The following is a 144179-nucleotide window of genomic DNA, read 5'->3' as shown; positions in this document are numbered from 1 at the left end:
AGTACAAGGATGAAGGTACGTGTTGAATTTGGGTCCTGGATATCTTCCGCTTAACAGAAGAGCAAAACTGGGCTTGACAACTTTTTGCATTTATTATTATTTATTTTTATTGTTTATTCATTTAACCAATGTTTTTCTCAAATGTGACTTTGGCTTCAGATATCTTCACCCTTCTCAAGTGAAGTGGTTCGTTGGGTCTGATCGCTCACTTTCGCTCTGCTTTGGTTACCAAACCCCTTATCTAGAGTTTAACTGGATTTGTGTTTGCTAAAGAATAGCTGTAAATATATGAAAATACATGTTTTTGTTAATTGTGACAGATAATTGTTGCATTGATACCAACATTAGAAATGTACCACCTTTGGCCTCATGGAGCAGTTGAAAGATTCTTGAAAGCTTACTATTCAAATATTTATATCTGTACTAGTTGAAAGCACAGGCCAACTGGTTAATGTTGCTGAATTATCCTCAGTGATGTTATGTGATTGCTAAGTGTTACATATAATAAAAAGTGTATTTTGTGTATTAAAAGTTATATTTTTCTCATTTATTTATGTATACTTTTCTCTTTTAGATAATGATCTTGTCACCATTTTTGACAGTTCTGACCTTTCCTTCGCCATCCAGTGCAGCAGGATACTTAAACTGACGTTGTTTGGTAAGACAGATGCCTGTGATCCAACACACACCTACTTCAGAAAATGCATTCCACTTCATGTTGTAATTGGGTTGCTTGGATTGTTCTTTAGGGTGTCTTGTAAATATAAGATGCGACAAGTAGTGTATAGAGATACTGTCTTCATGGAAACTGTATTCCAGATATAATATTCTGATTTTCATAGCACTAACAAAACTTTGAGACTGTTGCAGGCATCATGTTTTGAGATCAAATGTTCTTTGTTTCTCACAACCAGATTCAAGGTTTTGATATCAGTTTTGACACTTTGTAAACTTTAGCAGATTTTTAATAAACTGAGCACTATCTTTTATATATAAAACAAATTAAAATTGTTTTAAGTTTTTATAGATCTGTTGCCTGAATGCAGTAAGTTGCTCAAATGTTCGTCAATGAAACACTGTTAGCCTCAGAGAATGAAAAATATGTTTGTTTATATATGATCACTTAATAATATGTTGTTTGTACATTTGGCGCACACATAAAAATGGCCTCAGATTGCAGACATGCGTCAGTTAAGCACCACAAGGTGGTGCTCGTGCTCTTCAGGAAACTGCAGTGTATTCCTTCTGCCCAAGAGTCCTAATAATTTGCAGATAAATAAAACACTGGTTTACTTAAGGATACATTGCAAATATAATAATTATTAGATGAAACTGAAAACCATTTCTCTAGTTTGTGGTTTGTCACAGGATTATAGTGCTGATAAGTATTTATGTTGTTCATCTGTAACTCGTTACACTTAGTTAAGATATGTCTTGCATATCTGACTTTTCTGCAGGTGAAATTGCACTGCCAAGAGACTTGATGGAGACTCCTTTAGTGCTTGCATGTTTTTTTTTTTTTTCCTTTCCCCCTTCAAATTTTGGTTGTTCTTTGTTATACTGCAGCCAGCATTTCAGTTGTGTTCTTCAAAAGGCTCACTAACTTACACTGCTGTGGCCAGAATAGAATAGTTTCCCTGCAGTCTGCTGTTAGCTGCTGATCATGTTGTCTTCCTTACTCTGCTTCTCAAAACATCTTTCCTGCCTGTCATACTGGTGCCTTACAGGTAATCGGTAGCGGTTGATTGTTCCTGCATGGGCTGATGATGGGGAAGTGTGCACGGGGGAGAGTAAGCGCACCCTCTGGGTTCACAGGCTTTTTGGTATTAGAGCTGCAGAAACAGCCCTTGCCCTAAGCAGTCACTAGCAAGCCACCTGAATGACTTTTGGTCCCTCAATCAATGCAACCAACATCTGTAAGCAGTTGGAATCAGGATGGTGTTATGATTGAATCTATCTCACTAGAGTAGTATTGGTCTTTGGGGTTGTTGTGTGGGCTGTATGAATATAGCTGTCATATTTTTTTGTCTGCAGAGTTGTTCAGTATTATATAAATATAACTGTCACTGTAGATGCCCTGGTTCCAGCCTCTTGTTTTATTTTTTTACACGTTGCGTCGGTTGTTTTGTTGCTGTTAGTGCAGTGTTATTGTGGTACTCTATGCATGGATGCAGCCAGATGTGTCTACAGGACATCGGCCAATCCAGATGCGTCTCCTCTTCCTTGTACTCCCCACTTGCCCACAAGTTTCCCCACACAGCTAAGGCAAAACAAACTTCAGAAATCACTCTGGAAAAGATGCATTAGCACTGGCAACAGAAAACAAATCCTGATCTCTAATATTGAGCTGTCTGTTGCCAAGAGCAATAGCTCAGCACAATTGGAAGATATTGACAATGAATGAATCATCTGTGAACCGCTGCTGTTATGTTCTGAAAAACCTTGAACAGGCCCAAGACCTGAGTCATGTGTTTGAAAGTTTAGTTTCACCCATGAGAGAAGTTTGGGTCTCCCTGATGGAATGTGTATTTGGAGCAGAAATCTGGAAGCCTCTGCATGTGGGTGACTCACTTATTGTATGTGTATTCCAGTACCATAACAATGCAACACATTGAAATATACTGAGTTCTCTTGGAGTCACTGAATGTCAACCTCAAGCCTGAAATGTGGTCATGCGTGTTTAGGGGTTCACAATCAAGTTCAAATGTAGCAAACTGAAATTGTAGCTCTAACATAAAAGGGTGACGACGTGTATATTTCAGTGTGTGATGAATTTGAGTCTTGCATACATGTTTCAGTTGTTTATTCACGTAGCTGATAATTGTTCTCCAAAACAGCTTAGTGTTATCTGGCTCACAATGGTTGGCAGGTTTACGCACATTTGGTCATATTTACAGAACGAATTCAGTGTACCTTGCTCGAGGCTACCACATGAGGTAAATTCACATTTGCAACCTTCAAATGAAGACAACACTAATCACTACAATACCTGCTGTTTTATAGTGTTATCAGAATATTATTATAATAATCTGATATTTACACAATAAAAGTATACACTATATTGAAATGGGGAGTGTCTTTCTCCTTGGCTCTTTACCATCCTCATGTTGTAATTTCCTGTGCTATTAGTGTTTGAATCAGTGTTGGAAGATGTGTGCCTTGGAAGAGGATGCAAAGAGGGAGAAAATTGTGTTTTCAGAAGGCTTTCACCCTGGTGGTTGAGCACATCCTTGGCATATCCAGAAGTGCCAGCATGTGGCAGTGCAGTGAATTTACATGTTCCTGGGAGCAGTCCACATGTTTGCTTCAGAAAGCACCTTGGGTTCAGGAACAGAATTGGGGGATTGTAATCCATACTCCCCGTCCTCTTAGCTGCTGTATCTGGTAAATGTAACACTGGAGCCAATGTTGTGCATGTAAAATTCCACCAGTCAATGAGTGGTTTGGGTTCCAACACTGGTCTGATGTCTGCTGTGATTGGGATCCCGTACAGTCCTGTGGTTTAAGGGAGCAAGATAGCTTACTGACTGAAGTTGCTCTACCCACAAACTCCAAGTGTGTTTTTCTGTTGAATCGAACAGCCAGGTCACGGTATAATTTTGGATTGTCACTTGTCTTTTATAACGAGTTGGCTCTAGCACTGCAATAAACTGACATTTGTTCAGCCACTCTCTTTTTGTTTATTGCCTTGACATTTAATGCTCGAGTTACATGGTAGTTTTGAGCTTGAACATGCTGCAGAGAATTGATTGATACACTGTGCCATATGTTCAGTAAATTCCATTCCACCGATCCCAGGTTTTATTTAACAATTTAACATTTAAATTATTGACATAGTAGAGAGTGGTCCTGATAATTGTGGGTCAGAACACATTGCAAGACCTTCAAATGCAGACTCTTGTCTTAGCAGCAAATAGGATTTGCCTACGACTTCTGCGTGTTCAGAGCTTGCATCTCCAAGTGTGTTACCCTGACAGAGTTATACGTCCCTGAATAAACTGAGGGCATGCCCTTCTAGGTTGTGCTTCACTTGAGCTGGGCCTTTGGGGTGAAAGTGGAATGATTCTGTTGAGTGATAATGGCCACATTTTTGAGTACGGTTTCCACAAAGATATGAATGTCAGAAGCAAAGTTGCGTACCCACACTTATTGTACTCCAATGTCAGCACCCCCAGACAGCTCCCCCCCCCAGGTGACCCGCTCTCCTGGTTAGGGTTGAAAAGTTGGCGCCAAGTAGTTTTTATGCTCCTAGCTCTCTGACCAGTTGCTGATGTGAGGACTGTGCCCTGTCCACTAAAGTAACATTTGCAAGCAAATTGGCCAGGATGCATTTATCAGTGCTCTTGCACAGTTACATCAGAATATGATTATTTGGGGGATACTTTGTTCTCACGCACATGTCCCTGCCGGATACATAGTTCTTTTTGTTTCTCATGGAAAAGGTGACATGTTCAAGGAGTAGGTAAGCTGTGTTCATTGTGCCAGAACTGGGTAGGGGGAATCACAGGAGTATTATACTTTTAAATCAATACTTACTCAGGCTTTCAGTGGAAACATTTCGGGCTCTGATGCTCTCTGATGAAGACCTGGTCCCTCTTCATATGGTTTTGCTATTGTTCAGTAACATTACGAAGTGTTACTGTGAGTCATTGAAATGATTGATAGTTCTCTCCCACAGTTGCACCCATTTTCCTTTTCTAAATCCTGGAAATGGAGGTATAAAGCAGTTTATGTTGTGAAACACTTTTAAGTAAAAGGAAATTACATTAAACAAATTACTTATTAGTGTATATACTGCCAGGATAGGATCTTTGATTTCCTGCATTTGGTTGCAGTTACTACAGTATATAGACTATAAATATGAAACAATCATTTATGAGCCATTCCTTGCATGATAAACGAGTAGGAGTGACTAACCACAGTCCATCCTTCTGGAAAAGGGACATAGAGGAATCTCCAGGTTTTTTTTTCCACATCTTTCATAGTTTGGCACAGTTTTCACCATGCACTTGTGATCTCGCGGTTACAGTTACATGCAAGTGTGGATCAATGAACCAAGTGTTTTACAGAGGCCTCAGAGGGCAGTGTGCCCTTTATATGCTTTAACTCTTCAACAACCCACTGGGTTTTTGGGAATCCAATTTTCCAACTTAACAACTGAAAGAAATCCATGCTTTTCTACACCTGGAGTCTATTTAACTTTTGACTGCAGAGTTGACATGGAAACTAGGTGCCTGCTGGGCAGCAAAGTGGGGGAAAATACGAATACAGTAATAGAAAAAGCCGCAGCTACATAAAACACCAGTGTTTAAGATTTGTTTTCATTGATTTGTTTTGGTAAATGTTTTCCATAAAGGTTCTAAACATGTTACCATCACAAGGTCACTGTCTTTCCCATCACCTCTTCCCCATGACACACTGTTAAGATATGAAGTTTATGAGATGAAGTCCCGAGCTCTGTTTCTTTTTCTTGTAAAGTAAACGTGCATTGAATTTTAAGCATAATCATTTTTGTTTCTTCTGTAGCATGTTATGAATTGTTACTAGCTTGGGGGGGGAGGGGGGGGTCTCACTGTCAGTTCAAGATATGGACAGACAACCTTCAAAGTCCACTGTAGCTTTGGCTACAATATATGATCTGAATGTGTGATATAAAGCTGTGCTCGTGACCATCAGTTACATACCACTATATTTTCATTGGTGTTCCAGGTGTGCTGATGGTCTTACCGTGTGCCCCTCCACTGACAGCTCTTGTGGTGCGCAGTGGGAGATGTGCACACAGTGATTTACAAGTGACACCACAGCTGCAGTTCTAGATGGGGCATGCCCCATTAATCCCACTGAACCAGAACTGAAAAGCTGGAGCAAGCCGCCTTCTGGGAGCCAGGGCCCCCGAGTCCACAAGCTTCAGTAGAAGTGCTAATCACCACCCCCAGTTCCTCTCTTTCCATATCCTGGGGTTGGATCTGAACCTTCTAAGACTAGTGCCACGAAGCCAGTACTTTATGTGCTTTGAAATTTTTGTTCTGGAGTCCATTAGTAGGCAGTTTCTTAGATGTTCAACTGACAAAACCAGCATTTTGCTTCCCTCCTCAGGCCTTCTTGTTTGTTTGAGGTTATTGTTTCAAAGCCAAACTCCCGTGCTAGAACAGGCGCGAATCAGTGGTTAATTGAATGGAAACTTTCTAACAAGGCTTCTGAACAGGCCCAGTCTATTGGGTAATGTAAAGCAGAACGATTTGAGCACAGTAGCCTACCCATAATACATCTATACTGCCTGTAGGTATTCCAGTGCACTGAAGGGGGAAGGGGGCAATCAGTGAAGCACACAATATACACTGAAATTTTGCAATATACTGTCATTGTAAATTTGCAGTACACAGTAAACTGTGTAAAAACATCAATTTGTTATCAATAATCACTTGTCTATGTGTTATGGTGATCTGGAGCCTATTCCAAAAAAGATGCAGCTTCCTACTGTAAAGCAGAATGCACGTCAGACAAGTAACCATCCTCTGCACGGAAATCATGCTCATTCAGAGAAATGGCAACTTTAAGTCACCAGTTCACCTGAAACATGGTCTTTGTACTGTGGGAGGAAATCACATCAGTGAAACGTACTCTCTCTGTCACTCACACAGGAGGGGTGAACCTGAACAGCATGTCGTCTTTGGACTGTGGGAGGAAACTAACGCAGACACGGGAGAATATGTAAACTCCACACAGACTGAGCAGGGATCGAACCCACATCCTCTCGCGCCACCCAGGCGCTGTGAGACAGCAGCGCCTCTCACTGTGCCACCATGCCATTGTACTTTATCTTTACCTCTTACTAGGTTGATTTAATTAGATTCATGCTAATTCTTTTATGTAAACGCCTGTGTGTGGCTACCGTGCGATGCACTGGTGTCCCCTCTCTCTAGGGTGTCTAACCCTCAGCCTTGTACCCAGCACTTCCGGAATAGGCTCCAATTCTCTGTGGCTCTATTCAGGACAAGTACTTATTAAATCTGGATGGATGGATTTCTGTAAACTGACATTGTGATGGTTATAAATCAGTTAGTTGCATTCTGGGAAAGGCCACACCTATAGTGTTAGCACTCTCTAGTAGCTTACTTTTTATCTCGGCCCTTCATTTTCTCTCTTAGTTGGTGTATCAGTGGTCAGTGCCTTCCGTGTTATTGTTATATAAATTTATTCTCAGCCTCATTGCCTCACAATGCTCATTGTATGATCTTTCAATTTTGTGCAAAAGTACTAAAGGCTGGCAACATGGACAGTCTCTCACATGTGGATACGCATGCAAAATGTACAATTGAAAACGATATTCCTATCATGTAGACGAAATGACTAAAGCATTTTCAGCTTGTCTTCACTGAGTCGGTTATATGATATATTTTTAATGAGTTTTTGTTTGTCAGCACAAATTGCATGTAGGAGGAGTCTGCGTGTGTTTTGACTGCAATTTTCTCTCTTGTTTATTCCCTGTCTCTGTTGACCACAGGTCACGTTTTTGCATTGTATGCTCATACTTGTGTGTGCTCACAACCAGCATCCTCTCTGTGCAGTGAACGGGCAGCCCAGACCCTTGGAGTCCAGCCAAGTGAAGTATCTGCGCCGTGAGCTCCTTGAGCTGAGGAATAAAGTGAACTATTTGCTGGACAGCCTGGAACCCCCCGTTGAACCGGGAGTCACCCTTGGCACCCCTGATAGTGGTAAAGTTCTTTTGTGCACCTTCCCACTAAAGTTCTTATAGATAAACACCTGCACTCTCTTCTCACTCTTTTCCTGTCTTCAGCCTCTTTTTATTGTAATGTTTCTCATTTTAAAGACTCAAAGTTCTATAACGCCAATAAGACTTCAGCTGAAATCCTTAACTCTGAGTCTTTAACCAGTCATCAGGTAAGAGGAATTGTAGGAAATACTCAGTTTCAGCAGTCTGCTGCCAAACTGCACCTATCCAGGTGCACAGAAGACACCCTAAACACCATAGTCCTACTTTGTTTCAGAATCCAGGCAGAGCTCCTTCATGTTTATACAAAACAGGGGACTTTGGCTCCTAAACCAGCTATCCGGGGCTCAAAGATGGACAGCTGGTCTGTGGTGTAGTCATATCATTTTCTAAAAAGGACCAGACAGTAGAATAACTACAGACAGTAACATAAATCCTGGGTTTGAGAGAACTGCTTTTATAATTTGGAGACTGTTGGTCTGGCACAGGCAGTGGCCACGGCTGTGAAAAGCGCTGGGCTTTATATCTCACTGCTCTGAGCAGTGTTTCGTCGGATGTGCTGCTTAATCAATGAACAATGAATGCCTTTTTAAGCTCTTTAAGCCTTTTAACATTTTTTTTAAATAACTTTTAAGCCTTGGAAGTGTAACCTAGTCCCTTTCTCAGCCCTCTGTAAATCATGTTGGTATGATATCCTCTTTCTCCTTCTGGTAAGCAGATTCATATAAAGAATGCTGGATGGATTGTCAGCTGCTTGTCTACCTTCTGCTGCAATTACTTTGTACAGTTTCAGAATACACACTTGTGCAAAGGAGGACCTTGGTTTATCTGTAACTGAGAGCTAGTATTTTTTTTTTTTTTTTTTTTTGCATGTGGAGAGGAGAATAATTCGCACCCCCATTTGTGATTAGTTACTCCTCACTATAAAATGTTTTTGCAGTGCCTGTCAGAATTAAGGGGAATTAATTGTGAGAATAGGCCTTTGTAAAGATGTTTTAGCGTTTTTATTAAGGAAAATAAAAAGCAAGTATGGGAAGTAGTGTGTTGTTTCCAACGTTGTTATACTTCCCTGCCAGTAGAGGCCAGTAGTGTTTGTAATGCATATTGCTAAACCTCAGTGGTATAAAAACTTCAGTTGGAAGGTGAAGGGGACAATATTTATACACTACATTTACATACAAACGTACACATTTGCATTTACAAACAAAACATATTTATAAAAAGCGTTATTCACAAGAAAATAACTCTTGAGTGTACACATGAATCATCTTCTATTCGCGTTACTCATTTCTGTGCTTCCAAGAGCAAAAAAGGCTCAGGTACAAGCATTGATCTTACAGTTGTGTGTTCTGTGCAGAGTACTTCAAGAGTTATATTTTATTTCCATTTATTTTGAGCAATTTTGTTTTTCTTCTTTGGAGCCATAAATTGTATTTTAACACAATTATGGTAGTGCTTCTATATAAGGTAAACTGGCATATGTGGTTGCAATAATGATGTGACTCACACAGTCTATTAATATCTCACATGCAGAAAAATCAGTATCTCTAAAAGCCCAGACCCCAGAAACCCCTGTTCATGTCAGATGCATGCCCAACAACAGTATGAATGTTTAAATATTTAAGCTGAATAGAATACTTATTGTCACTGTTTCTCTTTTTGTCGGTAGTCTCACATATTGTCATTTGGAAATGATATAGTTTCTCCACACTAAATTGATGTGACTTCTAACCTTTCAGTTTTCTTATAGTTTTCTTTGTTACTCTTAAATGCTGTTGTCACAAATGAAAATATAAGGAATGGAAAACAGGTGGAATGGTTTTCTGTAGCTAAAATTATTGCATTGTTAAACTGCCCTTTTGTCTAATTTCTTGCCCCTCTTTTGTTTTATGTAACATGGTCAAACACATGCGTCCTTCAGAGGCATCAGACAGCCGGGAGGGCAAAGCCATAGCTTCAGACTCCACCGCACAGCAGCCGGTTCCAGTCAGCGCAGCCAGCATGTCAGCTTTTGACCCACTCAAGAACCAGGAGGACGTCAGCAAAAATGTGATCTCTTCCTTCGGGATATCAGAAGACCGCATTTCAGGTGCTGTAGGAATCATGTCAGAAGACATAAGACCCCGTCCTGGTTCAGAACATCTCACCAAGCTATTATTCTACTATCCATGCAAGCCACTGTTTTGCTGAGCAAGTGTTTCTCAGTGGCTTGCTCTAGGAACCCCCCTATTAAAGTTACCAGTCCTGCTGTACCAGCTTCTAATGATATTGTGCCATTTTAAATGTATTCTACTCCTACATGTGATTTTTAATATCAGTGTTTAAACATTTTCCATTCTTCTCCTCTCTTTGGAGATGGCCCACTGCACTAAATGCAGCCTGACGCACAGCCAAACATTTCACTGATGCACACATACAGACATAACTGCACAATTACTGATTCGACATCACAGGATTTGCCAACACCCTGTTGATAATTTTCCAACCCGCTTACTAAATTCACTGGACAAGATGCAGGGGATTACAGTGACTGGGGAATGTTTTGACTTCTTTGGAAGTAAGACTGAAAGTAATATTTACTGTAAATGATATGGACATTTTTCCAGCCAAATTTTTGAAAGACTTGGAAAAATAAACAGCTTTCACCCAATTGTAGCTTGCAGTAATACATTATTCTTTCCACAATACAAGGTCCAAAATTTTTTATTACCTTTCTTACATTTACACTTGAGAAGAAAACAGAGTCTGGGCCTTTTTTTTTTCTTCAAGATTGAACAAAAAGAGCACGTTGTTGTTTTTGGGAGTTTATGTATAGCAAGGTAACATGAACTTCTTGGTATGCTCCCTGTAAATAGCCAGCTTTTTTCTTATCGAGTCCTGAGGGCTTTGCCATCTAATTGCACAAGGGTTCTTTTGTAGCAGCAAATGTGGCAGAGCTTTAACTATTCAACCACTTTTCCTTGCCAGGACCCCATGGCAGTTTGCCTGAGGAGCGGTCCAGCACCCCAGACAGCACCACCTCAGCCTCATCAGCCGCACAGCAGCCTGGCATGCCCCCCCAGCCTCACGGACCCTATACAGGAGTCCAGCAGCCCCCTCCTGCCACCATGGATGGTCAGAGCCTTGCTGTCTTGGCTAGTTTGTTCTCCGATTCTTTCCTTCTGACGTATCTTTCAGCAATCTCTCCTCCAGAACAGCTCTGTTGAAGCCATTTAAGAACTGTACCTTGCATAAGAATATAAAAGATTTCCCTCCAGAAGTTTAAATTCCATTTCCTTCTGAATGAAATTAACTTACACTTCTATTGTAAAGTTTTATTGTTATTGAACGTGTTCTTACTGAAATTTTGTGCAGATATTCAAGGGTGTTTCACCTAAATTGCTAATGTGAGGGGATTATGTAAAATTTTGTGTCAGGTGGAGCAGAAGGATACATGTGTGGTGCAAGTACATCTGTGAGGAGTTTGTGTTGCGGCTCAGTGGTTTGTGTAATGGAAATGGCATTACCAATGTTTGTTTGACCAAACGGAGTTCCCTTGCCAGGCATAAACCCACTTAGAGGTTTCTGTGTGGCTTTCCTTGTTTCTTCAGTCTCTGCAACACGCTCGAGTGCAATGGTGGTGACTCATCTTGTGGAGTGTGTGCATCAGTACGGAGTCTGAGGGCTTCCTAGGAACTCTGGCATTCTCCTGTTTTTATATTCCAATGCAAGAGACCGTGAATAAGCCAGGGACACGTCTGAGGATTTTCTTATTTTTTTTAAAACCTTCCATTAATTTCATCACTATATACAGTATAGTTGCCTTTGTTTGGGTGGATGGTTTTGTCGGCCACCAAATGCTACAAACACCAACTTGAATAAGAACTTGGCTGGGTTCCTTTATTGAGTTTCAAAATACCTTTCTGTAGTTTTCCGTAGTTGAAATGGGAAATGTGAGAAATTGCAGCATTGCTTAGTTGTCATTGATCTTTAAAACAAATTAAATTTTTTCAACTGTTAGCTTAACCCATGGTGGTTGGAGCTTCATCAGACCAAGTGCTCATGCTTTAAGCTGGTAGATGGTGCTCACCGCTGGGTGGGATTTATGTTCAGGGCTGCCAGCTGTAAATATGTTCTGTCTGACAATTGAATTCACAAAGTACAGTGTTTGTATGTACTGTGGTGTTCAGACACTGGCATCAGGTGGAAAGTAGAATAAATGTATCAGTATTAAATCAATAACAAGAGTCCCTCTCCTTGCCCCTTCTGTTTATGAAAGAATTCTATATTTTTTGCAGATTTTCCTCCAGATAGTACTGTTGAATAGACACGTAAAAAGTTTCTATTTATACACACATCGGAAAAAATTCAATACTCGATAGACTGTTTAGCAGTTCATTTACAGATCTTCTCTCACATAACTCTTGCTTTTTCAAATACATGTACTAAATAGATGGTTGTTAGAAATTATTTTGTTGTGGCTTACATACCCTACATATGGATATTTTGTATATGTGTTTGCTGAATTATACTGTTTTCAGTCAGTCACGAAAGGTGAAGAATCTTTTACTTGTTCTACCCAAACTTGTCCAGAATCTATGTTCTATCTCTTTTGGTTTAGATTTGGCACTATGTGTCCATATGTTCAGCAACGATCAGCACAGTCTTGCTCTAGAAGCAGAAATTTGATGGCTCTCCAGTGAAGGCAACATAGTTAAGTCCAGTGTTCTCCACTGGCTTGATTTACTCTTTGTCATCAGATATTTACAAGTGGAATGAGTGAATCAGATGTTTGTTTGGGAACTGCCTTTGTTTCTCTTCCTGTCAGGTAACAATATTCAGTTTGTGTATCTGCTTATGCACAGACTCAATTCTGTCCAATGCTCGTGACAAATAGAAGAGATTTTGTCTGTTATTAAAGACTGAGAAGCAAGGGTGTATAAATTGCTGGCCTCCTGGAGTTTGTAGCAGAGCCAAGTCTTGCTCTTAGACGTTGCTTCCAAGGAATATAACATTGTTTGGCCATCTGTTCGATGGTTTTGAAATTACATCCTCTGTAATATGCTTTTATTGAGCAAATACGAAAGTGAGAGATTCTTGTAATACCATTTAGATGTCATAGGTGTGCATTCATGTCATACTTTAAGATCATTTTACTCCAAATCCATTACGTTGCGATTTAATTTAAAGCTGTGAACGAGTAGCCTTTTGATGGAAAGTGTGCTCTTGAGAGTCGAAGGCAACGAATCAAAGTGACTGAGCTCACAGGTAGACGAGCCCATTTCCTAAAACTACAGCCTTGCTGCATCTGAAATGTCTGCTACCTGGCGTATTACATCTACATTTATTTATTTAGCAGACACTTTTCTCCAAAGCGACTTCCAATAGACACTATGTAGTGTTAATATTAAATTGTAATGTTTAAGATGTTAACATTCTTTCAGGGATTTCCACATCAGACTATAAGCAACTTACAACTTTCTTGTTATTCTTTTATACATTAATAAAAAAGGGTCTGTTAATAAAGAGTCTATTACAGCAGTCTTGGCAGCAGGGATTTGCATTGTTATGATTTGAGGAGGGGGAAAAAAATATGTGTTTACAGTGTTTCGTGGTGGTTTTGGATTTTTAGACATTATGGTTTTGGGTCCTTCTTCATGTGGGTCAGCGGGTTTCCTCTGGAGATTTATAGTTGGAGATTCTAGAATTTCTGCAGCTCATAGTCCAGGGTTTCCAAATAGCTGGTCTGTCTGTAACAGACCTCTAAAGGTCTTAGGTTTCATTCCACCTGTTACTTTGCAGCTGCCTTCACTGCCTCCTTTCAGAACCTTCACTGAAAGGAAATTTTCTACACCACATACTTCCCAAAGACCGACTTGTCAACACGATTTGTCTGAGCGAAAAGAAGGGAGAGATAAAGGCAGCCTACACTTTATTGTTCCACCATGGGTTGTCTTGCATTCTGCTTCCTTTAGAGTCGTTAATTGCTGTTTACCTTAAGAAAGCCAGTCCTCCTATTTAATGGCTTTTTGAGGTGTACCGCATCTGTGGTGAAAAACTCCATACTCCAAACATAGTAGCTATGAGATGCTATGGCCATTATTCAGAACATTCAGGATTAGGTCATTACCAGTGCCTGCCACAAATTCAGCAGTGGACCGAATGGCAGCTGCTACAGTTTTTGTTGTCTTTTTTCTTTCCACTGATTATAGTGTGGTAAAGTTCTTTACACGTTAACATAGAAGACCGCATTGAAAAAAAAGGAGAATACAGATTTTGGATTGAGTGTCTGGCTTCTTGAATGAGCCATATGATGAGCTGTTGTGGCCGCCCTGTGTGATAACTGCTATTTTGGCTAAGGATGATGAGTCCAGTGATAAATTATGCGGTAACCCTAGTTCAGAGGTTCAGACAAAGGATTCCCTGTTTTTTCTGCAGTTTGGGTAAACACAGGGCCACATACCTTTCTACACAGTAAAGCAAAAGTATTTCCCACATGGCTGGAAAGCTCTTATTTGATGTGGGAAGAACCACGTCTCTGTACTTTTTGCAACAGCCACAAATGAAGCTCTGGCAAAACCCCACTCTTTGCCACCTATGAGCTCACATCACCCACCATCTGATGATTAATGCTAACTTCTTCCACAAGGTTCCTCTTGTTCTTGGGTTTTCCCATGTTTTTTTGTTGGGATCTTTTTGGATAGCCTTAAGGTCCTGTGAGGAGCTGCTGACATATTATGGTCCAGAGATGGAGAGAAGTTTTAATTAGGGCAAACTACCAACTTTAATTAGGGCCACTGAATGGGCACATAGGCTTCAGCCATTTATCAGTGCATACATAGTGGGAATCCCTTTCCTTATACCACTTTGTTGGTGATACACTCAAATAATTCATAGCCTAGTCAAATTTGCCTATACCACAACACATACAGTGGAGGAGTTTTAAATGAAATACTATTAAACTTCATGGGATAACGTTTTGGTGAGATTTATTTTCCCTTGCTGTTGCTAATTCAATATCTTTTTCATAATGTTCCACGGCACATTTCACCCTGAGGCCCAGTTAATTTTGGACCCTGACAGGGCTTTCTGAGTCTTTACACTACTTTGGTTCTGACAAGCACAAGTGAACTGGGGAAGGCCAGCAACAGGAGGAAATGTTGTTCCCTCTGGGTCTAAATATGCTTTGGGGTGTTTTTACATGTGTCCGAAGTGTTATTGTAAGGGAACGGCTTGTTCCTTTGAGTCTTTAACAAGTGGAAATGTGTGGTTTTTGCAGAGGATACCAAAGAAAGAAGAGAGGAAGCTTGTGGAACATGCCAGTTTCATTTGCTCAGCTTCAGATTTTGCATGCAGTAGCCTTGGCATTTCTGATTGACTTGTTTTGTTTCCATTACCTGGTGCTGTGGGCAGCCATAACTTTTTAACAGCCACTCCGCCTGGAGGAAGTGTGCAATTTGTAGTCCAAGTTCTGTTGTATGTTAAGGGCAGGGTTGAGTAATGTGGGCACAGTGCTGAACACAAGGCATTTTATGGTAGTGGGCTAACTGTGAGCCCATCCACATGTAAACATTTTATTTGCACATGGGTCATTGTGGGTGGTACGTGTGAAACAAAGCTAATGTATTGAGGCAGTGTGTTGAGATGCTTGAAGTGTCTGGTTTTAATGTGATGAAATTAAAAGCATTACATTTGTCTGGCTCTGCTTAGGAATATACAGATACATACATATTTCTCTTAACCAGACTGGTGTGAAACCCATTTTGGAATTTCCACTTTTATGGTTCTAAATGTATTTGCATACATTAAGACAAGAGTGTGAAATTAATTGTTGTAAAAAAAAGTAATGTAACCCTGCTTCTACTGAACTAAAGGCTGATTCATGCTGCTTGTGCAACATCATGCAAGGAGTACACTGTTTTACTCAACGGATGGTGTACTGTTCCTGTGCTGCCTGTAGTACCTTGTTGAGCTGGATTAACCTATTCTATAGCTATATTTTACCAATAAAGTATTCCTTTATTTATTATCATTTGTCCAATCGCTTGTCCAATGGAGGGTTACAGTAGCCCACAGTTTATCCCAGAAACATGAAGCTAGAGGCAAGGTACACACTGGAAGGGTGCCAGACCAACTGATACATTATTCATCGTGTTTGCTCACTAAAATATTTTGTCGAGAACACATCCATTTCATCATGTCAACTGGTATCGTACAATGAAACGGACTTTTTTTGTATTGCCTTTCTATTTTTTTTTTCTCTGAAATGAAAGACCAAAATAATAGTAATGACAATTTGCTATTCATAAGCAACTGGTTGTGTGGTAGAAATTCCTACTAATATCGGGAAAGCATACTTAACTGTTTATGTTGTGATTCTTTTAAAATCTGTTGGCATAAAGTTCCAGTTGCATAATGTTCCAGAGCTAATTCATAATTAGCTTCGTAACGGACAACGTCACCATCCATGCATACTGGATACTTCGGTATCTTTTGGAATTGGCTTGGAACAAAGTGGAATATTCCCCCTTAGAAATAATGAAAGTATTTCATCTGTATTTTTCAATATTTGGTTAGTTTACAGGATCGAATTAGGGCAGTTAGGGGTAAGTGTTCTAAAAATGTATTTGTGGCATCCTACCTAAACGTGAGGTAGGACCAGTTCAAAGCATGTCAATCTGCAAAATTCACACTATATGATGTAAAACCTTTTTTAATGCTAAAATTAATTAATTTTTGTTATGAATGTTAAATTGTATTTGTGTTTTGTCCTTTCCTCTTTCAGTTTTTGAGACTGAATTATGAAGCCTTTTATAATTGTATTCAGGCAGTAGTATTTCGAAAACACAGTATAACTTTTAAGGTGTTGTCACCTGTATGTCCCAATGTCGTCTTGCAACTTTTATAGAAATTTTTTTACTCATACTGTTGTGTCTTCTGGGGTAAAACATTTATAGGGCAATAGTAAAGTCGTAAGGAAACCAATTTCTTTTATTAGTTGTCGGTGCATATGATTTGTTCCCAGCTTGTGTTCAGAGTGATGGTGACATAATGGTGCTTTCTTAGCTAGATGTACACCATGTAGTGAACTCAGAAAGCAGGGCTGTCATGCCTTAAGCTGCATACAGGAGGCGGTACCAGTGGTTTAGCTGTGTGTGGAGTGGACCTTGAGTGGACACTTTTAGCTCAGCCCATAATGGTCATGGATGTGCCCAACCTTTTTGCAAGGCAAGCAATTTCACGTTTTGTTTTACTTTCCAGAACTCTCTTTTAAAAGGGCATTTTTATTAGCTGATACTGTTTACAGCCTTTTATTGCTGTGGATTTATTGAGTGCCAAATTGCTATTTTTTGGCTACACATGACAAGTACTCTTAGATTGATAGCCATGGATTATCACTATCTCATCAACTTCGTTTGTATGTTTTTGCATCACAAAACACGCCTTGTATGTCTGTTATTTTCCCTGTCCTGATTATTTTTCTAATTCATGATTTATTGTCACTTACAGATAGGGAGATATTTTAGAGTGTTGTTCTTAAGGTAATACAGTGGTTAGTGCCTTCCTCTTGGTTGAGCTTATATGTGCATTATTTACTCTGTGCATCTTTACTCTTCCTAATTCAGACAGACCTCACTGGTGCACAAAGCTAGTGCTCTGCACTTCTGCTTCTCTAGTGTCCCTCCAACCAACTCTGACACTTGAGCTATACAGTCTTTGCTCATAGATTGTAGGACTCAGAGCTTTCAACACACCTGCAAAATGCAACTGTTGGATATACTGGAGAGACGTAATCCACAACTGTCTTATATCTCTGGGGATTGCTGCAAAAAAGCTGGGGAGATACGTGTTCATCTCCTGATCAGATTGATTTATCAAATGGAAGAATAGTCTCCAGTATACACACACACACACACACACACACACACACACACACACACACCGTCTGAAACCACTTGTCCCAAGCGGGGTTGCGGCGAACTAGAGCCTAACACAGGGCGCAAGGCTGGAAGAGGAGGAGACACACCCAGGATGGGACACCAGTCCATCACAAGGCACCTCAAGCAGGACTCAAACCCCAGACACACTAGAGAGCAGGCACAGGCCAAACCTGCTGTGCCACCACGCCCCCATGCCCCCCAAGTCTCCAGTATGCAGGCTGTTTTCAATAGCACTAAATAAATGAGTAAAAATTAAATCACAAGAACTCTGTCTAAATGAACATTTATACATTTAGTGGTGCAGATATTGGCTAATGTTACCAGTAGAACTGGGAGTATGATACAGTATTGCAGTTTTTGTGTGGCAGAATGTTCACATGAGATGCAGTGTGTATCTGCTCATCATGTTCTGTTCTAATAATCAAAACCAGGTCATAAGGAATGGTCTTTGTCCTTCAGTAAGTGGGTGTTGCACATAATTTTAGATGTTGTGTTGGTTGTTTACACATGGTAACTAGTGTATGTTGATTTTATCAAAATATGGCATTCATTAATAGGCTCATATTGTATTTTAAATTAACATATGGACCACATGAGTCGGGTGGAGTACCAAAGTTTGCCTGTTTGTTGGTCTCTTTTTCTCTGTATTTTGGGAAAAATATCTGTTGTTTGTCTGATGGGAACATGTTTTCTTTTAAAGACAAGCATCTGAAAAGATGTCTGCACCCCCTTCTTTGACCCAGGAAACAGGTTTAACATAACATTTGTGACTCTCTCACTTTTTTCTGTCCTCAGCACGTAGTTAATGAACTGTTATATTGTTTGTGCCGAGTTTATTCTGGGTTGTTTCTAAGTCTTTCGATCGGTTTACATGAACTGGCCTTACAAATGGAAATGTGTTGTTTTGGTGGAGCTATTTTGTGCAGAAAGTTAAAATGTGAAAAAGAACATCCCACCGGTGGAATGTGTGCTGAGGGAATTCTGTGTTTGATTAGGAATCTGTTGTGGAAATCCTTAACAACATATAGCCCTTTTTCCCCCTCTCTTGTCATGTTTCCCCTGTGGATTTTTTTCTGACAGATGAGTTGTGGTCTAAAGAAAATTTCCTAATCCACTCTGGCCAGGGATTCCCACATCTTGCCTCTGTGAAGGAAAATGAGATTGAGGCACGAATGGAAAGATGGACGGACGGTTGTAAGAAAGCACAAGGCCTGGCTCTACTATTGAGACAGGAAGGAGAGAAAAAGATAGATGATGTAAAAGGCTCACAGCTTTACCCCATGCTAACATCTTCTCCAGTAGAAGATTTAATGGCATTTGCAGTTGCAGGATGGGTTCTTACGCTTGCAGTGCTGCATGGTTCTGTACTGATCCTGAGGTTCAGTTGGCTGTGTGAAATTTTATTAATGCCATCCATCCATCCATCCATCCATCCAGTCTGAATATTCACATCTCCTGTACAGGGTCACAGTCGCCCAGAGCCTATCTCGGATGTATTTGGTGTAGGGCTGGAGGGGTACACCCTAGACAGGGCGCCAGTCTATCACAGGACAGTCACATTTGCATTACATTACATTTATTTATTTAGCAGATGCTTTACTCCAAAGCAACATACATCTCATAGAAAATACGTGTTCATTACATTAGCAGAAAGAGTGGCTTAGATGCAGACACGTGATTCTTAAGTATAGCTTGGTTCGTATGGCGTGAGAAACTATGTTCATCGCACGAGTAGCTGCAAAAAACTTTATCAGAATATCCACGATTCCTGATCACCTTTTTTAGTAACTCTCACAGTCACCCATTTTTTTCCCTTTTTGAAACTGTTGGAAATGAGACCTTTTTTTTTCTTTTTTTTTTAAATCCAATTAATATTTAAAACAAAAAGACTAACACCCTTAAATCTACCAGATACAGTAAGATGACTAAATGGAAAACCCAGGTAAAAACCATCAGCAGACAGTTTGCCTTAAATTTTATTTATTTTTTTTTTTTTTTGTATATAGAAGTATTTATAGTATTTAATTTTTTTCTTTAGGTAACATTTTCTTCATTCCTGTGTTGTCATTCTCCAGTTTATACTGGAACGTGGGTTGTCAATGGATAGTACAGAAAGTTAGCATCTGCTGTTACTAAGATCCAAGACACAAAATGAAAACAGCTATGCTTTTCCTGCTTTAACAGATTTTTTGCTCACTATAGTTGTTTTAATGAGAGATTACTCTGTATGGAGAGTGATTTATTTTATTTTTTTTTAAAACAAGTTTAGCACATCACTTTTCAATCTAAAGCTTTAACTGAATATACCAAATCCTTTCACGGTTTTAGTGTCCTTGCCAACATTTTGAACAGCAAGTTTTTTTTTTGTTGTTGTTGTTTTTGAGATTTCCTTTGTATGTGTGCTTTTTAAGCTAGTTTGTATCCTTAAGTTGGTATTCCTTTACTGATTTGAATAGGCAAAACTTCTTGGTTTTCTAACAGTCATAATCTTTTTACTTTTGTAACAGGCCACATTTTGCTTTAAACCAAGGATTTTATCATCAGCCTTAGCATTATTTTCACAAGTACAGAGCCCTCTTCCAAAAAGCTGTACGCTTTCAATTGTGCTTAGTTATGGGCAGTGCACAAGCATGCATTGAAGTTGTGAAATGGTTTGAATTGCACCTGATGTAACAAAATATAAAGTAATTGTTTTGATTTGGGCTGCTCTAGCTGTTGCACATAGTGCTTGAATATTGGACTACCCGTGTGACTTGTGAGTTTTTAAAATTAAAAACTGTATTACGATGTGCTTTTATCCACAACCAGAATGGTGGACTGAAACACTGGGTTTTGTACTTTCTTTTATTGCTGTGCACAGCAAATTGAGGAATTAACATATGTTCTCTGATTGCCAGGCAAAAGTGCAATTTCTCAACATGTTAGCTTAAATAACAGTATGTAATAGTGATCATAACTATAACAGCAAATAATAGTGGTCTTCCTGAGGCGCTAATGTGTTTGTGGCAAGAGCACGAGGACTTAAGAAGGGCATAAGAAAGCCTGTAGATGTGAGAGGACTCTCTATTAATCGTTGCTTGTCTGCCTGGGCAGCGTGTAGTGTAGTGGTTAGGGTTACCTTTGTGCTCAGAGGTTGAGGTTTGAATCCTGCTGTAATATCATTGAGCATGCTACATAACCTTAAATTGTTCCAGTAAAATTACTCAGCTATAAAAATGGGTAAATATTTGTAGGTAGTTTAACAACGTAAGTTGCTTTGGAAAAAAGTATCAGCTAAATGAATAAATATAAATTAATCTAAATAGCTAGATGGAGAAGTGCTGCTTGTGCTGTATACAACTCAACATTCAGTCCTGTGGTCTCAGCCTCTCATGTGCGACAGGAGTTTCATAGATAAATCCATCTGTATATTAGTCCCACATCTGCTGTGATCTCAGCCTGCATTGTAGTGATACCCTGAGGGCACAAGACACAGTCAGGTGGTTTAGATTTCAGTGTTGGGGCACTTGGAGGTCCCATGTTTACATGAATCTACATAATTTCCTCAGACCAAACACACAGATTTATTACAGTAACTTGTGTAGTCTGTGCCTTGGCAGGTGTGTGTGTACATCATGTCAAGTGTTACACCATGCTGACATAGCTCTTGTACCTTGTATACTTTTTCAGGTCAGATGTATCAGCAATACCAGGCCACAGGTGGATATCCCCCTCAGCAGGTTTATGGTATGCCATACCCAGGTGAGGACAGTTTTTATTATACTGTTTACTCTGCAGTTAACTCACCATGAACTTGTGGAGTTGTGTGTCCCAAGTCTGCAGTATTTCATCGAGGCTGCAGCTTTTCCAGATGGTCCCTGATTGAGATTTTTTGTATTCCATCCAGATCATCTATAATTGTAAATGTTTTGCTGTCTTCACTCATTTAACCATGATGTTTTTCCATTTATCATCTTGAACAGAGTAAAGTTTTGAAAATAAGTAACATGAAGGTCTAGGGACTAGTAAATGGACTAGTGGAGCTGGGTGCCCGCTACATTCTTCTGTGTGCACAGCAGCAGTTCTGAAACCCCCTGTTCTGTCTTTCAGCAGGCTACACCCCTCAGACAGGAGCTCCTCAGCCAGCTCCTCCTCAACAGCAGTTCCAAAACTACAGTGCCCCAACTTCTCAGGCTGCTGCCCCAGCACCAGGGTTCACAGGGCAGCCCCAGGCTCAAGCCCAGGGTGGGCAGCAGTATACCCCTGGTACATTCCCCCCACAAAACTACACTTCACAGGCCTCACAGCCTGCTAACTACAGCATGCCCCCCACCTCCCCACCTGGCCCTGGATACCAGCCTCGCCCTGGCTACACTGCACCCCCAGGAAGTACGGTGACCCAGCCCCCTCCGAGCAGCTCTAACCCATATGCCCGCAATCGTCCCACTTATGGTCAGGGCTATACCCAGCCAGGCCCAGGATACCGGTAAAAGGTGATAATGGGCACTCTGCTCCAGAGCTTGAAAACAGTCTGTTTCTAGTTGGCAGCCAAGATCATAACCCTTGAAGAATCCACAAGAACTCTGCACCCATCTTGTTGATTGTCCTTTGTTTTTATGCTGATAGTGCTTCACAGACTATTGAAGCACTATGGATAATATACAGATGGGAGAACAAGTAGGAGGAGATGTTTTGTGTGATCACCTTTCATTTTATCTGTAAGTGAACTGAAGTCTGCAACACTACTTTGATGTAGAGTAAATACTTTGGCTGTAACTCAGTGATTCTGAAAATTGCACCTGTATTTATGTTTGTCTAGATTAATATAGCCCCCTTATTCAACTGGATTTTAAAAGATCTATCATGGGAATGAAGATTGCCGATGATGAGTTGTATTATAAACTATACAGTATTCTTGGGAAACTAATAAAGGCATCAAGCTCAAGACTGATGTTTTCATTCTATTTCCTCAACTTTTACAGCACTAAAAAAATGTCCCCGTGTTGAAGTTGGCTTATTGAGTCCATCTCCTGGGCATGGAAAAGTGTTGTAATCCTGGTATTTTTATATCTATCATACTGGAGTTGTGGTTTGGCCGGACACTGGGAGGGATAGGGGAATGTAGGCTCTGTAAGTCAGTCAGCTCTGTTCTGGAAAGGGTACCCCTGCTCTGGTGAGACTGAAGTAGAAATGGTAGGTACAACAGTAAGACATTCTATACCCCAGTGGAGATATGTTTGAACTGACACAGGCACCAAGGAAAATATGCTTCCCAAAAGCAATATCCATCTTGGTTTAACACATAGCCCATGATAGCGAAAAAAAAAGTTTTATCATTTTTTGAGTTCTCTGATTTCCTTCCTCATGCAGTTCATCCATTTTAATTAGATAGTTTTGTTGGTCTGACAATGTGGCATTCATATGCTTTCTGAAAAATCATCTGAATATGAGTTTGAAAATGATTTATGAATTAGGTCATTTAGTTAATGGTAACAGGTGGACCAAAAATTAAGTAAGGCTTATAAAAAAGGCAAAAGTTTTTTTTTTTTTTTAATTGTGGAAAATAGATATAACATTGTACATGATAAAAAATACAATTTATAATTTTTCATAAAAAAGATTACATGTAGCTGTGATAACTACTATGAAAATATGTCTGAACAAAACCTATATCCCAGATTTTTTTTTTTCCTTTTTTCCAACATGGCTTTGATTATACTTACGTATAAATACATCTTCATATGTGTTCCAGAGGAGTTAAAGAAACGGTGCTTAACGTACTGTCGATGATTATTCAATCCTGTTTCATGTTGTTCAAAATACTTTTCTTTCACTCCATATAAATATAAATTAATTTGTTGTGCAAACTGCAACTGTTAAACCCTCATGTCTGTAGCTGCCCAGTAGAGCAGAACTAATGCAAGGAGTTTTTCAAAAAGTACAAGGATTACTTCCTTTTGTGTGTGGTTATACTGATTGATCGATTTCACTGAGCCTGCATCCCCCATTTGAACTTGCGCACATATATATGTACACAATCTGAGAGTACATGATTGTTAGAAAAGTGGTGGTTTTATGTCTGTAGATGCATATGAATTTAACTGGATTATTACTTTGGATTGGGTGTGAAGTGTGGGTCTTCAATTGCAAACCCCTGCCAAATCTACGTGGAAAAACACCATGATCAACCACTCCCAGCAAAGCACTGTATGTCTGCTCATTTCACCGAAAACCCAGTGGTAAAGCCACAACAAGGCACATTTAATTACAATTTTTGATAAATACTATTATACACATCAACAAAATAGTCTTAGGGAGCCAGCTTCCCTATATTTTCGTACCAACAGTATTTACGTCTTAGGTGACCTTTCTTACTTTTTCTTTCGAGTTTATGTTTTTTGCAATGTTTGATAAATAATGAGCATGGGTTGCCATTACATATTACCAATGTGCTCAAAAGAAGTCCATGGCGTTTTGAGTCCTGTACATGTTTGTCCATGATGGACGAGGAAGACTCATGCAGCACTTTGGCACTGTTGCCCTGCGGGTGCAGAGACCTTCCCTCTGGAACTATCCCTTCTCTCACACGTGAGATCCTCACCAAAGACTTCTACCATTTCCCCGGGATCGGTACTCCACACTCATACCATGGCACATAGGTGATGTGCGAGTGCCCACCTATCTGACCAAAGCTGACAGGCTGCTGTCGGATTGCTCTGAAATACCCTGAAACATGCAGAAAACAGAGTTTCGGGGCGTTAGCATGAAACATGGTTCAGGTCTCCTACTCGACAGGCACATCTACTACAATTGTGTAATGGTGTGTTTGCAAGTACAAGGAATATCCATGGGATGTGAGATAAGATACACCCTGGACTGGATCAGATACTGATTCACTTTGACGAAAAAACTCAAAGTGGGTGACAGCCATTTAATTCAAATGTAGGTAATGCAAAAAAATGTCTCCTTGCACAATGTGCATAATGGGTGCAGGTCATTAAGGTGTGTGTTTGTGAGTGTGTATTTTACCTGCTCTGAGAGGCAGTTGGTCGCCATAAACTTGGTTCGCCGTTCGTCCATCAAGGAAGGAGTCCACAAATTGGCAGTGGTCCTCACCATGTCCAGTCTGGTCCCCAATGTTGTAGAACTTTCCTGCAGAGAAAAGAAACTACTATACAAAACAAGTTTCTTTCATTTTCAATACAGGTTATCAATGACCAGAACAAACCTGAGAGGGAATCACTTAAGTAGATTTTGTATCTTAAGGAGTTGCAGAGCTGGATGCCCACAAACTTGCGGTACCATGTCCTCTTCACATATTGCTTCCCATTGCACTCAGAGTAAGAGTCAGCATTGAAGGGGTACGGAGTCCAAATGGCATTCTTTCCTGAAAGAAAGTCATGATCAATGGTGAATGAAGGTCCTGGGGCATGTTTCCATAACAGGGGCATGTTATCATTTGATTTGGAAGTCCCATTACTTACCTGAAAGGTTGTCACTTACTCGAGGATCAGCTGCAGGATGCAAATAGAGAGAGGTAAGCTCACAATTACCGTTCTCATACTAATATATTTTTATTTAGAGGTGCTTAGTAACAAATTGCATTACTTCATGGGGGGTGTATGGTAAGTGCCATCAAGTTGACTCATGCCAACCATTTGCATGGTTTTCTTGGTAAGGGAAGGTACAGCAATAGGGCCTAGTCCCCCCCCCAACCCCCCTCTCACCTGGCAGTGGGTAATGCAATGCAATTAATTTGTTTTGCTTGTAGTTAGAGAATGAAGCGGCTAATTTAGATTGGGAATGATGCGTGTTATTTCATTGAAAACATTCTGTTTGTTTTCATTTATTAGTAATGTGTTATATTAATACTACTGTTGTTATCATTCTTCATTACTTTGTCTTGCCATGTCCAACAGTCTCAACGGATCAAACGGAAGCTTTTATTTACTGGTATACAGATGTACGCTGTGAGTTATTGCTAAAAAGATTGTGCAGCATTAATTCCACTGCACCGGGGTGCTAATTAAAATCCTGCATAGGGCCACCAAAAAGCATGGACCAGAGACCATGCAACTCTGTGTGCTCTATTTGAACCCCTGTCCAAACAGCTCAGGAGCTGTGAGGAACTCACTTCACCTGCCACACCACCCTGTTGTTACTGAAGAAATTGTATCTTTCACTTGAGTTTTTGGCTTTAATACTTTTTAACTTGGGTTCATTTTGCTTGTTACATTCGTCACCCTATTCGTGTTACATCTGACTTTGTCGCATCTGATATTTTCTTTCGGAAAAATCAATAAAGTCACATATATGGTGAAATATCAGAGACACTTTAATTTGCTAGTCTGAGTTGTTCTAGTAAAAATCACCCAGTTGTATAAATTTTAAGAAATAATAAGTGTAGCCTACAAACCTGATACTGTAAGTTCCCTTGAACAAAGGTGTCAGATAAAGACAGTGGTCTTTTTTTTGTTTAATATTAATTCGTTGTCTGATTAACAATATCTCATCTTATTGGAACAAGATATTTGTTATTAAAAAGATGCACTTTTTCCCTGAGTTTAAACTGTATATTGAAGATGTTAACATTACTTGAGTGTTTTTTGAGTAACCTGCCATCTTCTGATTATTTTAAAAGAGACATACACTGCAGGCAGTGGAGTTGGGCAGTGGGGGGCAAAATAGGAGGACAGAAAATTAACTTAATCTTGACAGCATTGCTGTAGATCATTGTGTTGTATGGGCAGCAGGAAAACCAAAACCATATTTTTTGAGAAATTTCAACATTTCTATAAATGAAGACTATTTGTTCCTGATGTTCATTTTCATGCCATTGCAGTTAGTGGATGGTAAACCCCACAGGTAACTCACTGCACACAATTAAAGGTTTAAAACCATATGTGCTTCTTATTGAACTGGCTCCCAAAATGTTCACACCGTTAGAAAAAAAAATGCCACTCAAAATATTTTTCAAGTGTTAAAATGTAGGATATGTCTCAAAGAGGAAATTCATGTCATGAGCAGTAATTGCAACTTATGCAATGCAGATATTGTTGGGGAGTCCATAACTTATGCTGAGTGCTCTAAAATGACCTACAACTTGTTCCTCACGGACTGACACTTTGGCACACCAGAACGGTGTCCTACTGGTGCCAGAAGGAAGGGAGGAGTCATGCAGAACTAGTCCCTTTGGCTTTGAACTTCTCAGCTTTCACATGGAAGTCCCAAAGGGCTAATGGCCTCATCTTCCCTGCTGAAGCTCAGGGGACACTTGGTGATTGCACTTGGGTTTTTGTCCTTTTACCAGTTTATTTATGGTGTGTTTTTGCTATTGCTAGCATGCATTGTGACAGATGAGAGTTGGCAGAAGGACAGAATCAGTAAAAGCCAAGTTATGAAAATAGGTGGAAATGTTGAAATCATTAAGTTAATAACAGCAAGTTAATTATACATAATATTGAGAGGGCAACAGTGGGGAAAATTTAACTGGCATGGGTGGACAGAGGTGGGGAAGCCATGCATGCCATGGAACATGGTCAGTGTTTTTTTGTCTTAAAAATAATGTTCAACAGAAATATTTTTCTTACAATGTTTCTAATTATATTGAACATCATATAAACTGTGGTACAGAGCAGAGTAGTTGCTTGTGAGATGTACCTGATTCTGTGCTGAATGACACAGGGTCTGTAGCTGGGCCCTCTCCAAGTTCATTCTTGGGTTTGACTTTAAATTCATAACTGTAAAGACAAAAAATATATATTATGGTTCATCATGAATTTCTTTCACATGTATATATTTAATGAACACAAAAATCCTTTGTTTTCATCATCATGTGTTCTAAAAGCAAGCCATTGAAAATATTAAAACTGCAATAACTAACTAACTCAGGATAGATGGCTCAATAGGAGAAGCTGTGTATCTCCAGAAGAGACTCCTAATATTTTCATCCTTCACACAACCTATAGCACAATGCAGGAGCTTCTCTTAATGACTCTTACATGTCAGATGATCAGATGCTGTAATGTCCTACATGTCCCAGCCCAACTATATACACTATTTCTTTCAGAAATGCAGTGCCAGACTGCCCCCCATTTAGCTTTATTAAAAACTTTTCAACCATGGTTGGTCCATTCTCCTGCTAGATAATGTATCTCAAGTGTGTGCCAAACTCCTGGCCAAGAAGAACCAACTGGAACTGGAGCAGAGGAGGGTAGACTCAGTGTCAGTGTTGATGTTGTCTCTTTGCTGTTCCAGTTATGAAACTGAACTCAGTTCCATAATGAGAGGAGTTAGTGTTCCACCTATTTTATGGGCCCAGTGGTTCTCCGCATTGTGCACCTTTCGTGTGGGGAACAATACCTGCTCTCTGGTTTGAGGTTCTCCACTGCAGTGTGTGTCTGGTTAGTGGTGACAATAGACACCTCCTCACCATCAGGACCTTTGGTTGTGGAAATGACGTCATATTCTTCAAGAAGAGAAAAATATTCAAAGATGTTCTTTAAACAGAAGGAATATACCTTATTAAAAAAAAAAAAAAAAAACAAGTTCACACAACTATGTTTTTTCCCTGAAGCAAAAATGTTCATTGTATTTTATGGAGTTGGCAAGACATATTGACTTACTGAGCCATTAATGTGACACAGATGTGACATTAAAATTGAATGTTTTAATTTTCATAGCCAAGACTAAATACCCACAGCCAGATATGAAAACATGGGAGCAGATACTACATTGAAAATTGAGTGCAATAAAATTTTCGTAATCTGTCCAACAGGAATATCAAAGATACAATTTTATCTTTGCTTTTGCATTTATTTCGTTTCATTACATGAATGAATGTCCTCACCTTTGGTTTCATTATCTGTTTTCTCCCAGTCCAGGATGACGAAGGAAGGGCACCCCTCTACGGTCACCACAGTCAGGTTGGAGGGACTTAACCTGGGTGGACCTGTAACATTCTGCTCCCCGATCTCCTCCTCAGGAAAGTAGCTCAAAGAGTTTGTGATTGAACATGGTTCATCTGGCTTCTTACCTGGCCAGAATCTTACATGAGGGGCTGAAATAAAAAAAAGAAGAGGTCTTGTCTACTTTACCAACCATATTGTGAGGCTGTAGATTATCACAGTCTGAATGTACAAGTCGTGACAACCTCTTGACATTAATACTAAAATTTTAATCTTATAGTGATATATATGTGCTTGAATTTTAGCCACTGCTTTACTAAAATTAAAATTTTGGTCAGAATTTTGCTCAAGTCACCTGTGAAACTTTCAAAGGAACAAATGCAAAGAGTGTCTTGAAGAGAACAACTACTTTACCTATGTATCTCTTCTTGCCCATAACATCCACATCAGAGGCAGGGAAAGAGCTTAAAACAGAGGAATTATCCCAGACATCAAAAAGGCTACCTAGGAAAGGAAGACACTTTATTTGTCTCCTGCTCTGTGTTACTCTGGGGCTAACACAGTCTGGAAAATAGCAAGCTGTTCTGTATTATATTGTACAGTTTGAATTGCTAAAGGTTCCATCTAACTGGCATGGAAGTGCTAGCAGACATTCATCCCTGACATGAGGTTGTGCCTCCCACTCTTGTTGTGATGATAAAGACCAGCCCAACTCATCAATGCATCCCTTAAGATATGGCAGCAGCGCTGTACCAAACAGTACCGTTAGCAATTGGGGTTGTTGTTGTAGTTTCTTTAATCTCTTTCACAGCTTTTGGGGTCACAGGAGTCAACTTGGGTTTCACGATGAAATCTATATTTGTATGATTTAAGGTGCCAGTCTTTCCTGAGGGAAAAAAAAACATAAGTTCACTATTTGATAAACACATTTTTTGAAACCATGTCCAGCTGTCAACATAATACAAAGAATGGTACAGTAGATTCCAAATGAAGGTTCCATCTAGTTGTCCTCACCTTTGCCTCTTGGTTTGGCCAACAGATTGGTTTTCTTGCTGTTGGTAGGACGCTGACCTGGTGACCCTGGGAATTGAGCACATACTGTTAGTATCATATTGTGTTCCATCATGTACACAACACACATATTTCATACCCTGAACTAAAAACAGTGGAATACTTTCTCAGCAGCGAAAATGGCAGGCTGAGAGTTGCAATAAAATCCTGTGAGAATCTGATGAATCAGGGACTGTGAGAGTCCCAAAATCAAATTAAAATGCTGGAATATTATTTTTTGGAAGAAACTTAAAACTTCTTGTGAGGTACAAATTAAAGTGAAATTTACGTGCTTTGTATTGTCACCTTAAAGCTATCGATATTTAGGACCATTTGAGGATATGACAATGTCCATGTAAACCCCCGAGGCAAGGGATGAGTAGATGCTTGAAGTAACCGTATGAAGCTTTGTGAACATACAATGCCATCAGAAGGAAGAAGGAACCACACAGACTGTGTCAATTCCAAACTGAATCTACAATGCAAATAAATTCCAAAAAACACCGAAAATGAAACAAAATATCGCAAAAAACTGAAATCCAAGAAGAGTAAAGATTAAGACATGTAAAAAGCATTTTACACACAGCCTGATATTTATCAAGAAACAAATGGGAAAACCTGCTCTCAGTTAGCCTTGTGTTGTAATGCTGCCAAATACCTCAAAGATATTACTCCAGGTCCAGAAAAGACCCAGTGAAACACAATACAGTGCATGAAACTATGTCGAGCCATGATTTACCTCACTTTGTAAAATTTTTTAAAAATGACACTAGATTTATGTATCTTAACTAAATACACGTTATCCATAGTCTAAAAATGGACATAAAAGTTTGTTTTCATTGTTAGTTTATTATTAGTCGGTCATAGAACAGGAACCCTAAATCATTATTACACGCTAATCCAGCAGGGCTTGGGAGGATTCTAGTCACCTCGCAAACACTTAATAATATGGCTATTTTGTTCTTTAATTATCCATAATGTTTGTGTGTAGAAGATCTAATAAAATAAACAAACTGCTAATAATCAGTTGTACAGAATACAGTACTATTGATGTTAAAGAACCCTCTCAGGCTGGGTTGAAACATTCATGTCAATCCCAAGGACATTGTGTAGATATTAATTTTAGAGGATTCTTTGATAAGTGCTAAATTTGACAGGATAAATGTTCTCCCAGTTCCATGTGCAGTTGTTATTTGAATAAATCAGGAACACAGGAAAATAAACACAGGAAGAGTATCCAGAATTTCATTTCAGAACATTCACGTGACTGTATTATGACTTGTGATATTTGTCCAGTTGAACATTTTGTATTGTCAAACTGAATGTTTCGTATTATATTTGTTTTTCAAGGCAGACATTAAAGCAATAACAACATTGACCCAAGTCATTCACCAGTCCAAGAATAATCTAGTAATATTTCACAAAGCAGTATATTATTGATAGTGAAACAAATAAACATAGACAGTGCAAGCCATTACATGCCTAATTGTACAAGATAATATTACAGGCACCTCTGCAGGGATTCATTATATTATGAAGCATATTATTTAAAATTTCAGAGCTCATAAGCCAAGGAAAGTCAATGGTCTGAAACAAACAGATGTTTCCTAATCTGTTTAAGGCCATTTCAAGTTACGCTCTGAAGAAAAGACATTAACAAAAAATATCCGTTATTTTTGTAGGGCTTGCTTTTGATTAGACTGAAAAAAAAATGAAATCAGAAAAAAAGATGGCTATGTATATATATCATCACTACTTTTGTTGCGCTGTGGTCAGACGTGATAGAGGTTATATAATAGAGTATTGAGTTATTCCTACTGAAATTTTGATATAAAACAGAAAATGGCTGGAGAAGGAGAAGTAGGAGAAAACAGACATATATATATATATACACACACACACACACACACTTTCAGAACCGCTTGTCCCATACAGGGTCACGGGGAACCGGAGCCTACCCGGCAACACAGGGCATTAGGCCGGAGGGGGAGGGGACACACCCAGGACGGGACGCCAGTCCATCACAAGGCACCCCAAGCGGGACTCGAACCCCAGACCCACCGGAGAGCAGGACTGTGGTCCAACCCACTGCGCCACCACACCCCTATCCCCTATATATATATATATATATATATATATATTATATATATATATATACACACACACACACACACACACACACACACACACACACACACACACACACACACACACACATATAGAGTATATACATACATATATATATATCTGTTCCCTCCTACTTCCTGCTACTATATATTCATACAGTATATACCAATAAAAGCAGGAGTGTACTGTATCAGTACTGCTTTATTATACAGAGATATGTTTCTGTTAATACATATCTGCATTATCATACTCCTATCATACTCCTCTGTATCTGTCAAGTCTGACCACAAGAAAATGTAAGTACTGATAATACCATCCATCTCTACATCAGCAGGGTTGCTGTGGAACAGGGCCTCAGAAGCACTGGGGAGGGGGGGTACACCTTAGATGGGATACCAGTCCATCACAGTAGTAATAATGCCAATGTCGATAAATGTAGACAAGTGAAAACACGTTATGTTTAGAATAGTCATAACCCTTGGGTTGTATATTCAGAAAAAAAGGTCACTCACAACTTCAAAAAACTGAATAAAAATCTAGTGGTGTTATCCATCAGGAATTTAGATTCTGGGGTGTTAGATACAATAAAAAAAAAAAAGATTAATCATTTTCTGTTCATTAAGATATCAGTTCATTAATGCTTTCAGCATAACAGTACAGCATTTTTTTTACCTCGGCATTTCTGGTATCTGCACTGGTAACATAATATCACCAAAGGAAAACTGGGCTCAACTCTCATGTTCAGATAAATTTTTCATTTTATTTAATTTTATATTTTATATTTAGATTTTCCCCTCAGCATGTAATGTAAAATGTTTTTCCCATTGCCATTACACTTGAGGCTTTGAAAAACTGCCAAAAGTGAGCTAACTCCATCTGGTTTATGGTCAGCAAGGTTTCCGAGGGCCTCCAGTACTGAGAAATTAATACCAGATAAGACAGTTGAACGGAGCTGTGCAGTCGACTTAAGGGCTCTGCTCAGCTCCAAAGAATCATTTACACTGAAGCAGAATATCAGTCCTCGTAGTGCAGTGGGATTTCAGAGGCCTGTTTAACCATAGAACATCACCACAGATGTTTCACCCATTACGCCTGCAGTTACAACACCATTAAATTCAGGGATTCACAAGGATTCATAACCACATGACTCTTGCCCCTTAGGTGCTAAAACCTGCAGGCATTTGACAGTTGAGGTGTTGAAAGTACTCTCTTAAAAAAATGTAGATTGAACCTTTAGGCATGTGTTGCATGTTACATAAGTACTCCACCGTTCCACATCTATACAGTTATACAGGGAAATGATTTGAGCAAAACAGATACTGCAGAAATGTTTTTGATGAAGCATTAATTAATACAGAGAATATGCAAGAGCTTGAAAATGCAGTCAGACAAGACAATGGAAATATGATGGAATCCCAAGACAATCCAAAAGGATGACTCTCATAGTCATGCTTGACATGCAAATGCACACATATGTAAACAACAAATGGCAACCTGAGGCTTTTCTAAAAACCAGGGTTTTGTCATGAACCACATCACCAATTAATAACTAATTTTCAATTAATATCATTCTATAGATCAGATGATAGAACAGATGATCTTGTAGATTTGTCTTCTGTGAAATGACAGATATAAAAGCCAATCTACATTTTAAAGATCAACTGCAATTAAACCCAAACATTTAATGAAATCTTGAAAGAGTAATTCAGCACCTGCCATAGAACACTTACCAGAACAGTCCACTTAATTACATATGAAAAACCAAGAATTTAAGACCGCATCTTTTGGCCAGCTTCTGACACTGACATCTTAAAGAATCAAAATTTTACTGTTTACTCCAGAAGAAACCATTACTAACATTAACACGATGCAAACTGGATAAGTGCATGAAACTTGTGCTATGAAGTTTGCCATTTCAAGCCCCAGTAGGACAAATGTATTGATCTTGAGTGATTTCCTTAATCTAAATTACACTGGTTAAATTTCAAGCTTTATAAATGGATAAAATTGTAAGTCGTTTTTACAATAAAAGCATTAGCTAAGCAATGACACAGTGATGAACAATGACAAGCTCACAACCCCTGCAAAAGCTGGTATAGATGCACTGCACCACAAGAGATAAAAAACAAGCATGGATGGGTACAAACACTGACAGACAAACTAAACATAGGGATACAGAAGGGACAGGAAACCAACATGAACCACTGCAGAGCTGGAGCAGCAACACTTTGAAAGCAGATTCATGAGCGTAATGCACATGGAGGCAATTGGCTCTTTTACCCGTTAGAAATCTGGAACTGGGGATTGGTTTGGGAAAAGAGGGTCCCCTATGACGCTCACCATTGACTGTAGGGGAAAAACAGTGACTGTTATGGATAGAAGGCATGTGAACCCAAAAGAAAACAACAAAAAACAAGATCACAGAATGTGGAAGTGTTAAAAGTTTTTTTTCTTTTTTTGTTTAAACCACAGCAAGAAACACGGAAAAATTTTCAAAACAAGTGCTCTGGAGATGTAAATTTGACACACCCATCTTCAAATCCTACATCTTTGAGAATATTCAGAATAATATAACAAAGACTTTCTGCTTTGTCTTTAAGGAAAATACTGTGATCTTGGTTAGGGTACTCTTACTTAGGTATTGTCTGAGATGAAAAATAATTGAACAGCTATTTACAATAATTCAAAACTTTGAATGTAAAATGATCTATTTGTGCTAAAAATATTTATGAGCAAATATCTGGCTTTAGCTTATAAAAGAAACTGGATGGTTGAAGTATTGCTTCGTGCTGAACCAACAAGAGAAACCTTTCAATGCTTATTTTGGTGTCTAGTTCGCAGTTCCTGGTGTGCCTGTCAGACAGTTGTAATATAAATCATTTTAACAAGATTGATCTCGTGTCTTCACTATCCCATCAGGGATCTGAAAAAAGCAAAGGTCTCAGAAGTATACGTCAAGGAGCTCAATGGAGAAAAAAAAAGGAGACTGTAAGGATCTAGAGGGTCTAGCTAAAGAATGTTGAAAGAAGCTGCTAAGAAACAACAGAACACAAGAAACCAACATAAAAATGGAACATGCAGTAAGGAATCTTGGCTCCCAAGTCTTTCACTGCAGAACCATGATGCAGCCAGCTGATGACAACATCTGGAACTCATACAGCAGCAATGGTAGGCAAAAAAGCACCCAGCATCCATGCTCTGGCACAGAATGGGCTTTAGATAATCTTCAAAACCAAAGAAGTTTTCAAGAAAACACCCAGAATTTTAAAAGAGCTGGAAGAGTTTTGTGCATTCAGCAGGACTGAAAAGTGGATGCGATGGAATGGGGGAAAATATTCCTTTACCCCCTTGTTTCATCGAGGTCTGGGAGAAGTTAGAGGTTCTAGGTGGGAAATTCATGTCCTGGCCCCTGGACACCTGGGTCCGAGCTGGCACAACAGCAGCTGAGCCCATGGAGGAAGTCAAGTTTTTCAAGATGTTTCTACCTGGATGAAAAGAAACAATAGCAGCTTGTTTTACGGTCGCCAACTGTGACCCTATTCCACAGTTTGGTTCCCAGGCATGACTGAAGCCCTGGCAGCAGCCCTAAATTAATAAATAGTGATGTCAGTGAACGGGTATGATTTGGCCAACTTTGGTTCTGCTGATGTGTTTTTAGTCATTCTAGCCATCACATATTACATTCTTGCTATAGAGCAGAACCAAAGAAATCTAAACAAAAAGCTTGATATCTCGAAGGTGCATGTTCAAATCTGGAACCATGAACTAGTTCCAAAGTGTCACACAGGTATAGGCTTTGCATAAAATTTATGTGAGCAGAATGTGTTTATATATATATTCTCTTGAAATTTTCTGCATGCCTTCAAGTTAGGAAATGTTCACTCCAGGAGCCTACAACATTTCTATACAGCTTTGCAGTGTGGGCCCCAAACTATGATATTAGTGATAGGAATATGAATATGTGGTCACAGGGTTAATGTAGTATGCTCCAGTCTGAAACCTTGAAAGAAAACATCTAATTTATCCAGCAAAACATAAAACATATTGACAGAAGAGAAACATGTAAGAATTTTCCAAACAGATGAAATTCTTGTTCACAAGGAGCACAAAGAAGTAAAAAGCCCAAGCACACAAAATGGGGTTAAGCATGAGAAGTGTTTTTTTTCTGGATGGGGACACAAAAACATGACGACTGTGGACACATGGACTCCTGTGACAAGAGAGACAAGCAGTGGTGTTGCTGTAGGAGCGTTGGAATGGAAAAAAGTGAGCACTCAGGTGTTTAATACACTGATAACACAATTACCCCAGGAATTACTGTGAACTCTCTCAGAGGCGGGGGCAGGTAGGAAGTATCTTCTCCTTGACTGGCCAATCACTGTATAAGAGATACCGATCATGTGAGACAGACTTGTGGGTTCACTGCAAGAGGGGAAAATGCTGTTACACCTTCTTTTCCCACATTACTATTACTATTCGTCTCCTAGGACAACCTTCAGGCTGCAGAACAAATCTTCAGATATCATAAACGATGTGTATGTACGTGAATAATGTCTCACATAAAGAGTCCTCTACACCTGAGAACATTTTTTGTACAACGTAGTAAATGATATTAATTCTTGTTAATGTTGCATCCAAGTCTTTGAAACCTCCATGAGAACAAGAGCAGAAGGATAGGAAATTACCCGAGGGGCTGTGCGGCTTAGGCAGCATCCGACCCCAGGGTTTTTCACCATTTCGAGGGTGGCTAGGTAGAAGGGCTGCTGAAGTAGGTAAGGGTTTGATGGGTAGGAGCTGAGGCAAGGCAGGAGGGATGTCTTTGGATGGTGATGAGACATTTACAATATTGTTTGCATTTCCTGAATGGAAAAAAAAAAAAAAAAACAAACAGGAACATTTACTTTTACAAGAATGCTTGATAACTAATGAGTGAGAGAAGGTCAGAGATCAACAGAGAAAGTCACCATCCAGGAATTACATTGTCACACCAAATGCTAGCTATTTCTTGTTTTTTTTTTTTTTTTTTAATTTTGTTTTTTCTTTCTATATTGTCTTTTTTACTTTTTTTAAGAGACACTGGAAATTTACAAGTTAGGAAATCAATTTAAAAAAATTTTTCATCTCAAATTTTACCAACTTTAGCAAAATATATATTAATTTACAGTCAAAATACAATTAATGAGCATGATAAATGTGATATGCATGTAATCAGTGCAGCTCCTCCTGAAGGTCAAAAACAAGGTTAGGTTTTCCAACATGCTATGGTGTCATGCAGATTCATTCTCAACAATGCCACTTGCTAAAACTGCATGAACCTTGAAAACAAAAACATTAAGCCAGGACACAAATGTTTAGATGAATGAGGACCAGTCTGTAGAGCATGAAATGATCACATTGTCAAGATGCAGAAAAAGCCTAGTCCCAGGCCAACATGAAAAATATTAAATTTAACTCAAAGCAACTTGAAAGACATATTTAGCTGTCTAGAGACCTCAATATCTGTATCATCCTTTTGTCTTAAATCTGCTGATTGCTGATTTCATTATCCAAAAATGTAGCACATATATCAAGAACAAATATCATGCGATGAAAAACATCCTAAAGATGAATATGAATTAGAGGAGAAAAAGGGCCCACAATGAAGTAAGTTGAACAGATGGATGACAATAAAAGAAAAATGGAACAGCAGTGTTTATGACATGATGAAAGGAGGTAATGAAGAGCTTGCCTGATATGGTGAGCAGAGCATTAAAAGCAATGATTCTCAAGAGAATTCAAGTTCATTTTGATTTGCAAAGATGCAAAACCAAGAAACCATGCACAGCACTCTGCGAAGCAGAGGCAAGGAAAAGGCTGCTCCCGTCCTTTCTTGCCCAGGGTTGACTTACTTATCCCTGAAAGTGACCAATCCTCCGCATCACTGATACAATCCTGTGACCTTCTGTACTTTCAGTGCATGCCAGCATGCAGCCAAACACGAGCTGATGTTCTCAGACCACACCCATCGGACAGTGCAGATGAACATGGCTAAGCAATGACCATGGTGAATGGAGATGGGTAGGTCAAAAAAAATAAGTCTGTCTTTTACCCAGTGGCAACCGTGGCCCTTGAGGCGTTTTAGGTCGTGGGAAAGAAGGTGTTCCAAGGCCAATTTCAGGGGACACTGCGGAAAGCACACCAGGTTCATAAAGGTACTTACAAAGAAAGAACAAATGAAAGAAAACTTTCCCATATAGAATCATAAATTACTCAAAAAATAAAATAAACTAGTAAACCCCTAAAGATTTAGGAATCTTGCAGGAAATCGTCATGGAATGTGGTTGGAGTTCTGATGGTTTGAAAAAAGTAGTTAACTACAAGTTTAAGTCCTGTATATGACTGGTAGTACAGGAGGGTGGACCAGAAAAAGCAGAAAAAAAAATTACCTAAAGATGTTCTGGATGGTTCAGGAATCTTTCCAACCATAGGGGATAGTCTGGTCTGGTTCCGCTTGTGGATCACTGGGTGTAGAGAACAAAGCTTACCGTGATTACTATGATAGTAATTACTACGATGAGACTAAGCACATATTGTATATGTTTTACTTCTACTTGAAAATTATCTTATGTATCAGCAAACATGGGGGGTTTTTCTGGAATTTCTGGTATGTTCAGTGGTACAGAATGCAGAATAGTTTGTGCTGTCAGAACAAGATACACAGCAAGCTGCCCAGTAGTTGAAGACATGAAACCAAGGTCAGATCAGATCATTTGTTGATGTTTCAGTATAAGTAATAACTTTATAGATGAAACTTTCATCCACTTTATATTTAACAACATAAGGAGATGGTGCTGGTTTGATAGTATTGCTTTTATAACTCACCAGGTCTAGGAGGAAAAAGCCTCTGAGGTTCAACCATAAGTGACTTCTAGCAGAGAAATAAAATGTCAGTATCAAAACGACTTCAATGTTTGCAATGCTCATTCTGTAGCTCAATGTTACAGTATTTCCCCAGTTTTACAGGGAAGAAATACAAAACACTGGGCAAAAAAAAATCAAATGATGAAAGTATTCCAATAATGCTGCTTCCAAGAGCAGCATTGTACATCACTTTGTGTCCGACACATTCCTGGTCTCACGCCCTAGAGTTCTCCCCTGGAAGGGCCAGCAGGTGGCCAGTGCCCCACGGCTGTGGGGATTTATGATTACCATCCGCTCTGCTGGGGAACACATTTTTCACATTGGTCGGAACATGCAGAATGGCCCGTTGGGGGGCAGGGGGAGGGTGGGGGGTGTTCGGTGGGGATTTAGGCCAGACTGGGCCTGTTAGGTATAGACTTACACATTAGGTTCTGTGCATTATTTGCACCTGCAACTGAGCTATGAGTCATGTGACATCCCATAAACTACTCAAACTGTGTTACCTGACAGGTAGGAAGTGTTTTAGTAGAAGAAAAGGTGACTTTTAAATGAAGGGCTTCAGAGAGGAACATATGTCATCCTGCCCTGGGATACTTCCCCAGCTCCACAGGTTCTGAATACAATATAGTTGTATGGACTGGGAAGACCAGGTAGAAAAAATAAAAACTCACAGACCTACTGCTTGGCAAACATATATAATAATAATCACAAAGTGAGAAAATGTAGCACTTTTGCAGTGTTCAGAATGCCCATATTTCAGTGCTTCTTTACAAGGCATACAAACCATAAGGACTTACCCCTGGCTTCCTGTTTGGTGCTCTTGGATTAAATGGTTTCTTTAGGGGTTTGGCTGAAAAATGGAAAAGCATCATATGAAGCAGTTAAGAGTGATGCAGAGTTAACCAGGAAATGGTAAAAATCATCTGTCCACAGTGCTGTATACACAGTGGTGCTTGTGTTCTACACTCTCTTGTCACATAATGCAGAAAATGTACAATGCTAGGGTGAAATTATAGTTAGATCATTACTGCAGGAATACTAAAAGGTTAATTAAATTTAAGTGATTTTTTTTATGCCTTTAATATCTCAGTTCTAATTGTGGTTATGGAGAGTGGTACAAAGAAAATGTGTTTACGACATACCATCCGTGTTGGTGTTGTGAATGACTGGTTTGCTCCAGACACCAGTCTCCTTTTCCTTTTCGGGCCGAACGCCAAATTCATACGGTGTATTTGGCTTCAGGTTTTCAATCACAGTGTCGCTGGTGGGGCACGCCTGGTAGTTCCAGTCATTGCGGTCTCTCTCTTTATAGCGAACAGTGTACTGTCTGTATTGCATTTAAAAAAAAAAGGCACCATAGAATTATTAACTTCTTTTAATGTCATATTTACATTTTCATGCTGATGCAGATGCTTGCCAGTGTCACTCATTCATACAGCTGTGGAGCTAGAGAAGTTTCTGGAGTGTATTCCAGTGTGTATACTGCAGGATGCAACAGCTACTCTACGATGGTATTTCAACAAGAAGAAATTTAAATTAAAGCATAACAGAGCCAATTAGTTACTTCTAATCTGAGTGAAAAGATGCTTGAATCTACCAGTGAGGGTCACCAAACTAAGCGTCATTTACATATACTGTACTTGTTCTCTGAATGTTATGTGAAGCAGACTGTATGAGACAGGCAGTGAACACAGGGAGCTGACACGTTTTAACAAGAACTGAAAGGGCAGGAGACATGTTTGGGGTTTGCTATGGTTAAGCTTTCCAAAGATCTTTCCAAAACTCTCCTTTGCGAGGAAAAACATTTTTGAGTGAAAAGAACATTAAAGAACAAAGCAGTGTGTTAGTTTTCCCCTACAGCTCTGTATTTCCTTACTCCACCTTTGCACGCCTGAAAAGGGAACTTTGTCCAATTCCCCTGCCTAAACAGGATTTGAAAAAGTTTCTGAAATGTGTCTGGTTAATTTTTGCTACATGAAGATCAAATATGCTGTGTATGTTGAAGAGTCCATGTACACATGGTATTTTTTCTGACCATCAGTTTTAAATGCACTTGCATGCCTTTGCAGATCTGAATCTTCTTGAAATGCTTAAGTCATTCGGTCTGCAGTCTTTCTGACATGTCACTGAAGATGTCAATGTGCTCCACTGCTGGACAGCTGTTTGGCGCATCTGTATATTCTTTCTGCTCTCCAACTTGTCTGGCAATGTAACGGAACACGAGTAGAACAGCGAATATGCAGCTACTTGTGTCAAATGCAGTTTTTGATATGCTCTGGATGATGCCTCACAGAGGGTGTGAACGGTCACAAGCAGCACAGTGTGTATGTGTGATTCGAAGATTTTCAGCAAACTGCTCCCAAAAACCTTGATCTTCCAAATTGGTGAATGACGAGGTCCTTACCACATTGGGATTACATCATCTATAGTTATCCACCAACAAGTACTATTACATGAACAGGACAAGGGTTTATTAGTGGAGATGGCTGCAGATTTTGAACAGAACGTGTAAACAGTGTCTATTAAACTAAGGACTTTCTTCAATTTGTTCCAGACCACCCAACACTAGATCATTGTCTCCATCTGACAGCTACTGGGAACTGAGAAGAGTCAAACCAGATGACTCTGAAGAGTTAGCAGACCTTTCCCCTCATTACGTACCCATCTTCCAAACAATCGTTCATAATGTTTCCCTCATAAGGTGTCCTCAGCAAGGTTCCCCAGGAGAGAAGCACTGAGGTAGGTGTCACCGAACCAATAACCAAGTGCAAAGGTTTCTCCAGGTTAACTTTTCCTGTGAGAAAGATTCCGAAGGACAAGTGACCATTATGTAAAACATGGCAATAATAAAAGCTCAATCAATTATAAACATGCAGTTCTATAACTGGAGAATAGTGATAGTTTTGGACATGCAATACTGACCTGTGCACTGTTTCTTTACATCATTGGCTGGAACGGGTTGCACTGCAACCAGATATTTTGGCTCTGCATCTAAAATTGTGGCAGTAAAATGAAAAAGGTTAATGTACTCTGTGATGGTATGGACGACTGATGGAAGCAGCAGTGGAGAATTGAAGTAGTTGGACCAAAAAGGTTTATTTTCTTTTACTAAAAGGTATTCCTCAAAACACATTAACCCCCAACCAAGTACAAAACAAACATTAAGTTACAAAGAACATGAGGCTTATGAGCCATGGGCTTAACCCCTTGTATCAACATCAATGCATAGCTCTCCTGTTCACTGCATGAGAGTGTCTACATAAGTTTGCATCAATTCACCCTCCCCACTAGTGCCCTAATACAAACTTATATAGCAATAACTCCGCCCTTCTGGTTATACCATAACAGCCTCAACTATTCCAAAGTACATTTCCCCAAAAATTACATCCAACATAAATACTAAAACATACAAACAATACAGAACATTTTCTACTATAAATATCCCTACGTTACAACTTATAAAAACATTTATCACACTACACAATAAAACACCCCTGCCTAGTTGGTTGTGCCCAAGGACTCCCACCTAGATATGCCCCAAATAGTTCACTCCATCTGGTTTACAACACAAGGCACCAAACACAACAGAATACCAGACAGCTGCACGGTAAGGAAAAAGTCTACAGAAATGATCTTCTAAAAACAATAAATACATTCACTCTCCACAACCAGTTACATATACCTGCCATACCTTTATAAAAAAATATTATTAGTTAATGACAAACAGACAGATACCGGTAGGCCTTTCCCGGCACCCAATCTAGTTCAAACAAAAAGTGTTAAATGGAATACTAAACCAGAACAAGCAATATAACAGTACGAGGTGAAATGCATGTGACAGGCAACAACAGCAACAAGGTTCAGCATTTCATTGATGGTACTTTGTCGGCATCTTACTGATTCCTTGCAACCAACTTGCCTGTCACAGCTCAGTCTGTGACATACTCTATTGGAAATATTTTGAAGATAAAATCTGACTATTCTCCCTGATCTTATATATGTATTTCATATATTAAACTGGGGTCTAGAGGCCGGAGTCTACCATAGCAGACAGGACCCAAGGTGCAGGCTGTGCAAAGATGCCCCAAAACAGTCCAGCACATAGTAGCAGGGTGCAAGCTGAGACAGCGTATGAGACGTATAACCAAGTGGCTGGGATAGTGTACAGGAACATCTGTGCAGAATACGAACTGGAAGTCTCCAAGCCCAAATGGGAGACACCACCAAATACAGCTGAAAAAAGCAGAGCTAAGGTCCTGTGGGACTTCAAGGTCCTGACTGACAAGCAGTTGCTGGCCAACCAACCAGACATAGTGGTGGTCGATTGTGATTGATGTAATTTCAGATAGCAATATCAGAAAGAAGATTAAAAAGTACCAAGGGCTGAAAGAATAATTGGAACGGATGTGGAAGGTGAAGTGCAGAGTGGTACCAGTGGTAATGAGAATACTTGGGGCCGTGACCCCCACACTGGGAGAGTGGCTCCAGCAGATTCAAGGTACAACATCTTAAGTCTCTGTCCAGAAGAGTGCAGTCCTAGGAACAGCTAAGATACTGTGCAGAACCCTCAAACTCCTAGACCTCTGGTAGAGGACTCAAGCTTGAGGAACACACACATCACCCCATGTGGGGGTGAGAGGGAGATTGTAGGTATTATGGTTGAACGGTTTGGTGCATGCTGTGTTGATAGATACACACACACACACACACACACACACACACACACACACACACACACACACACACACACACACATTTTCTGAACCGCTTGTCCCATACGGGGTTGCGGGGAACCGGAGCCTACCCGGCAACACAGGGCGTAAGGCCGGAGGGGGAGGGGACACACCCAGGACGGGACGCCAGTCCATCGCAAGGCACTCCAAGCAGGACTCGAACCCCAGACCCACTGGAGAGCAGGACCCGGTCCAACCCACTGCGCCACCGCATCCCCCTGTGTTGATATACAACTGCAAAAATTAAAGCCAATGAAATTAATAAAAATGGGAACAACAGAAGTTCCAAAGGTGCCTTTGACAACATCCATAGGCCACATATTAAGCCACCAGGTCCTGGGCCCTTTCCCTACCTCTCTGCACTGGTATCTGAATCACATCTGGGACTCTTGCAAGTGTGTATCACCCAGCACTAATTTGGTGTGTGTAGTCTTAATCGCAGAGCTCGTGGATGTTGAGGTGCTCTGAATTCCAACAGCTTTCAAGAACTGGCACTTTGTTTGTTGTCTGCACTTTATATCTGAGACCAAGATAGTTTTTAATGTTGTGTGGTGCCTCTGTCTTCTTTTAGAAGAAGCCCAAAGTTTGTGACTCAGAATTTAGAATTCAGAGTTACCAGCTGCAGGGTCATGCCCTTTAAACATGTGATGTTTCTCTGCCTATTAAATGGTGTTTTTTTTTTTTCAAAACAAAGTTGTAAGCACCATGGTGAAACGATGAGTAGCACTCCTGTCTCACAGAGCTTAAATGGTGCGAAAGAGCATGTGTTTGATTCCTGCTCAGTCTGTATGGAGTTTGCATGTTATCTGCATGGGTTTCCTCCCACAGTCCAAAGAAATGCTGTTCAGGTGGATCAGTGACTCTAAGTCACCTGTAGTGTGTGAGAGCGAGTGCGTTCCCCTGATGTATGGATGAGTGACCCATTGTAAGTAATGTATCTAGCAGTGTAAGTCACCTTGCTGAATAGTGCGGGAGCTGATAGCAAGCTGATTTCCTTTGGACGAAAGCATCTGCTAAATAAATCTAAACGTAAATTGCCATCACCTTTTACGAAGCTGTCGGCTTAAGGAAAGGCTCTGTGCGAACATAAGAAAAGTGTCTGCCATTTCAATAAATGTAAATGTTTTGCCAATCTGACTAAACAGCTTAGCAATTTAACAGTGCTATTGTATTCATAAACAGTCAATTATCAGAGGTGACCATTATTTTTTCAGCTTTCAAGAGAGTACAGATACATCCAAAAAATTCCAATGTGCTCATGCTTCAGCATCTGTGTGCTTTTACATTCTTGGAAAATGAAGGAAAACCATAAGAACTCGAGTATTAATAACTGACACACTACTGTCTTCGTGGCTCTGCATTCTTTTCACAACCTGTCGCTGTCCTGCTAAGAAACTGTGGAACATTAAGGCGAAAAAAGTGAAGAGGAGCTCCTAAAGATGATTAATGTGCTGTGGGAAATGCATGTGAGAAAAGAGTATGAACATGTGGACTGCAGTGTGTGTGGTACAGCACTCTACTCCCTTCATGAAGGACCTTGATGAGGCTGCCCAGGGTACGAGCTCATGGATGACTGTGACAATATGCATGAATGCACAAGCTTGCTTTCTTTTCCTCATTTCAACAAGCGAAATCTCCAGGTCGTTGACATTAATAACGTATACCTTTGACACGTACTTCATAATGATGTTTTAGCTGTAACCTTGGCAAGCGACAGTCACATTGGTACCAGGCGCATGCATTCAAGCAATTATTTCATAAAAAACTGTATGACGCCTCCGTTCGTCTTCTTGCCACTTACCACCCCTGGCCTTTCCGGATTCATTTTATCGAATAAAGAAGGACCCGCACTCAATTCACTTTCGGTTTCAAGGGTCATACACCGGGAGCTCACCCATCTCGGCATGGTAGGGCACCCCATCTTCAGGCAGCTGGATGAACTGCTTGGAAAACATGGCGCCACCGTAGCCCAGGATGTAACCTTCCAGCTTGGTGTCAGGGTTGGGCCGCACAAACTTTAGGACGATGGTGTCCCCGGTGGCATTGATACGAACCTTCATGCTCTGTCTCCTTACTGGGGAAAGAAAAAATAATACTCTTGTACCTCGTGTTACAAGCATCCCGTTTTCAAAGACGGGGACATTTCCAAGTTTATGTATTCATTTTTAATTGCATTTTCTTTGCTCATCTGATTTCTGTGTCAAGTGACCATAGGCTGTGTTTTCACTTGTTGCCGTTAGATGGCGGTCAATAGCACTAGAGAAGGGGAGAGGGGGAGAGGGGAAGTGAAGCTTCAGAGAGCCGTGCGCAAGCCACTCCATCCAGCATATTTATGTGTTCTAGCTATATCTGAGACTTTTACATAAACAACCCAGAAACATAGAGGCATGTGTCTGTTGTTATGCTTTTTGATCACAAACTGAAGGTGACAAGATGCTCAAAAACATTTCTGAAATGAAATGGTCCCATGCTCCAGGCCAGAAGACTACAATTAGCCCTTTTAGCGTGAAACACTTTTTACCTCTAATCTTGTCTTATTTAACACATTATCCAACTCATTCTCTTTTCTCTACGCCACTTTGTCTTCCCACCGTGGCACCTAAAGCACAGGTGTAAAGCAGAACACAACATAACACTTCAGAGAAGGTGAGCATTGCATTAGTTTTATTTAATTTTTTTTTAAAAGTAAACAACTTCAATGATGCTTAATGTTATCAAAAGTTAATAAACTGGCATCCCATCAATATTGCATCATTGTATCATGTCTCATACCCACCGTTTCCAGTGCAAAGGAGTAATGAGATGTACTGAGACGCATTGAAAGAACTGGGGATCAAAATAGAATAATATCGTAACGGAAATTTTTAATTCATCATGACATTATCTGATGTTTTTAGTAGAGCCTAACCCATGAATAAATCGAGGGACTAAGCTGTATTACACATGTATTGATTATGACGAGCTGGTGGATTTACCAACAATTATAAACAAACTTCGAGGCCCAATTGTGTTCATAAGGTACAAGTGTACTGAATGACTTTAATTAAGGTGAAAACAGCACAACTGTTTCCATATGGGTCATTTGTTTAAAAAAAGTTTATAAATTAATTATTAATAATTATTACTAGACATTTGCAGCAGAACCTGTGTAAGTGTGATTAGGTAGGCCACTATTTTCTCTCATAAATCTCCAAATATGTAGTATCTATCTAGTCATTACTAGGAGTTTTATTACATACAATAGGGATTTTACAGAAAGTATCAAATCAGGTAACAGATTTGTGGGGTGATGGACATAAAGTTCAAAAATGAAATTAAATTGTACCTTTCATGGTAATCTATTCCATTCATCTTCAGAACAGGTTTTCCACTCATCATACCATATATAAAATGAAAAAAAAAAAAACACCACAACAGCTATATTTGTACCACTGCCTCTGCAAGAATACACCTTTTCATCAATTAGCTTAACAAATTAACACAAAAAGGTCTGTACATCAAACATTTATTTTGGGGACAAGTTTAACTCATTGATTGCCTGACCACACTTCATCCAAGAGATGAACCCAAAGACAAACTACTGTCTTCTGCCTTTTCTTTTAAAAGTTTTTCGCATGAACAGAATGGGGAAAAAAGAGAAAAAAGGAAAGAAATTCTGTAAGGCCAAATACACAAGCACACACAAATACATGCTTGCCATCAAAGGCATCCTTATGCTCCAAACTAAACACTGCAGAATGGCTTTTTTCTCCTGTGCCAACGACTCTAGCAGCATCCAACATCAACAAAGTTGCAGTGTCCGCTAGTGGTGTTTACTACAGGGAAAGGTTACCACTGGGTCTAATGAGAGCGCAGAATCTATTAAACAGAACCAAAGGACATGGATTTTACATGTTGTGGTGTGGATGTAATGCAGGAGAACTGCATCACTGGACAACAGGCTACAGATTGTGTCCTTTAAATACTCTAAGTGAAAAGAAAACAGCAGAGTCTTCTGCCTTTCAGGAAAGAGCAGTTAGCATGAAGGAGACTGCAGGGCCCAAAAAATTTCAAGAGATATGTCAAGAAGTGGCATTTCCCAATCTTTTCATTAACTATACACGAAAGGTGGACCAGAATACATCCATATATACTGTATTTCTGTCAAGTCAGATGCCTTGGCAAAAATATACATGGGTATAGGTATCTTCTTAACTAGTGCTATAAACCATAGCAATTTTCACTTGTATTATTTGGAAATCATTTATTTTGTGTTAACTGGTAGATTTTTTTCCTCATCTGTAAAATGCTTTTGTGACATATTAAGCTAAATTAATAGATTCGTTTACTGAAATATAAATGCTAGTAACTGGTATCATTTGAATGGGCAGCATATTTCAGTCAGTTTTTGCTGAAACAAAATGTTTGCTCTGGAAGAACACATTCATGAGAACCCTGAAAAGTAAACGCTAATAAAGCTCATTTAAAATGCATATAGTTTATCTCGAGAGGTGTTACAGCTCTCTCTATTATTAAATTCCATCCATTTACAGTACCAGTCAAAAGTCTGGGGACATCTGGGCAATACCTGCCTAGTTAAAAATGGACGGAAGAGTGAAAGCAAAGCAAGCAACAGGTGTCCTGTATCTCTGAGAACTGCCGCACAAGAGCTGGGAAGACATGTCAGCTCATTTCATGATCACACTTGTTTAACAAAGGGAAAAAAACTAGTTTCCTCCAAGTGTAATGAACATTTTTACTGGTCCTATCTGTAGCAAGGCCCACAGAACCCACAGCTGCTGGTGTAGCAGTAGGATGAGGAAACCAGATAGGAAACAAGAGCAGTGATAACAGTGCACTGCTAATGAAATTTTCCAACTCGCAGCTTTGGCATGCTGCTAAAGGACATTGTACTGTTTCGCAGCCCAACTTTGATTGTGAGTTCTTAATGTGCTGCGAAATACCAGTTCTTTGTGGGATAAAATTTTTGTAAAGGAAAATTAAATTTTTCAGTCCACAAAACCTGTACGACTTGCAGCTAGTCATTAACTTAAATCTAAGCAAATGAGAGATTGGACTGGCGAGGCAGTGAACATAAGGCGAGCTTTAAAGTTGAAGAAAACCTTTCCTTTTCCATCCATTTTTCATTTATTACTACATTAATGTCCATCAAGGTGCATTTTTCAAAACAACAGGATGGCTGTCGCACTTACAAATATACATCAAGTAATATAATTTCCCAGGTGAGTCACTCATTACCCTGAGTACATCAACATGCAAAAACCAGGAGTCCTTCAGCTGGCTGCCCTCATTAGACCAATTAGACCATCTTGATTATTGACATCCCTCTGAGGCCTGCAATCTTGTTGAGGTGTTAAACAAACAAAGGAAGCGAGGAGATATGTTTGAGAAAGCAGTCAGGAACCAAAGGCCTGGCAGGGAGGGCGAGCAATTAAACCGAATGTTCGGTGTGGCCACTGCAGGGCTGCGCTTGGTGGGCATCTGGGAGGCTCTCCAAGTCCCACTGAGCACCTTGGCAGCCCAAGGACTGCCCTCTCCAGCAGCATGTGTGCAATTTACTCACTCAACTTTTTTCATTCTAGTACTGAATGTACCAGGAGATAACACAAACGTGGGGAGAAATTTCTCAGTGTTTATAAAGTTTTAACATGGTGGATAATGACTGATTTGCTTCTAACTACTCTATAAAGAGGGGAGTGTGGCGGTGCAGTGGTGCAACTGGTTTGACCGGGTCCTCCTCTCTGCTGGGTCTGGGGTTCAAGTCCAGCTGGGGGTGCCTTATGACAGACTAGCATCCTGTTCTGGGTGTGTCCCTTCCCCCTCCAGCTATATGCCTTCTGTTGTCAGGTTAGGCTCTGGTTTGCTGTGATCCCTGCTTGAGACAAGTGGTTTCAGACAGTGTGTGCATGCACTTTATAAAGACCATTGTTTATCACGGCCCCCAATTCAAGCAAAAGATGCTCCTTATGAGCTATGTCTCCATACTTGAGGACCACTGTAATGACTTTGTCTGCTGCGAAAAGGTTAGTGGGTCATAGTGTAATATCTGAAATGGACTGGTGGCCTGTCAATAGTATACCTTTTGTATGTTTCCAGGATAGGCTTCTGGTCTCCACCGTCCTGCCTCCCTCGCTCACTTGCTCATTATAATTATCCACTTTTCCAAGATATATTCTATTCATCAACCAAATTGTATAGTTTCAACCCTGACTTCCTGCTAGCAAACATCCCTTCTGTAGAGGAAAGCTTTAAAAGTCTCCAGGATAATACCCAGACCAATCATAATCTTCAATGGGACTTGAAGAGAAACTGACATATAGCCTCTCGTGTGGGAGGTCTTCATTTTTTCTCTGTTCCTAAACTTTTATGAAAATAGTGTGGTGCCTTAAGAATGAGATCAGATACACAGAAAGGGCAATGCGCTCAACTGCCCAGCAGGAGAGGTACTAAAATAAAGGAGCCCCAGGGATTGTGATGCCTCTGCCATCCAGCTGTTTTCTCGTGCCAACGAGAGCACTGCAACCCCACTACAGTCCACAGCTGCAGGCAGGTAAAAATCCAACATGGACGGCAAATACAGTATGTGACAAAAATGTGCGTGAGGGGGTGGAGGGTCCTGTTGCTCAACAGAGGATGTTTTGGCAAATCAAGCCCAGAAATACAGTGCTTTAATCTTTGCCCATTAACTGATACCATACATGGGAAAAAAAAAACATTGGAATTTAGCAATAGCTGAAGAGTGTTCAACAGTGATCACATTTCACAGAACTGCTCAAAGAACACCATGGCTCTGAAAAAGGCTTTTCAATCACCCACCATATAAGTGATGAAATACAACAGCTGACTTTGTTATTCCTTCGTTGGATGTGTTTTTTCAGAAAGCTTTGATCTACACAACAATATGACAATAAGTTTGTACAGGAGATCCATAAACCAAAGTACAAACTACAAATTCTACTAGGTCCCTTTTTGTATTTTAAAAATAATTTACCATTAAAAAAAACTGCAAAATATTGCACCTTCACTGTTTCTTGACACATCTCCACATATTTTCAAACACCACATGGGAACAAAGTGGTGCCGAAATTTTACAATTCGACAAGTCTAAGTTTTACCACAGCAACAGCACCCGGAGGGACCAAACACACTCCAACAGCGACTGCGCATACACAGTCGCTTTTGGAGCCATGTCAAAAACAGCAGCGCCTTCTACAGATGTTTGGCACTCGAGAGAGAGCAGGACGCACTCCACACAATGCAGCGAGACACCTGGCAGAGACGCATGGACGCACACAGGCAGGTCTGCACAAAGAAACAATAACCCTGGAAACCGCCCTGCATTTGAAACTAAGGAGAATTTTCAATCAGTTCTTGTAATCTTAGTTTTAATTTTGCATACAGAAAGAATTGAATTTGTCGTATCACTGCGCTCTGATAAGCAAGGTAATCAAGAAGGCAGCCAAGGTTAAGTGGAGACCTTTTTTATGAGACTTTAAGCTCTCTTTGAAAAGTCCTTGTGTCTCCTCATCCTTCTTCTCACTCGTTCACACATTCAAACAAGCGGAGGAATACAGCGCACAGCGAAGAACACTGTGATGGAAAAAGCAAAACTCCGGACTGCAAACGTTTAACCAAAACCACTAGTGGGTGCGACTTTATTAAACAAAATTGCAAAACTGCTGTAAAGTGATGTTTTTCACAACAACGGTCTCTCTCAGTGCCATGAGTTTTCCCACCCTGCATTTACTCTTAACGCAGGGCAGACACCCACAGTAAATCCAATCCATATTGTTACATCTGTTTGAAACGTACTGTTGGTCATGCAAAAAAAAAAAAAAAAAAATCTGTCTTCCCAGGCTCTCACTGTACAATTAACATTACCTTTTCATCCAGTCCTCATTAAAACAAAAAATGGTTGCTAAAATAGAATATAATAGAAATGTTGTTTAGTATGCTCACTACAATAATATTTTTAATTTGCAGTTTTAGAGTCTTCATGTGATTTATTGTAATTGATTTATTGGAATATCATTGGAAATTTGTTTAAAATGGAGTTATAAAAAATTTCTGCTTCTGTTACTGCTTAGGAAGGATTGCTGGACACAGATTAAGACACAGTCCCTGTTCTGATTCTTTAAACATTCATGTAGCAACAGCTCCGTGAAACCGACACCTGAGACAGCTCTAACAGCACACCTCTCCAGCTGCTGCTCGCCTCTTGCAGGAGCAGGAAAGCAGTTCCACATGATCAATAAAAGAGGCTCTTCCAGCATTCCCAATACTGCAATGTGCATTGGCACGTGAGCACACATGCACTGTAAGCACAAACAGAACATGTACATTGTACTGTACAAAAACACTGAGAAATTTTATATACAGTGAACGTGTATTTGAAAAATTGTGTAAGTGAAACATTTTATATACAGCAATGCACCATTGTGTAATATGTCAGGTGAGGTGAAGACAATATTTTACTGCTGTGACACAATGCAAGCATGTGAATTATAAACACTGATGATGCATTAACTGCAATGGCATTCAAATGTGAAATGAAAGAGAAAATGGCACTGAGAGATCTTAGTGGGATTTACATCTGCTGCACACAGCATTATGATGGTGCATGTACTTGCCTCTGGGTCTCTGCGATGAGCTGCAGCCGATGAGCACAATCCCAGCCAGGATCATGATGCTCAGCTTGAGAAGCATGGTGCCTGTTTGAGGCTCACACAGGATGCAGGAACGACTTCACCAAGACTGGAGTTCGCCGGTGACTCGTTCAGCCCGCTGCAGATTGCCTAGTGAGTGATAGAGGCAGCAGGTTCAGCCAGCATCTATACCAGGAGAGGGAGGGGACTGCTGATGTCAACCCCCCCAAAAGACTCACTCTTGGGGGGTAAGTGAGTGGAGCTTTACTTTAATCTTCTCTTTCTTTCTTTCCCCTCCCTGACTTTATTCCCACCCTGCTGTATTTGCCAGCCCTGTGCTTGTTGTTGAATCTGATCCCAAGTTTTTCATACTGTTTCTCCCTCTGTGCTTGAATTCCACTGAGATCCCTGGTGCCGTGGAAACTCTACAGCTATCATTTTCTAGCCTATTGCTCAGGGAAGACATGCCCATTGCTATTGAAAGGCCAAGGGAGTGTGAGATGAGTGTTGCATTGCAGATGGGGAACAGAACTCTGTTCCTGTTTATGCCAATGACTCGTAGTCAACTTCCACAACAGAACATGTGCTGCTGCACTATTAACCACAAATCACTCTGACCTTCTTGCTCTGGTGTTCACATCCACTTCTACTGAGCCCAAAGGCAAACATCCTGGCCATCCTGCCAAAAGACCAGTCCCTAGATGGGGGTGGGAGGGGGGTGTGTCTGAACTGGACCTGAGACCCTCAAGACAAGTCTTTGATAATAAGCCAAGCTGTTTCACACGTGTCAATGCATGTGAGAACATTCCAGAAATTGTATTTCCTGGAATGATGTTTATGATGCATTTAACTCTCTATTAATCAAAAATTCTATATTAAAACCAATCCATACAATACCTCTACCTTGAGTCTCATATGCATTAGATTAACATACATATACATTCCACATAAATATTTACTCTTGTGAAAGATGGCAGCAATATGATTTCATTTTCAGACATTATGAAGATGACATAAACTGTGAGATCTCCCTCTAGTTCCTTCAAAACACTATACCTTTCCCTGACCCACTCCCCTACCGTGAGCAGGATATGTTTTACACCGAAAGAGTGACCTGGTCACTTCCTGTTCATCTTTGCAAATTGTGTTTTTTCTCAGAATCCAAGGGAGTTGTGACTTGAGCAGCAGGTCTCAGAGGGACAGCCTTCTGAACGGCCACGGCACCAAACCACAAGGAGAAAGTCAGCCTGTTTACATTAGTATAGCTGACAGATAAGATTTGACAAGGAAGCCGGCAATTTCCCGTCCCGTCAAGAGATTATATATAGAATTATAGCCATGTTGCAGACAGTTAGCTTCTGTCTCCCTCATGGCTGCTACAACATGTCTCTGTGGTGGCCCAGCCTGGAGGACGGAGAACTGCTTGACTGACCCCATAAATACCGAATGATACCAGTTCAAAAGAAACCAAAAGGTTCACATTGCAGATCTCTTTCTCACTAGGTACAGTGATTAGCGCTTTTGTTGTATCCATAATGCACAACAGATTCTCCCCAAGGCAAGGCCAAGGGGGGGTTATCATTGGCCAGCTCATTAGGACAACAGTTCCAGTCATACAATGCTTTTCTTCAATGAAAGCAGTTGTATACAATATGTTTGGTGTTAGGGAGTTGATACGATGCGGTGTCCCATATTGCACAGGCTACAAAAATAGAACAGGACAACAGAATGCAGCCATTGTTTTCAGATTGACCTAATTTCACTTAAAGCCCGGATTTTTGTGATCTCAAGCAAAACTAGATATTAAACACATTTAAAATGAATTAGGAATACTAAGGTGCTTATTGTTTTCAGTTTATACATCCGTTAATTACTAAGTCACTTAGTTGCTTTTATTTTGTTTTAAACTAAATTGAGGCATTGTGTGTTCTCTAAACACGTCATTGCTAGGGCGCACCTCCCTTTCTTATAAACCAACATCAAAGTAACATTTAAGTATGTGCAGGCACCCATGTGAACAGTGCCAAACAAATCTGTTTCAGAAATACACCTCGAGATCTATGGGAATTCCCAACCTCCAGGCCTACACTAACTGAGATTTGCTACTATCAGGGACAAATAGAAGAAGAGTAAGAAAAGTAAGAGATTTCATTCTGCAGTAGGCTATTTTAAGGCTATGCAAAGGAACAGCTAGTAGCCTAGTAGTTAGTATGACTGCCTTTGGCTCCAAAGGTCACAGGTTTGAGCCTCACCTCCAGCTGTAGTACCCTTGAACTTACCCTGAATTGCTCCAGTAAAAATTACCCAGCAGTATAAATGGGTGGATAATTGTAACCTTAACATTGTAAGTTGCTTTAAAGAAAAGTGTCTGCTAAATGAATAAATTTGAGGTAGCTATGATTACTTTCTATCAAGAGATAAATACATTGTTAATTCACAATGGAAAGGATGCCTCTTACCCATATCACTTTGCAGCAGCTACAAGTGATCTGTGGTGCAGTATGTATTGCAAGTCCAACTTGAGTAAAAGCGAACAAAAACATTTTTGTAATAGTTTTTTTTTTTTTTTGCATTAATTACCAGCGATAGGGGGTGCGGTGGCACAGCGGCTTTGGCCGGGTTCTACTCTCTGGTGGGTCTGGGGTTTGAGCCCTGCTTGGGGTGCCTTGCGACAGACTGGTGTCCCATCCTGGGTGGGTCCCCTCCAGCCTTACGCCCTGTGTTGCTGGGATAGGATCCGGCTCCCTGTGACCCCATATGGGACAAGCAGTTTTGCACGATGTGTGTGAGGTGAACTGATGATGCTAAATGGTCCATAGTGTGCGTGCGTGCGTGCGCGCGCGCGCAGTTATCCCATGATTGACCAGCACCCCATACAAGGTGTACAACTCCAAACTTGGTATTCTGTTATTCTGGGACAGACTCTGTACCATCATGACCATGACATGGAGAAATGGTTGACAAAAGTGAGTGAGAGTAATGACCGGTTCAACCAAGATGTGCTTTCCATCTGATCTAGTACTGAGGTTTGTACAGTCATAAAAGTCTTTCCTATCCAGATGGAGGAATTTGCATAATTTTGTATTTTTATGGCTGAATTGGTTTTTGTGTGTTTGAGAAAAAGAATCTGGTGCTGATCTCATTTACAGTGCAGCTCATAACTACAATATTAATCTTTTGAAAATAAAAAGCATAAGGCAAAAAAAAAAACAAGGTAAACTGATCATCTAGTCTGGTCCTTCCTGAGCATTTGTTGAAAATGATCTTTAATGTTCTACAATGTCTATGGCACCTCTCCAGTGAGAAGGATCTTGATGCTTTAACTAGCTCAATAAAACAAGAGAAGAAATGTTGTTCGGTGTTGAGGTGGCCAGATTCCCAAAGAAAATGAGAGATGGGGCCAGTATTTCAGGCCAGAAAGCTCTCGGTACCACTGCAGAGCCATGAATGTTGCTGCCATGAATCTGCTCAATATATGAGACATATGAGATAACAAGTCATGAGGGTATACCTCTGCGGTTTTGATTATGGAATAATTTTACAGAACTCGGAGCACAATTTACTCCAAGCTATCAGTGGAAAAAATGGATATTCCACACATCTAAGCCTTTTGCCATTTCGATTGTAAATTTATTTCCCTTCTGTGCTTATATTTTCTTATATTTCACCCTCCTGCTGAATGTCTTACATCAGAACATACAACTCTAGGAAGAGTACCGCAATTATTTTTAAATCTCTGCTGACATTTTCAGTTGCTCAGCTATTATACTTTGCTTCCTTCGAAGATTTCTGCTAATAATTCTAACTTTTTAACACATTTGTTTGTGCCATCTCAGATAAAAAACACTCATGAGATCATCTATCTGACATTAGAGATGGGTTTTCTGTAAGAATGCAGCACGAAACAAGATGAATTCATAAGTAGAGAATTGCCCTCAATCTCGTTTGCAGATGTCTGGCCTTAAAATGAGAATTGTTCATAATCAAAGACAATAACGCAACCCAGTGTAGGAATTTTAAAAAGTAAACACAGCAAAGACTGGCATGAAAGGATATTTTTCCACATATTGTAAAATGTTAGAAATTTAATTTCACCACTGTGAAGTCTCACCACACCTCTAAAGCCATAGTGCCATATCGTCAAGTCTCCTGTGAACTTGCCATATTGTTCCTTGGTCCCGGTCCCGGTCCCAGTCTAGGTCTCCTCATGTCATTTACAGCAAAGTTAGGGTGATCAGGTGGCCATCAAAAACTGATTGACTTCTCAAACCAAGTGGTAATATGACTCATGACCTTTGGAGCAGGAACAGAATTGACCCATCTTTGCTATTTCCCAATAAAATACTTTTAATTTATTTGTAGGAGCCAGCAGTCTAATAGATTATTCACCTAATTGTTCTATTATTTTTTCCATTTTAAAAACTTTGAAAGCTATTTGGCCTCTGTTAGGATAGCTGGTGGCATAATGGTTAAAGCTGCTGCCTTTAGACCTGAAGGTTGCAGATTTCAATTCCACCTCCAGCTGTAGTACTCTTGAGAAAGAAATTCACCTTAAATTGCCCCAATGAAACTACCCACCTGAATAAACTGGAAAATAATTCTCAGTAACTTGACATTATAAGTTGCTTTGGAGAAAAATGTCAGCTAAATGAAGAAATGTGGTTAGTACTTCACCTTTCTTGTGTCAAAAGAAGACTTGTAATGTCATGTGTAAATTGTTGCAATGCACAAATAAAAGCTACAGCAATAAAGGAAACAGCAAACAGATCAAGGTCTTTGACTATCTGTCGTAGATGAGGCCTCCCAGATGCAGCAACGGAGTACATGAAGGTAGACGTCACAAGTAAGAGACATGAAATGCAGGGAAGTCTCGAGAGCACCAGGGAATTGCTATGTGTGCACTTTTGCTGTCATTATATTTACTTTCCTCACTAAAGTTGCCATTAAGTTAGATCAGCGAGTGAAACATTAACTGCAGCCATGGGGTCCTCAAGCCTGCAGTCAGCTGCCAAAAAAGTATCACCGTGACAGCAAAAAGCTCCGTTTTGTGAAGTCTTTTGTACCAGATATGCTCTCTTGCTGTTTAAAGCAAGTTCACATTTATTTTATTGCAGGATTCAACACAGATCCCTCCTGTGACCTCTCACTTGTCTGAACACACATACTGTATTACCAGCAGTGTATAATAGCGGTGCTGGGTTGTCTGTACATGTTTTCATCTGAACACATGAATAGGATGTAAAGAGAGCGGACACCCAAAAAAGAAAGCTGATCCTGTCTCTTCATAGAAATTTGTGCTCTAGTAGTGTGTGAGTGACAGGGAGTGTGTGTTCCACTCATGTATGGATGAGTGATTCATTGTAAGTAGTGTATCTTGCAGTGTGAGTCACCGTGGTGAATAAGGTGTATGGGTTCATAACACTACATAGAGTTCATTGGAAGTCGCTTGGAGAAACATACACACAAGCTGAAACCGCTTATCCCAAGTGGGGTCACGGCGAACCGGAGCTAAACCCAGCAACACAGGGCACAGGGCTGGAGGGGGGAGGTGACACACCCAGGACGGGACACTAGTTCATCACAAGGCACCCCAAGCAGGACTCAAAACCCCAGACCCACCAGAGGGCAGGACCCGGCCAAACCCGTTGCGCCACCGTGGCTCCCACTTTGGAGAAAAGCATCTGCTAAATAAATGTAAATATAAATGTATGTAAATGCAATCCATTTTATCAGCGAATCCTCAAGAAAGGCAGCACATTCAGAAAAGGAATGAAACATACACTATGAACTCATACAATCTTTAGTTTACAGGCAAAATAATGCTTTCTGAAAGAAAACTGCAGCCTATGGATATATGATGATACTGTCAGTTTTTTTAGGTTTGGTGTTGCACAGATTTAATATACAGAATTTAGTAAAGCAATTTTTTCTGTTATTCTTTTTTAGAAGACAGCCTTGTGCAGGATAATTTCAGATGCTTACATTTTACTCAGTTGCACAGCTGGTCTTTTACTGCAGTGGCTGAAGTGCAGTGCTGTGACATTTGATTTATATGAAGACAGATTCTGTGGCCTCCAGATGTTTGTTCTATGATTTACAAAGTAAACACTCCATGTTTGATTAACTTTTTTGACTGACCAGGACATTTAATAAGTATATTCCTATCATTACTGTCAGCAGGTCCTTAACTTCCAAAAATGACTCAAGTTTATTTCTTGTCTCAACCGCTGTTCCACGTAGAAAGTAAAGAAAACAGAATGCCGCTTTTGCACTGGACACATGGACTTGCATTAAACAATAACACTCACAGGGCGACAGATGGTGACAGATAATGCAATAAATGCCCAAAATGGAATCAGTGCAAGTAATATTAGAGGTTGTTCCCCATCTTTGCCTATTAAAGAAACAGTTGGGAAAAGTATTTCTCTGTGAGCTTCTGAGTTTAAAGAACTTTTGATGGCAAATGTCTCATCCTAATAATTGCCCAAAAAATGGTTTACACTGAACTCTGTTGTAATCCACAGGTGGAAAGATGAGGAGCTCGGGGCAGGAAAAAACTGCAAATGTCTACAAATAATATACAGGAATAAAGTTTATAGCAGCAGAAACACACAGCATTCTAGGAAATGTACCAAGTAGCAAAGGCAACTCATTTCCTCAAAAACTAAATAACAGATAACTGAAATGTTAAAGTAATCTGGAAACTATGTTGATATTTGGAAAAATGTACCCCCTTTAATTTCTGAAGTAGGGCCCTCATCAAAGAGACAAGGGCCAGAAAGTTTCAGTGTCTTTGCTGAAACTAATACCCATAGCATCGCTCCCAGAGTTTGGCTGAGAATATTCTGGAAACAGGCAGCTTTTCATTGGTTGTGGAAAACTCTGAGACTATTCTCAGATAGTTCAATAGTTCAGCACACATGCTTGTTGATGATGCTCATATGGATTGTCAAAAAGAACCAACAATTTTTTGCAGAGTTGCAGGAACAACTTCTGCAAGAACAATTTTCACACAAACGATTCTCCTTGAGGGCTGTTATGCATTTATAAAGCGTTAGTGCTTAGACAAGATGAGCTATGCTGCAGTAGGTTAATCCTGTTAGGATTGAAAATGTCGGATTTTGGAGAGAAACAATCCCTGTTTAAGCAATGGAGGATACATGGAGAATTCAAAGCTGCATGCCACACAGAAGATACCTTGTCCTCAAAACTGAAGGTGACTTCATGCAATGAGTAACCTGATCTTGTCAGTGAAGTGGGCAAAAAACTGGCTGTGAAATCTTTCACCAGCCCTGACTAATAGGCTCTGTGTCTGAGGCTCAAAACATTTTTAAACAATCCACAAAGGTCACTCACCAATGAAAGCCATTGCTGTGGAATGTCTTGATATATTACGGCAGTGAACGAAACTTGCATTAACAGGCAGTTGAGTGTAAATGAGCTTTTGGGTATGTGGTTCAATCCAGTGTTACTGAAAAAGGAAAATTTAGAATGGAATAGTAGCCTTGAACAGACAAAGGATCTGCCGTTCGCTGTCCATATGTAGGGTAAAAAAAGCCATTCAAAATATGATGTTTGTAAGAGAAGTTCTCATTCATTCATGTGCCATATAAATAAATAGTAGTCAAATAAATTACCTCAATACCTCATTTTTGCAAACTAGAACAAACCAGAAATATGAGAAATCAGAGATCACTACAAATGAAAGCTGAAGACTAAACATGAAGTTGAGGAAACAAAGTACAGAACTGGCCATTGGACTACAAAACTTAATGGAAATAGGGTATAAATAATGTTCTAATAGGAACCATGCATGAAACATTGAGAGGAACGTGAACTTCCAGGGCTCGCAGGACTGCTGGACTAAGAATCCCGCAAGCCAGCAGTTCAGATCCTTATTGTCATTGTTACTTAAACAGCTCAAAAATGCATTGAGCATTTTTTCTAAAGAACACACCATCTAAAACGTTTACATTAAGATTTATTCTTTTTTTAAATCTGGGCAAATGACTTGGATTTTTGGTGAATTTATTTTCCCATGAGTTTTACGTTTATTAATGTTTTCATGTATTACATGCTCTGAAGACTGTAGACAGATATCTTGGTGAGTTTCTAAGCCCAAATACATCGGAACAATGCACTGTATAATTTTTTTGAGCTTGTTAATTATATGACGGTCTTTCACATGAATCGTCACAAACTGTCGCCGGCACTTTTTTGCAAAATGACCTAAATCATGAAAAGAGGAGGAAAAGAGGAGGGCTGCTATTTGTCTTTGATGAAATGTGAGGGAAAAGTAAAAGTGAAACAGTGATTTGAAGGATGATGTGATGACAGCAGGCTTTTGAGACATAGATTTCTTTGGTGGTCCCCTGACAGGGCACTGCCTTGGAGACCCACGGCCCAGACCCCCATCAGATGGCTACGTACCCGGAGAATGTCTAATGCACTCCATCATGCCCTTTTCCTCTGCGATGCTATAATGAGTTCCAGACAATTCCATGCAATCACATCATTTCAGCACGTGCAAGATCACCAGCAGAGACATTTAGCGAGATATAGTACACCATCTCTACATGTATATAGTGTGCTGGGGAAGTTTGACATTTTTTTGGCTTTGTTCTTTAGTAGGAGTTTATGTGTTTGTAGACAATGTCAACAGTAATAGTATGTCAACAGTAAGTAGCAGGAAATTGAGAAAATGATGTGATTCAAAGATATTCTGGCACATGTGGACAATAAAAAGACTATGCCAAATTGTTCTCATTTATTTATAAGAATGGAAAATGGATATTTTAAGGTTTTTAAGAGATATGTTTTTTTAATTTAATGACAGAAAGCTGTTGACTTAATTTAATGAACGACCCTCACTTTTGACTTACTTACTTTTAAAATATTTAGTGTAAGAGCACATCTAGTCAGTTCTTTCAGACTTTCAGAGCTGAAAGACTTAAGAACTGATTTTATAGTTCTTTTGCTGGTGTATGTCAGATTTATGGTAACAGGCATTTTGGTTCATGTCTGCGACATGGAGTACATTTTGGCTCATAGGAGACAGATGTGGCAACCACTAGTGATGCTGACACAAGCCCAGAAAGAGCAGCATGCACACATTTTAAAGCTTCACATATGTTGAACACGTGAACAAACGCTGAGCTCTTCACCTTTTCGATAACACGACATCAGGTGTTATACAGATACACTTCCTTTGCCAACACCTCCCTCAGGCCAGAGCCATAACTGTTGTACATACAGAGCACTACGCTTAATGTAATGTAAATCACAGTATTTCCTGTAATTTACTAGGTGAACTGTTACATAACCATTCTTGTTTTTCAGACGCAAGGGGATTGGGGACAGCATTTTTGCACGCATTGGGTGAAGTTCTGTGTGCAGCCCTCTATTTCAATGGAAGAATGTGAAGTACAGGGAACGGGGTAAGCATGACAAAGTTTGGCTACCTTAACAACTGATGACAGAATCCTGACATCTTCCCAGGAAGTGTAATTGTGCAAGGGAGGGCCCATGATTCTCTGCCAAAGACAGATATTTTCCAGCCATTGTAAGAGAACTTTAAATAGCCATAGGTAGCACCTGCTTGAGAAACTGCAGGCATAGACTTTTCACAGAAGCTGTGTCCAGCAGGAGAATATACACACACACACACACACACACACACACCATCTGAAATCACTTGTCACATGCAGGGTCACGGGGAGCCAGAGCCTAACCTGGCAACACAGGGTGCAAGGTTGGAGGGGGAGGGGACACACCCAGGAAAGGACGCCAGTCCGTCGCAAGGCACCCCCAGTGGAACTCAAACGCCAGACCCACTGGAGAGCAGGACCCCTTCAAACCCACTGCGCCACCGAAACCCCTGCAAGAGAATTCATCCATTATTATTTTCTTCATTTTGGGAATGATAAAATAATCAGTTTTTGCTTGCTAAATTAATAAAATGGCAAAATAGTATTAATCTGTTGTTCTACTAATATAGAATGAGACTATTCCAGCAGAATTTCCAGCATTACCTACAGATGATTTTACACTATATATGTAGTTTGAATGTTTAGACTTGTTTGCACATAGCAAAAAAGTGGTCAATCAGTTCCTACTGCAATAAAACAATGTAAAAAAACAAGAGACTCTGAAGTGCTTTGGTACAATGAAGCCTTTAACTGTAATTGACTGCAGAAGGCTGACAGGGACACACATATGTTATGGGAAAAACCTTGCATTCTGGGTGACTGCTGTGAAACATTATTTTCCATAACACACACACACACACACACACACACACACACACACACACACACACACACACACACATTTTCATAACCGCTTATCCCATACAGGGTCACAGGGGAACCGGAGCCCACCCGGCAACACAGGGCATAAGGCCGGAGGGGGAGGGGACACACCCAGGACAGGACGCCAGTCTGTCGCAAGGCACCCCAAGCGGGACTCGAACCCCAGACCCACCGGAGAGCAGGACTGTGGTCCAACCCACTGCACCACTGCGCCCCCATTTTCCATAACATTTCAAACTATTTCTTATAGAAGTCAGCTGGGTGAATGGTCAATGGAAAATTTAAAAATGAGTTAGGAAGTACAGAAATAAAATATTCATTATTAATGAGGATAGATGGGGGCTAGGGGTGCAGTAGCACAGCAGGTTTGGCCTGTGCATGCTCTGTGGTGGGTTTGGGGTTCAAGTCCTGTTTGGGGTGCCTTGCAGCAAACTGCTGTCCTGTCCTGGGTGTGTCCCCTTCTCCTCCAGCCTTACACTCTGTGCTGCCAGGTTAGGCTCTGGATCACCACAACCCCACTTGGGACAAGTAGTTTCAGACTCTGTATGTGTGTATATTCTAAGTCACTTTCACAGTAATTTTTTTAGCAAAACATTATTCCATGGGGAATAAGATTCTATATTACTCTCAGTTAATCTACATTTTACACAAAAGTTTGCAGTTGTTCTATATACAGGTGTCAGATCAGGTTATTTTCTATTCTATTATTACGTTATTTCTACTTCATGATGCTAAAGATCAGTGAAATAAACAGTGGTAGGAAATTATATACTAAGTGATTCTATGCCACTAAATGTTACTCAGGACTACTTAGTTTTAATCAGTAGTAATTTTAAGTCTTCAGGTGACATACAGACTCACTGGAATGCAATTTACAAAATGATTAGTTATTATTACACGTTATGTAATTTCAATACCAAAATCTACATTATGTTTTAGACTTTAAACCTATGGACATTTTTAACTTTATTTCAGAAGTCCTATCAGGAAAGTTCAGTGTAAAACTTATCTAAAGACATATGAATACTGTGTATCCAGTCTTGTGAACTTACCGATTTTTTTCCACTTTTTCCTAGAAAAAATTTTCCAAGAATCAAAGGATATTGTTTTCATATGGTTATGTTTATGTATGAGCGTACACATGTCATGTATGTGCGCACGTGCTGAAAGAAAACAGAGACAATTTCCTTTAGCAAGTTATCAAGAGTTTCCCGTAAGAGTGGCTGCAAAAGAAAATGGGTGAACATGCAGAAGGAAAGTTCACAGTATGGCTCTCAGTATTTATGGGTTTTGGAGTCAATGCTGTACTTCCTATATTACCCTGAAACAATTTTGTTTGAGCTGGTTTTTACATTTTTTTCTCTTTTTTTTTTCTTTTTCTTCTTTTCTCTTTTTTTTTTCAACTGGCTCCTCTCAATGTGAAAGAGTAGCGGCTCTACCCTGAGCTCCTCCCGGATGTCCGAACTCCTCACCCTGTCACGAAGAGTGAGTCCCAACACCCTGCGGAGAAAACTCATTTCGGCCGCTTGTATCCGTAATCTTATTCTTTCGGCCGTCACCCAAAGTTGACAACCATAGGTGAGGGTAGGGTCCACATTGAGAGGAGCCAGTTGAGGTGGTTCAGGCATCTGATAAGGATGCTCCCTGGGCGCCTCCCTTTGGAGGTATACCAGGCACGGCCAACTGGGACGAGGCCCCAAGGTCGGCCCAGGACCCGCTGGAGGGATTATATCTCACAGTTTACCTGGGAACGGCTGGGGATCCCCAAGGCTGAGCTGGAGGAAGTCGCGGGGGACAGGGGGCGGCTGGGCCTATCTGCTCTCACTGCTGCCACCGTGACCCTTTTAAGACAAGCGGGACAGAAGATGAGATAAGATGAGATGGTTTTTACATTGGAGTGCCACACTTCTCAAAGATCAGCTCTCTGGGCTATTTTTCTGTCAAACCAAAATCAGTTTTTTCTAAGATTGATACATGGTAAGAAAATAAAGTTTTGTTAATGGTACTATTTCTATACTGTTATCAACATAAACAACTTTATAGAAAAGAATGAATAAAAAAATAAATGCTCTCTCAGTTTGACTATTGGCCCATGCAGATGCAGAAGGTTTGGTTTACATTTTACATTTAATAATCTGTTAATATATTTCACTTACTGTATATTACAACAGATTTATACATTGGTGCTAGTAATTTTACTTCAGAAGACAAAGATGAAAATGTTAGCCCATATTTGGCAGTCAGACAAGGATGGGGGAGCAGAAGGTAGTGCTGCCGCCACCCAGTGCCTGGGACGTTCAGGCAAAGGTTCGAATCCAGCTCAGTCTCTATGGAACAGGCATGTTCTCCCCATGTCTGCACAGTTTTCCTCCCACAGTCTAAAGACGTGTCTTTCAGGTGAATTAGTGACTGACGCCAAATTGTCCATAGTGTGTAAATGTGTGCATGTGTGGCTACCCTGTAATATAGGCCAGTGTCCTATTCGTGGTGCACCTATGGATTTTAAAGATCCTGGAAAAGGACTGTCATAGAAGCATATTGTGAAAGTGTCCTTTACATCTATGTTCAGCATGAACAGGAATCATCCCTCTGTGCCAGAAACAGTTAGCCTAGCTAGTATTGGACATGGAACCTGACAAAGTGGGGATTGCACAGATTAATTCATCTCTTCCCTCTGGAAAAATGACATCAAATGCATACACTTTCACACATAATAACCACATTGCCGGCAGTACTTTTACAGGTGATCTTACTGTCATGTTGGTTTCTCTTACAGTAAATAAAGCAAAGTTTTTTAAAAAAAATTAGCCTCCCAAAGGGTTGGTTTTTGGGCTGGATTTTAAATATTTCCTTGCAGTAGTTTGCAGAAACAGATGCTGCAGAGTTGGAATTGAAGGTATTTTAATTCAATGTGTCTGTGTATTCATGTTAAATGCATTTGCTTTAAGGAGCTGATGAACAGTCTGTAGTTGAGGCTTAAGGACCTATGTATGTCACTTCGAGATATGTCAGGACATGGAAAACCTTCCTGTTTTATCACCTTGAGCTTAACATCTCTAGGCATTTTTTCTAAATCCAAATGTACACTGTATAATAGAAAGGACTGTGAGCTTGACTATCTGAAAAATAATAGAAAAATTAGCAGTGAAGTCTAGTCATACACACAGTCTAAAACCGCTTGTCCTGAGCAGGGTCACGGTGAACCTGAGTCTAACCCGGCAAATTCAGGGCACGAGACTGGAGGGGGAGGGGACACACCCAGGACGGGACGCCAGTCCCTCAAAAGGCACCCCAAGCAGGACTCGAACCCCAGAACCTCCACAGAGCAGGAGTCAGCGAAACCCGCTGCTCCACCGTGCACCCCATCAATAAAGTCTAATAATATATGAAATTATTCCTGTAAAGAAGTTCTTCTCCCGAATCATTTGTCATGTTGTGTGGCATACTCTTCATACACTGTAAAATGGAAATAAGCAATAGAAGATAAGATTACAAAGTCCAAGTGACAGCATGTTTTTTTAAATACTATTACAAACATATCAAAAGAAATAATGCTGTTAATTGAATGTTACATTTATCATAATAATAGCAGGGGCACCAAGTGGTGTAATTTTAGCTCTGCTGCCTTGGGATGCAGGTTCAAATCCTACCTCCTGCTATAATTCCCTTGAGGAAGGAACTTACCCTACAAAAATCTGTGTAAACAGGTAAATAACTAAGTAGTTTAATATTGTAAGTCGCTGTGGAGAAAAGCATCAGCCAAATCAACAAAAGCAACCTAAGAAGCAGATGGTGGGAATAAAAACAGTGGCAGTGGTCTCTGGATGACAATTTCAAGCTCACAGTTAAAGACACATATTTCACGACTGTATGCAAAGAAGATCTTGGTAGGTTCTCAAGGACCAAACAGACCTGTTGAGTCTTTTCCAATACCTTCAACTTTTTGGGTTTTTTTCCTACTTTCTCCCCAATATTTTTTCCTGATTATGACAAGCTGACATGCTGTCAGAACAGGCAAGTTTTCTGGCGAGTAAACAGTTCCACAGGGTCAGACACGGCATGCCTCCCCATCAAGTTCAACAAGAGGCCTGCAGGAGCTATTATGGATGGATGGGCTTGGACTGGACCCAAAACCAGCGATCTGCAGTTCAAAGTTTGTTATGCAATGCCTTATTTCAATAACTCACAATGTATGGACTTTTAATGACATAAATAAAAGAGAAATGTGTAACAACCATGTTCATCAAATGCTTACTACCATCACTCCTCCAAACACCCGCAGGACACTGCTGATAGACATAGAAGAGGTGACAGAGCGGTCAGTTCAGTCCACGTCACTTCGTGCTAAGCTCTTTAAGTCTTCAAATAAAAGAAATCCATCTCAATGTCAGATCAGGTGCCAACAAATGCTGGAGTACAGCAAGTCACGTGTGTCTCTGGTTTTGTGTGCTCATCCTAAGGTTATATGAAATTATGGGGAGTTTTGGAACATGAAGCCACAAATAACCTTAAACCTGTTGGAGACCTCATTTCAGAGCCCACAACTCATTTGTTTCTTCACTGAGGTGAGGTGGGAGAGCCCTTGTGAAGTTGGAACACAAAAATGTGGGTCTAGGGTGGAAAACAGACTAGAAGGCCTGTTTCTATACTATGCTGAAAGGTTTATATTACATTATATGATGTCGTAATCCAATATTACATAGCCATGGTTTCTCCCAGGAATACTGGATTGCATGAATTGTTCATTTCTCCAGCTATTTTTCCATAAAGTGGTAAATTCTGTAAATTACGAGTATCACAGAAAACCACCTACTCCCTGCCTTTGATGATTACGCAGGAGGTGAAAAGAACAATGTTGTCATCTTTAATCTCTTACCCAAACCTCAGATTGACATTAAATAAACAAGGGTCCATCTAGTATAGTTATATAATATCTTGCCAATGGCAGTTTTCCTCTGTTGGTTTGTACCAAGCTGTCACAGGAGATTAGTGAAGGTTTTGATACTATGTTATAACTGCTCCATTTCTATTTATGTGACCCTAACCATATGAGTTGCATCAGAGTTTTGATGGGAAAGCGATTGATAAACATTGGTTTTTTATCAAAACATTTTGGAACTAAAACTATAACTGGTGAAAGCATCATCAACTGTATTATTCCGCTCTTGCAATGTCACAATGAATATTAAAATGACTAATTTCCCACAATTTTAAACACCTTTCATTGCCATTTAAAGAAGGAACAAAAGTGTTTAATGAATTTGTTAAGCAATACCTTACTTAAGAAGGTAGTAACTAGATATATAAAATAACTAGTTATTTTCAATCATTTTCAACGCTGTGCTTCTACGTCTGCAGTTTTAGTGCAGTTCAGCAGGGCTCAGTGAGAAACATGTCAGAAACCATGAACTGATCAGTTGTCTTCACAGGTCTTGTTGCTTTTGGAGACCGAACAGCTGTGATGTCATGAAAGTGTTCCCTTCTCACACACTGATTTTGCTTGCAGCTGCAAGTGCTTCAGAGGTGATTCCTTTTCCACGTGAGTTTGCCCGAGAGCCCGCCTGGCTCTACAGCATCGCTGGCTGTCGAAACGCCTTTCAAAGGCATTGGATCATTTGCCATCAGGGAGAGGAAAGTGCTCCGCAGGAATCCAGTGAGAGAGACAGAGAGAAAGAAAGAGAGGGAGTTTCTTAAAAATGTTACCTGAGCAAAGCGGACTGCATCCTCTTAGGTGTCTGAGAGAAGGTGAAGTTTATGTGCAAGATCAAGGCAAGAGAATAAACACTTTCATAATGTCACAAGTAGAGGAACAGTCTTGAATTTATGATGCACAGCAAACACCGAGGCTTCCAGAAACTTAGCTGATGCAACAGAGATTTAAACATTGAACATTTTTAAACATTTCCATGGGATTTTATACTTGTAAAACAAAACTGCAAACAAGAGCATCCAGAAATCTGAGGATTATCTTCTAACTGGAGGCAAATACCATTCAGTTTGGTTGAGAAAACAGGGTTTGGGGACTTTGGGTAACAGAGGGATACCTTTCAAGCATTTGTAATTGTGAACATTCAATGTCAGCCCCACAAAACATGAACTGAAATTTGAAAGGATCCACAATAATGAAGAAATTAGATTTGTTCAGACCTGCCAAAACGTGCTAGTGGAGTTGCAATGCTTTGTTGTAATGCATTTCATGGAGTGATCTGCAGGATTTCCATGGGTGAAGCTGAGAACATGACTTTTATGCCCTATTGGAAGCTGCCAGCTATAACACGCTCAGCTGAAACCTCTAGGCAACGGTGCTTCAGCCTGAATACTGACTCTGTATTTGACAGAAGAAAACAAAAAGACTACTGTTTTAAATGAGAAAAATCCCTGAGTAAAGTAGCTGGAATCATGCAGCAGTTTGTCATTTGGTAGCAGTTTTTTTTTTTTAAATTTTGGCATTTCCAGACAACTAAGGTAAACCTTTATACACATACCCACACACACACACACACACACACAGAGTCTGAAACCACTTGTCCTGAGTCGGGGTCGAGGCGAGCTGGAGCCTAACCCAGCAGCGCAGGGCACAAGGCTGGAGTAGGAGGGGATACACCCAGGACAGGACAGCAGTCCGCCACAAGGCACCCCAAGCAGGACTTGAACCCCAGACCCACCACAGAGCAGGCCCCGGTCAAAGCCACCGCACCCCCCCATAGGTAAACCTTTTGTGTTCTTTAAATTTCTGACCCCTAATAACTCATGAACTTCACACCTCCTGGAAAGTCACAGAGTGGTAATGAGATCAACAGTCCCAGCTGTAGACTGTTCCCTGTGCTCCCTGCAAATCCTTTGTCTTTTACATCGCTGTCACTGTTAAGTCAGTACTGTTACAAATGGAGATTTCTAATGGAAATTCAGGGAAACAAAAATTTATGGTATAACTCAATGAATTTCTTGAAAAATTTAAATTGTTAGGACAACAGCAATCCGTTTTGGAACGGAACTTCTGCATTTATTGGGTGTTTTTAACATTTTTCAATTAAACCTACCCTGATCAAGCAGCCACCACCAGCAGTAAAATGTTTTCCAAGGTCAGTATAAGAGACCAAATTACGACTTCTGAAACACTTAATAAAAAAATTTACCATGAACAAAATGCTTAATTCCAACAAGTAAGTCCTGTAGGCAATATTTTTTCCTAATTTGTTGACTTTCCTGACAGTGGGTAAAGTCTATATAGCACGTTTATTTCACAGAGAATTTAAGACCAACATTTCGGTCGACGAAACCACCACAGTTCACATGGCGCTCATACTAACAACCGAGAGCTTCCCACTTGCCTTTTATCATGTGGATTTAAGGTTCTGCCATTTCCCTGAAGCCTGTGGTTAACCACTTCTTACTAGGCTCTCCGTAATAGGGTCTGCTTTCTGAGTACAAATGATATTAGGAGCCCTTGTGAATAAATAACCCAGCAACTGACTGGGCTGTAAATACAATGAAACTGAGAGCGGTACACTAAAATAAGGAAGTATTCTTTTTTGTTCTTGTTTAGCAGGAATGAGGAAGTAAATCCTGAAGTATTGTGAGTCTTAAGTGTAAACATATCTGAAGTATACTTGTGAAATTGATCCTGGAAGGATACTATTCCAGAAAAATGTTTTAAAATAAAAAACACAGGTATGTTACTAAAATTAACATTACAAAAAATACCTTCAACAATAAGGTCAAAAAGTATAAAAAATTTAACCTAAATAGCTTGGAAAACTTGTTAATTCCAAATCTGTAAACCTATTTTAAGAATACTCTCTAATTTTTCACTTTGTTTTTCCATTTTGTGCATGCACCAACAGTTTCAATCCATTCATCAATCCTCAGTTGATTTATGACTCTTCTTTACGATGCAGCCAAATTCTGCTGACTCATCAGTACCTGGCAGAATAATAAGCATTGCCGACCCACAAAAGAATCAGCCCTCCATCCATCCATCAGTTTATCAATGCATCCACGTCTCGCAGTAGGGATGTAAAGATACTTATGCAGTGCTCTCAGGAGATTGCTGAAGAAGAAAGGAGAGACCAAAGTTCAGCTTAAATGCGTAGCAGTCAGATGGCCCATTTTCGTCTAGGGGAACACTGTGACATTGGAATTTCGCGTTTTTGTTCCACCTAATCATAAACTATGGAGGAAAGAGGCTTTACCGCAAATGAAAGAGATGCTCTCTCCAGATTTGGTCATTAAATTAGACACTTCAGAGTGAATTTACTTTGTGTCTCTGTCTGAAAAAGTCCCTTGTTTTCCCCATTGAATTGTCTGCTCTAGGGTTTGGTGTTACATAAATTCACACACTGTGTGAGACAACAACAACAGGGTAACCATTAATCTTGATGGCATTTGTGTGTTGATGTGACTATGGTTTGACATTCCTCATCATAATGTAATAACTACATTTGTTTCTTGAGACAATGGGTCAATCCTAAAAGAAAATGATTCCACTTCACAAGTGGCAATAAATGTGATGTACAGCTAAGAAAGAACTTATTTTTGTCCAGTGATCTTTGTGATTTTTATGATACACTCGAGTTAAGATGGATTTATAGGCTTCCTTAACTCTTATTTACAATAAGTTTAAATAGGAAAATAAATAATGCATTCCTGAGGCACAAAAGCTTCGCTGATTGTTCCCAAAGCCTGCAAAATTATTGCACCCTCTTGCACAAAGAAAGAAAAGTGAACTGAAAACCAAATCCAGAATATCAGTACTACTCTGTATACCTTAAATCCAGGGTTGAGACCTGCATGTAAAAATTGCTTGTATGATGATAACTCTCATCATTTATCCCATTGTTTCTCTAACTTTTTATTCACTCTTTAATATTTGTCTATCTGAGTGAATGAGTGTGTGTGAATGCCCTGCAACAGACATGCATTTCCAGAGAAACAGACTTATTGTGCTAATTTTCAAATCTTTTTAAATTACATTTTTCTAAATATTTAGATTTTTTTTTACATTTTCCAATTTTTATTTTGTTGTTTTGTTCTGGTGTTCTTTCATTGTACTTTTTCAAATGCAGATTTTCCTCAAGGGTTTTAGAAGTGTAAGAAGATGCTTTAAAATGAGCTTGATGATGATGATATTATTATTATTATTATTGTTAACAGTGCCTAACAAGGAGTTTCTCTAACTGAAATCATTGTAATCACTCGTTTGATCATAACCAACCATAATGATCTATTGGTAGAATAATTTACAGAAGGGTTATGAGCAAATGAGTGATTACAGTGATTCTGTAAGAGAAATTCCTTGTTAGGTAGTGTTGAAGAATCATTTACAATAAAAGAAGAATAAATCGAATCATATTCATAATGATAGGATAACTCTATTCATTTTATCAATTCAACCTTTAAAAATGGTAAGAAAGACTTTGCTTTTCAACTTCTTTTAGCAGTTTTTTTTTTTTCAGGGGTTTTATTATGACAAATGATCTTTTGACAGTATTTTAAAAAGGCAGAAAAACTCATCAAAATGATGCAGTTTTCTGTGACAGGGAAATCCAGACAATTTTGTCTTTTCAAGTGGAATCAAAATAAAAAACACCATTCAAGGGTGCTGTTGCTTCACTCTAATGACAGCTGTGGTGTCCTTCATATGAATGATACAGTCCAGCTCTAATTAAAAATTTTAACTCAAAATTTCCATGGCCCAGTGCATGGAAAAGCAACCACTATGGAAATAAATGTGCACAAGGGTGCCACCATAGTCGCCATACTGTTGCCTTATCCGGGCAGGAGTAATACGAGTGCTGTGCTGCCAGCTGCCAGGGTTTCACCAGTCAAGTGAGAACACAGAACTGTACAAACCTCCCCTGCAATGCTGTTTCTATTACAGGCTCCGCTAGCCGAGACCAGTCTGACCTCAGCTGGATTCAGAATCCAGGACCTTCATTTGATCCGTACTGGGAGACAGAGGGGGACAAAAATTATATGACTCCTAGGGACAGCAGACTTGTGTGACTGTGGTGGGACAGTTCATGGAAACCCAAAGATTATTTGTGTTCCAACTATTTGGCTGAAAGAAACAACACAGTTCCTTCATGATGTAGTATTTAGGGAGCAAGGTTTGTTTCAAAAGCCATATGGCCTGCCAATTCTATAATACCAATGTTCTGTTTTTTTGTGTACTAGATACTGCTTTGCATACCTCTTGGAATACACTGCATTATTAGTCACTGCAAATAACAATACATATATAAATCACAGTAATAAGAAACATTTGTGTGAGAGAAATCACTCTGAATGACAGAATGCTAAATCTCTTCACATCCATGCTGAAATAAATCAATTTAGATGTCTTTTCATCACCAGTTACTAAAACTGATTTGCTTTTCTTGCAACTAAAGGAATAGTTTGCAAGTTCTGGATTAAGAAAGGTTTTTTCTAAGCTAAAAAGGTGATTAACAGTTTTACTGGCCAACAGTCTTTTGTAGGGTACAATTTTCGTATACAAATGTTTTAACAAGCTTAAGAATAAAAAGTCTGAAAGATTTATTTTATATATTAGAGAATGTGTTTTCAAGAACCATTTAATGGTTCCAGAATGTATAGCTTAATTTTCAAAATACACTGCACTAACCCTAAACCCAACAGAATTAACCACAACAGTCCTTCATTTGCCTGTTTTTCAGTATGTTTTCCAGGATATGAAAATATTTGTTGTTAATAATTAATTGTACTTGTTCTATCCTCATATTTTTCCCTAACTTCATTCCATTCCATGTTGCTTAAACCTGTTTCAGAGATCTTATTCAATTTGTGTGAACTCCGTAAGTCTACAGACACTCCAGAAACACTTGCAACAACAGACATGTTAATTAATATTGTGTTACAATTTCTAGTCACACCTTCAGTCACCAGTTTCACAGAGAGCATGATTAGTGTCTCCTTGGTTTCACACAGATTCTAATTTGTTTCCAATTAATTTATATTGAACAGAGTTACTTCTACCACTGGTCACAGCATACAGCAGTTTCACCATGCTAGAAATTTTCACTATAGTGGGCAGTACTGCTTTTAACAGGCACTCCAACAAACCCCCTAACTTTGGCCTGTAGCCCCAGTGCACTGCAAAATGCCATACCGCAATGCATCGCATCTAAATGCCATGATATTGCCTCATGGCTTGGCAGCACACTAGAAATTCATGTCTAGGGGAAACAATATCATTGTTACACATTCTGTGGCCAAATAGATTTGACACATGATCTGTAGGCGGTGAGAACCAGCATCTAAACAACTAAAACATTGACTGCATGGTAGAAGTCTCCAGACCGACTATATATTTCCTAACCTACTCAGTGCTTTAAATTGTTCATTTTGAAATCGTATGTTTGGAATTTTACACAGAACTTAGAGAAGAGGTAGGGTAACAACCATGTTGAGACGAACATGGTATATTTGGACTGACTTGTCGAAACTATACCACCCTGCCATTCACCCTTGAGGAGCACTCAGACCAAAGTTCCTGCCAACTTTAATTAGCACTGTAATGGAAAGCTCGCACATGCTAGAATGCACGCTGACAGCAATATTCTTCGGAGTACGCTGACTGGATGTTGGCTGCTGTCATTAGTAAACACTTGATATGAAAATCAATCATCAATCCTTTTGTGGTTTTCAAATGAGATCAGCTTTGAGATAGAGTGTATTGACAGCGAGGTACTGGATCCAGCGACGTGGCATTCTTGAATGGAGACATTAGGTTTGCATTATTGCAGTCTCTAAGCTGCTCCGCATTCACTTGGCACCAGTATAAATTTCCATCCATAAAAGTCTGAGTTTTCAACAATAACTTTAGAAAGTAATTAAAATGCTCTTTCCTACTTGTTCCCACTGTTTTTACTGATTTCACAAAGAGGATTTCAGCTGTTGTAGTGGGGCGAGATCCTGCAGTCCCCTTGACACACAATGGCGCATGACAAGAAAACGACTCCTAACCCAAAGGCTCTGAAAAAATTACCCTGCTGTTCCTTCCATGTCCTATCAAAGTTCCAGTGTCATGCCCCAGAGCCAAGAGGCAGTGGGAAGACTGTCATCTCCATGTGTCACGCCCCACAGCTCAGCGTTCCAAGGGCACCACACTGAAGTTGTGCTTTGTAACGACCCCCGGGTCATACTGACTCCACCTCTACACCAGCAAAGGACCATCAGCACACATGAGAAGGAAGGAGAGTGGGAACCAAGCTACGTTTTCCCACCTCTGCGCACTGTGAATGTTTCAATGGGTGGGTTTTTGCCCCACTGCTCAGCAGCACAGACAAAAATAAGAAAATGAACAAAATGGCAAGGCTTTGGACATGTTAAGGAGATGGGAGCACAGCAAGATCATCACAGGAGTGTTGAAAAAGCATTGCTTAACTAAGGAAAAACCACTTGCAACACTGCAAAGCTCAGATCTGCTGCAATCGCTACATAAATGTAAAGTTAAAAAAAAGATTTACCCATCACAGATGGCTGTGATCAGTTATATACTGACTTTGGCACTAAAAAAAGCCTAGTCTGAAGTAATAATAACCAGTCCAATTCATAGGCCACATGTATAAAGTGGGGGCCCCTTGTAATATAAATCTTAATCAGACTCACTACATTTTTGGCACTGCTGCTGTTTCATCTAGCCAAAAACTTTCTACCAATGCAACTTGGGTTTGTCAAATTTAGCATCAAAATAAATTAGGTATACAGATACAATATTTTGGATCCATTTTCATATAATCCATCAAAAATTTATTATTCCTTTGTCTATCTCGTAGTTACAGTTTTATCCATTATCCATTGCATGAGGTTGCCATACCATAGACCATCTTGGGATCTGAACAAACCTCAGGCTGCAAGGCAGTATCCTTAACCATTAAGCCTCTTTCTGCCGTAGCTTTTTTCGGTTGAATTTTTTGTGCAAATCTGGGATACATTTGCAACTCTGATTTGGGAAATGCCTTCCAGTCCTTTCCAATCCTTGACCAAAATTACCATGTACAGAAACATTCTTCCAACCTGTGTTCCCTCTGGCTGACTTCAGTGTTATTGAGGATGCAGTGAGTAAGGAGAGTGCTCCCTAGTGGTGGAGCACAAGTCAAGGGGAACATGGAGAACAATGAAAAACTAAATACAAGAATGACTATCAGATTCTTCAGATTCACGTCACATTTTTTTTTCAGTTTGCATTATACATATCCTAAGCAGATGTCCTTATCCAGACAAGCACATGTAACCTAAATAGTTAACAGGATTGGACAGCCTACTGCTCCAGTCAATATGCCATCTGTTCTCCAAATGGTGACTTTTCTGAAATGTTCTCATTAGTTGGTAAAGTAATGGAAAGAAGTATTTATTGCATGTGATTTGAATAATTAGTTCAATATTTTGTGTCACTGCTAATCAAATTTGTAGGAAAAAAATTACAGATAAATATTTGACAAACATTATCAGTGCCTTTTCATTCTCCACAAGTAAACCATATTGTTTATTTGCATGACAAAAGTGTGTCTGAGGCAGTAGAGTACTTCAGCCCCTGTAAATAAGCCTATTTAGCACTCCCTCTCACCTTCCTTGTAGCTGCTGTACTGCACACAACGATTCATAAAGCAACTGAGGTCCCATGTAGACACAAGATTGGAGTTATATAATCAGCTGATGTTCAGATCATCCAGTGCTGCAAAGCAAGTCTGTACTGCACAGCATGTCTGTTTCAGTCAAAACAAAGAGCAGGAATGCGCAATCTTTCCGTCTTGACCTCCTTCCATTGTTTCCACATTGATCCTGTTGAGAGCTGACTGACAGATGCTCACAACCAGGACCATGAAAAGCAAAGTCAGCCTTCGGTTGACCAAACAAGGATGATGCATCGAACACCTAAGCGAAAGGGAGAACTCTGGATACTGCTGGTTTTGCTAGTTTTGATCATAGGTTGGGCACCATTTCTTCTAGCCACACTGTTACTGACATCTGGACACACCAAAATTTTAAACTAAAGATTGTCAGTTTCCAAGAATTTCATCACACTTTCAGAAAAGGTCTAATAAATGAAATAATGAACCAAAACACTCACTACAAGCACACTCAAATGCTTACATTCCAAACACTAAGCACATTACAATGCTATAAATGTACATGACAGGGTGCCGAAGAGCATCTGTTGATACACAAAAGTTCTGAAGTTCTCTGCCAGCAACCAAGTTTGTTCTGCAAAATTCCAGAGTTCAGGAGGGCACAAATTTGTGGAGAGCTATCAATGGTTCATTAAATGTTAAAAAGCAGCTGAAAAATCTCTATAGGTAATCTTACTACAACGTAGTGTTAATGCTTGCAGGTTACAAAGTATTTCTATCGGTCCATCCATTTTCATTAACCACTTGTGCAGGGATCTGGAGCTTACCCTAGCATCACTGGGCACAAGGCTGAGGGGTACACCATGCACAGGACACCAGTCTGTCACAGGAGAGCAACACACACATTCAGTCACCCATTCACACAATACAGACAATTTAGGATCACTAATCCACTTGAACCATATGTCTTTGGACTGTGGGAGGAAACCCACACAGAAATAGGGAGAACAAACTCCACACAGACTGAGGCAGATTCAAACCGATGGCCAAACAGTACAGGCACTGTGGGGTGGCAGACTGACTCACTGCACCATCATACCACCCTACCCTACCCTACCCTACCCTACCACCCACCCAACAGTCCATAGCACTGTTTATACTGTATAATTTAAGAACTCTCTACTTCTGGTGTTACTACAGTTACTGCTGTACATAACACAAATGATCAATTTGATGCTATTTTTTAAATTCCCTCCATTGATCTTCACTGTATAAATATAAAGTTTCTGAAGGGCCACAATTTAAAATACAACAATAAGAGATTTCCAGAAGAAAATAAAAATAACTTAGTATTCAGGTTAAGATATGAATCCAAAATGTATTTCAAAATGCACTACTTACGTACAATAATAATTTGCCATTACCAACACAGATGCTGCGACCCAATGGCACACTGAGCAATATCCATACATTCTTTCAATTAAATATAGAAACTGGGGGGAGTCCTTATCAGAACAGAACATATTTTTATTACTGTGAGCATTGCAAAGGATTTTTTAACACAGTTCTGAATAACTAAAGCAGCACTACAATGAGGGAAACCAAAACATGTGTCAGACATGTGAAATCTCCAACAAACAGCATTGCAGCATCCCAAATTCATTTAGGTAGTTAATAAAACTTTATTTGTACCATTCAAAACAAAGGCTTTGTAAAGGGGCAAAGTCATGTTACATAAAGTCAAAACATGCTTATATACTGTATATATTACATATAATACATATGCTACTATGCTAATATAAACATGCATTAATTGTATGCAAATTAAATTAAGAATATTTAATATGCATGCTCAATAAAAAAAAAAATTGTTTGTAAGCATTTTTCCCTAGTATTAGTTCCTCAGAACAGAAGAACAGATCGTTCACATAACTGTTTAACTTCCTACCAAATAATTACCCTTTTTTGAAAACATTGAACAAGTAAAACTTAACATGTTTTAATTAAACATTCTTGATATTATTCATCTTCTGATTCCGTGTGTTTGATCTTCGAAAACATTCCACTTACATGTCATAATGTCAACATTAATATTTTCAACATTTTCAGAATTGCTAAAACTCAGTGTTTACACATCAAAACTAACAAGACACATTGGCTTTACTAAAGACTTTGCAACATTTCTGTTTCCATGGATTATTTTCCCATTTAGACCTATTCCAAATGCGTGTTTGTTCACTTTCTTGTTGTACTGAAATAAAACCAAGTCTGTCATAATAACTCAGATCAGATAAACAAAGTCTAAATGTTTCCTCATGGAAAATATCCAGATTTTCCAGACAGAACATGGATGGGGAGAACAGAAACGTTTGAATCCAAATTGTTTCACATTATTTATCTCTTTTTATGGTTTTTTTTCCCCACATCACCACTCACACATGCATTTCTAAAACATAAAGTGACAATGACAATAGCTAAAACATAGCGATTTTTAAGAAAGAACACTGTATTGCACTGAAGCACCAAAAACCCAGTCGTAAATATTTGATGGCAGACAGATTTTATCATTTGGCAAAGACTAAATGAAGAGATCAGCAGCGCAGTCTTATCATATTTTACTCATTTGTCAGTGTTGTTTTATATTTGGGTGAACGACTGATGGAGTTTAAATAACCCATTTTAATACTGTCATGTTCAGTTTTATTTTTAGCGTCAAACATTCAAGTTTAAATAAAACTGAAGAATACTAAAGGGAGCAGACTTGAAGTAAATCATCCTTTCAGTGAAAAGAACTGGAATTGGAGACAAGTTTGCAGCATGAAAAATCCAAGCAGCACATCGCTTGCCAGATAAAAATGAACTATCTGCTTCAGTTCTTTCTGGGAATCACTAAGAGTGGTGTGGCAGATACAACAGAGTACGATAAGAACGCAAAAATAAGAACTGTAAATGACATTTTTTTTAGAAATTGAGTTGAAGAAACACAAGACATTCCGGAACTTTGATAACTTGGAAGTCCATCTGGCTTATGTAGCAAAAGTTAATAGTCTGCATCAAAGTGTCTGCATCAAACACTTAAATTCAAGAGAGTAGATTATATATAAAGTTGTATCATGTCCTTCCCTTCTTATAATGAGGTAAATACTATTTACATTTATAGGAAATATATATATATATATATATTATCCGAAATCAAATAAATAAAACTCGAGTGTAATAATGAACTTAAACCACATTAAGTATTTCAGGAGAATGAGTCATTATATTTCCAGCCAGCCCTGTGCTACAAAAATGTGTGCTTGTGTGCAGAGGTCCTCTGCTATTCTAGAAACAAATGTTCATGTGTTGGGTTATCAGGGGACTGTGATGTTGTCCTCCCACAGTTCCACCAGAGGTTATTGTATGATATAAAGGCACTCACAAAAGCAGAAATAACATGTAGGGTGGGCTGCACCATGGACTGCAGGACTTTCCCATCACCGGACGAAGCAAAAAAACCACAATACAATAGTCCAGAAAATGCAAAAAAAATTGTTTCAGTGGAAGTGTGGAAATTTTTAGTGTTATCTGACTGACTACATGTAGTTCAAGGAAAAAAAAAAAAAAAACAGCAGAAGAATTCATAAAACGATGTCACAAAAACATCTTACAAAAAACATTTGTCCATCTTAACATCAAAAAATGAGCAAGGCGCTGGTGCAGTGCTCTTCCGACTTCATAGACAACCATATCTTTTTCAATGTGTAGACTAAAATGTTTAAAAATTGTTATTTTAGATCCTCAGAATGTACATTCTAACTCACATGGACAGTGAGACACTGAATGAGAAGGAAACCTGCACCGTTGCCTCAGTCTCACTCTTGAATGGATGTGTTTATGTGGCTGGAAAGCGTTTGCAAAATTTTAAGAGAATCCTGCTGAGACAAGACTTTTATAGAAATTTAGTTCAGTCCAGGAAGACAGGAGCACATCTTGAAACCACAGGCAGAATGTGCCGAACATCACATGATAAATGATTTAAATGATTATGGCAGTAACGTGCAAGAGCATATGGAGGAAACGGGGATTAACAAAGACCCCGTCTTTCTTTAGAAACTTCTTCCCTGTGGTGTTTGCCATCACCTACTCATGTTCACTGCCAAAATCTACTAATGAAAACAAATCATTTTAACAGAGGGGTAGCAACTGGACCCCAAAACGTCTTAGGATGAAGAACAAAGTGCATTTCAGTAGAGCCATTGGCTATTTCCATCAGATCTGTGCGGAGGAGCTCTCTCTTTGTACATCCAAAGCCCTGTTTGGACACAAAAAGAGCTCATTAGTTTGGGTAATTTGTGAAGGAGTCATTTGGCCAGCAAATCTTTTAACATTGCAGGCCACCCAAAGCAGCTGAATGCTGAAGCTGTCGAGGCAGGAGGGCATTCAGAGCAAGAATATAAATACATGCCTGAGCTCCTGAGTCCTTGTTCCTTTACCCTGTCTCTTGGTTCAAAGACTGCCCTCTTCCACAGTCATCTGTGTTTCTAGTTGGACACACATTATGTCTTTGTTCTCAAGGTTGAAAGCATCTTTCTCAGAACTGCCTGTCCCGGATCTTGGGTATACGTTTCTCTTTCAGTGTTTACAGCTGGTGGGGCAATTAACCTCAGATATGAGGTTGGAGATGTTTTTTGTCTTGAGCACTACAATTGTAGTCTGTGAAAGACAGACCTGGATAAAACCATCGAGGGCCAGCTTTTTGAGCCGCTACAGACCTCAAAGCAATGACAGGTGGTGTGGTCATGTGATGTGAAGAGGGAATGTACAGGGCAGGACGGCAGATTTGCCTCTCCTACCCAGGAAGAAGGGGGAGAGGAGAGTTAGCCCAAGGCCAGTAGTGAGTATGTGTAATCTCCAGGGACGTGTCATGTGTCAGCACGTTGACCTGCTGTACTCACACTTGGTGCTGCCTCACAAAGTCTGCAAACTGGCGGTTCTTGGCATACAGCTCAAGTATCCGAAGCCGATCCTGAATTTCCTGCAAAAAGAGTTACATAACGGCGTTGGTGTGAGAGTCCCGCTGAGCTGCTGAAAGGTGTCTTTGACCTGTCCACCCACTCCAGTGGACAGGAAATACCTACACCTGCAGTGCTGGGGCCAAAGCAGAAATTCCACCTGTAAATCCCCTTCAGACAGAGGGAGTGGTCAGCCTTCTAGGAATAACTTTCTGAAATTAAACTCAATGTCTGTTTCGCAAATCATTCCCAATTCAACACAAAACCGCAATTCTCGTCTAAAATTAAAGTTACTCCGTGCGTAGATTCCTCACTCAAAATCCTGCATGCAACTTGTGTAAATCTGTGATATGGTTTAAATGTTTATATAATGAGATGTAGCACAACTGGTAACCAGTAATTAATTTTTTTTAAAGAAATTCAAAGCCTAAACTTTGAATCATGGAGCACTATGAACTCAGGACTACAGGGCACTCATTGCAGTTAGTCTGTGCGGACACTGTGCCTTGGAGTCAAGCCGAGCGTTCTGTGGAATCCCTCTAAGCCGGCGGCCTCTGAGAACAGTGCAACAGCTTACCTCTTTGGTGAGTTCACTGTTCTCATAGATGTGCCTGATTTCCTCGGTACTGAAGTCCGTGGAGGCTTCAGCGCTCCCAGTGCTACACACCGGCTCCGGATACCGGTGGCAGTAGTGACTGTAACCCACTGTGATGTCGCTCTCAAACATGGGGTTGTATTTGGTGGCCTGCTCCAAGGATGGCAAGCTCTCCCGTCGGCTGAGAGGGAAGAGGAATAAGACACAAGGTCCAGCATTTAAAATATAGAAGAAGCCACACAAGTGCCACCTTGGACTTGACAAAGTGCTTTATCCAAGTATAATGCATTATGAATAAAAAAGACAATTAAATTAAATATAAATTTAAAAAAGATCACTTAATTCAATGACTATTTTAACATGACTCCCTTGTTAAGTATATGTATAATGTTTGCCCTACCCTATGCAAACAACAGGAAAGACAGAGCCAAGCACAGTGAAACTGGGGACTGAGGTGATAAGGATAAACCCATGAACACAGATATAATAAATGGAGTGGAACAGTTACATGGTCCTCAGTAGGACACAGATGTGGAAAAAGAACTCAAAGGGAGGAAACTTGCACAAATGAGATACACAGATACATATACTGTCTGTGCATATAAACACCCACATATACACACACACTTTGGGACACTCATATCAACATGCACGGTAAAAATAGGAACATGCAACATGCATAGAAAAAAACCATATAACGTGCCTGGTAAATTCCAGTTCCAAAAAATTCTGTGACAGATTTGCTTCAACATTTTTACTCATGTTTCTTGACTGTTACAGTTTTTCCCGCACTAAGATTAAATAGTATCAGTTTATAGATAAAAAGCCACCTGGGAAACGAGGCACTCAGGAACAATGCACTCGCTGAGGCTTGTGCAGATAGCAGAGCTTTTGAAAGGAACCCAGTGTCCTCAAACCCTGTAAATCTGTTGTACATTGTGATGATTTGTACGTCAAACCTGTGTAAAATACATTCCAGGGGCTAGCAAAAAATAATATTGTACGTATTTATATTTATATGCTTTAAACATTTACAGCAGCCTTAAAGCAGTCCTTAATTTATATAGTCACGTGCCTGCCTCTTAATCTGCCTTACACGTGACTTATTGCAGCGTCTGTGTCGTTTCAGCCCCATGCACACAATCAGGACTAAGATTCAATGGCTTGGGTTGGTAATTGGATGTAAAAAGGGTGCTCAGGAGACAGTTTTAGAACTTCTTCTTAAGTTCTTGGAATCACGTGGCAGCTAAACAGAGACCTTCGAGAAGTAACATTCTAAAATAACCATCCGATATTATAAGATCATTCACATTTCTGCCTGTGCTTGTTGGGGCAAGGCTTTGTTATGGCAGGTATAATAGCAACAGTAACTTGTACAATGAACTACTCATGGAAAACTCAAATGCTAACACACAGATTACAGGATAGTACATGTACCACAGTAACAACAGGATGTCACATTAGTTATAAAAAAAAAAAAAAAAGGTAAGCAGTCTATTAAACCCACAAAATACGTGGGCACTGGCAGCTCTTATCATGTGCCAATACATAGGATGCCAAGTTCAGCAAGGCACAGTATGTCATAAAAGGAAGCATTAAACACAGATGCTATGCACTCCGCAGACTGCATCCATAAAATATTGCACATACAGTCAAGTTTTTCACAGCTTTCCTGTGAATGCGCCTTAATCTCTCACCGAAGGGGGTCCTCCATCTCATCCTTGTCACGTTGGTCACGCATCACCCTGGACAGGAAGAGGATTACGGCCAAGGCGACGAGCAGTAAGCCAGCAACAGAGGCAATGGCGACCCCCACCACCACTGGCTCCGACATATACTCCTCACAGTGCTCACCCCGGTACCACCAGTTCTCCCCAACCCGGCATCTGACGTAGGGGTGTCAGCATCAGCAAATCACAGGTGTACACACTTAACACAAACAGCTGTACATTCTAACAACTGATATATAAAATTACGCATAAGCAAATTTTATCAAAAATTAAGTCTAATAAGCGATTTCAACGGTTTTTGAGCTGTGAACGTTATTTGGCATATTGGAGAAAACCCGAATAAAGATATGTGTAAAATGTGCGTAAACACAAAGGCTAGTCTAATTTTCCCCTTTTGTGAGAATAAAATAAAATCCAAAGAGAAATACATATATTTTATTCCCTTTTCTAGGTCTTTGTGAATCTTTAGCGTAAGTTGTGCTGTGTTCTTTTGTGATATTTATTCTTTGGCTTTTTGGCTCAGAGCAAAGTGTCTGTTGGCGAAATACACTTTTGGTTAGCATGAGTTGTACATTACTTTGCAGATAAGCATCTGCTAAATGAATAAATGTAAATGTAATTGTAAAAGCTCAGGCCATGAGCACAACATTCAGATGGCACAGACATCATCGTCCCACTCACCTGCAGATGGCACCCTGTCCGGGAATAACATCACACTTTCCATCATTCAGGCAGAAGTCTTGCTGAAGGTCACAGATGCTCTGGCACGGCAGGCCATCCACACTGAAGTATCCCGTATCGCAGACACACTCAGCCTCACCCGACCAGCGGTTCACCATGCAGTTCGAAAAATCATTGCAGGCCTGGAACTTACAGGGATCCGCTTGATCACCTGGCAACAGTTTGTACACAACATGGACCATCAGAAGTAGGCATAAATATTTCAAAAATGAAATATAGCAGTGTTTTATTTCTATGATGACAACAATGTCATTATCAATACTGTCTTGGAACACAATTTATTTTTGAATAACTATTTAATAAGCACTATAGCTTCAGTGATTAATTACACAAATCTGAGAGTCTACATTTATGTGTACACCAGAGAATGAATGAATGAATGAATGAATGAAAATAATTCTGGGCTATAGGCTATTTTCCTGCAAGAAGGTGTTTCATTTAACTGTTAGAGTTATTGGTTTCATTACAGAATATGGAAAAATGCATGCTGATTATATTATCAGCAGTAATTTGATTCAAAGACATACACAATTGTGTAAGAAATTCAGTATAAAACATTACAGTCCTCTCTTGGTTATAAGCACTGAAAGTTTTATACTCTTGGGTGGTCTTGCTTTTAGTGATATAATTTTGACTGTACAGCAGGGTCCAGTCAGTGCTATACTATATGTCAAATAATCAAAAGAAGTTGTTTCCTGTAGATAACAGGTGCTGGATATTACATTTCTGATACATGAATAGGATAATCATTAAAAGAAATATCAAATATAGATTTTTTTTTCTAGCATATCTTGTTGAATATTTATATTAATAACTCTAACAATATAATTTTTAAGAAGGTATATCCAAAACTATATTAAATTACCCTGGCGTGTTTTCCTGGGATTCTAGACTGATCTCATCATTTCATCTAAAAAAGCTTCATGTATTTATATCTAAACAAATGCAAATAAACTCTAATTAAAAACTTAATCATGTACCAAATAGAACAAGTTCTTGTATTATTAAAACCACTTGCTTGTCCCAAAATACTTAAAACTAGATGTGCACAGGCCACCAATAAACAAAAAAATAACAGTATTTAAAACATTTTAAAAAATCAACCCAGTTTCAAATTTACATTTTAGACAAAGTTGTGGGGCAACAATTTGATGAGTTTTTAAGCCTAACAATATCTGTGAAATTTACCATATGTTTTTGCTCTCCTAACAGTACAGAAACATCCTTGGTCATTTGGACATGGTCTCTGAATTATCGACCACCATGACCCAAATAGGCAGCCAAATATATCTTAGTTTAGTCCCACTGATGTTTTCATTTGAAAGCTAAGTTGACATCATTCATCACCAGTGCTGATTAAATGTGAAACATTTGGCAGCTTGTGTGGGGATAGTCTGATCTGGGCAGAAGGTGTGGGAACATTTCTGAAATACTCACAATTTTCACACTTCAATTTTCTAGAACAAATTCTTTAGAAACACGTACATGACTGTAGGAAATTCAGAAAGTGCCCTTAAGCAATGCTCAGTAACAAGCAATAAAAGAACACTGTGATGAATATTCGCTGTTTTTCGTAGTGAAATTTGTACTTAAATATTCCTACCTGACTCCACATCTAGCGAGTACTTGTCAATGGCGAGGTTCATAGTCTGGTAAGCTGTGTTACAAAAGTCTTCCAGAATCAGGTAGACTGCATAGCTGACACCTTGGGGCACTGGTTTGTCAAACTTCATTCTACTATTTACCACTATGCTACCATTCCTGAAGTTGAGAATCTCAAGGTTCTGGAAGTTGGTAAGATTGGACTGCAGGTAAGGTACAAGCTGTAATAACAAAGAGGACCCATTGTTACTTATAGAGACAAAGAAAAACTTCTGATACAAGTATATTACAAGATATGCAATACAGTCCACTGGTTAAACGTTGCTACATTACAAACATTACATATATTGCATATAAACATTACATCTATTTACTAAGAAATTTTTGTGAAATACTTTACCAGTTCCAGAAATCTCTGCTCTAGAGCTTTGAATTCTGGCGAGCTCTTGTTGAAAAGATCCTCAGTGAACATCATGTTAGTAACCCTGAGGCTGAAGAATACCATCAGTGCCTGTCCAGGGTTGGTCTGAGTGACAGCACTTTCTGTGTCAGTTCCATGAGCAGCACCAGATGGGTACTCTCTGCCATCTTCTTCTACATTACTTCCCCCATAGTCAATCATATGAAATGAAAGGTCTGAATCTGTGATATTGGGTAAGTCTTGTCCATGGGTTTTGATCTTCAGTAAAGTTGCATCATCCTGTGACCGAATAGGCAGTGTGGCAACCTCAGTTTCATCATCAGGTAAATGTGGAACCGTAAATGGAAGCAAATGGGTTGATTTCTCAAAGGGATAATCGTCAGGCACAACATCATAGATTCGTGTGAAAGGAGACTCTTTTTCTGGGGAGAGCGCCGTGGATGAGACAGTAATTAGGCCATTTGTGATTGGATCACTTTCTGTTTTCACCATGAGGACTTCTTCCCCATCCAGAACCTCTACTGAAGCCTCACTGGCTGAATCCTTTGTTACCAAGTCCTCTGCAGCCGATGTGTTGGAAATACTTCCATCAGCGTTTGGTAATGTTTCCAAGGCATAGTCTTTGGTTGTAATGACATCACTTAAAAGAGGGTAATCAGTGGCTGACATATTCTTTATGGTTGGCTCACCTGTGTAGAAGTCTTCATACATGCCAGATGCTTCTATTGTCTGCATTGAGAGCTCTACTGTCAGTGTTTCCATAGTCCAGAAAACTGGGGCTTGATCAGTGGTTGTGGAGGGAGGGTGAGTGCGAAGATCAGGGGTCTCCAGGGCTCCATCCAGAAATGGTTGTTCTAATGTGAACTCCTTTTTAGAGTCTTCCTCTTCAATAACAACCACTGTTTTAAATGTGGAATCAAAATGTTCTTCTAAAAAGGGGGTCTTGCTGTTCAAGATTTCTGGAGCTTGAGTGGAGATTTGCTTCACATCCAGTAAATAACTGTCTTTCAGATCAGGGTCTCTTGAGTCTCCAGGTTTCACAGAGGTGGCCATAGACAGCCATGACCACACATCACTGTCTTTCTCACTTCTAGAAGTATCTGATCCAGACCCCATGTCAGCTGTAACTTCATGAATCCTCTCACCTGAGGATGAAAAGGAAAGGAAAGAAAAGCAAGACCAGTTTTATTTTAAATTAGCATTTGCAGTCAGGATTATTGTGTACTGTTTTGAACATAGAGAACCTTCTTCGTGATTATAAAGCTGGATATAATATAACAAAGTAAAGCAATTATGTAATATGCAGTAGATTCTGTTACATTTTACAAATGTTTCTTTCAACTTGTTTGTGTAAGCAGGCACGTGTTTATAAAACAGAGATATGGAGAAACTTACCGTCAAAACCTGGAGCAGGAGTGATATCTGGTTTTGCAACAGATTCAAGGTTCATGTCAAACTGATTATCAAAAACATCTAGTGGAGGCAGAGTGGGGCTGTCCTCCAGGACAATAACATCATTTGGGTCCGTCTCCACATCCTGGGACCCCACCCTTACATCATGCAGGTTGCCAGCATCAAGCAGGAAGTCATTCTTGTTGAAACCACTGACAAATACATCGTTGCTGTTCAGTTCCTGTCCTGGCACATCTGGCGGTCTCTCTGCTGCAAGTATAATGTCCTGGGACACAAGAGAGGAAGAAATGATAAGAAAAACATAACTACAATTTGTCAAAGGAGACTACCAGAATAACTGGCAAACTATCTTGAACAAAAATTGAAATTTAAAATTTTTTCCAAAGAAAAAAAGTTTCTCATTCTTTTTTCTTCAGCTTTCAAGGGGCACAATGCATGAATTAGTTGTCAGCTATATTTAGGTTATTAAAAATCTTGGTTTTACTGGAACCTGCATCTAACAGTATGTCTTGTAGACCTTGGTTAAGCGTCAAAAGATTGATTCCTTATACAGGAATTACGATTCAGCCAGACTTGTCCCCATTGAAGACACCGCTTTGTCTCTCTTCCCTACCACTCAATTGTTATTTTACGAAAGGCAATGACATTTCATTTAATAACACATTAAAAATAACATGACTTAGCTGCATTAGTGATATAAGAAATTAAAACTCTGAAACAGGTCATGTAATAACTCATTTAGACCAATAATACCTGAATATATCGCAAAAATGTTATGTATTATAATATAATGTGTGCTTTCTTTGTTCCTTCAGTTAGTCAAAAAAAAGTTTACAACATTACTTCATGCTTTCACAGCCAAAAAAAAAAAAAATAGCAAGCTATGCTTTTTTTTATTTTTCACAGTTATCCAATTAAAATACATTTGTAAAATGGGATACATAAAATTTGATTATTTTAGCTTCAAAAATCGTCCTGTGTGCCGTGTAAAATAATAAAGCATTAAATTAATGTTCTATTAAAATTTAGTCACAAAGATAAGTGAGTGCATTGGAGCTATAATAGGGGCCTAAAATCAGTTTTATTAAACAGTTTTTAAAATGCCAGTAATGGAAAAGGAGAGCTTGTAAACTTTTGTAGAATTTTTGCTATGTTTTTTACAGGGTTAATATTATTTATAAACTACAACTTGTACAAAAATGCCATTTGGTGCTTTTTTTCCTGATACACTTAAAAATGTAATTGTGAAGAAAACAATATGCACATTATAACACAGCTAAGGTAAAAATCATCTTCAAGAAGGTTTAGAACAATACAGACTTTAGCTAAGATTCTCATTTTGTGCCCACTCCTCATCCCTTTCAAATGTTAAGAAGCAAGTGACCTTAAATGCCACGGTGTGATACGTTCCACACTATCATATAGTAATATGTTGTACATGTTTTTGCAAAACATTCTTATAAAAGAATTGTGCAAAACAGTTTCATTGTGTGACATTAATATTTCTCACCAGCAAGTTATTAGGATACACTGGTCCACTGGTGGGCCTACTGGCTCCAGAGAGCAATGTTTCAACTGCAGAGGGTAGGGAAAAAATATGTTCAGATATGGAAATGTACAGGACAGTGATTTTGCAAAAAAATCTGGCCTGACTTATTCTGCAACCAGTGAATCAACCAATATGTTTGAGAGACACTGAAAATCAGTGAAATTCATTTATTCCAACTGAGACCATATTGTTTAATTTGCCTCTGTCATGAATACAGTTACATTCTAGTTTTTATAAAGTGACTGAACTCGTAAAGATGCAAAAACATCCACGGAACATAGCCCATGTCTTCCGTTCTTGTATTTCTCTAACTGAAATACATAAAATGAACTGTCATATATGTCTCCTGTAATGGTCAAAGAAGTTAACATTTTTCCCTGTACAGTATTTCAGGAAACAATGAGCTATGACCATGGGTGAGTTCCAGACAGGAAGCTCTTGAAAATTTTTAGATAAATCAGAATCTATAAAAGTGAAATAAACTAAAGCTGTTTGCTTCATTCCAACTCCATGAATATAAATTTGCCAAATAGTTTTGGATAAATTCATTATCTTACTGTAGAGAATAAATCACTATGAGTGGGAATAAAAGCATATCAAAGAAAACTGGTGTGTCAGGCTAAAGAAATCTGAATGGAGATGCATATCGGTTACTTATGTTTTAAGAAATCAGATTTAGGAAGAAGTCGAGTCCCTTAGATATCTGTCCTATTTTAGTACTCAGCTGACAACTTATCACATGTATAGAAAAACTACTGCTGATATATTGATTTTCCTAATATGATCAATACTAATATGATCAAATATTTCACCAAGCAAAAAGGTTACTTTTCCCCTTTCTGCCAAAAGAAAATACACTGCAAAATCAGCTGAGGGGGATAAATTCCAAGAGAGATCATTTGAACCCGTATAATCCCTGTGGGAACAAAATAACTCTCAGGGACAATTCTACTGGACTGAGGTACTAGCGGGGTATGTGTGTACAGAAAAATCTATGGTTCCCTATAAAAGATCATTATGTCACTTCTCTCTGTCAGGTTATACTGGAGATGGCCGTATGAGGAATTTCATAAAAACCATAAAGATGGTGCCTTTAGGGTTGAACTGCAAAGTTTTGTTACCTCACCAAACCCAAAACTTAAACACTTTCACCCTGACCTCTAGACTACATTTTTGTACTAATATGTTACTGGTTTTCCCTGCCGTTCTATCATGTTCACAATATGAATGAATTACTGTGAACATTAATTCAAAATTAATAGAAGAAATGTCACAGCTGTTTTTTTTTTTTCCTAAACACCTGTTTATACATCTAGCGTTGACCTCACATGGCAACTTAATTCCAAAGTGTTAATCCTGCACAGATGGACCCGTACCGTTCTCCAGCTGCAGCGAATCTGGGTCCACGTCCAGCGAGGTGTTGCCAATGAGATTCTCCTTATGAAGAGCTTCAGTGATGTAGTTGCGGAGGTCCATTATGGTGTAGATGATTATGGGCTGCTCCACTGGTTCAGGGTACAAATTTTCCACCATATTGGACTGCAGGTTGATGTAGTCTATGGTGTCATTGCTGATGCTCCCAGAACCAACATCCAGAGTGATGGCATAGTGGACTATGACCACACTTCTCCTGGTATCAATAACATAAGGGATTGAACAGTGAGAAATCTGAAGTATATTTTTAGAGAAATCTTGGGAAGTTGCTAACATAAGCAGAATCTCCTGTATGCCATAAATAATTTATCACAATTTTCATGGGCTCTATATAGATTTCAGATTAGAGAAATTAACTAATTACAGAAAGGAAGCAAAGTAATTACACTTCTAGGGCAGGAGAAGATCTCCATTATTATTGTCATATATTGCACTTCATATGCATCCCAGTTGGATAATTTATTTGTGTATTAAATTGTGTTTGCTTTCAGTCACGTTAATCACTAATCACCACCAACCAGACAGAATTAAGAATGAACTTAGTAATGAATAGAGGACTCAAGGAGGCAAAAACAAACTAACTAATCAACTTCAATAAGGTCACTAAATTTGCTGGCCATGTCATCTGTATGGAGGTTGATGACACATTGCAAGAGGGCCTTTACAGCAGCAATGGCTTACAGGAGATAAAACTGATCTGCCGGTAAAGCTTTCCAGATGATTCCATGCTGGGTAACAGCTGGCCATTCTGCTTGTAGTGGTATTATCCCACTTAAAGGATGAGTGCGACTGACCGTAATGAAGTCACTGACAGGAAAAAGATGCAAAGTCTGTAAAGCATCTGTTCAATAAACTGTGTCAGTCTGAGATTAACCATTTTCTGCAAGGTGAGCAACTGAAATGAGAATTTACTTATAGTCACCTAGAGCCACCCCTTTACTGTAAAGGCTTTTTGTAAATTGTGGGGAAAATCATCTGGTATTTGAACACTAGGGTTTTCAAATGCAAATGACAGCTGATCACATGCTAGCACATGCCCAGGGGGATATGGTTACTGGAAACTGCAAAATCAGATCTTTTGAAAAAGAAGCAAGACAGAAACTTATTTATGATTGCATAAACCACAGGGGATAAATACTAGGGTTGCTTAGCAGAATTATATTCTTATTATTGGGGACACAAATAGAGAAAAAGACAATGGGTATGAGCCTCTAAAGTTCCAGAGGAACATGCCAGATTGTTTCTCTTCGGATTATGCCATTTATGTCTAGGATATTATGAAACAGAATGTAAATGTTAAATAGTGAAAACAACTGGAGTCAGCCTGAACAGAAGCAGATGTTCTACAGCAAAACAATATTCCATTTATTCAGTTAGGTGACACTTTTCACCAAAGTGACTTACAATGTTAAGGTAACAATTATCACATGCTTACAATTACTTGCCCATTTATACACCTTGGTAATTGTACCGGAGCAAGGTAGGGGGGGTACATTGCTCAAGGGTACTACAGCCAGAAGTGGGGCTCGAACCTGTAACCCTTGGATCCAAAGGTCACAGCTCTAACCACTACGCTAACAGCCCGCTGTACTATAATGCTCTAATAATATAACAAACACTCACCCTTTAGAATCCCTCTGCTGTCTGTATCAGAGAAATAAATAGTCATGAAGAAACTGTGTATTCTGTTCGCAGCAATTTCAATATTGATTTTAGGTCAGTCTTTTACTACCTTGTGATTATAGCTCAATATTGTTGCCGAGAATTTACCTGAATTCAAGCACAATGACGTTCCTGAAACCTGGCAGCCGTTCAAACGCGTCCTCAATCTGTAAAGGCAGAAAAGGAAAAGAAAACGAAAGCAAAGGTGTACAAAATGTGAGCAACTTTGCGTAATTAGATGTCTGCTTCACCGATTCTCGTGACTACTGCCTGAAAGAGCAACAGTATTTAGTGTAGAGGTTGCTTGGGGAACCTTCTGCAGTCAACTTTGTAGTCTGGTTAATGTTTGCTAAGGTTGACAACTCACTAGGGAACCTGCAGAGGGGTGAGAAAGCAAGCTGTGCTGAGTTTGTCCTAGCTCCATCCACAAGGCTGGGCTGTGTGCTGGGCCCTCTCACTGATCCTGCAGGAATGGCTGATTCATCCAGCGAGCACTTCCCTCGCTAGTCCTCCAGATGTGCATGGTTCTTACATAAAGCTGTATTCAGGCACTTCCAGGGAAATGCTGAAGATGTGCAGTGTTCACTGCCAGCGGTAGGGAAGATGCATAGATTCCCTTTCCCAGCAGAAGAGAGGTCTCCTGCTGTTTTCGCTCTTACTTAAAAGGATAGCAATGATTCACTGCTCTCTGTGTTTCTGGATTCGGCCTATTTGCTGCACAATGAATATTCTTGACAAGATCCAAGTATATTTTCCAAAGCAAGTGTGTATGGGCTTTTTTTTTAGTGGAGAACAGATAACATTTTCATGAGTTCCATAAAGACCTCTGAGGAGTATTAGAGTGCTCAGTATGTGGCCCCGTGCAGTACTAAACATTGGATGAAGAAGAACAATGAGAAAGAGGAGGAAAAGAAACAAAACACAGTGGAAAAGAAGGCATAAGAATATAATAAAGACAGGAAAAAATATGAGAGGGAGCGTTACCTTCTCAGTAAATTGCTGGGTTAGTCTCTGGTACAACAAACTGGAGGGGTCCTTCAGGGCGTCATTGTATGGCACTCCCTTGAGCTGAATGCTGAGCTCAACCAGCTGCTCCCCATGGGGCTGTAATGGTCTGTTGAACGTGTCCACATCAATCTCATTTCTGATCTATAAATGGGAAAGAAATATACAGGCGAACACGTATTTTTGTTGCCAAACTGTTGCAGACTGCGCTGGTGTAGACTGTGTCTATGCATCAGTTAAATCCGTAAAACAAGATAACTCTATATCTAGATGACTATAAACAAGCAAACCAATAAATGGAAAAGGCTGTTTACATCCTTTTACCGCATTTCAACTCACCATTTCTTCGTCTTCTATAAAATTGTTTTCATTGGCTGCTGAAATTGTCAGTCCTGAAGTAACCATACTTGGATTTACAGTGGCACCTGCTGCGAACTCCAAGGGAACTTCTGGAGTGATGGTAATTTCTCGTGTAACTTCAGTGATTACAGCAGATTTAACTTCATCAGAGACCTCTGGTGTGACCTCAACAGTGATTTCTGGGATGACTAAGACAGCAGCCTTTGGAGTAACTTCAGTCGTGACTGCTGGGGTAACAGCAATGGTGGCCTTTGGTGGGACTTCAGCGGAATCACCTAAAGTGATTTTGGATGTGATCTCCACAGGGGCTTCCAGGGTAGAGTCTATAGAAATCTCTGAGGTCTCTTGGATGACCTTTGAGGTAACCACTGTAGAATCCTCTGTAATGATCTCTGGGGAGGCTTTGGGGGTGACTAACAGAGTTTCCTCTGAAATCATCTCTGGAGAGACTCTGTCGTTGATCCTTTGAATGATCTTTGGAGTGATTGCTGGAGTACTTGCTGACGAGATGCAAGCGATGTCCACCCCTATGATTTCTGGAGATCTTCCTATAGCGAGATCTGGCATTATTTCAGTGGCAAGTCCAGTGGTACCTGACATAGCTTCTTTTGTAACCTCCTTCGGAGTGGTCTCTGGAGTCGTATCTAAAGTTGCTTCTTGGATAACATCTGGGATGAGTTGCACAGAAAATGCTTCAGGCCATCTGACAGTGATAATTTTGTCTGTGATAAGTTCCAAGTAATTGGTAGAAAGAGAAATCAAGTGAGATATTTAAAATAGATATTGAAATGTATAAAATTTAATTTCTAGTGTTTTCTTCAAGCCTCGAATTTTAAGATTGTACAAAAGGCATTGTGTGTAACAGGAAGTGTAATTATCCCATACCCAGCCCACAACAAAGGACTGCTTTTATAAAGATAATGACCCAAAAAGCCAATCCCTCATAATTAATTAACAAACACAGACCTTCTTGAGTGGTCCCTGCGTCTCCTTCGAGTTGGCCTTCTGATGTGCCTGAGCTGAAAAAACAATAACATGCACACTGTGGCCTTAAAGCACAGCTGGGTGCAATGCCACTGAGTGCCAGGTTCACATGCAATACAACAGAGCCTGGCTGCACATGAGCAGCCATGACTGGATGGGTTCATTGTGGTGGTATGGGGATGGAGGATATAGCATGCTATGTTGATAGTAGTTAGTTAAAGCAGTTACACTTGGAATGACATTAATTACAATTGATTGATTATTATAAACTGTATTAATTCCTAGTAACTTTTCCAGTCATTCCAGAATGGTTTGTTTCAAGTTCAAGTTCAAGTTTCGAGTCTATTGTCATAGATACAAGTACCATGTACATGTATCATGAAAATCTTCCTGAATGCTTCTCCACAGACTATGGGCAAGGACAATAGAAATACTGCAGACTATGGGCAAGGGTTTGTTGTGTTGTATTTGTGTATTTCATAGGAATGTTACTATGACTCTTACCTTGATGATGCTACCAATGGCATTCTCTGAAAGAGGAAAGATTTATAAAAATGACATAAGGGAAAATTATGCAAACTTTACCCAAAAATTTTGCTGTAACTTGACTTGATCTAAGTTATTAAATTAAATAAATTTAGTTAAAATTACTGTGATCTTTACCAAATATATTTAATCTATAGTGCCTTTGAGTATAGTTTGATATATTAACAAGTGTTCAAATACTCAGGCATCCTGGTGCTACTCACACTTCGCATAAGAGAGAGATGCTCTTGCGATCTGCTGAAGTTGGTGCCAATATCAAAGATGGTGACAGACCCATCTTGGCACATGCCTGTCCAATGCTGGTACTCGTCATGCTCTGGCAGACGATCCCAAAAGATTTTGAAGGCCTCCCACACTGTCTCCTGGCACACTGGAGAACATTCGGAGAAAGAGCACAATTTGTTGTGCTGCTGAGCTACTAGGATAAGGATGTGATGATGTGGGGAAGATTGTATTCACATTCGAATAAAACCAAGTATCATTAGGGATAGAATCTGCCATGAGGGTCAGAAAGAAACGTGTGTGTGTGTAAAAACACATATGCACATTGTTAAACTCATGTTTGCAGTAACATAGCATACCTTCACTGGTTTCATATTTCTTTGGAAGCCAATTCAGTAACGAATTAGTTATTTTACTGTGAAAGGCAGTCATGAATCGAGAATAATCCACTGATGAACTGTTCAATGGCTAAAGTTCTCTTCAGTTTTATGTCATTGTGGTTTGCTGTCACAATGAAAGACTATTATCATAGGCACAGCAATGGCAACAGAAGGGGAGAGGAGAAATCCCCACCAAGACAGGGACACAAGCCCAGCTTACATCATGGAACAGACCGGCCAGTAAGGTTCAATTAAACAAACACCGTTTCGCTGGTGATGGACTCAGGTTTCGTGACCGTAATGTGGCAGGTGCTTTGCTTCTCTGTTTGACCTGAGTTTAACTGCTTCGCAGGTTCACATGATGGAAATTGGTGCCAAGAGCAATGCCTCCCTTGTAAACAAAGAAAGTTAAGGCTCTTCCCTTAAATGGTATTACAGTGTTCGTAAAAGCTGCTTGTTATATTTCACTGCAAAGTAAGAATAACTTTTTTCTTTTTAATCTGACAAGGTATGTAAGTGTCTATTACATCTAAATTTAACACTACAATCTTGTTTATCCAGCATTCATTATTTGTCAGTTATAACATAATCAAGAACACAGATACACATAACTAAGTACATACATTTTCATACATATGAAAAATTTAAAGGCTATAAATATTTTTGATTCTTACACATGGGCCCCATCATAGATAACTAGCAAAATACTGAAAATCATTAAATACAAACTTGTTTTCTTTGCAAAACTGATATGTATAAAGAAAAGTTAATTATTGAAGGACTTCAACTGGTTTAATATAGATTTTGGATAAATGCTAACATTTAACTGTATGCCTGAATTGCATTCCTACCTCTGAGATGAAAGTAGTTCAGATGGTTTGCAATGGCTTGCTGCAAGGTGTCCTGTGCACAAAGTTTCACTCCAGTGGGAAATAGCACATCGCGTTTTCTTGTAGGAATTGCATTTCTCTTTTCCCGGGACGCTTTATAAGACAAAGCTTGGACGGTCATTTCTTTAGAACCGGTTTGCTGATTTGATAGTAGCTCACCATTGTTCAAAGCTGCATGTACCACATCTGAAAGAACCCAAAACACAATACTTAACAACAGAACGCATGATGATGCACAGACAGTCATAAAAGCAAGGTAGAAATATACATACCTGTGTTTGTGTGTACATGTCCCACAAAAAAAATTAATGCAAAAGTGCACAAAGAACAATTATACATGAAGTCCAGCATTTTTTCCCAAAAATTCAGGTGCGTCAGCCTTGAGCAGAATCTGTCTGATAATCACTTGTGTTCAGTTACTTGACTGACACATATGATTGTGCAATGATCCACCTAAGTAAAAACACATGCCAATAAAAGTTTTAAAGGACAAGTATGGGATGTCCACCCTGGTGAATGAAAGGTGTCCGCTGTGGTGCTGAAGACACCTCCTAACTCAGGTGGGCAGATGGACTGAGGAACATTTTTTTTTTTCTTTCTAATCCTCTTTGCTAAACCTTTTAGAGCAGCTCAGATGTTACAAACGCTGCAAGGGTTGGGCACACCATGTAAAGAATATGGAAACAGGGATTGTAAATTAAGCAAATAAATAAGAAAGAAACATTAAGACATTAATACTTGGGGAATCCAGCTGGAATATCTTGATGGACCCTGACTGCTCTTAACTCACATCTCCTCTTCACAACCTTAACAGATGTCAACAGATGGTGGGGAAAAAAAAAAAAAAAATCAAATTACGATAAGCTTCGACAGTCTCAGAAATAATTTCAGCGTCTCTAACTGAGATCTTTGGAGGTATCCGCAACTGAGACACTTTACAGAAGCCCAAAAAAAGAATAGGCCATGTTAGAATAACAGAGCCCACAACCAGACAGAGGCAATGGGACTACTGGGAGACCACTGGGGGTCAGCTTCCCGCTTTTCCCAGAACAGTTTGTTATTCAAGCACATCTTAGGTTATCTCTCGGGTAGTTTCAGTTGTAATGTATACAACAGCCTCACTCCAGGTACTTTTAACCCCTTACATTTTACATTTATTTCTGGTCACCCTTTTTTGGAACTTCTCAGATAGCATTACATTACCATCCCTTGCCTTGCATTATGTACTTATTTTTAAGTTCTCAGTATACTGTACTGTTGCTGCCTCTGCTGTTTTGAGCTTGTTTTGTTGTTATATAAAAAAAGCACAAGGACAAAAGTACAAAAGTAAACTAATGAGAGCATTTAAGCAACTGGCAACATACTGAATGTTAAGCTAAAGCCTGAATATGCATTCAGTAGCTACTTTATTAGGCACACCTGTCCAGTACTGGGGGGGTGCGGTGGCGCAGTGGCCTTGGTGGGTCTAGGGTTCGAAGCCTGCTTGGGGTGCCTTGCGATGGACTGGCATCCCATCCTGGGTCTCCCTCTCCAGTCCGGCACCCTGTGTTTGCCCGGTTAGGCTTCAGCTTGCTGTGACCCCACTCGGGACAAGTGGTTTGTGTGTGTCTAGTACCAGCTAGAACCCCCTTTTGCCTCCAGAATAGCCTGAATTCTTCAAGGCCTGGATTAAACAAACTGTGCAGGAAACATTCAGCAAGGATTTCAGTCTATGTTAAGTGGCAGTTCCAGAGGATTTTTCATCACAAATTTATGCTGTGAACTTTCTGTTCAACATGATCCTAAAGGCATTCAGTGGGGTTCAAACCTGGGGACTGTGAAGTCTAATGGCATGAAATGAACTTAATTTCATATTCCTGTAACAACTTTGAATTGATGTGTGTTTTGAGATGTTATACATTTTCTTGCTGGAGGTATCCATTTGAAAAACTTCACACTGTGGCTATTGAGGAATGCATGTACAGTCATGAACAATGCCTATGCATGCTGTAGTATCCAGTTATGCAGTATATGGATGCTACAGCATGTATAGGCATTGTTCATGACTAGATGCATTCCTTAATGCGTGTGGCAGAGCAAGTAGCGCTGCTATCTCACACCGCCTGGGGGGTGCGAGATGACAGGGGTTTGATCCCCGCTCAGTCTGTGTGGAGTTTGCATGTTCTCCCAGTTTCTGCATGGGTTTCCTCCCACAGTTCCGAGAGATGCTGTTCAGGTTCACCTATACTGTGTGAGTGACAGAGAGAGTGTGTTCCACCAATGTATGCATGAGTGAGCCAGCGTAAGTCACCTTGGTGAATAAGGTGTGTGGGCTGATAACACTACATAGAGTTCATTGTGTTCCTGTGATCCAGTACAAATTTTAAAAAGAGAATTTTTGTGACTATAAAAAAGTTCAGATAACATCAGTAAAATAAATGAGAAGAAAAAGATGGTTAATATTTCTTCCTTCTGCATTCTCTAAATTGTAATAATTTTAACACATTTTTATTAATTTCTCTTCAGTGTATTTGGGATTCAAATAACTCAAAAAATCTTTCCAGAATTTTACTTACAAGACAGTAGGAAATGGACATTAATGTATGATGAACAGTATCACACATTGTTTATCAGATGGTATGTTTTAACCTTAAGCTTCAATCCCTAAGGAAATGTGCAAACACTGTTGTTCATCAGTGGGGGATCAATACTGAACTGTATAGTCAGTTCTATTAACTCCCAATAAACCATTTAAAGCCTGAATTGAGTTAATACAGCCATTTGAAGTCATTGGTACATACTGCGTGCACATTTCCAATTCGCTTTTAAGAATATTTTACTGCATTAAACTAGTTATCCAACAGTGATGTGATAAAATTCAACAAAAACAAAATTTAAAAACTGAAAACACTTTTGTCTACATTTTGTATTAATAAATTTTGTGTAGCTACAGTGATTAATTCATAAGGACCTTCATTTTCAGTTCAAATTAAGGACGTACAAGAGCCCACAATCAGACAGAGACAATGGGATTACTGGGAAACCATTGGGGGTCAGCTGCCCGCTTTGCCCAGAGCTGTAAATTGGTCTAATCTCAGTCTGACTACAAAATCAGATTAACCAAGTCATTGTATGATAATGCAAAGTTACGTCCCCCCAGCCCAAGGCCAGACTACTACTTGTGTCAGTTCCAATTACTGAACAACTACTACTGCTGCACACCACTGAAATCCTATTTTACTACAATGTTTACTTTTAACTGCTGTTTCTATTTTAATCTATTTAAGACCACAAGTAACTAAACAGGGCAGACAGGATTAGAAGGAAAACAAAAGGCAAACAATCAGCATTGCTTTTGCACAACAAAACAGATCATGGTGCCTTGACCCTCAGAGCATTGAGAAATTGTGTCCCTTCTTATTTGGTTAATCACAAATGAAAAGTGGATGTTGTGAAACAGTATATGCCATGTTTTAGAAATGCATATTACACAACATAATAATTCTCTGAGAATTCAGCACTTAAATGACTCTTCAGAAATTCAGGCTGTTCCAGGACTATAAGGTACAACACTTGGGTCACAGTGAAAATAATCCATCTGCTTCAAAATAAAGTCTCACTGCCTGGCATTAAGACAATGCTTCCAGAAGATTCAAATCCTTTCTGTGACCTCTGAAAACTCAAGTGTAGGTCTTGCCAGTTGTAAACAGCAGAAAGAAATGCACAAAAAAAAAAAAAAACATCCAATAACTTACCACACACTTTGAATTAGGCACCTATTCAAGTGTACTATAGCAACAGGCTACTTACATTGGTTCATTTTTAGCAGACACTTTTCTTCAAAGCAATTTCCAACAAACAGTATTATCCGCCCACACACCTTACTCACCAAGGTGACTTACACTGCTAAATACACTACTTACACTGGGTCACTTAACCATACATCAGTGGAACACACTCTGTCACTCACACACTATGGGGGAACCTGAACAGTATGTCTTTGGACTGTGGGAGGAAACCAGAGCACCTGAAGGAAACCAAGACAGAGGGGGAAAACATGCAAACTCCACTCGGACTGAACAGGGATCGAACCTATGTCCTCTCACAGCATTCAGGCACTGTGAGACAGCAGTGCTACTCACTGTGTCACCATATTGTCCTTGAAATCTGAACTAGTAATTGTTGGAATCTAGCTGCGTTAAACATGTTGCTAAATGTAAACCTTACAGCGCAATAAACTGTGCTTAACTGCCAGATTACATTAACTCACTTTTTTCCTGTAATGTGCAGCCCCCTCAAGTCAGAAATATAACTGACAGTAAAAGTGTTGATAAATTTTACCTTTTATTTTTTTTATCCTTTAGCCTCACTAAAGCATATATTAGAAGCTGTTCCCTGATAATAGGCACAACAATTACTTTTCCCCTTTTGGCCAACAATACTTGCTACAATAGGATTCTGCTCTATTCTGAATTAATATAAACACAAGGATGCTCTTATTACCTAATTTAAAGTATGCACTTCATCACATTAACATAGGGCGATCAAGGACAAAGACAGCAAATGTCTGGCAACTTTAGCTGCTTTGTTCACTCATAACTCGACAGCAAAAGTTAACACTTTGTCAAGTCTGTGCCTTAATGTGTTGCTGCATTCACGAAAGCGCACAGAATGGAAACACGAACGATCTGCAGAAGGTTCAACTTTTTGAGTGAACAAAAGCATATGTTTATATTGTGACCTTTCCCCTCCTGTTACGACTCACTGTTTCTACAGCTGTATAACATAGGAAAGGCTGGGATAGAGGACAGTCCATAAAGTTGGCTTGCATATGAAGTGAATGCTAATAACACTTTGTCTGGTGTCTAGGACAAAGGCCAGGGCTTCCGGATTGCTGACGGGATCTACAGCCAACAGTTGAACAGTAGACGCTCATGAGAACCATGGTCCAATCCAGCCTGTTCCAGCACCAACTTCTTGTCACTGAATCTTGTTCAAACTTAAACTAAATCAACCTAAAGGTAACATCTCTATCCACCTGATAATAGACAGTCTTCTATGGGGAGCAGAGTAATAGACTCAGGACTGTGTACTCTTGGCTTGATTTCAACAGAAGTGATTAATTGCTTGATTTAAATGATGTGCAGTAAATACAAAATGTTAAAATCTTTGACTACACCCTATTCTTGATTTCCGGGGTTACCTAATGTTCTGTACAATTAAAACGCACTCTTTCTGCATGCACTGTTGGAGACAACTCTGAAGCTAAACATTAAATGACAACTTTTGATTGTTTGGAAAAATATTTATGCAACCAATAAACATTAAATATTCTGCTGGATTACATTTTACTTTATTGAGAGAACAAATAAACCTTAATTTCCCCCAAATATTAAAAAACAGTAATATCTTCAAAAGTATAAAGATTAATATAAAAAACTATTCACATTTACTCATTTAGCTGATGCCCTTCACATACAATGTTAAGAAACTTACAATAATTTACCAATTTGTAGAGCTGGATAATTTTCCTGGAGCAATTATAGAGTAAGGCTACATCAAGACTGATAGACTTAATGGGCAGTCTATCGGTTTGAACCTGTGACCTTTGGGGTCAAGGGCAGCAGCTCTAACCACTACATCACTAGCTGTACCAATTAAAAAAAATTCTATTAAAAATAAATTAAGTGTATGAAAGACCAAAAAAAAAAAAAAAAAAAAAAAAACACGTGTCTGTACTATCTTAAAGCGAGGAATTGTTCAGTTCCAAGCTCAGGAAGGAGAGGGGATCATCTGCAGTCCTTGACCCTGACTTCAGTTTTTGTTATGACTTCCAGGTACCACCACCGAGCAGCTGTTTCGAGTACAACGAGAGAATCAAGTCCCTGATCTCCTCCCGCTTCCTCCGCACCGTTTGCTGTGGAAACCAGTCTTCCAGGTGCAAGGGAAGGTCAAAATGCACTACTGGGTTCTGGAAGACATAGGCAAGGAGGAAAAAAATGAGGAACAAGAAAACTGAGTTTTGAAAGAATATATTTCACAGATTTGTAATTCGATGCAGCTGTATTTTATATTAACTTATCACAGGCATATATAACAAGCAGTGCAGGGAAGAAAAAGATTCAGGCCTAATTAAAGCAAAGATGGTGTTGTACTGGCAAGTGAGCTATTACCTCCAGGAAGCTTTCTGCATACTGCAGCAGGTAGAGTCCACAATCACTGCTGTTATCTTGCAGGGGGACATTGCAGTGGGAGCCACTCATCGTTTCGGGTGTGAAGTCTCGTGGGGTCCCTCTTCGCACCTCCCATTCAACCTCAAGGTACCTTGGAAGGGAAGAGAAAAAAGATAGATTGGTTCACACATAGAACTAGAAAAGAGATTCTTCACAAAACATTTCTTAAACACTCAAGCAACAATCCCTTAATACTACAAGTTAATTTTTATCTCACGTTTGCACATGCCCACAGACACATGGTACTCACTCCCTTAACAGTTTGAAGACACGCTCATGAGCAGACAACTTCAGAGAATCCATAATAAGAATACAAGGTCTGTGGATGCAGGACACATTTCACAAACACTGAATTCACATGTAGGCAGGCTTGCAGTGCAGCTATGAAATTCAAAAGTCAAATTAAAGAAACTTTATATTTACTACTGCTTACTAAAGGATTTTCATCTTTTCTTTCATGGCATCATGATAAATTACTAAAGTTAACATCTGTTCCATCAAGTAAATTGAACAGATCCTTGTAAGTGTCACTTAATACACATAACAAGAATAACTATGCAAGTTGTTGTCAAACAAGAAACACTGAGAAAATAATACTGTCTATTTCCCTGACAGAGAAAGCATTAGCCCTGTACATAAGACATTATATCCGTGATGCTCAATTTCCTCTTCTCACCTTCTACAGACAGTGTCCCTTTGACAGCCAAGTTTTGTACACTCCTGCAAAACAGGAAAATTGAAAATAGGGATGATAAGCTTTGTTTAAACTTTCTGAAAACATTCAACAGAAAAATAACTGACAATATTTTGCATAAAAATTCTTTAAAAATGTAAAATACGTAGCAGCTTTGAATATCACTTTATGGCTGTATCTGAGGCATTACATATGATGCATACAAACAGTGTAAAAGTGGTCCCCGATTTACGATGGGGTTACGTTCCGCAAAATGCATTGTAAGTCGAAAATGCATTTAATACACCTAATACACACCTCTGCGTGACACAATGGGAGATGTGGATCGCTGCCGCTGCCCAGCATTGTGAGAGAGTATCGCGTCGCACATCGCTTGCCCGGAAAAAAATCAAAACTCAAAATTCGAAGTATGGTTTCTACTGAATGTCTATCACCAGCTGACCATCGTAAAGTTGAAAAAAAATCGTAAGTGAAACCATCATAAATCAGGGACCACCTGTATACAAATATAACGACAAGTTTGCGTGTTACCGGTGCCTGCAAGCAGTGTGCTGATGTTTCCCTGCCTCCCTCCATTCCACCTGCAGGGAAGACCAGGGTAAGATACTCCAGCATCACACTCAGCATGTCACACATTTATTTGTTTTCCTCCAGAGGGCATAACAACAAGCGTGTCACGCAGCCCCGTAAAGCTGGCCCAGATGACATACAACAGGCAAGCCTCTTTGAAGTGTGCCTTGCTTTTAATTCAGCCTTCACCATTAAAATCAAACTCATAACTTGAGAAAACAGCTCCCCTCCCCACACTCGCACTAGCCTCGGCTAGTTCTGCATGTCCTCCAACTTCTTATTATGCTAGTTAATGCCAACTTTAAGACAAGACCTTTTATGAGCTCCATTCGCAGGTGAGGGTCTGCTATCCAAGCATGGAGCACCATCTGTCACCCTATTGATCCCAGAACATGGCACAATGTATGGAATTCAGCTCTGAGAGAAAACAAGCCATTTTTCTCCTGATGTGAACCAAAACATATTTTTTCCCCTCAACATTTATACTATTTTTTGTTCCTAGTAAAGATTCAAATATTGCTTAATGTTTCACACTTAGTTGTGAAAATGAATATGAGCTTTTATGTGTGTGGGACAGAGTATGACAAAAAAAAAAAAGGGTGTTTACACTGGCTGGGAAAAGGACTGACTTTAAAGCATGGAGAAAGATCTATCTACTGTTAAGCCACTTCCAGCACTTACCTGCCAGTCTCTCTTGGCCATCTTCCTCACAGGTAATGCCAATCGGCGATAGGCCATCTGAGGCCTGAGATTCAAAGCCGCTCTCCACAGCACTCATCTTCAACACAGCTGGGTCAATCCACTGCATCAACTGGGGCTTTTCCAGCCCAGGGAAGCAGATGACCACTAGGTACCAGTGAGCCCTGCACCACCACAGCAGAAAGATCACACAGTGCACTCCATGCAATAAAGACCGCGATTAATCTATACAGACATCACAAGATGTGAGAAGTGACAGTGAACTGGCTGATTTCACAGGAAAAACAGACACACTAAAAATGAGAACACAGGCAAAGCCAAGAGGACTTCAAAGACACTAGACTGACGCCTGAAATTCCAGAGCAGCAGCTGTAAGTACAATGTGTGTGTCCATTCATCTCATTTATTTTTATATGAACACACTGCACTGTGTCAAAATTATGAACAGAGGCCTTTACGTGGTTACACTTTCTGTTTTCATTACCCCTTGCATAGTTTTTCCACAGAATCCAGAACTAAAATTTTGGTTTGTTTTAAATAATTCTAGTTTTACACAAGACTCTGGATGTCGGCCTTTTATCCGCCATCCTAAAACCCTGACACTGAAACAGAGTGTTCAATCACTGGAGTAATCATAAATTCGCATTGGTAATTCTTCCCACATGATGAAAGAAAATACATCTACAGATTTTTAACATTCAGCCCAACATGTTTAAATAATACAGTATACCACAGAGACAGAAGACTTCATATGTGCATCGCAATCAACCTAAACCATGTAGGTGGTCCCAGAGTTCAGGCTTGTATATGGTTTCATATCCAAATTATCATGGCTCATTTCATTATTAAATGTTGCTTGAATGTGAAGAGAGAGAGATTGATTTGAAGAGTGAGATGGTCAGGAGTTGTATAAAAGGAATGCAGTCCCCAAAGAGGAATATATAGGTGGTCCCCGACTTACGATGGGGTTACGTTCCACAAAACCCATCGTAAATTGAAAATATTGTAACTCGCAACTTGTTTCAGTACATTTTCCAGCTGCATGAATGTGAAAGTGATAAACTGTTGCATTACATTAAATGTTATGCTACAACATAATACACACAAAGAACCGCACTTGTCTTGTGTCACCTAAAATATCACAGACAGGCCCTAACCTTCTGTTCACATTTAGAAAGTTGTGACTCACTCCTGATTGACAGGTATGAAAAGGTAATCCTTTCTGAAGATGTCTACATTCCGAGTCCATGTTTTCACTCTCTGATGTCGTCTGTGCTGGGTTCTGGAAAGATGTCACATAGTGATCTGTCATGCTTTTCACAAAAAATAGCGCAAGAAGTTCTAACTAATAAATAAAACTGATTAATGGGTGATTAATGATATGATGATTGACTATTTGTTGGATAATACAGATTAACATCACTTTAAAATTACAACCAACTTCAACAATGAAAGACAGACTAATATTATATCTACTATTCTTCACAGCTGTTACAGAAAATTAGCAACCACGCCTGGCACTGACCAGGGCTTTTCAAACACTGACTCACACAATGCCATGTGACCTGACATAACATATACTGTTAAAAGACAAGCAGAACTCCTTACGGGTAGCTGGCCACCCCCTTGCTAACACTGTCCTTCCAATTGAGTCGTTTGTAAAAGAAACTGCTAAAAACGTGTGATCTCTCAGCAATTTCTTTCGGAGCTCTCTCCAGAATCAGGTATCTGAGGGAGAGAATGTGATGGACATCAAGTTAACATGAATCATCTGTTGAGGTCATAATGATTTTATAATGCATGGTGATATAGACAAATGTGATGCAGCAAAGGTTACCATTTTCTCAAATTTTGTCAAATATTAGATTATATTTGGAATATAGACAGTGCTTTCTAAAAGAAATTTTAAAGCAACCCCTTGACCCTGTACAACTGACTTGAAATAAAAGTCGATGATGACATCATTCAGGAACTTCCCTGTATCCAGACACTCCAGGTCCTCAGTAGTCACGGAGATGCCCCCTTTGGCAGGAGGTGGGGGGAACAGGATAAACCTAAGGATAAAAAATCCTAATATTTTTAGTAACTAGATTTTTTTAGAGGTTCAAAATGAATAAAACGACCAAACTACGTTACGACAAACTAGTCCAAATTTTTAACTCTGCCTTGAACGTACGGATATATTAGCATACGGTTTTCTGTATGGATACCCCTCAACTTACACAAATAGACGGTTCTTCAACCCCTTACACAAGTCAAAAGTTACGCATGTCAAATTCCCCCCCTCCCCCACTATTCAACACCATTGCATGCTCCTTTATACGTGCAGCATTCTTCAATATTGTATTTATAGTCGATACAGCTAATCCTGGTTCCTGTGTTATAGACTATAATCTTTGTCCACCTTCAACTTCCTTATTTTCAATTTCATCTTCAAATTGATTGAGGTACGCTTGCAAAATGGTTCTCATTTTCCTTCAAGTGCACGTTTAACACCAGGCACTGCGAATCACGAAACGGGAAGAAATTTGCGGAAAAAACATTACGCTAAGGAGAGAAGGTGCATTCACGGCTCCAAACACGCGGGAACTAGGAAGATGAAACTTCCTGCTTTGTCTGGTTATGTCGACCTGCGCTTAACATATTTCAGATGTTTTGCATAAGCGTTATCCATAAATAATGAATTTTTTACGTCAAATTTACGTAAGTAGAAGGGTGTCTGTATACCCCTGTCAGCCTGGACAATATTTCTGTTGAATGAATGGGATAGGTAGATATATGAAAGCAAAGTAGCCCACAAGTGCCCTACCTCTCTGAGAACTGTTGTAAAAGAGTTGAAAAGATGCATCAGCTGATTTCCCCAGTCAAACTTGTCAACTGAGTATCTTGTGAAAAAACTAGCTTCTAGCAATTTGTACTCAAAATTTTGATTTTTACAGTGTTTAAGTATTAGTTACTTTGCACAAATATGACGTTTATAGTCTAATATTAGTATATACATAATATAGTATAGCATATATAATATATAAACAGTCATATATAGGCTTATATCAACTAAATCAAATCCAAGGAAAATCGGTTTCATGTATATTTACACTGGCACTGAAAAGTTAGGAATCACTAAGAAATTTTCATTAAAAATATTTTTTAAAGTTTAAACATTTTTAACAAGGTACCATTAAATAGACTGAAAAATATGGCCAAGACATCATTAATAATGCTGCAAATGGTTATTACTGCTTAATGCCTCAGATCGGCAACAAACTGAAGATTTCATACAAATCTATCCACTGCTGTCTTAACAGAAGAGAGCAAACTGTATCTAACAGGTTCAGAAAAAGAGGAAGGCCCAGGTGCAAAACTACACAAGAGGATAAGGACATCAGAGTCTGTGGTTTCAGAAACAGATGCCTTGCAGGTCCTCAGTTGGCAGCTTCCTTAAACAGTACAAGGCAAATAGTGCCATCTTTAACAGTGAAAATATGTATCCAGGAAGCTGGCCTAAAGAAAAACATATCTGAAACTGAACAAAAACAAAAAACAAGGTTAAAATGAGCAAAAGTAAAAAGACACTGAATGGTGGATGACTGGAAGAGTATTATGGACAGATGAGTCTAAGATTGAGGTGTCTGGATCAAGGAAGAGAACATATGTGAGATGTAGAGCAAATGAAAGCATGCTGGAAGAGTGCTTGACGCCTACTGTAAAGCATGGCGGAGGACATGTAATGATATGGGGCTGCTTTGGTGCTGTTAAAATGACAGACTTATACAGAGTGCAAGGAATAATGAACCAGAAAGGTTACTACTCAAGTCACGCCATCCTCTGGTCAGTGCTTGATTGGTACAAATTTCATCATGCAGTAGAACAACAACCCAAAGAATACTTCTAAGCTCTGCAAAACCTATCTGGTGAATAAACAGCAGACGGAGTAGTGACTGATGGACTGGCCAGCACAACGGAGGATTCTTCGATAAACGCAAAGTTTGATGCACAGAACAGTTACATGAAATAGAAATAATGTTTTGATATTGTCACTGGACTGACTATCATTTCTGATCACATTAATGCTACTCTGGAGAATAAAAGTATTGATTTCAAAAACATGAAAATTTATGGGTGATTCCAAACTTTTGAACGCTAGTGTTGCTATTATTTACCACATTCCAATGCTGGTTCACCTGCGAGCTGTGCCTTGGTGCTTGTAACGGCTCCATGGAGAACCAGGGTTTAGGCCAACAGATACAGCATATAAATCCCTGTTCCTGCGACAACACAACGTGTAGCTTGGTCTCTGTCTGGCTGGGCGCTCTTTCTGGGAATGCAACCAGGACAGAATCACTGTAGCAGAGCATAAAATTGCCAAATAATAAACAGAGGAATGCAAGCTTAGAATTTTTTGCTTTGTGCATTTATGCCTGTGAAGACTTCATCAATGTGCCCTTTAGAAATGCTGGACTTGGCACTATATACTTATTGTCTTAAATTATGAGCAATATTTACAAAAACAAGTCAACCAAAACACCAACAGATAATTTTTTAAAAAAAAAAAAAAGAGACAGACAGATGCAATGGGGGGGGGGGGGGGGGGGGGGGGTAGATTACAGAAAAAAAAATTTTTAATATTTAAAAAAAAAAAAAAAAAAAAAAAGAGAGATAAGCTGATCCCAACAATGCTGACCATGTTACTAACCTGCAAGGGGACAAAATGTGACACTTCCTCATCTTGAGGATGCTGCTCCTGCTCATCCTGCCCTTTCTGCTGGTCTGGGAAAGGGGAAAGGTCCTGCCCAAGAACAGAGAGCAGGTATGCATCCCCAGACTTGCGAATCAGAGCCAGGCCTTGTGCCCAGGTGAAGGAAACCATAAGGTCTGGATTATCACTGTTTAAACTCAACACCTTCATGTGCGTGCCCAGGAGCCCTTCCTGAGCACTGTCCAGTGGCTCATTCAGAGCCAGCAGTACAAAGGGACTGACCGGTCCTGTACACATGCACACATAACAAATGAGAGACAGGTGGAAAAACCATCATTTATATCCTCTAACTGGCAACTTGTTGAATTATTCCTTTTTCTATGTGAAAATACACTAATGTTTCATGGATGAGTGTTTCTAACACAGCACGTATAGGTTAATAATCTGCAGTTATGTGATCCAAAACATTCAACTCAACATTTCAAAGGTCAGTCTTTGAAAGATGCCTGCTAACGTCCAATCAGCAACAACATCCTGGGGAGAAAGCTCACCTAGCACCTCTGGAGGATGTATGGGGGACAACTCCATACAGAGTACCTTTGCTGCATCATCCCTCATCCACAGGAAGAAGAATATGGAAGGGGGCTTCTCTCGGTTCAGCTCCAGTACATCACATGACCAGACACCATACCGGAGTATTTGCGAGGGCACCAGTGCCAGGGAGACCTCCACCTTCCCAGAAGGGTCTGGTGACACACACATTCAGAGAAAAGGCAGCAGCTGAAAATTTCACATCAGAATGTTGTTTTCCAAATACTGGACAGTTGGTCAGCATGTAGTAGCACACTCTACATCAGGTTGGAAGCTGAACTTTTTCCCTCAGATCAAGACAGTGCCATAACACTTAAATCAGCTCCTTAAGTGGATTAACTTATATACTCATGGTCTCAACAGTATGTGAGGAATTTTCAGTAACCCAGAATAGTACAGCAGTTGAGTATCTCTACATATTGTAGCTGTATATAAAAGACAGCAGGGTTTGAAAACACCCCAAAAACATGGCTTATTTATTCAAAGCTTGAAATGAACTGTTTGGCTTAAAACGTAGCCTGAAGTAAAATAGGTTTGTTTCCCACAGTGAAATGCTCTTCCTAGAAAGAAAGCTACCTGCAAGCTGTGACAGGCAACGCTGATAATCAGAGTGGCCAGGTATTTTCTGGGCTTCATATTCAACAGGTATCAATCTCTGCACTTTTTTCATTTCAGATGCTGTCACATACACAATGTTTCTTTGTTCTACAGAGTACACTCATGTGGTATTGATGTAAATTCTACATAACTATAACAAAAACAGCATCATGTCCATGATTTCACACAAAAGCCTGGCAGTCACAGTAAGACTAAGCACATTGAATTGTTCCCATCAGTTTGAAAATACAGTTGCACAGCCAGATGAAGACTTTCCATCTACTGAAAAAATACAGAAACTGAATGCTGGAAGAGCTGTGGCATGCATACAGCCCATGAGGAGACCCATGGAGTATACAGTGAACACAAAAACATCCCTATTTTGACAACCTGGCAAGCCCAAACTGCATTTGACTTTTAGACGTTCATAGATATTGGATTTGTCAGTGATTACCTTTCAATGGAATGGTGATGCCATGAGCAGTTATCTATAAAAAAAAAAAAACAGGAAAAAAAAATATTAGAAAAAGAAAAAATGCAGGGCCTGTTATGATAAACTGCAAAGATGACCCTGAGTAAATTACAAACTGTGATTACAGAGCACTCCATTACAGTGCAAACATGTGCAGAATTTTACAAACTAAATATCTCTGCTGGGTATGCAGACTGTTAGCTCAACAATGACAGAAGAAATACAGTAACTGTGTATTAGCTAACTTTATATACCACTTTCGCCATCATCTGGGGTGAATTTATTACATATGATCATGGCTGAATGAAAATCAGCAAATGAAGCATACACTGTGTTAATTTCATGTAAAGATTGAACAGCGCAGTGGACTTCTATGGTGATCACCAATATTTGACAAGGAAATGGAGACTATTACTAAGCATTTCAAATAAAAAGTGCTGAGTCAGCATTAGAGCTGTATAAACAGGGAAAAATTTAAAGGTTTTTATAGGTAAAAATTATCAGTTTGAGTCACTGTGAAATACACATCACCCAGAAAAATTACCCAGCTGTATAAAAGGGGAAAGTATTGGGAGTAGTTTAGTATAGAAAGTGGTAGAGGGAGGGGGAAAAAAAGCATCAGTTAATTATCAAATAATAAAACTAAATTGTCAGCATTGACACAGTTCACTTTTGCCATTCCTAACATGTGAACAGTGTATACTCAGGGGGGATTACCCAACAGCACTAAGTGCTCCTCAGATAACATACACTCCAAAGTATTTCAAAATCTGAAAAGAAAACATACTGTTTGACACACTAACCGCCTGACTGCAGGTTACATCCCCCCCTTTTTTCAACTTGTAATTAACAGTTGTGTTACATCAACAGCCTTGTATTTCTTTATTGAACACTCTAAATACTCATTAAACAGAAAGGTATGTCACTGTTAAGGATTTTATATCGTTAAAACGCAAGATGTCTCAATTTTTGGTTAAAATGACTTACTCTGCTAGTTATGTGATGGGTCTACATTGCTCATATTAATAAAGCAAAGGTTAACATTTTGAGATGCTATTTTCCCTAATTAACTGTATTAAAATATTTTTGCACTCCTCAAAGTAGAAACACATATTGTTAATCTTTGTCTTTTTTCTTCCATTGCATCTGCTTTTTATTTTATTTTTTTAACAGTCGGCATCACGACTAATCTATTAGAACACTGGAAAAACAGATGTCCCTTATTAAAATAAACTTCAGCAGAAATGGAAGGATTGGCCAGTCAGAAAAAAACCTGGAAGACAGTATGGAAACAAAAAAGTACACAACAGGGCTAAAGTCATGTAAAATACAGCTGCTTTCTCCCTCTTGTCACCTATCAAGGAAAAGAAAGTGGACTTCAACTGCCCCAGTTTATAACATTGACAACATGGTTAATGGCAGTGCAGTTGTGAGGCCATTCCATCAACTCCATCCTCCCAGATACGACTGTGACCAAGTTTAAGCTGGTGCGTACACATGTGCACACATAAGATGACAATCGCAACACGACATGTTGCTATGAGGGCAGCTCTCACCATGATGTTCCCGTTAGGCTCCACTCTCACCCTGCCCACATGCAATGCAGAGAACGGAAACTGGAAGACCAAAGGTGCCTGGGAGGGGGGGGGGAACAATTATTACCAATAATAACCTCATGGCAGGTGCCATGTAACACAAATGAGATCAGCTCACATCACCCTCAATCCCTGCAGATCAGTAGCGTGTCAGCTTTCTTGTTCAAACACTCGTGCAAGCTAATAGTCAAATTAGAGTAACACCTGCTTACTCTTAAGGACCGAGTAAATTAGCACTTTGACAACATCTCATTGTCAGACACATGAAGTTAAGGGGTAATTACTATTTGGGATTACAATGTACGGAAGTGCAAACTTTATTTAGCATCTATTGTTACGGCATAAAAGTAATATATTCTGACCTTCAATAAAAGTATTAATAGAAATCTACAAAAACCTGCCTTCATACTGTAACAACACAGGAATGAAATAACACATGGGACATCCTCCTCGTAATACTGGCAGTACTAGAAGATAACTACATACGCCAGCTCACTTGACAGCACTGCACTATATGGAATAACACAACATGACATGTAAACACCTCTTCTTAGGACTGCATTATGATTTTTAATATTACCGAAGCTGTTATTTTAGTAAAAGCAACTCACAGAACTTTCAGTTTATATAGCACAGTTATCAACAGTACAACCACAAAACCCCATCTGGGCAATGAACCAACCACATTTTGGAATGTGCCCATAACTATTCCCATTACCTTTCCACACTGCTATTAAGTACATTTTTGACTGCACTCAGCATAACTTAGCTGCAAATTATTAACTATATCACGCTTATTTACTCACTTCAAATGGCAACATAAGGCAACTTGACAATTAAATTCTATATTAAGGATCACAAGATAAATGTGGTACATTAATTGCATAAGTGTCCACTACACCTGTGAGATCTCATGCCCCACTGGTTTGTCTGTCTCATCCTGTAGAGAGAGCTCTTCTAGGGGGTCCTGCTCACTGGTGCTATCCTGGGGCTCAGTGGTCAGCTGCAGAGCGGACTGGCTGGGACTTTGAATGGGTGCTACATTAACGACTCCTTCAGCATCTTCTTCCACCTCCTCATCGCTGGAGAGCACAACTGAAAGAGATACCATCTTGAGTGATTGCAAACCCCAGATAACCCTGATAAGAACCCAAGAACTCCATAATGACAACAGCCCTCTTCAGCTGAAAACGGGCCCAGGGAGCTAATCCCATCCACACCCTTAACTTGGAATCCCTGCCTGTGTGAACCAGCACTTGGCTTTTAACATGACTTCTTTCACATGGTTATTATAAAATGAGGAAGGAAAGGAAATGTCTGTCATGAGCAGAAAACCAAAACAAGCTCTGGGGTTAGCCATCTTGAACTAACATAAGTATGACTGTGTAAAGAAAGAGCAAAATAAGTGCTAACAATTGCTAGACAAGCAACAAGAACCTATATACTCATACTACTAAACAAGAAGCACAGCTCATCATTACCATAAAACAAGAAAAGGGGGGAAACATACAATTTCTATTGCTGTGTTAAGTGCTGTATAAATGTTTTCTGCCAGGAACTCTGTATCACACCTTTCCTGATATTCAGAATGTGAAAGTGCTATGGGCAAAGAGCAGAATGACAGGGGAGCGAAGAGATTTTCGCTGGGCAGAGCTTACACCAGGTTTCCCAAAGGACACTCAATTGAACAAGCAATCCACCGGCCTGGCTTGGTGACATAATGGGCTTTGGGGGAGAGGCGAGGACAGAAATAATCCTGGAAAGATGGGTGGACATCAAGCTGTAAGGACAACACTACACCTAACCAACGCACATCATAGTGAGCACAAAGTAAAAATTAAAAACAGCATATAACTGGAAACAGAAAGAAGAAATGTGTATGGCCCTATTTGGGGTTTAACAAAAATTAAACCTTATATTCCACCATGCTGAAAAGCACAGCTTCTAGCTATGGTTCTCTTTTTACACTGCTTGAGAATGTATGTTTCATTTGACTTGTTGTATATAATAATATTTATTATTTCAGCATGGAGAAATTCTAGAGTTGTGAGCTCCAGAAGGTATGTAAATCACCAAAAACATACTCATAGAACATTATGTCAAATAATTACTATAAAAAATATTGTTGTTTCACTGACAGGAATTTCACTGAAAACAGTGTCAGATTCTGTCTCAAATTTTTGGGTTTCTGGAGTATTCCTCCTGAGCTCCTGTCAGCTTCATAGGTGACTCCACTACCATCTGTTGCTTTGAACTGTATATTGGCTATTTGTATCTCAATTTTACAGGTGCCAAACAAACTATGTTCCACCAAAATGGCGGTATCAAATAAACTGTGTTTTCATAATCACAAGTTTGTAAAATCTAAAGCTCTTCTTTTGGTGCGGAATTCAGTTCTGATTACTCGGAGTTGTTCGTCGACTGTGAGAAAAGTGTCTGCCAAGTACATAAATGTAAATTTATCTAGGAGTGCATCTCAAATGTGACAAGGGGAAGCATTCTCTTGGATGAGCTTCAATGAAGGTGGATGGATGGGTGTTTCTACAGCAACCATAGCTCTATGTAAACCTTAAGAGACCTTTGGCATCAGTTGTTGATCTGAGCCTTGACATCTCATTATGAGACACTGCAAACAGCAGCCTGGATCTAGAGATCTTTACATGGCAAATTATTTCAACTAGCCCAAGATGCTTTTCATGACAAATCGTGGATCATCTGTCAATGGTCATCAAAATCTATAAATACACTACCCATTCATCCCACCCATTTACAGGAATTACTTGTCCAAACAGGATTATGGTGATCCAGAGCTAATATCCTAAAGCACAGACCTCAAGACAGGGTGCATTCTGGATGGGACACCTGTGACCATTTGACAGATAGCCTCTCACTTCATTTAGGGACCACTAGGCTAAAAAAAATAAGCCATATGTAATAGACATTCTAATCTCTTGTCCATATTACTGCTGACTTCCAGAGATTATCTGTTGACAAATATTCCCGTTATGATAATTTCCTCCAGAATACTGTTAAAAGAGCTAGAAGAGTACTATTTTTTTTTTTTTTTTTTTTTTACTGACAATGCACGTTACAACAGTTCTTGAGTGGTACATCACTTTGGAGGAAATCATCTACTAAATGGGGCAGCAGAAGTGGGGACACGAGCCCAGGCCACGTGCTCGGCTAAAGGCTAACCCGTGCAGACCAACACTGCCGAGACTGTTCCTTGCCACCTCAAGTCTATTACCAACAAGATGGATGAGATCAGAAGCGGCTCGGACGAGGGATGCTGGGAAGAGCAGAGGAGGAGGACTACGTATCTATGTGAACAACATTTGGTACAGTAGGCTATACATTCCGCCATATCTTACGCCCTATGCCTGCGCGGGAGACTGTGAACCACCGTATACATGTGGAGATTCACAGTATCCTGCGCAGGCATAGGGCGTAAAACAGGGCACACCATGAACGGAGACATTTTCATCATTTGACCCACAGATATTTATGACATAAAAAATAAAGTTCTTGGGAACACTGACTACAGTATGTCTATCTGTAAAGCACAGAGACAGATGTTGTGCAGTGTTCCAAATTTCTAGCTCTAGATGAACTTCATTTATTTTTATTTACAACAACAGTGTAAAATTATGTTATGAAGCAGTTTATATTACTTAAACAATTGAGTTGATAGTTACATGTTCATGATGGTCAGAACCTGTTCGCAAACACAGCCTACCAGTCAGCTGGAACATGACTACAGGTGGTCCACAACTTACGATGGTTCAACTTACAATTTTTTTGACTTTACGATGGTGAGCTGGCGATAGACATTCAGTAGAAACCGTACTTTGAATTTTGATTTTTTCCCGGGCAAGCCATATGCGGTGTGATACTCTCGTGATGCTGGGCAGCGGCAGCGATCCGCATCTTCCAGTCTGTCACGCAGAGGTGCGTCTTAGGTGTATTAAATGCATTTTCGACTTATATTTTCGACATACAATGTGTTTCGTGGAACATAACCCCATCGTAAATTGGGTACCACCCGTAGTAATTTCAAATGCTTTTTTGTCCAAAGTACATCTCCAAGAACAATAAAAAAAAGTGTACTACATGAACAGAAGCAGACACGTGATTCTTCAATACAGTCAATTTGTCACATACAACCATATCAAGCAGTATGCATTACACAAGTAGCTGCATATAGGGTTTTTTTCATTGTTAACTGATACACACAATGCATACTTCAGCTACAAAGATGAAGCTCTGCCAGCATAGAGATACTTCAGCAGCTTGTCTCCACCACATGTCAGCAGAAACAGGAAGCGAGGTTCTGGAGGCATCAGCAGCCTACAGTGACTGCAGGGCTAGAGTATCAGCCAGTGTGGTTCATAAAAGTAGCACAGTAATCCAGGGGCAAAGCCAGCACCACCCACTGAACTGAACAAAGTCTGCACAAAATGCAACAAGAAACAGTAGTCCTCTTACGTGTCCCCACACAAAGTGACATTGCCGCATACAAAGCCATCATTCACCTCTGAAGTCTTTTGGCACACTGCTGTCTGATAAAAACTTGTTTTTCTATTTAAGCCAATTCATTTTTACATGGACAGTGTAAATTAGTGCTCTAACTCTGAGCAGTATTTTTGGATTGTGTTAATTTACTCAGGCACATATATTTGGAAGCCACAGGGGCGGCCATTAAAGACATGGTTTTTGTCCATTAATGAGAAAAACTGCACATGAGAACAAAGAAAAAAGATCAACAAATGCTAAAAAATTGAAGCATATAAAACAAGTTTTACCTCTTTTTCAGTTCAATTTTTCTAGGGCAAACTTAAATAAGACTTTTCACGAGATTTCTGTGTTAATTAAATTGATACTACTAAAAGGACTGCTCTACATCCAAACTGTGTTTTGTGTAAACCTTAAAATGCTGGGTCAAAACTGTGTGTCCCTGCCCCAGGGTCTTGGCAACAAGGCCATGATTTCTAGACCAGTAATTTGTTTCTGCATGTTATAAATGCAGGAATTTAAAAGAGGCCGATACATTTTATTGACAGCAAAGGGATCAAAAAAAACCTGCATAAGGTCTGCCGCCGACAAGAAAGGCAGACAAGAGGAAAGCACACTAAACCCATGGAGACTCCTAGGCCACCATCTGCATATGCATATGCATGTAAACAGAACATTTGGATCCAATCACCATGGAGGCTCCCAATCTTTTTACTGCAGAGTTTTTGGGGGGACCCCAAATGGCAACACACAGAGACCCAGCCCAAATTTCCCACTGAGTCAGATGTACCAGAGGAGTTCGCCGAGTCTAGGGCCAGGCCACAGCACACCCTGAAGATGGTTTCCCCCTTTAACTGAACATTAAGTTAGCGTGCAGGACTCTCCTCAACCCCTATGAGGGCAGAGTTCCGATTTTTCTAAAAATTGGCGTTTAAGTAACGGGCATCCCCCTCAGTTAGGTCATTTTGGATCTGCTGACTCACTAATGTGCTAAAGGAATATTCAGTTGGAGTGAATACTTGGCCTTAGTGCTGATGGATATCCCAACCACAAACCCCATCTCCCAAAAAAAGAATCATCTGGAAAAAAAATGTGAGATGGGTCACCATGACATGCCTGCCAAGCCACCCCCCAAGCAACACCCCACCCTCAGTTTCTAGACTTGGGTTCCACCTAGATTTATCAGACTGGCCAAAACTCAGCTTTCTTGACTCCCCCAGTTATCATCACAATGGCCCTCCTGTTCTGAAGGTAACCAGTAGGCAGTGTCATCACTCTGTCTAGCCATTTCACACAATCACCAGAAAACATGGGTTCTAGTAGCTTTTCATATCCTTCTGAGACTAACAACACCCAATCCCAAAAACTTTTCTCTAGAAATGACAATGCAAAATTAGAACGCTTGTGGCTGGGTAGAATGGATAAAATTACGAAACATTTCTTTTTATCTATTTCCTTGTTGTGTGCAGCAGTTAAGAGACGGTGAGTTTGGTAAAAATTAATATTGGCAAACAACAATTCCTGACAGAAGAGAGAAGGAAAACACTTACTAGGTTCTGGAGGACTCAGCTTTGGCTTCTTAAGGGGACTGTGATAGGGCTGTGATTCTGAAAGGACTCCTTTCTCTCTTTTCTTGGGTTTGTCATTAACAAAACATTTCTGTTCTACAGCATAAGCTTGGGTTTCTGGACACACATCTGATGATTCCTCTTCCAGCAGCAGAGCATCAGCAGGTTCTTTGCATGAGCTTTCCGGGTGGATACTTTTGGAAGCTAAGCACGAGGTTTCCGTTGTGAGCCTCAGGACACTCTTTCTCGACACTCCAGGAGTACCTGGGGTCCCTGCACCGAGTTCCAACTGCCCCTTCATCCAGGAATCTAGGTCACTATTCGACATCCTCACCTTCTGGAAATGAATGACAGAATGCAGTGAGCTTAAATAAACAAATCTACCACAGCTTCAATCAAGCTCTGGCTGCTGTATGATAATCTAAAGGTTACCTGTGTGACTTCAATGGAAGGATCCTCAGAGCCTGAAGAGTAATTTGAACATTTGAGGCTTTCAAACAAAGCCCCAACTTTTTCTGAAGCCTTTATCGAAGTGCCATCCTCATTTTCCAAAGAGTGTATTGCTTGCCCATTCTTCCCCAGATTCAATGGAAACCCTGCACAAAATTTTGAAAAATAAAGAAAACCTCAATTCACGTTTTGTCAGCTTCACAGCTCAATTTCCACCTAGTTCTTTAAATGTCCACATAGTACCCAAGTGCTCAAAACATGAAAAAGTGGTATAGTTATGGTAGTTTGTCTAATGACTAATTCATATAATGCTTCTACACAGAGAAAAAATTCTGTTGGAAATTGATTTCAATGGATTCATAAAACTAAGTGCTGTCCGTTTATTTAAAAATGTAGTCAGACAAATGGTAGCACTTTATTAGTTGAGTTTAATACACTGACTCAAGAATCCTACATGTGGGCACTAAACATTTGGTAAACTTCAGCCTCGAAAACAGAAAGGAAAACACACTTAGGAAACATGTTTTAATACTGTAAATGAGCTCCATTCAGAGCTTTTTCAGGACAAAATTTCCTCTCATTAACAACCTGAATATCTAGGTCAAACCTCAATGTAACATTTTAATACTGTTAATTAAAGCATTTATTAGTTGCATAATTTTCTGCTTTAATTATTTTTAAAATGATGTGAAGTACACACTTTTGAACTCCAGTGCCAAAATTTTGAATATCAATGCCATTATTATAGTTACCATTATTAGAGATTATTTGTGTTGGTGACCTCTGCAAAGTAGCACTCCAGTGTCCTTTAACATAAAAAAGAAATGTTAACCTTAAACCTGTTTTGTAAACTTCCCACAGTTAACTAAATTTTAAAAATATAATGTGAAAGTCATGATTTTACATTACATTGTATCAATTCAGAGCACCAGCAATATCAGAAATATCAAGACATACAGTGGAACAAAAAAAACAGCATAAGCCACATTGGCATGGTTGTCACGTTTAAGTTCTTCAGCAGCCAGAGTATGTCACTATATGCAAGCCCAACCTTCCGTAAGATATATTTTGTGTGTATATTTAAACATTTAATTTTTATGCAACATTAAAAAGCATGCTTACAGTTTTGTTAATTTACGTATTATTTTTGCTTTAAGGAAAATCATACACAGAAAACACTCCCTAAGGCATAACAGAGGAAAGCAACTACACCCATGAAAACAACAGGTTGTAATCTGCACAACCAAGATCATGTAATACTTTTAAATCAGTTTATCGCTTGCCCGCAAAGAGAACAAGGAGACCTAGTGAACTCCAGAAGAAACAAGGATGACTGACTACCACCAGACTTCCTCAGATTTGTATTTCATTTCAGTATGCTTGCCCACCACACATTTAGTGTAAATAAGGAAGGAAATTTAATTACAAAAAGAAGATATAGTAGCTTTGAGGTGGCTCGACCTTAAATGCTTGCAACTGTGGGCTACATATTAAGCATAGGAACAACATAATACAGTAGTAGATAAGCACTATGGATATTGTTACAAGGGACATAAGGAGTGTGTTTTCCTGAAGGACTATGTAATCAGTCTATGGCAGGTGTTTAACTGTGAGGACTGAGGATGCAAGCTACTGTTAGGAAAATGTGGAGGATGTCAAGGTGGCATTCCTGAGTGTATGAGTGACTATTGAGTATGAGCAAAGCAGATGTGAAAAGCGAGGGAATTTAGATTGAGTGTTTGTACAAGTGACTGTTGAGTAGATGTGCAGTGTGTAAGGGTGATTATTCAAACCATGCGTATTTACTGTATATGAGTGTTGGGTAGAGATGCACTACATTTTTAAATGTAAATGTAGCAGTGACAGCAAAGGCATTTGCAGCTGATTAGCTGTCACTGTTTTCCATGATATATAAAACCAAACCTAGCACGTCAACCTTCCTCAACATCCCCCAAACAAGACAAAGTGCTCCTATGAACAAATACAGATGGTGTGCCAACAAGTGCATCGATGTACCTCTCAACAACACAGAGCAGCTTCTCATCTTGGAGGAGACAGAACTGGGAGACAGATTCTCCTCCTGGCATAAGGTATAAGAAAGTGTTTTATGGCATGACCTGAAAAACAAACACAAAACAGATACTGAAACCACACACAGTACATTTATTAGTCATTAAACTGTGGTTTTTATGTATCTGCTGTTAAAGAAACAAATTATCATTTGTTTCCAAATGAATATCTGTTGAGCTATAAAACAGAGTCTTTCTGACATTTTAATGGACATGGAAATCATGGAACTGTGAACAAAAACATTATTCCAGGGCAAACAAACTTACTAAAAACAAGTTTCATAAAAACATTTAATAAGTAAGGAAATGGTAAACATAATCAGTCAAACAAAACTTTTCAATGCTCTGCTTTTTTTTTGTACTGAAGTTGTCACTGTCTAGGTCTACATCAGGCACAGCTCTAACATGCAAATAATGAAGTGAGAGTATGACAAGACATGACACTCCACAATAAGCTCTGTTTTCTGTCCCTCTCTTAGGTGGAATACACTCCTAAAACAAGGCCCAATCACAGGATGTAGGGGCATTAAAAGTGAGAAATAGTAGCATGCATATGACTTAAGAAAAGGGGGCAGGAAACTGCTGGGACATCTGTCTGAATGTTCCAGGCAAAAGCTAAAAGAACATTGACTGGAATATAACAAGGGATAATTAAGAAGTGATTCACAGCTACAGTACATACCATACATACAAAACACTGAGTCTGTCAAGGACAGAGGTCAAATCAGATCAGAAGAGCCCAATTCTTGTCCAGCTTCTTACATAACCTGTCTGGAGTTTCTAATGGCTATTAATGTAGTTCATTCCTAAGTGCACTTTGCCATAGGAATGTATGCAACAAAGACAGTATGTTGTGCTCTATGGACAGTAGTCTTAAAAGGCCTGCAGATAATGACAATGGTCTTAATTACACAGCAAATCAATACAGAAGCAAAATTCAGAAAAAGACAATGATTTTCTGAATCCTACAGCATACCTGTCAGACAGAGCAGACTCTACAGGTGAGAGAACAGAATCTTCAACAGAGCATGGTGAAGTCAATGATGAATTCTGGAAGCCTAGTCCTTTGCTCTGGGACTGTGCCTCTGTCCTCCTGCTGTGCAGCTGGGTGCTCTGACTGTGTGACATCATTCCTCTACGTTTGCAGTATGTCAATGGATCTGTATGTCTGTTCTGTGCATGCAAGCCCTCACTTGTCCCATAGGTTGGTAAATCTCCACACTCGCTGTGTACTGGGGAACCTTTACCGTTGCTTGCTGTCACAAAATCACTTTGCTCACTAGACAATAAAACTCCCCACTTGCTGTTTGCTCGTGAATTTCCACTCTTGCTGAATACAGAAGAACCTCCAAGCTTGCCCAGCAGCATCTCTTTGTGTTGGCTATGGCTCCATCTGTTCAGATAGTCTTGTCCCAACTTTGTCTTCAAAATGTCTGTCAGACACACCCTGGGCTGCATGCTGAGAGACACACATTCAACATCACATTAAGTACAACACATCAGTTTTTTCACCAAAAAACCATTAGTTGTAATCTACAATGTAACTATTTCTTTTTACTCTACATTAACTACTGAAGATGTAACATGGTAGAACTGTCTATATAGACAAAGCTCTATTTATGTAAATTCAATTACGTCAATCCGGATACGTAAAAAATTCCCAGCATACACATTATTTACAAAATAGCAGTTTTATTTTACGCATAACATGTGAAATACATTACACGAAAGTCGGCGTAGCTAGACAAGGCAGGAAGCTGCATTTTCCCAGTTCTCGTGTGTTTTGAGCCCTGATCTCCTCTCCTTAGTATAGTGCCTTTTGTGCATATTTTCCACCCTTTCTATTCTTCACAATGCCTGGTAGTAAATGTGCACTTGAGAAAAATGAGAACTGTCTCACAAGCATGACAGCAACTGATTTAGAGATGAAATTAAAAATAACAAGGGAGTATGAAGGTGGACAAAGATTATTGTCTATAGCACAGAACAAGGTTTAGCCGTATCGACTGTTAATACGATAGCGAAGGATGCTGCACATATAAAGGAGCGTGTGAAAGGAACAGTTAGCAAGAAAACAACAATAACGAAGAAACGTCAAGGTGCATTAGCTGAGATGGAAAAAATTATAAATTACACAACAGCAGCACCCTCTTGTGTGCCAGCAGTACAATACAGTACATGCATTGTATGCAGTAGTCTATTTTTTAAATTAAATTTATGCTTTATACGAATGTTAAAATTTATTTCATTGACTAGGCCTATGTCTTATTACAGTATTTAATGTATGACACTTTCTCGAGACTTAAATGGTGTAATTTTTTTATACCAATGTTTGTAACAAATGAGAAGGAAATGAAAAGTCTTGGGTCTGTAACGGAAGAGGAGGGGGAATCCGACATACATACATTTCCACTTAAAGGGTTGAAGAACGGTCTATTTTCATAAGTCGAGGGGTGTCTGTATTCTTACTTTCTACTACATTTTACCCAAGTGAAGTCTGCCACCTACTGACAATTTAAAAAACAGTAGCGCATCACTCCAAAATCTTTCTACACTAATTTATGACTCCACCATAAAAACTGATAAAGATTAAAAACATGGCTGCAGTTCTAGCTAAACTAATTATAGAAATTAATATGAATAACTGCTCTGCTGCTTAAACAAATATTTTCAAGATTAAGAGTATCATTTTCCTTCTGCGAGCACCATTACCATTTTGCCACTGATTGTTCAGTATGTTTCAGTAACTCAGGCTGATTTGAGCAGGTATTTCCATTCACAGGACACAATCCTGAGGACTGTGTAGTATCAGAGAACTGGGAGCCCTGTATCTGTATAACAAAGAATAGAACCAAAAATTACTTTACAATTGCAAAAAAAACTCAAAATGATTCAGGATACACTTCTGGGGCACATGAGAGAGACGAAAGATACCAATAGCTGCATATAGCTTCCTCAACTTCCAAACATGCTTTTACGTGTGGATGTTTGCATACAGCAGTTGGCTAGGTGCCACACATCTACATCTCCTTGCAAAAGAATCATTTGCATTTTCAGACCCTGAAATGCTACTTTAATTTATTATATCACAAATGGTAAACTGAAATTTGTGATATTTTATTTCAAAACACTGAAGCTGAAAATTAATTTAAGAAAACATTGCTTGCTGTTAGAAAATACTATGTCTAGGTATCTTACTGCTATGACTCCAGATTGTCCATTTAAACCCTCCATTTACATTTACTCACTTAGCAGATGCTTTTCTCCAAAGTGACTTACAATGGATACTATGCAGTGTTACTAGCCCACACACCTTATTCACCAACGTGACTTACACCGCTAGATACACTACTTACAATGGGTCACTCATCCATACACCCTGTTCACAGTGAGAAGGTGTTGACTGACAAAAGCAAAAAGCAACATATAATTCAGCAATTCCTGTCAATAAAGCTGTGTATATGATGTAAACAGCTGAGCTGAAAGGTAAAGGAATATCTGTCGTAGCCCCACTATTCAAACAATACATGTATGCTAATGATTACAGTTTACAGGGTGAAATGCACTGTATCCCTAAACATGACACCTGTTGCAGAAGGAAAATGACTGGATAACAAGCAAAACTGCCATTTTACTGAATAAAGATCTTATTACAGCAAAAGCTAATATATTAAGATATTTTTGTATTTTCACTGTTGCAATAGTTTTTTTTATTATACGGGACAGTGTAAGGGATGAGTATTTGTCAAGTTATTGCTGCAAAACTGAGTGGCAGGGGGCAGCTGGTAGCAAAGTAGTGGTGCTGCTGACTTTGGATTGAAAGGCCACAGGGTCAAATCTCATCTCCAGCTGTAGTACCTCTCTTTTACGTAAAAGTAAAGGTGCTTACCCTAAATTGCTCCAATAACATTATCCAGCTGTACAAATGGGTGAAGAACTGTAACTTAACATTATAAGTCACTTTATAGAAACGCATCAGCTAAATTAATAAGTGGAAATGACTGATTTGGGCAAAGCAAAACTGAATATTTATTGATATTTATATACTAATATTTATCTGAATATTTCCACACTTGAGTATGTAACATCAGAAAAATATTCAAAACTTTCCAGGAAATAATTATATTTTGTTACACATATAGAATTTGCACAGCCAAAGACAGCTTTTCAAATCTTATCTCACGGGAGCTACTGGGATTCACTGAAGTTTCTCTTACTTTCTGGTAACTGGAGAGCTGGGATAGAGAAGACTCCATCTTTGCACACTTGGACTGTGTCCGCCACTTCCTCTTGGGGGTCTTGAAAGGATCTACCACCTGTACTACCAAACACAAGAAATTCAAAATATACTGGATTAAAAGTGTGACATCGTAAAACGTGCGATTTCTCACTACCGCGGTATGAAAGACAGACACATACAGTGATGCTGGCCGACTTGTCAAGAGTTGTGGAACAATTACTGTTTTCCATCAGTCCACCTGGCTGGCCTGCATTCATGTGAGCAGGGACAGATATGAGGCTCCTCAAAAAAGATAGAGTGGCATCTGCTTGGGGACAAGGAAGGAGCACCGCTGCAAAGCAATGACACAAAGTCTGTCGGCTCTTTCTTTGTCTGCAAAAAGGAAAAATGTGACAACAAAAACAAGTTCGGTATTCAGCATCTGAAATTAATAAAACATGCATGCCAGGAAAACAGAAACACAGCCGTTGTTGTACTTTAGGAAGGGACTAGTCTTGGAACACGAGGCTAAGAGATAAGAACGAAAGTTTTATCATCTACATTACGCGTAAACATGTTGAAATAAAGGTGCAGCACCTGCACCATGTCACACAACAGAGTATGTGAATCTGATCTGTGCAGCGACCTATGATTTTGTTAAGCGCAAACACAATAGTTCAAAGACAGAGAAATTTCCACTAGGAGGAAGTACGTCAGTACTCCTCCTGCACCCTCACCCTGTGTTTGCATGATTAAAAACTATGAACAAAAAAACACCTTCTATCTGACACGTTACCACCAGGATTCTTACCTGATAGCACCTCCCTTGCTTCACACTTACCGACATAAAGTAGTGCAACAAAAACCTGAATAAAACATCGGTCAGCTGGACAAAAGCGCATAACAAACAAATAGCAGGGAAAAACCGGCCACTCGGTGTAATGTTTGTTGACATCCGGAAAGTGCAGGATTATTTCCGGTTTGTTGCAAACGTCATCTCCGGCTAATATTTCCGGTGTCGCCCACTGCAGCTGTGTGTTAGAGGCGTAAATATGTTGTTTCGATTTGCCGGTATCTTTCCGTCAGTACAGACGTACATTTCACACATTCGCTCTTTTTTATTTATGTTTGTAATTACTTAATTTTAATTCCAATACATTTATATTTTTATTTGAAATTTTTAGTGAAAGAATATTGCAGTAGTATGTCGATAAAAATAACGATTCGATGATTGCACTGATAATTTGTGTTTGGCAGAAAATAAAACTTTTTCAAAAATGCACTGCATTTCAGTATTATTGGTGTAGACTTTGGTGACTGGACGTTTCTGTAGTACTTTATATTTGATATTTGTTAATTGTAATTAACTTTTTTTATATAACCATTATTTCAAATGGTACCCAAGGAGGTATTTATGAGGATGAGAAACTCTGAAGTTAGTTTGGTAGTTGCACAAAGTAAAACCAATGATCACATTTAGCAGATCCACTGAAACAAGTCTCTAGACTTAACAATACTGTATTGTCTTAAATGTAAACAAAAAACCTTAGTTAAACTCCAAAATGTCCTTGAATTTTTGTAAAATATAGCAAACTACTCATTTATCACCCACATGACCTCGTTATGCTTTGAGGTTTTGTAAGAATCTCTGAATACTATTTACAATAAACTATTTACAATTAATACACCTGTTTAACATGCTAGGGTTTTTAAAAAAAGGACAAAACTCTTCACATAATTCACATATTGTTTTTTTTACATACAAGCAATATTTACCCCTTACAAAAGTCCAACCAATGTGTTTGGTGAAATTTCAGAATTGCATAGGGCTTTGTGCTGTGGATCATTATTAGAAGTGGACTCTCTTCTCAGACTTGTCTTTCAGAAAGAAAAGACAGGGATCTGCATTTTCTGCTCTCAAACATATCCCTTTTATCCCCTTTTTAGGTGACTAAAAATGGCATTCACTCCTCGTAGGAACATTAAAAATAATTAAACACTGTTATGATTACATTTGAATTAACACTGTAATGTAAACCATCGCAGACTAAATGCACAGAGAACTCTAATTCAGATGTTATTGTAACCACAGTCCCTGGAAATTAACTTTCCAGAATGACAAGAGATGTCTATTTCATACATTTGTTCCTTCACAAATGAATAGCAGTCTGTTTCCAAATTAGCTAAAAATGCATTCCGATAAATTCATTTGTGACACCGTGTATAGTAAACATTCCAGAGTTTTACAAAATTCCCTTCCCAGGGCTATGCTTGGTTAAAACCTCCTATCAGTAAATTTTCAAGCAAAACACAGTAAGTACTATAGAAGCGAATAACGCAGGCAGATCATAAAACAAACTCATTAAAGACAAAATTGCCACTGGGTTCTTCTAATGACTAAAAATATTGGGGACAACCTTGTTTGATATCATTTTTTACTGTTCATTGTCTTGGTTCAATGAAAATGTCTAAGATTTTAACATGCTGCAGTTCTTGTGTTTTTAGGCAATAAGTGACCGGTTCAAATTTGCTGGGAATTTTTTTCTGACTGTAATGTTTAGTACAACAGCAGACATTTAATGTGGTTTGCTTGGATGTGGTTGAGAATTCAAATGAAGACATGTCTGCTTGTATGCAGAGTAGAGTACAAAACGTTTGGTTGGTACAAAGATGTGTCACTTATGAGGAGATGGCAAAGCTAACAATATTTCGTCTTTGGATGGGTAAGTCCGTATCTTGTAATTTAGCTACAATTTTCCTTTTCGCATAAAATCTTATATCGAGCTAATTCATTTTCTTTGTGCAGGTCTGTCTATTTGTTCTGCCACAAGTGAGACTTTGAATGTGACATTTGTGAACCCTGGAGAGAATGTAAGCATCTCTTGTGACTTTGGCGAAAACACTGTATACTGGTACATTCAATACTCGGCACAACCTCCACTGGCAATATTGCGAACATTCAAAGAGAATTTAGAACATGCTTTTTATATACATGGCTACAAAGAAAAGCATGCAATAAAAACAAAGAACAGGTTGGTAATAAAAAATTTCACAAGTGAAGACAGCGCAATATATTACTGTGCTACGATAGAGATGAATGTACTCAAATTCAGCAAAGGAATTGGACTGAATATCACCGGTAAGGAATTTCATGCAATGTTTTTGTTTCTTTTTTACAATATAAAACTATGTATATGATATTTTGTGGCTGTATATGATTTTATATGAAAGTAAGAGAATTTAAAGGTTAGTTGTTATGTTCTCAAGGGACAAACTGCAGAGCCTAAAACAAAGTCTTTGTTTTAAAACCATCTTATTAATATATCGTACTTTGTTATATATGTAAAAATTTCAGACATTCTGGGTTAAGATGAGAATCAGGAAACACTGTGGTTAGGGTTGTTGCTCTGCGATCAAAAAGCTTCTGATTTGATTTTCCCTTCTTACTGCATTACAATTGATCAAGGTATTTACTGAAAATCAAAAACTGTGAGAATACCTTGCCACATGAATGAGTACATCATTGTAAAGTGGCCTCAGAGAAATACAATTAATCAGCTAAGCAATTTCCATTTTTTAGTTTATTACGCTGATGAGTAAAAAATACCCCATCTATGGTCAAGTTTACACATTTCTTAAATTCTTTTCAGCTATGCAAGAATAGTTCCTAAATTAAAACAATTTTGTTTTGTAGGCAAAATCACTGGAGATCAAAATCTAACTACTGTCATCCAAGGGCCAAGGGAAATCTTCATTTTTTCAAATGTATATCTCATTGTTTCCATTACTGCTAATTTCATTTTGATGATTATAATCATAGGTGAGTCATGTGGAAAACTGGGCAAATTTCTTTTTTTCAGATAAAATATATAAAATTTCAGAATATTAAAATGGAATTGCCATATGTCACAATCATTTTTAGTATGGAAGCTCATATTCAAGATCTTTTCTGACTGAGAAGCATTTATTATGTCAAACAAGTAAATGCAATACTGATTGGCTTTGCACTGACAAAGTAGGCTACATATATTCCTTATTAAATGTTCCACATTAATGAAGCATAATTTTTATCTTCTGTATGTAATGATGGCAAACACTACAGGCTTATGCTGTGTTTATATTGTTTAACTTCAAAGGTAAATTATATCTTTTCAATTTCAGTGTTAACTACTAGACTCTGCACAGCTCTAAACAGAGCCTGTGTAAAGAAACTGGACAAACCTCAAGAAGATGTTATGGTAATGAGATTGAATTTTTATTTTACAGTTAACACATTTTAATTACAATTCAACCGGGACATCACTATGATAAAACACACACATAGTCTGAAACCGCTTGTTCCGAGAGGGGTTGCAGTGAGCTGGAGCCTAACCCGGAAACATAGGGTGCAAGGCCATAGGGGGAGGGGATGCACGCCAGTCTGTCGCAAGGCACCCCAAGCAGGACTCGAACCCCAGACCCGCTCGAGAGCAGAACCTGGTCAAACCTGCTGCGCCATTGCGCCCCTTTATGATAAAATAAGAAGATATTAATCTAGGATATCCATTTGACACCAAATCAAGATTTTCATATACTTATTGTTTTTGATTTTGTTTAAAGTAGCTCTGATAAATCATATGTTGTAAGACAAATCAGAAAGTTCTGAAAATGTCTCAGTTAAAAGATTCTATATTTACACATGTGAAAGCTGGAAAGCAGGTTTTAACCACATATCCTGTTTACTTGTGGTCTGTGCAATTTTTTTCTATAGATGTTCCATTGTGTGAGCTTTGATAATAAATGCCACTACTGCCGTTTCTATTTTACAGTACAGTGCATTACAGATATCGGCAAGAGAGAACATTGCAAAGAGTCAAACAGCATGCATTTACTCTGAAGTTCGCATTCCAGGACCATGAGCACATAGCCGAAGTCTAGTTAAAGGTTGTGAAGATTCAGAAGATCTGTTCATTTTTAAACAGCTGGAACCTCACCGAAAAGCAAAGTGACCAAAGCAGCCTTAGGCATGTGGGGGCTTGTGTTTTTCATCTAAGTCCTCTTTTGGAAGTTTCTATTTTACTTATTTCTTTGTTCTCTGGATCTATGAATTTATTTACCGCTGTTTACTATGCTGGCAATCCTCTTTATCTGTTTTGTGTTGTACTGAAAAACACTCTTTAAAGTGTTCTGTGATTCCATGATGTGTTTACAACTGAGTGTGAATATCGAACAAATATACATTGTTTTTGTACGCATTTGCAGCATTTTAAAGGTAATTTCACCAGCATGTCTTAGTAAAGTAACTGCCTTAAGTATTTATGTATTAAATCTGGGGACAGCTGGTAGTATTGTGGTTTGAGCTACTGCCTTTGGACCCAAAGAATGCAGATTTGATCCCTCCAGCCGGCTGTAGCACCCTTGGGCAAGGTACATACCCTAAAATTGCTCCAGTAACATTACCCAGTTGTATAAATTGGTAAATAATTGCAGACTAACATTGTAAGTCGCTTTGGAGAAAACATCAGCTAAATGAATAAATGTAAATCTTAGCAGAGTAGTTACCAAACATTCTTTTTATAAGTACTGCTTTTTGATCCATTTTCTTTAGTCAAAAAATAAAAGCAACTGCACAGCATATTTTTATAAAGACAAATTTATCCACAATTATAATTAAGCTTCCTTTTTTTTTTTTTTTTAACTTGTCGGGTATCTATTCAAATCTGAAAGCATTAAAAAAAAATAAAAAAATATCTCTTTGCACCTCTGCTTTCAGGTTAAGTTGATTGGAATATTTAAACTACCACGAATATGCGAGAGCTTTGGAGACAGATAACATTATCAGGTGATCCCTGAGTTATCAGTTCTCCATTTCTCTGTGCCCTCAAGCTTTCTGAGCTTAATACTGACACTTTTTGTTTTGGAAATATCACGTTTAAATGAGTAAGTGTTCTTTTGTTTTATTTCCATACTATTACGTGGCAGCAAAAACAGTACAGCAAACACAAATGTATAACGAACAAAGGAAAGGTTCAAGTCCCTCTGCTGAAGGCACAGGTCCGTCAACCTTCATTAGCACTGTCCTCGCTGTCCCGGCCCAGGGCAGTGCCATCTTTGTAGAGTCCGGTGTGTGCCTTCAACACAAAAAGAGTTTTGCATGAGCAACCAGCTTCCGCATCTCAAGCACAAGCCTACCAATCGAGCCCAAAACCTCAATGCACAGACTGCCAGAAATACTGTCATATCGCTGTAATATCTGTCATACATCGATAACACCCCTATCCCAGTCCTTCAGGAATCTCTTGACAAAACGCTGGGGTAGGCCAGTCATCTTCACAATTTCGGGCACCGACTTCCCCGCTTTGTGGAAGCCAACGATAAGCCCCCGATCAAAGTCTGTCATCTGTTCCGCTGTAACATTGCTATCCATCTGTGCTACCCTGAACAGAAAGAGGTACGAAAGCAGCGGTTAGCTCACGTACACATAGTACAAGTGATGCGCAGAGCATATATATTATATTATATGTCACGTGTACCTGGGACAACTCAGAGAATTTACCTTTTTCAATCATCTAAATAATAATGTGCGTGCTGTGTGTATATTTTGACTGGGTCCTGATTTTGTTTTTCTCAATTTCTATGTTTTACTGATGAATTTCACTCCACTCAGCTCTTTCAAATGATGCACATTTCACAGAGCCGCAAAATCAAAACGCGCCAACTTCAACTTGTGCTCCTGGTTAAACCAGCAAATTGTAGGGCTTATTTCCCGGAGAAGCAGAGAGTATTTCAGCTGAAATCAACAAGGATTTACGCTATGTAATAATTGTCACAAAACCAACACCGGTCGTTTTTTACTTTTTTTAACCAAATTCCCCATTTCTGCTTGAAACTCAAGGGGCACAAACATAATAATTATGAATGATGATCCTCCCCCAGAGTCGTTACCTTTTCTTGTCAGCCATCTTTCCTCGGTGGTGTTTATGACGGCTGCGTGCCGCTCAGTCGAGCACAGCACAGCGCTGTGGTGGGAGGCGCTTCTTTTATTTTGCCTCATTCTGGTATAATAAAAAACTAACATGGCGGCGCCCGCACAAAGAAATGTGTGTCTCGGAGCTTAAATATGAAGCGTCTTGAAACCCCAAGAACGCTACAAGCGCCATCTTGTGTTGGAACGCCTCAGGGTTCTTTTCCTGAAGATTTTCACCAGGGACTTCAAAACTGAAAGCGACTAGTTGCAGATGAATATAGTACAACGCGTCCATGGCGTGAATTGCTTGGCAATCATTGAACAGAGGTTGTGAAGACATTATTTCTAAATTAGACAAGTCCGATGCTGTTTCAAGTAAAGTTAGTAAAAGTCCTGTGACAGAGTGGTGTGCCCTGCCTTACACCCAGTGTTTCTAGGATAGCCTCCCAACTACTGACGGAAAATGAAATAATCTTACTTACAGCATGTTTTTCATTCTTGATTGCTTTTACAAATAAATCAAGTCACAAACAGAATTAACATGTCATAACGTGTTCATAAGTCATGTCCAATATGGTTTGAGGCAAGTTGTCAGTTGAAGAATAAAATCAGGTGCATATCTTTACGTAGAACTATGTGTGGGTGGTGCGAGAAATGAAACAAGGTTGTGTATGCAATCATCGTTTATTGCGCGACAAATCACGGCACTCTACAGATTCAATGGAATCATATATGGCAAGGGTGATGATATGAGAAGTATGATATGTGGTTGCTGCATCGCAAGCCATCCAAATTTCTTACGAGGACCATGTCAATGCACAAGCCACCGTGTCGTAGGTGCCGTTGTCGAGGCCAGCCTCAAACCAAACGTGTCGCGCATGATGTAATGGAAAGCGGCGTTCTCGCTTCTGGATACGTCTATGTTGAAATTGCCGGCAAGCACGATGGGCATGTCGCAGCAGCCTTCTGCAGCTAGAATGCGATCAATTGGCTGATGTTGGGGCTGTACACGGTGTGGTAGTAGGATAGAAAGTACTGTACATTGCGAAGCGACGTGCCTGGGTTGATGTAGATGGCAACGAGCGAGCACCATCTCGTGCCAATGGTTACCTTCGGCCGCACAAATGTCTCTGTTCTGATTTTGTCGCCTCCGTCATCTGGGACGGTCATGAGAATGTGCGGAGTTGCCATGGTGCTGGTGCCGTCCTTTTCGTAGATCGCCACGCCACCCGTCCTCACGTCGTCTTGCTTAACTGCGTTACCCATTTGAATCCAGCGACAGTGACTCTGTCGCTGCCGCTGAGCCAGGTTTCATTGAGCACTAAAAGATTGACGGACTGCACGATCACATCGGACTCCAAGTCCGTGGCGTGAACATGCAAGCTCTGCATGCACGAATGACATTAGGGACGTTGATGACTTGCCTGGCGCAACAGTGAGGAACCTCCAATGGATGGTTGGCCAGGTGTCACAGCTCAGTCCGCAGCTCCATGATCTTGGGCGAGTTGTTGCCTTTGGCGTGGTAGAACTTGAAGTCGCTTTTCGCGTTGGTGAGGCACAACCCGTCGATCAATGTAACTCGCGACAAAGCCATGTACACGAGCTGCTGATCCTGTGCCTTGCTGTAGTCAAAGATGATCTCGGTGAATGTTCCGCCTCGCAATTTGTGGATGGTGAGCGCGCAAGCCGGAGACAGCGGGAAATGCACTCGCTTGCATTTGATGGTCGACGACAGAGTGATCGTCGCGTGCCTCCAGCTGATCAACACCCAGTCGCGAGACAGCACACCCGGCATACTGGCAACAGTGGGCCGTATCTTGACGCATAGCTTGGAACCAATGTACGGGCTGTCAAAGTGAAGCCACACGCAGCAAAGCTTGTCTGGCTCGTCTGGATTGCGTTCCAAATACTTTATCTCACCAATCGCGCCATTGACTAGCCCGTCCTCCACATCCACGTTGCAGTTCAGCATGAATGGCTTACCCTCGCACAACTGCAGCACATATGGTAGCCCATCGCATTTGGCGAAGGTCATCTTGTAGAGCCGCGTCTTGTGATGAAAGAGGCGCACGGCGCCCGGCACATTGTCGTTGCACCACTAGGTGGTTCTGAATCGTTGCTCGATCATGGCAGTTTCATGGCCATAATATATTGCTGGGAAGGAGAGTTCTTCCGTGTACGAGTCAAAGATCACACTAAGAGGTACGTGTCTCTGCCCAGGCACGATATCTAAATACTTGGACTCATTCCACAGCATAGTCTGTTGCACACCAAGCAGCAGCTCCTTGTTGTTGTCCACGTCAATTGTCTGGAGCTCAGCGGCGGCGTCAGCAGTGGCCGAGGTGGTGGCCGGCTGCGGGCACCCCAACAACTGGAACACCTCCTCGTCAAACATAATGTTGTAGTGTTTATACAATGGCGTTGTGCACCAAGTGCTTCTTGATGCTCACATTGAAGGCGTAATCGTCATCCAGTTGGCGAGGCAGCTGCCTCACCATGTTGTCGACATCGAGAGGCACATTGATTACTTGCCCAATTATCTTGTAAGCGCCGGTCTCCTGTCGCAACCAACGAATCTGCATGAACAGCAGTCACGGCAAGATCAGCCGTTTGGTGATGAGATCCAGCGGTGGCAGGTGTATCGGGTGCTCAGAATACGTGTAGCCGTTGCTTCGGCTCAGAGAGGGTACCGTAGGGCGTTGAGCGCCTGGCGGCAAGTAAAGCACAGCCTGAACACGGGCAGTCGAGCGCACTCATCGGCGAACTCTTCGAGCACGACCACCTGCGACACGCTGATGAGACTAAGGTCGAGCTTGAACCACAGTGTCACACACGTGTCCAAACAGGTCGTTGACAAACTGCACGCGGAATGTGTCGCCAGTGTGCTTGTAGTAAGCCTCGTACTCGGCCCACCTGACATACTCGGTCTCGGCATCTTCGGCGCCCTGCTGCCCCAATCCACTTGGCCCAGATATCAGGTTGGTCGATGCTGCATGTACATCCATGGGCTCGTGCTGCACGAGAAGTCGATGTTTGCTCCCGTGCCGCCTTCCCCCAGGCACACTGCTCACGCTTTCACTGAGCTGGTGTCTTGGCTCATGTCTTTCGAGTCCCAGAGGCCTCAGCTTGCTCCCGAAGTGCAGCTCGTGGGTCGCGAAAGTACTTTGCGTCGTGCTACTTGGGCATCTTTGAAATTTTCAATTCGATGATTCGCCTTCAGGCCCCCTACCTCGGTCTAAATTTAGGTTTTCCTGCCCGTACGATACGCGTCCGATAGCACAGCTCTCTAACTACAAACTGAGGTGCTAACATCAACGCTATGCCACGTGGTTCAAACGTGGCAACATCTAGGGCAACGCACAGCAACTCCATAACGGGCCAAACGTGTAGCTCTATGTTCCCCCCCCACAAAAAGAAAAAAAAAAAAAAAAAACCCCACACTTCACATTTTATTTCACAAGCTCACATATCTCCCATAACTTCATAGTCTTTCATGTCATTCAGTTTATGTTTTTCCTGCTAATTTCAAGGTGGTATTTATTATATTTCACCTACAATGAAACAAGTTAACAGTTTTTTTTTTTTTAGGAAACAAAACAGTTTCATCAAAACAGAAAACCACACAATAAGTAATGGGAATGTACAGTTACACTGATCACAGAACATACACTTCCAACAATTTAATGGAGAGGGAGCTGTGTCTCAATGTTACAAGTGTGAACAGGCTTAGGACATCTATCATCAAGATGCAACTGGACAAAAAAAAAATCTTAACAGATCAATATTGTTTTCACAATATATACATATATTTAAATCAGTTAAATTAACTGTTACACATCTCAGACATTTACAACACTAGCAAACAGCAAGAATAACAAAATCAGCATCCAGTGGTACCTTCTCTATTCCAACAGTGGGGAAAAGAATGACAGAACACAGCACTATGCCTTAGAGGGAACTTGTGTGACTTTTCATGCAGCCTGGTTTAAATATGATTCACTCATGTGAACCAAAGTCTTTAACCTATGCTTTGACTTATTGCCAATTGCTAAGACTTTTCTCCCCATTGTGTCCAACTGACTACAGAAACATGAAATGTAACTGGTATTACTCACTCACAGGAAGAGTGAGTCACAAGTTAAAGCACATGAAGTTTGGTTGTGTGTTGTAATTCAGGGCAGTTTTATGGAGAAGACACTTAAGACATTCTCCACAATTGCATGCATTTTTTTTTATGAAGGAAATCACAAAATTCTGTAGATTGTCACTACAGCTACACTTGTAAACCACTTCAGACAAATGTCAATATAAGCTCTGAAAGGAATGAAAATGCAATTTATATTGAACAAATTGATGCATAAATTATATTTCAATATGATCATATTTGCAAAAATGACATGCATTTTCAGTAATGTTGCCTAAAATTTTCCAAAGAAATTATTTTTTTAGCAATCCAGGCTACCTAAGGATAGGGGAAATGGGCAAGGAGAATACCACACACACACACACACACACACACACACACACACACACACTTCACAACCAAAAGGTAAAGTAGGACTGCTTAATCCAGACGGATCTTCTGGTTGGTCATCCTATAGATGATGCTATCATAGCCTGGGTCCATGTTCCACAGGTTGTAGGCAATGACTATGACAGCCAGCACCAGACCAATCATGAGCCACAGCACAATGTTGAAAATCACAGCATAGTCAAAGTCGTACTTGTACGCTAGATTAAACTTGTTGTCTTCATTTTCCTGTAGAAAACAATTGATAAAAAGTACTGAAATGAATTACCCCAAAGTAGTTTACTTCCATTACTTTTGACATCTTTTAACAGTATTTCAAGTATTCATGATAAAAGCAAACAAAAAAAACATCATACATAAAAAAGGCAAAGCAAAACTGATCATACACCTTTCCAGAATTAAATCCCTGAACAATTTCACTTTACAGTTAAAAAGGTCACAAAAATAATCATGTCCTTCTCAGATTAAAAAATGATCATAGACCATTTTCATGCAATCCTTTGACAGGACTGTATTCCAACCTGTTAAATAGTACATACACTCTGTCTGGATTGAAGAATAGACCGGGACTTCCTGGTAAGTGCCGTCTCAAAGGTCTTCACTGTTACAACCTCCACCACAGCATTGCTGCTGTAAATGCTGGACAGATCCTCTGCAAACTGCAACATCACAAAGAGCATTATCTCAAACTTTGATCAAAGACTGGTATCATGTGAAAACTAATTTTGTATTCTTATTAAAGTTAACATGTGGTCTTTTCCCCCTCACACAGCCTAGAGTTGGTCATTTCAGCAGGAAGGAAAAAGCCATGGACCCGACAGTTCTTTGCGATTCCAAAATTATGACGACTTCTCTCACCTTCTGCAGCGCTTCAGCCAAAATCTTGGCAGCGTCCTGAAACTGCTGAGAATCCATCCCATACTGCCGACTGATCTCCTCCAGACCTGCGAACTCCAGGGAGTACAAATCTGGAGAATGATCCTTCGCAAGGTGCCTGTGTCGCAGCAGCTAAGGAAGGAAGAGGGGGGGAAAAAAAAAAAACCCATTTAAAAAACCCAACTTTACATACTAGATTGAAGGATACATTTACTCCCATCACCAGATTAAAGTTCAAAATCAAACTTTATGCTAAAAATTTCTGCTTTGTTTATATAGAAAAATGTGACAATGGGTGAAAGGGCTATCTACAGGAATGCTCGAGAACTTGAAGTCACATACAGGTGGCCTGGGATGTGTAGCATGTTAGTCTTACCAGGGCAGCTATGTCATGCAGCACCTGCACCTCAGACAGGAATAGTAGGTCCACCTTTAAGAAGAGACCATCAGGACCAAATTCAAAACTGCTCCAAAGACGGTTTCATTAAGATCTTCGCAACATTGGTAAAAATATACTCCATTGGTCTCTACCTCATTGCTCCGGCTGAGGGAGTTGAGAGGCATGGAATTCAGGACGGAGCCCTCCTGAGAGAGACGTCCTTTGATCTGCTGCAATGTAACGGGGAGGTCTTCAAACACCGCATTGGCTTTCCCCACCATGTAAAGCCTCTTTGGAAATAGACACGGTGACATGACAAAAAAAAAAAGTCAACAGCCTGAACAACCAAATTTATGTTCCCCCCCCCCAACAATATTCACCATCATTGTTGAAAATACAAAAAAATTCAAATACTTTTGAGCATAATTGTTAACATGATTCTTTTTTTCCCTCTTTTTCTTAAAAATTAGTTGGATGGAATACAAAAAAAAAAAAAAAAAAAAAAGACTGCTCCTTAGCCAATGATAAGGAACTGCATTTTCATAAAAGACACGTTTCCTTGTGTCCTACCTCTTCACTAGGTGCCAGCTGCAACACAACAGGAGTGTCATCCACAAACAAAGTGTGAACTGTGTTGGATACACTATCTAACGTGAAAGGCACAGGCTGAAGGAGGAAAAAAAGCAAAGATGTAAGCCTCCATACACAGCAGAACATTTATTCCAGTACTACATATTTTGGTTGCAAATTTTATACTGTACATTTCCTGAAACAAAACCTAAGACATACTGAAACAATCACTTCAGAGAAGTATTAAACAGTGGTGATGGAGGGGGCAGAGCAAGCCTGTCACTCACATGTTCCAGGGGGTAAGACATCGAGCTCTGAGAAAATTCCAAACTGTTCACTCCCCTCACCACCACCAGCGCCGTGGCCCGAGGTCTCTCGAACAGGGGCCCCACCTGCAGGCCTGGCCAGCCTAGATCCTACGCAAAATTCACCAAAACACACAAATCACATCATGTACAATATCTGGACGCAATAGGTGCTACACTTTAATGAACACATGTACTTTGACCTTTATCCTTGAAATAACCGAACAGACCTCCTGCACCGAAAAGCCCATGGTGAGGGCAACCAGATCCGGGACCTTTTCCCCAGAAATGGGCCAACGTCCCTCACGGAATGTCACATATTGTGGAGCTTGCAGCACAGTCAGCTGATCCGCGGCAATGCCTGCAGCACAACACACAAATGTCGCCGTCTGACTCAAGCACAACACATGAGCTGTTACCGGGTTTTCAGGCTTCCATATCAGGACTGTTTCCATGGGAAAGAAGAAGTGGAAACTATGGGTCAAGAAATGTCTCTACCAACATGTCCATTCTGAGCTCCAGGCTGGCACAGAAAGAAGGCAGCAGATAAAAACTGTGTGTGTTGTGCCTTTCAGCAAACACACATGCCATGATCCATACTGTCACCTGCCTCACACCCCATGATTCCAGAATAGGTTCTGCACCAGAAAGCAGCAACTGTTAATCAACTGACAGCAAGAGAACAATTCTTTGTGTTGCTAAATCTGTACAAATGGTGTTAAATGTATTTTGTTTAGGAGCTGAATATAGTAAAACTGTGCAATGCTCTGAGCTCCACTCACTGGTCCCTTCCTACGAGCTCAGTCATTACGCCATGGCATGAAATACAACGAGTTAAAACTGCGGTGGACAGTGAGGACTTGTGAAAGTCGACGAAAGGGAACCGTGTGAAACTACTACCTAGCAAACAAACTACCCATCTATACATCAGAAAAAACCTATATTAACTAAAAAGACCGACGTAGTAAACATACTTGTCATTTTAGCTGCCATGATGATGATAACACTACAGACAGCCAGCCAGCCACCAGGATAACAACGGCTCGTCGACAAGACTCGCTTATAAGATACTACACTTGCTGTCCGTGCTGTAGCGATAATAAATAAGTAAATACTACTCACCTAGGAATAAAAAGGGGTAAATCATTAACGCAAACATTAGGAAATTTTTCCTTTCACATCCCCAACACAGCTTCATCGTCTTCATCTCCTTTTCAAGACGATCACCTGACATTAGAGATGCGAAGCATTATGGGTAAAGTCGTGCTTCCCCGTCAGATTGTATAAGTAGCACGGCGAAAGGGAGGGCAAAAACGGAAACCGTCCAATAGGCCGTGTGCAATGTCACACAACGACGAATGTGTTAGCCAATAAAAACGTCAGAAGCCGCAAAAAAAAAAAATGAAGTGGGCGGAAACTAACGTGAAAACATCCAATACATATTGAGTATTAAATGAAACGACAAAGATGTTATCCAATGAAAATGATTTATTTTTGTATCCGCACTCGAAGTGGGTGGGTACGTGCTGAAAGTATCCAATAGATGGTGTGTAATATGACACCAGTACGTTGACCCCTCCCATGGAAATGATTCTGTACAGCCGCTGTCATGTGACATATTGCCGCACTCTACCGTGATGGAGTAATTGCAATTGATTCATAAATTCGCATTATTTATTAATAAGATTATGATGCAAGAGTATGAGTAGGAGAAATTATACATAAGACAGTTTAATGGGGACAGATATTAATACATTTTAATTCAATGAATATCAGTCAGACTACATCACCAGAGGGGGGCGCGGTGGCGCAGTGGCGCAGTGGGTTGGACTGGGTCCTGCTCCCCGGTGGGCCTGGGATTCAAATCCTGCTGGGGGTGATGGACTGGTGTCCTGTCCTGGGTGTGTCCCCTCCCTCTATGCCCTGCATTGCTGGGTTAGGCTCCGGCTCCCCATGACCCCATATGGGACAGGCGGTTCAGACTCTCTGTGTGTGTGTGTGTGTGTGTGTGTGTGTGTGTGTGTGTGTGTGTATTTCACCACACATGTTATGTACAGAATGCACGGCCTAGACGTGTCACAAAGAACATGGGTTCCTCATCAGTTACGTAAGTAGTTAGGGTAGGGTTGGGGTATAATGTAGAGCTTCATGAACAAAAGCTCATGTTATTTATATTTTCTTAACTCGGTTTAACGTCGCCGTGGTTAAAATTGGTTTACACACTTACAGTGTGAAGGGGGCTGTAGCGTAACAGTGTCTTTCCAAACAAGTTTTCTTGTAACACCAAGAACAGAAACGCAAAACAGTACAAACAAGAGCACAGTAACATATCCAAAACGTTTTCGGGGTACATACTACAATGTAAATACCATTATATACAATATTAAACTGTGTAAACAAATATACAGCATGTTATTGCATGTTTAAATAGTTTGCCAACATTTTAAAATATTTAAATGTAAGAGCCTTCCCCAAGGTGCGGTGGCGCAGTGGGTTGGACCGGGTCCTGCTCTCTGGTGGGTCTGGGGTTCAAGTCCCGCTTGGGGTGCCTTGCGGCGGACTGGCGTCCCGTCTTGGGTGTGTCCCCTCCCCCTCCGGCCTTATGACCTGTGTTGCCGGGTAGGCTCCGGTTCCCCGCGACCCCATCTGGGATAAGTGGTTCAGAAAGTGTGTGTGTGTGTGTGTGTGTGTGTGTGTGTGTGAGTCTTCCCCAAGCATTTCATGCTAATATAATAATTCAATTTCAAATGACACATACATACACACTGTCTGAAACCACTTGTCCCATATGGGGTCGCGGTGAGCCGGAGCATAACCCGGCAACACAGGGTGCAAGGCTGGAGGGGGAGGGGACACAACCAGGATGGGACACTAGTCCATTGCAAGGCACCCCAAGTGGGACTCAAACCCCAGACCCCTCGGAAAGCAGGATCCGGTCAGGCCTGCTGCACCACTGTGCCCCCCAATTTCAAATGATATTTTTGGAATTCAAGTTCATCATGACATCCATTTCTTTTAATGTAATATCAGTATTGGTCCCCTGGAGAGGGGTGCGGTGGCGCAGTGGGTTGGACCGCAGTCCTGCTCTCCGGTGGGTCTGGGGTTCAAATCCCGCTTGGGGTGCCTTGCGACGGACTGGCGTCCCGTCCTGGGTGTGTCCCCTCCCTCTCTCCAGCCTTACGCCCTGTGTTGCCGGGTAGGCTCCGGTTCCCCGTGACCCTGTATGGGACAAGCGGTTCTGAAAATGTGTGTGTGTGTGTGTGTGTATTGGTCCCCTATTAATAGAAGTTTGCAATTTCAATCCAAAAAGTTTTTGCCTCAGAACACAGCCAAAACAAACTGGCTAATAGTTCTGTCAGTTTTGTAACATTTTTTTTTGCAGAACTGCCTTTTCGCACACACACACACACACACACGCATTTTCAGAACCGCTTGTCCCATACGGGGTCGCGGGGAGCCAGAGCCTAACCCGGCAACACAGGGCGTAAGGCGCATCGTAATTAATTGCACTAAACCTACTATTTTATTAAAGTGATAGATTCTTTGAACACTAACAGTTGGTAATAAAAATAAATGTGTGTGAACTCCATATACCTTGGTTATAATCTTGCTACAATTTACAGAAGCTCAAAGCAAAACTGACATACCATGAAACCACCATGAAAACTGATACAAAATCTTCTCCTACTTCCAGCGCTATTGCGGCACGGATGAAAACACATAAAAGATCCTGACTTGTTCCTTTAATGCTTGGAGAAATATTTAAACATTAATTTAACATTTAACACTTAAATTATAATACAGCAGAAACAAATAATGTTTTCGCCATGTTCACAGTGGATAGATTAACGTCCACGGTATTTGTAGTGCAAGAGTGTCAAGTTTGTTCACTGTGGGCATCAGACTCCTGCTCAGTGGGTATATTTTCCTCTCTTTTTTACATATTCATGGACAGGATGTGAAGGTGTAGACAAGATCTGGAGAGCACCTGAGTTGGGGCCACTGAGTTGTCATTGTTTCTCTTGGCAGACGATGTGCTCCTCGTGGGACTCATTGCAAGGCGATCTCAAGTATTCACTAAAGTAATTCAGAGTTCATTGTGACGCACTCAGGGTGAAGGTAGGTTCTTTCCGGCTGGTAGGTGCTATAGCCCCAGGTGGAGTAGTTTAAGTACCTTGAGGTTATCTTCATGGGTGATCGCAGAGGGAGCGACAGACCTGCTAAAGGCTTTTTGCAGCAGCTGCAGTGTTCTAAACACTGTACAGTAAAGCTTGCAATTTACGGTTTGGTCTGCAGTCTTCCACACCTACTGTCACAAGCTTATTGACTGAAAAAACAACACTGTCGGTACAAACGGTGGAAATATGGTTCCTCCACAGGGTACTGGAGCTCAGACTCCATGAAAAAGTGAAGAGATCAGCAACCAGGAAGGCCCTTGGAGCACAGAGCACAGTCTCTGCTCCTCGAGATCAAGAGCAGCCAGTTGAGGCGGTTTGGGCATTTCATCAGAACCACCTCAGGCCTGTGCCATGGGGGGTGTGTAGGGCTTGCCCTGCAGAAAGGAAGCCCAGGAGCAGACCGACGACTTGAGTTATATTTCTAGTACGGACTGGAAAATCCTGGGAGTCACACAGGAGGAGGTGGAGACTGTTGTTCTGGAACGAGAAGGATGGCTTGTTGCACCTGGCCTGTCGCTACTGTGATCATTTTCAGTATAAGCAGGTATAAAAATGGAAGAGCACCTGAGATATTGATAGATATTGGTAGATATTGATGTAATCCACTCATAGTATTTTTCTATAAGATGTATGTTGCTTTGGAGAAAAGCGTCTGCTAAATGAATAAATCTAAATGTAAGTGTAAATGTAACAAACTGGATGCTTTCTGAGTGCTGAATAAAACACTCTTCTGTCCAAAAACGGAAAAGCAGCACTGCCCCTAACACCTTTATGCAAACGATATCCAAATCCACATCTCATTTCTTTCTTTCCACTCTCAGGTCTCAACCTAAATAAGCAATTTTTGTCCCTGGATGTCTGACCATCACTTTAAACTCAGTCTCTCTAAATCTGTCATTCTCTATCTGCCTTCTGCAAATCCTCTCACAGACCATCCACTAAAGATCCTTCTACTCTCCGACCGTCATCCTCTGTAAAGAACCTCATTGTGATGTCAGATGCCTCACTCAGGTATAATCATCACATC

General features: G+C 39.8%; 5 protein-coding genes and 1 long non-coding RNA gene across 15 annotated transcripts in view; 1 reads left to right on the top strand and 5 right to left on the bottom strand.

Moving 5' to 3' along the window:
* LOC108920553 (protein TFG-like) overlaps window positions 1-22569 on the top strand; it is a 25364-nt gene extending 2795 nt beyond the window's left edge. For 2 of the 3 annotated variants that reach the window (XM_018729380.2, XM_018729379.2), the window contains exons 2-8: window positions 1-15; window positions 575-658; window positions 7569-7715; window positions 9654-9821; window positions 10700-10846; window positions 21322-21393; window positions 21742-22569. The exon at window positions 1-15 is cut by the window's left edge and continues 200 nt beyond it. In XM_018729380.2, coding sequence (XP_018584896.2) covers window positions 1-15; window positions 575-658; window positions 7569-7715; window positions 9654-9821; window positions 10700-10846; window positions 21322-21393; window positions 21742-22121 — 1013 coding nt within the window. In that variant the 3' untranslated portion in view covers window positions 22122-22569. The remainder of the gene's footprint in view (window positions 16-574; window positions 659-7568; window positions 7716-9653; window positions 9822-10699; window positions 10847-21321; window positions 21394-21741) is intronic. The other variant, XM_018729381.2, reaches the window with a different exon arrangement.
* Window positions 22570-23269: 700 nt separating this feature from the next.
* Window positions 23270-52136, bottom strand: LOC108920446 (target of Nesh-SH3-like). Of its 2 annotated transcripts, none has more exons than XM_018729201.2 (23): window positions 51979-52136; window positions 45243-45422; window positions 41538-41606; window positions 41277-41409; window positions 39758-39942; window positions 39413-39465; window positions 38577-38622; window positions 38141-38215; window positions 37804-37878; window positions 36401-36574; window positions 36022-36093; window positions 35060-35200; window positions 33996-34061; window positions 29553-29618; window positions 29302-29424; window positions 28953-29042; window positions 28481-28690; window positions 27994-28099; window positions 27292-27371; window positions 25116-25145; window positions 24860-25018; window positions 24661-24783; window positions 23270-24357 (listed from the first exon to the last, which is right to left on the bottom strand). In XM_018729201.2, the coding sequence occupies exons 1-23, from the start codon at window positions 52052-52054 to the stop codon at window positions 24242-24244; spliced, it is 2448 nt and encodes an 815-aa protein (XP_018584717.1). In that variant the 5' UTR covers window positions 52055-52136; the 3' UTR covers window positions 23270-24241. The 2 variants fall into 2 exon arrangements, with proteins under 2 accessions (XP_018584717.1, XP_018584718.1); XM_018729202.2 differs by having other exon boundaries at window positions 38577-38619.
* Window positions 52137-80121: 27985 nt separating this feature from the next.
* impg2a (interphotoreceptor matrix proteoglycan 2a) lies at window positions 80122-94001 on the bottom strand. Its single transcript, XM_018729239.1, has 14 exons — window positions 93381-94001; window positions 93021-93185; window positions 92145-92203; window positions 91998-92018; window positions 90317-90570; window positions 88902-88966; window positions 87374-87656; window positions 85958-87123; window positions 85559-85778; window positions 83896-84106; window positions 83182-83370; window positions 81467-81665; window positions 80833-80912; window positions 80122-80189 (listed from the first exon to the last, which is right to left on the bottom strand). The coding sequence occupies exons 1-14, from the start codon at window positions 93999-94001 to the stop codon at window positions 80147-80149; spliced, it is 3576 nt and encodes a 1191-aa protein (XP_018584755.1). The 3' UTR covers window positions 80122-80146.
* Window positions 94002-94377: 376 nt separating this feature from the next.
* LOC108920515 (uncharacterized) lies at window positions 94378-95177 on the bottom strand. Its single transcript, XR_001964997.1, has 3 exons — window positions 95135-95177; window positions 94890-94915; window positions 94378-94420 (listed from the first exon to the last, which is right to left on the bottom strand). It is a non-coding gene; the product is annotated as an uncharacterized LOC108920515 (long non-coding RNA).
* Window positions 95178-102118: 6941 nt separating this feature from the next.
* LOC108920438 (sentrin-specific protease 7-like) lies at window positions 102119-126311 on the bottom strand. 7 transcript variants are annotated; one of them, XM_029258104.1, is made up of 24 exons: window positions 126179-126311; window positions 125568-125719; window positions 125366-125464; window positions 123861-123979; window positions 122125-122607; window positions 121096-121196; window positions 119832-119885; window positions 119062-119225; window positions 118612-118966; window positions 113451-113644; window positions 112511-112588; window positions 110937-110970; window positions 109846-110040; window positions 109292-109581; window positions 108780-108913; window positions 106536-106652; window positions 106207-106326; window positions 105788-105880; window positions 104581-104762; window positions 103861-103910; window positions 103312-103355; window positions 102886-102954; window positions 102576-102726; window positions 102119-102373 (listed from the first exon to the last, which is right to left on the bottom strand). In XM_029258104.1, the coding sequence occupies exons 1-24, from the start codon at window positions 126267-126269 to the stop codon at window positions 102227-102229; spliced, it is 3516 nt and encodes a 1171-aa protein (XP_029113937.1). In that variant the 5' UTR covers window positions 126270-126311; the 3' UTR covers window positions 102119-102226. The 7 variants fall into 7 exon arrangements, with proteins under 7 accessions (XP_029113937.1, XP_029113938.1, XP_029113939.1 ...); XM_029258105.1 differs by having other exon boundaries at window positions 118612-118963; XM_029258106.1 differs by having other exon boundaries at window positions 126209-126311.
* Window positions 126312-135749: 9438 nt separating this feature from the next.
* Window positions 135750-140274, bottom strand: atp6ap2 (ATPase H+ transporting accessory protein 2). Its single transcript, XM_018729261.2, has 9 exons — window positions 140097-140274; window positions 139205-139335; window positions 138957-139085; window positions 138670-138765; window positions 138252-138389; window positions 138097-138150; window positions 137703-137852; window positions 137384-137503; window positions 135750-137072 (listed from the first exon to the last, which is right to left on the bottom strand). The coding sequence occupies exons 1-9, from the start codon at window positions 140206-140208 to the stop codon at window positions 136878-136880; spliced, it is 1125 nt and encodes a 374-aa protein (XP_018584777.1). The 5' UTR covers window positions 140209-140274; the 3' UTR covers window positions 135750-136877.
* Window positions 140275-144179: the final 3905 nt, after the last annotated feature.

Source organism: Scleropages formosus, chromosome 14, assembly GCF_900964775.1.
Source record: "Scleropages formosus chromosome 14, fSclFor1.1, whole genome shotgun sequence".
Taxonomy (NCBI): Eukaryota; Metazoa; Chordata; class Actinopteri; order Osteoglossiformes; family Osteoglossidae; genus Scleropages; species Scleropages formosus.
The sequence above is the reverse complement of the archived record's forward strand: the minus strand, read 5'-3'. Positions and strand labels throughout refer to the sequence as shown.

Coding starts and splice junctions, on each gene's coding strand:
- LOC108920446 (XM_018729201.2), bottom strand. CDS start 52,054: ATGCTTCTCAAGCTGAGCATCATGATCCTGGCTGGGATTGTGCTCATC. Junction 36,094..36,400: donor TAAGCCGCACAGCCCCTCGG/GTAATTTCCTAT, acceptor TCTCTTATACAG/TGATTGGCCAGTCAAGGAGA. Junction 35,201..36,021: donor AGTTCACAGTAATTCCTGGG/GTAATTGTGTTA, acceptor CTTTTCATCCAG/GTAGAAACATCTTGAAAAAC.
- impg2a (XM_018729239.1), bottom strand. CDS start 94,001: ATGTCAGGTACCACTGGACTTGCCACTGAAATAATGCCAGATCTCGCT. Junction 85,779..85,957: donor AGCAGAGATTTCTGGAACTG/GTAAAGTATTTC, acceptor TTGTTATTACAG/CTTGTACCTTACCTGCAGTC. Junction 80,913..81,466: donor ACAGTGAACTCACCAAAGAG/GTAAGCTGTTGC, acceptor CTCTTTTTGCAG/GAAATTCAGGATCGGCTTCG.
- LOC108920438 (XM_029258104.1), bottom strand. CDS start 126,269: ATGCGCTTTTGTCCAGCTGACCGATGTTTTATTCAGGTTTTTGTTGCA. Junction 105,881..106,206: donor AAGGGGGTGGCCAGCTACCC/GTAAGGAGTTCT, acceptor ACATCTTTCCAG/AACCCAGCACAGACGACATC. Junction 102,374..102,575: donor ATGCAGAAAGCTTCCTGGAG/GTAATAGCTCAC, acceptor TATGTCTTCCAG/AACCCAGTAGTGCATTTTGA.
- atp6ap2 (XM_018729261.2), bottom strand. CDS start 140,208: ATGTCAGGTGATCGTCTTGAAAAGGAGATGAAGACGATGAAGCTGTGT. Junction 138,766..138,956: donor TGTCTTACCCCCTGGAACAT/GTGAGTGACAGG, acceptor TTCCTCCTTCAG/CCTGTGCCTTTCACGTTAGA. Junction 137,853..138,096: donor TGCATGACATAGCTGCCCTG/GTAAGACTAACA, acceptor TTCCTTCCTTAG/CTGCTGCGACACAGGCACCT.